The sequence below is a fragment of the Panthera pardus genome, unplaced genomic scaffold (genome assembly GCF_024362965.1).
Source record: "Panthera pardus isolate Hobbes unplaced genomic scaffold, ASM2436296v1 HiC_scaffold_13, whole genome shotgun sequence".
Lineage (NCBI taxonomy): Eukaryota > Metazoa > Chordata > Mammalia > Carnivora > Felidae > Panthera > Panthera pardus.
Window position 1 is genome coordinate 102,929,548 of NW_026526688.1, and position 144,179 is coordinate 103,073,726.

A 144,179-nucleotide genomic window follows, 5' to 3' on the forward strand; every position below is an offset into this window, starting at 1 on the left:
AAATTATTTGGTCGGCAAATAGCAAATTTTTCTTCCAGTTGATGTTAAGTGGCTTAGAGGCACGCTAGACGCAATGCAGTGCTTTATGACCAATAATGCCTTTATTTCATGGTGGTGTTCTATACAGTCCAGCTTCAGTTTTACAGTTCCAGTGGTGAGAGGTGGAGATAACAAGATCTGTCTTTGTGTTTTATGGACTCTCTCTTCTCCAGGATTTCATGAGATAAATGAAAATGGTGTCTTATTTCATTTTCCATTGACTAGCATCATCATCCCCACTGTGCATCCCATAATTTTCAATAGAATAACCTTCCTCCAAAACCTTCAGTAGGCTCTGAAACACACTTCTATGCTTTCTTCACACCCTTTAATTTATGTGGTTGTCAAATGAAAAGGTGCATGGTTTGAAACAAGATTGGACACGCTTTGAGAACCCTTTAGAGTTATAATAACAGAAATTACATTGTGCATTTATATAGAACTGTTATTTTAAAGAAAATTTCAGAAAAGGAAGATATTAATTAGATTCTAAAGATTCCAGTCTGTAAGAATGACCTAATCACCCTATTGCTGTTTGCTGATAAATGTCTCCTTGCTCTTTGGGTATCACACTAAAATGACATATTCTTGTGAAACATTAAGTAATTATTTTTTTTCACATGGAAAGAAACTGACAAGGTAAATGTCATTTTGTGTTATTTAATAATATTTTTTTAAAAAACAGGTTCGGGGCGCCTGGGTGGCGCAGTCGGTTAAGCGTCCGACTTCAGCCAGGTCACGATCTCACGGTCTGTGAGTTCGAGCCCCGCGTCGGGCTCTGGGCTGATGGCTCGGAGCCTGGAGCCTGTTTCCGATTCTGTGTCTCCCTTCTCTCTGTCCCTCCCCCGTTCATGCTCTGTCTCTCTCTGTCCCAAAAATAAAATAAACGTTGAAAAAAAAAAAAATTTAAAAAATAAAAAACAGGTTCAAAAGACTTTAGGAGACATTGCAACAATGGTATTTTTATACCAAATGTTTAATAACTCATATTAAGGACAGATTGTTTACTTCCTAGTTTTAAGTTCAAAAAAAATTTTTTTAGGTTGAGTGTACATGCAAGCTACCTTGCATTATGGACTATTTTTTCTTTTGAAAAATTTTTGAAAGTGCAGAAGGAACTAAAGAAAAATACAATGAACATTCATGACTTCACCACCCATTATTGATATTTATAACATTCTGTCGTAAAAAGTATAATGTTGAAGTTTCCTTTGTGATTCATTGATTTTGCAAAGTATTTTTGTAGAAGTGGAATTATAGAAGTGGGGTCCTCATTAACTTACATTGTCAAATCTGTTTTCCTGAGGTGCAGTGCCTTGTGATGAGACCTGGAGCCAGTCAAACAGACAAACTCTGATACACCCTGTCTGTTTACTTAACCTTACTGTGACTACCTGAAGAATGAATACTTCAACATAAACAAATGGTATAATAACCACTGGCGATTACTACTGGGGACCTCATCAGCAATGATTTCATTCCTGAACTGATAGAAATGTCTTTATTGTTTGGAGAGATTTGCCACTGCTGATAGTTATACAGGCTATTTTCTCATATGATGAGAAAAATATACACAATTCCTATTGTATTGTGCCAGTGAAGCCATATAGACTATATAGACTATAAATACAATTTCCCTTCTAAGTAGGAAAACATTCAGCAACTTTTTTTTTTAAAGGTAGTGGGCTTATTTCTAAATTACTTTGAAGGATGAGTATTTAAATGTTAACCTGGGTGCTAGCTCTCTGAGGGAAAGAAATAGGAAGATGAAACAGAGGAACATTCCTAGAAATGAGTGTGTGACCTATGTGGTCCTTACAGTAAATTATACTAATTCTACATTTATGTTTATGTGTTGTGATCCTATTAAGCTGATATAATTTTTCCATTAAGTGGGCAGGTTGATTTCCTGTAGTCCCCCCAGTTGCTTGAAGAGGTACATTGTTTTCTTGTGTTTCCATTACAACATAGAGACTAAGAGGGAATCCTCTGTGGTATTTTCACATAGGTTGTGAATCTTTTATCTGGTGGCTGTATTTGTATCTGAGAGGTGAATATTAATAGCCTCTTGGCAGCAGAGTGACTCTTAAAAAAGGGGTTTCCCTCTGTATGGGTGGATTAACCTTTCAAAATATATGTTTCTACTTAAACCACTTAGTTACTGTTTGATTCAAAGAGTCAGAAAGACAGCCTCTTCACGTCTCTGTTAGACCTTGTAGTACGTTTACCTAGGACTGAGCGGGACTTTCAGTATTGAACATGGTGAGTAACATAATGCTGTGTGCCTTTACTTTCATTTCGCTTGCTTATCAGAGTTTGCTGTAAGTTAATTTCTTTTTTAAATGCCTAAAGCTTTCATATTAAAATGCCTTGTGTGAGTGATTATAAGCTTGGTAATATTAGCAGTTAAGATATGGCTTCATGTATTCCAGGTGGGAAATGGAACTTATAAAATGTAGTAATGTGTGATGTTCTCCTTTAAAATTATGCAGCTCTTACCAGTTAGCCCCTTTGTCCACAACAGATAAACAAGCTTTGAAATGACACACTTAACTATATGGATGTCATCCGAGTTACTTTATTCTTTCTAACAATTTTGTAAGTAGCAACAAAATTTAAGTACTCATGTGAATAATTTTACTATGCTTTGCCCCTTTGGTGTATTATGGGTATTAATCCTGACTAAGCAATAATCAGTGCGAGGATTCCCACAGCGTGTACCACTGTAGCAGGTGTCTTTCATCCTGTTCTTCACGGTGTCACCTAATCATGTTGATGGGAAACATAAAAAAGATCTTAAAAAGTATATTTCTAAATATAAAGTCACTGGACTGCTTTATTCAAATAGTCAAATTTTTCAAAGGAAATTGAAGCATAAACTTCCTTGGGCATAATTTAAGTGCAAGCAAGCAAACTGACATCCAAGGAAAGTTCCTGTTAAACGCCAGAGGTGGACAAAGGGAGACTAAATGCCTGAGAGTCTAGGGACAATGTTTCATTAATCTAGCAACACTAGATTTCTGTCTTGGCCACAAAATTTCTTGCTGTGAAATGCAGAGGGACATCATTCTTAGGAATCTCTTCTTAGGTCATGCTCTGTTGTGAAAACTCCAAAAGCCTTCTTTTAAATGACAGCATCCACAAACCTGTCCCTGTTAGCATAAGGCTTACATAGGACCTTAACATTATGCGTGACAAACAAGTATTTGTAGAACAGGTCAGTGTTAGCTCACTATTTTCAGATATGCTCTCCTCAATTTTTTGAGGAAATTTCTTTAAAAATAGGAATTGTAATATATTTTTAAAGTCCAGAAAAGAAGAGGAAACGTATCTTCTCATTTTCTCCTTTCCTTTTCACTTCTGTCTCTGTCTCCCTCTCAGCTTGTTTCTATTGTCTCTCCACTAAGTCTACATTTCCATTACTATATTGTTGGCTTCCAGGACAACTTTTCCAGTGAAATTTGTGGCCCCTGGACCATTTCCCAATTTTAATGAGGTAAATGACACATGAAGGAGGAAGACATAATAAATACCATGGGAAATTGAATGTTAAATTCAATTCCTCCTGCCAAAAGAATCTGAAGCACATAGGTGCCAAAGGGACCTATGGAATAACATAGGACAGTCAGGCATTCTACATGCCTAGTCAGTTGAGGTCCCTGGCTCTTGACCGTGGGGACTCCTGGGTGGGGAGAGGTTAGGCCTCTTTATCCAGCCAGTGGGGGTCAGGGCGGGGAGGAGAGCCAAGATGCTTACTAAGTTCTTCGTCAGCTGAATACTTCCTGCTGAGGATAAAACTTCAATTTAAAAAGTGCTCTTCAATGCTTTATTTTTTTATCGCTTTAACTATCATTTTCTAAACTTTGCATCCTCATTAAGATTAGATAATGAGGATCCTTCAGAGGAAAACCCGTTAGTCACAGTTTTTCTCCCATCTGGTTGGAGTGGTGACAGTTTGAACCTTTCAAATATTGTTTTCATGAAGGATGAAGGACTTAGAATAAAAGAAACATAATTTACACACATATGTCCTCAAGTCTTTAAGAAAGAGGCAAAAATTAAAAATGTATTTCTACTTAAATTGCACAGAGCATGAGTAAAAAATTAATTTTATTTGAAAACACTGCCAAGATTAAATATCCCCACCGTTTTAAAATTAAAACCACATATGGGTGAAAATTATTCTAGCGGCCGCAAAGCAGTTTCAACAAATGGATCCTTTGATTGATCTAAGAACGTAAAAAACCTTGGATGGCAGAGAAATAGTCACAGTGGGGCAGTTAGTACACAGTTAATAGATTATTATGGTAAGTAATCAAAGTTAATTAGTCTATGCTTTTGTATAAATTCTGCAAGAGGAAATATATTAAGCAGCATAATTCATAAAATACATTTAAAGGTAAATTATCCCTTTAAAAGTCTTAAATTACAGCATACTTTACAAATATGGTGAAATGTTTCCTTTTGGTGTGAATAAATATTGATAGAGAATAAGTTATGTTCTGGTGACTCTGAAACAGATTGTACACTTACAAGTTACATCAGCATATTCTTTAATAGATGGCCATATTCACTTTTTCTCTTTCAACTTTAGAGAATACATTATCATTTTTCACAAACTCTTTACCAGGAGAAGGTGTTCAAAAGTCTTCTGGGAAGATAACTTACATTTTTTGAATTACAAAAGGAAAAACAGCCAAGGATACTAAATTAAGCAAAAAAAAAAAAAAAATTATCCAGCCTAACCCAAAGGAAAATGTGCTTTCCTTTTGAATTTTCCTTGAAGAGACGAACATAAAATGTTGGGATAGCATCAAAAGAATCAAGTTTGAGTTATAATTGAAAAAAAATGAGTAGAAAGATTTTCAACTTTAAAGTGTTAATGTAGACAGATTTTATCCTACTTAGATATGTGTCAAAAAATAAGATGATTTTCTAATTAGAGATTGTTCTGTTGCTTGTTTAAAAACAAGAAGAAAATATCAAAAAATATAACTGTAAACATTAACATTAAGACTAAGGTAATTCGTCTGAGAGGATCTTAAATGTCACATGTAAAAACCAAAGCTTGGATTCTGTAGCTAGAATCCAGGGTTCAGGAGTCAAGCCTCATCTCAACGTTTCATTACTAACAGAAAGCATTTATCATAATTCCAGGGCTGAGCTCAGTCATCATTAATTAATTTTTATTATAATTAAAGTCTTTCATTTATTTCTATTTTAGTCATACTGAGATAGCATAGTTCTTTACATAACATTTACTAAACTGGAGATAATCACCTGCTAAAATTCCAAGGTGATCTTTTATGTAGTCAGGGGTATTTAGAGTTATGGCAATTGCTTGATTTTTAAATATATTTTTGAATTTATTTTTATTGAAATCATATACATATATAGTTTATAACTCAAACAGGCCTCCAAAGCTTACCATTCAGTGTTTATTTATTCTTTTGAGAGAGAGAGGGGAGAAGGGGCAGAGAGAGAGGGAGAGAGGGAGAATCCCAAGCAGGCTCAGTGAGGTCAGTACATGGAGCCCGAGGAGGGGCTCAAACTCATGAAACCGTGAGATCGTGATCTGAGCCAAAATCAAGAGTTGAATGCTTAATAGACCAAGCCACCCAGGTGCCCCTATATTTTATTTTTTTAATTGAAGTATAATTAATGTCTTATACTAGATTCAACTATATAATATAATGATTCAACATTTCTATACATTGCTCCGTGATCTCCACTATCAGTGCACTCTTAATTCCCTTTATCTCACAATTGCTTGCTTTTAATAATAATAACAATAACAACAATAATAATAATATTTTGCAAGTATAGTCTCTGATATGGCTTATATTGCTAAAAATTTGGTGCAGGTCAGAACACATTCACCTGAAGCCAATTCCCATAAAACAAATAACACATCCGTAATCTCCCATTTTATGGTTATCAGCAAAAGCATCAATTTTCACAAACAATAACATATGTAATAACATTCATGTTCCATAAACATTACTTTCTCTATAGGCTTTCCAGTGAGTTGTAGATATTAAACAAGAATTAAATTCCACCATATTTATTTGGAACTTACTGAATAGTCACTCTGATAGTTACTCTAGTACTAAATAGGCACTCTAATAGTACTGAACAGGTGACTCAAGGCAGATGTCCTGGTAGTACAGGCGAATTGGAAAGGCTTTCAAATCCAATCACTTGTTTAATATTTATGTTCTTCCCTTTGAAGACAGGAAGTATTATCCTTCACAAATGAGGATATTAGGGCTCAGAGAGTTTAAATAATTTGCCGCAAGTCACAAGTCTTATTAACTGTAAGAGATAGATTGGAACACACATCTTTTGACTTTTAATCCGATCCTCTTTACAACACACGTGTTTAAAAAGGTGAATTTATCACTTAGGGGACCTCAGTGAAGTTCTTCAGTAGAAATCTACAGTCCAAGAATAGTTCCTAAAACTAAGCAGGAAAAAGACCCAGAGTAAGCATATACTTATCTTGCTGCAGAATGAGGAACTATTATATGGATAAAAAAATCCTCTCTATAGGGTAATAATTGGGTATTGGTTATATTTTGGTGAATCATTAAGACACGTGCTTCATGAGTGATATTGCAATGTATATAATCCTAGGATGACCAGTTCCAGAACACCTAAGTACTAGAAGGGCTCTTAGCCACTCTAGTCACAATCTCTTCTCATTTCAGAAATGGTGATAAACACCTTATCCAGGAACAAGCATGTTTAGTGACAACCCTGGTGATGGAATCTTGGTCTCCTGATTCTGGAACCAACTGGTTCAGGAACTTTTCCAGTTTCAGTGTCCAGATGTTAAGTTTTTCACATAGAAGTAGCGCAGGTGGCCTGATATGACTGAGCAATAGAGAATCTGTGATGGCAAAGAATTTTACTTTAATGCTATAAAACAAAAAAGACTTCTTAGAAGGAAATAGATGATAAAAGTCCCCTGATTTGACACCTTTCTCAGAAACATGAAATGGAAAAAAAAAAAAAAAAAAAAAACAGCAGTTCTTTTGGGTATTTCTTTCTTTTGGTTTAGCCAAACGATGTGTAGCCAAAAATCTTTCTTATTCTTAATTTCCCTTGAGCCATTACTGTAAATGAGAGTGGTGTGTAATTTTCCTCTCTTCCAATTTCTTCTACGCTGCAATCAGTCTTAAGTATCTGTGAGATATAGGAATCTTGCCTGTTAGAGGATATAAATGAAGGAAGATCTAGAACATATGCTTAAATTTTTATGACATTATCATATTCTTAAAAACCTTGAGCATTTGTCTAATTTGGGATAGAAATTTTCTGAAATATTTTAATAGAACATTAGGTTTGTGCTTATAAATTTAGGTTGGTTTTATAATCACCTGATATGTTTCATAGTTCCTGTTTCCCAGCTAAGTGGATTCCATTTTCTTTTTTTAATTTTTTAAAAATTTGGAGATACAATTACTTTGATAGGGAGCTGTGAGGCTAAAGCTTCTTGAACATAGAAACTGGTATAATGAGTAACTTAGACAAAGCTAAGGTATTATTAGGAAACCATATTCAAGATTCTGTATGAAAAATGTTAAACTTCCATGTACAACTAACTGCTGACATAATTAATATTCTTCAATTCATTCACTGAATGTTGGTGGAACATTTACCATATTACAGGCACTGGATTAGGTACTACAGATTCAGTTTTGAACAAGAAAGGTGTAAAATCACAAAATTTACAGTCTAGTGGAGAAGAATGGCCTTAAGCAAATAATTGCTCACACACCAAACTAGGGAAATTACAATTATGATAAATGCTGCGAAAGGAAGGTGCATAGAGCTGTAAGCGTATATGTTAAAGGAATTTGTATAATATGGGAAGTCAAGAAATATTTACTTTAAGGAGAAGAACAATCTAAGAAGGAACAGTTGCTTCAAAGATTATAGCAGATGGGAGCTTGGCACCTTCAAGAAACTGACAAAATTATCTTATGGGTGATAGAGAAGATGCTGGAAGGTGATGCTGGGGAGGAAGAGAATGGTTATCATAATGATTGGGGGGTCAGTGATGTTAAGCATTTTGCAAGACCAGAACTGTTCCCACACAACAAAGAACCATCACTTTCTATATCCAGTATGTAACCCATTTAAGACATGCAGAGCCCTTTAGCTATGACAAGGACTTTGGTCAGTGTAATGGAAAACCATGATGGTGTGTTTATTGTGGGGGTGGAGAAAGGAGAGATGATAAGGTCAGATGCATATGTTGAAAAACAAACAAAAGAAAAGAAAACAAAACAAAAAACTATGCCTACAATGTGGAGAGCAGAAAGAGGGGAGCTGAGGGAAGAGGCAGACCAGTTAAAATGATACTCTAGTGGTCCAGGTAAGAAGGAATGCTTTTACCAGTGGTTTGCAGCATTGGAAAAAAAACCTATAAAATTCTTGAAGTTATTTCTTATCAGCCAATATAATAAAACATTAAGCATAAGGAAAACTTCCTTTGGCCCTTTAGCTCCAAAATTTATTCTCGAGCTTTGTATAAGTCACTTAATTCTACTTTAAGGAGAGCCAAACACAGAGGCAATAGCACTCCTCCCTTTAGCATTAATCTAGTAGTGATCCTGGTCACCATCCCATGCTGACAGTAGATATTTGGCAGTGATAGTCACGGTCATAGAATTTTAGAATTCAGGGAATATTAGATCTAACCCAATCAGGCCTTGATTCTACAGAAGACAACTGAGACCTAGAGAAAATTATTATGCTTAAGATTTCACATCTAGGTAATTTAGGAATCGGGACGAGAAAAAAAAAAGTAAAAAAAAAAAATCTCATTTGGTGCTTCCCCCCGCCCCATATTTCTTTCTTACTAATAATAACAAGGAACTTGAAAGTGTTACACATTACTATCTGCATATTGGCATCCAATAAGCTCATACTTTAGAAGTTACAAAAAGTAATGAAAAAACACTCAATAATTGATGAAAGAAAATGGAACATTTTTAAAGAGAATTGTGTTTTGTTTATTTTACTTTTTCTTTAAAAAAATAAATTTTAAAAAATTTTAAAAAATTTAAAAAAATTTTAAAAGAATTTTAAATTTTAAAGGACATTCATTTACTTATTCTTCACAGGTCCTACCACCAAGTGTCACCAATTTATGTTAGCTTCCTGACTCTGCACGATTTTCCCACTCCTGACTAAAAGTATTGCTCTTTTTCTTACCTCCACTTAACCAGCTCAGCATGGCTTAACCACGCTGTCCATTCTCTGTGTAAAACCTACAGCCTGGAACTCAAGGCTGCTGAAAGCTATTCACTTATTTCTGCCTTGAAAGTTGAGTGGTACGTTATACCAAGAGCCAGCCTTCTTTGTTCCCCTAAGTATTTATGACAGTCTTACTTTCTTCCAACTACATACTATAAGTAAAATTAATATAAGCCAATGACACAAGAGTACAAAAAAAAGATACAATAAACGCTGTTCCTAAGCAAGCTAACTGAAACATCCAGTAAAGGTGAGTTGCCAAATTTAAATTGGATGTGGGTGAGAGAAACATAAAAGTTTAGACATATATCATAAAAATCTAAAAGCATTGTTTTCACATAGCTTTGTAAACGTCTTGAAAATCTAATTCCCTTGTAAAGAAACCAAAACTAGAATTCACAGATTTGTCGTGGGCCAGAAAGTCAATGTGGAATACTATCAGTAGACTCCTACCTGGAAATGAGAGGTTGGCAATTGAAGTGCACCTGGGTATTTTAAGTTACACTAAATTAATATGGTGTCAATACATTAATCTTCATGAGTCCCAGCTTTAACTAGTTTTTTGGTCAACTGACTACCTGTAGATCTCTTATGTGATTGATAAGAAAGCTTTTTTATGTATTAGACACCAAAATTTCATTTCTAAAAAAAATCAATATTATTTCTTTTATATGTAAGTATAAGTATGTATGGAAGTATATTTTCATATAAAATATTTATTATTTATCATATATGTAGGTATAAGAATAGTAATTTTCATGATGGTTTAGTACTTGCCTGGAGCACTTCATCCTAAACGTATTGACTCTGGTTAACACTTGATTTTGAATTTAGTATAGGTGGATACTGGAATGAAACAGAGTTTCTAGTTAAGAATCATGAGTTCTAAATTCTATACCCCAGAGGAAAGAGCACATTATATAGATAAAAATTCCTTGTCAGCTTAAATCTTTTTTCTGTCTTAAGTAAAGCTTTCATGCCTTTGATTACACATGTATTTTCATACATTCCAATGCTATAGCACAGGCTTGACCAGTACAAAAACTTCTACAATGGTAGAAGAATTCTTTGGCAATTTTTAAGGTGACATTTTCAAGGTCTGTGAAACCTATTTTTGCAGAGTTGACTATTACTGGTATTAGTCACATTCTAGTCCTTGAATTTGACTTTAGAAATCCAAGCGTATTAAAAGCTGTCACCACAAATGGCGAAAATCTCATAAAACTTGGTTTACTTCCAAAAGTAAGTTTATCCTCTAAAGTTGGGTTATTTTGGAACTGTGGATTGTGTAAACTTGTGCTTAAACAATCAAACAACTTATGATCTTCACTGATTTACTGAAATCCATCCAAAAATCCGGGACACCTTTTGGTTATGTTAAACAGAGAGCAACAGATGCTTTTTGAGCAGGTGAGAAAAAAAAAAACAACAACAAAAAAAAAAACTCCTTATAAAGAGGAGTAAGAGAGGGGGAAAGGAAGAGGCAGAGGAAAGTAAACAAATGAGGGAAACAAAGAAATGTATTTGCCGTTAGCTTAGAGGATGCTGTCAGTCAGTTATTTTCTATGGTCTTTAACTGCAAATCTTTTGGTTAAGATTTAAACCCTAAATCTTAAGGTTAAGAGGGTTGAGGTACCCTATCTTTCCTTTATCTTTCTACTGTTTGGTTTTCAGATACAATTTGGTGTGATGAAAGTCCACCATGTTCTATGTCTAACTTGGTTGTCCCATTTAGAATGTGTTTCAAATACTTAAAATGTTTAGCAAGTAGTAAAATAGTAAAAAATACATAAAAATAGGAAATATATGCATAAATAGTAAAAATATTTGAATTACACATTTTATTTATTTTTTTTAATTTGTAAAAATTCTTTTTAATGTTTATTTTTGAGAGAGAGAGAGTGTGAGTGAAGGAAGGACAGAGAAAGAGGGGGACAGAGGATCCAAAGCAGGCTTCATGCTGACAGCAGAGATCACGATGCAAGACTCTAACTCAGGAAATATGAGATCATGACGTGAGCCCAAGTCAGACGCTTAACCAGCTGAGCCACCCAGGTGCCCCTAAATTACACATTTTATAAGAAATCAATGAACAACAATCAAAGGTAACTGCAGTGTGCTGCCGGACTTGGCACTTATGACTGCCGTGTCTTCTGGTTTGTTGTATTGGCTTTGCTCTGGCCCCTTTCCATGTCTCCACACTGGCCAATAAAAATTCAGGAAATCCATTCCCTCCCTTTTAGATCAGTTCTGTGCTTCTGCTCAGTGAAAAACCATAGAAGAGAGAACTTCAGTAGAATTCCTTATCTTACAGTTTCATGTCACCTTGACTTGTAATTAGTGGAGATGAAGTTCAGAGGCACACAAATATTTGCTAAGTCTTATGAGACTTCAGAAATGGTTCATTTTCTCTATGATTAAAACAAATGAGGTGCTGGAGTTAAGAAAGGCACCATGTCCGTGGGGTTGGCTTGATTTTATTTGCTTCCACTTGAAAGAGAAGTCCTTTAATTGCTATCTTTTTCTGATTGTCTTCTCTGTCTGTTCCATTGGAAAAGTATCTCTGTCTGTGGAAACAGATCAACTATTGGAAGTTATAATATGGTTGGGCTATTAGCTTTTTTGATTATCACTACTTGATATTTTGACTTCCTAAACAGAATAATTACAAGTGTAAAATCTCAGCAGATGAAAAGTTTCTTTAGAAAGGAAATACAATGTTCGGTAAACTAATACCTTTGCGATAATACCAGTCTTGTGTGTTTGCACTGCCTCAGAGGTATTATCTGTGAATCTTAAACTAAAAAAAATCTAAATCTGGAAATTTACCCCTCCATATGCTGTTTTGGGGGTTGTTTACCACCAGAGTTAGTTCAGTTAATACAGTATCCTTGCCTGAGAAATATATTTTTATTGGGTTTCATTCATAATGTGAAATTTTTGTATGTTACTTTCAAAATATTTTAGTATTAAAATGAGATCTCTCTTTATTTCAAACTTGAAATTTAATCTGTATAATGTTCATTTATAACCACAGTAGAAAATCATAGACTGTGAGTTCAAACGGCTTGGCATCTAATCCTAGATTAGCCATTAATTAACCAAATCATTTGTCCTCTTCAGGTTTGTAAAGTGATGGCATCATAATTCTCAGAGTATTCTCTAAGGTCTCAAATTCTAGGACTCTCTGATACTCCAAGACTTCCTGTATCATTTCCAGTCTTCTGTGACATTAGTACTTTTTAAAAAGTAATTTTAAAAATAACGAAAGCATCGAAGACACTTTAAACAACTTTTTTTTGCAAATTTATTTTAATTAATTAATTTAATTTAAAAAAAAATTCCAGACATTACAGTACAGGCACTTTCTGCAAGTCACTCTTTGTCAAGTAGCACCTCCTCTGTCTGCCTGTTCGATGCATTTGCAGAATTGTGTAATATTTCCAGAGTGCCATATAAAACAACTGGGCACTCTTGCAATATTGCATAGTTAAGAGATAGCTGGACTAGTTGGTGGTCCAATTCCTACAACAGTCCTGAAAGGCATTTGCTTTCATCTAGTAACTGGCTACCATGGTGGTAACAGATGACTTTTAAACAGCTGTCACAAGCTGAAAACAAAACAAAATAAAAAAGCCACCCTCCCACACTATGAACAGACAGCTTGCCAATAGCTAAAACAAATCCTTCTAAGATCGTTTTAACAAACAAACTTTTTTTTTTTTTTTGGTTATTGTTATAATTAAATAGACACTCATAAAACTCAGACAAGCTGGCTTCGTGTTTCCCACAGACCTGAACCGCCTGAATTTTCTAATGGGATCACAGCAATTAGTGGTTTCCAGATGCATTTAAAATGTGTCAAGTGCCTACAGGGATTGGCTTTTAAAGCATACACAGTCTTCAAATGCTTCACTCTCAAGAATCTACTATAAGCCCCATGAGGTACTATGACGTCTATGTAATGTTAGACCGGAGTTTGGTGCTTAAGTTGCAATTAATAAGGAAAAAAAAGGGGAGGGGATTCTGTGTCTTACATACAGTTTTCTTTTTACCTCCTTCTTCTCTTTTAATGGCCACATTACCAGTTCCCTTGTTATCTGAAAATCAGAAATAACCATCAGCTCTCCTTGGAGAAAAAGCTGGAATGAATGGTGTTGGGAGAAGAAAGTTCTTGGTGTCCATGGGTCACGAGTCACTCCTGGAAAACTCATTCCTGGGCTGTGGCTAATTGAACTACAAACATGTCAGTCTAATAATGTTAACAGTTTATGGCACCTGTGTTGAAATGTCCAGCCTTCTTTTACCTGCTCCTGGACAATCTCTCCCTGTCACAAGACTCTTCTTTAACTGAAAGACTGAGTCTTTAATGTTTATACCCAGCGTTTTACCTTTGCTTGAAACTAGGCAGAAGGCAAGTTTGTGGTCTGTTTTCTCATAATTGGCAGTGCTGAAAACAAGACATGAGAATAAAAACATTTTTGATGAAAAATGCATTTAACGGGTGGTTTTTCTCCTCCAGTCACTGACATGGTTATCTTCCCTTGAGACACATCCAAGCCTCATGTCCTTCATATTTTTTTTTTCCTTTTAGATTCCGTGTGGACAACGCATAAACAAAAACGAGAAACACGAAGAGAGACTGGTAATGTTCACCAATCAGCAAGAGGATTCTGAAAGGTAACCATGACATTTTATTTAGAGGGTGTGTGCCTCTCCTAGTAATGTTCTACTGGACAGCACTTCTGCTGTCAGAGATGATGAGTCTATTATTAGTAGACGAGAACCTATCTGAATCAAACCATATAGAGTAGATAAGAAAAAGAGGATGGAGAACAGTGTGGACGTTTTGAACACATTTTCTTTCATTGCTATCTCATGGGCAAGAATTATGGTAGTTTATGGAGGTTTTGCTTCTTCTTCTTCTTCTTCTTCTTCTTCTTTTTTTTTTTTTTTTTTTAAGTATTTGGTAAATTTCCCTTGGCAAGTTTGGACCTTAAGATAATTTCTCTTGAATAGCAGAAATGTTCTCCTTGAAAACAACTCTATTTTATTCATAAGGTGAAGAGGTAGCTGTATCTTCACTCCTCAGTTATAAAATCCTTAGCTCATGGATAGGGTGAGAAATTTACTAAATCCTTTACCAAAAAAATCCCGTTGTCAGTCACTTTCCACATTCAATCAACCCCTTATGGCTTGTCTCAAGCCTCATCCTATTCGTTGACCTGTATAGTTATTTCTTCGACTTTTTATTTGGCACCTTTTGTGTGCAAGATATTTGCTAGCTACATGCAAAAGATGAATCAGGTACAGACTCTATCCTCTAGCTGTTTGCTGTTCGCAGGTAAAAAGCCAGGCGCATACCTCAGGATAATATATATTCGGTGTTTGCCTCATAAGTGAGGCACAGAAATGTTGCTCTAAACAATCAGAGGAAGGTGAGAATCCTCTTTGCAGACGTAAAGAGAAGCGTGAAGAAGGAGTTGTTTGGCCTAACTTCTGGCAAAAATAAGATGGGAGAAAAGATAAGAAAGAGAAAGAAATGGTGTTCCAGGTTGAAGGTGTAAATGTCCTCATAGGAAAGTTGAGGACTTTTGAAGGGACCAAGGGAGCAGTTAATTGCGGCTTCCACATCTGGCATGTAATACAAAACACATCCTGAGTGAGACACCAAATAGCCAAGAACTTATTCTGTAGGCTGAGGTCTCTCTGTCTAGAAAGACAAAACTTCTTTCAAGTAAAAGTCTATTTGAAGAAATAAGTCAGTGTTTCTCAAACTGGGGTTCTCATAAGCCCCTCGGTCTGAGGCATATGTCCAGGGTTCCGGATCTGTGAAAACCTATTCATGAAAAGGGGTTCATATGTACTTCCAATATGAGAATCATGACCACACATAAGGGCAGCCACTACAAATTTTGAACAGGGGACTGACAACAGGCGAATCTGGCTACAGTGTTTAAAACTGGCAAGGGGGAAGAGTAGGAGCTTGAACAAATATAGAAATGGTGATTTCTCTTATCCCTCTCAACCAGTATCTATAACAAGCATTTTATCCTATAATTGTATAAATTTAGCATTTTATTTTGTACTACTCTTTATTATTCTACAACGGTGCTGGGCGTGTAAGTCTCGTGTCCTTGTAACATTTTATCCACTTCAAGACAAAGAACGTGTCATACAACAACATAACCTGCTTTAACAGTAGGTCTACAGACAAGCATTGATCCATTTCATACAGTTTTACAACATGTAAATGTTGTATAAATTTATATTTATATCACAGGAGTACTCTGGGGATTTCCTGATTATATCGACAACCTCTAAGATACTACAGATATTATAGAAGCATAGAATACAATCTATGATGCTGAATGATTTCTAGGAAAGATGATACCCATTCTCCGTTGGTAGAAAGGCCCATATTTGCCAACTTTTACAGTTTAAGAGAACGAAGAAAAGCGCAGAAAGGACAGAAGGAAAGAGGGAAGGAGGAAGTAGAGGAAGGAAAGAAGACAGAAACATTGTTTCTGTGTTTTGAAGATATGTATATCTTTAGCTTTTTCTTCAATATATCCACTCTATAAAGAGGTAGGGACTAATCTTTTCTTCAGGCAGAGAATTGTATGAACTCAGTAGCCTCTTCAGTCTTATTCTGTTGCTTCCTCCTGCAGTGCACATTAATACTGAGATTCTATTTACCGATGATGACAATTACACAGAATTTAGAAGTTAACATATTTTTTTCTACGGTAAGAAAAAAAATTGTATTTCTGAGAGAAAGAGAGAGAGTAAGTAATTTTAAATGCTCAAGAGATAGTTTTCAAGTTAACCTTTTAAGGTGGCTATGACTCAGGGTCCAGAAGAAGGGTGACTGGATGAGGCGGACATTGTAGTCTGTTTTTGTCTCAGGCAAGTTGAAAAAGAAAGGTAAAAAAGGAGATGAGAGGCAACAGGGCAACAACAGAATAGTGAGTGCTGAGTCATCTTTTCTTCTTGCTTTTCTGCATGGACTCCTTTCTAATTGAACCATTATAAGTTCTGCAGGGATATAACTTTCCATCTTTTGAAGTACTACATATTCATATTATGGATGTCATACCAAGCTTCTTTTTCAAAGTGAAAGTAAAGAGTGGAGGAAACAACTCTGATCCCAGTGGGGGATTATCAAAGTAAATACAATGTTTTATAGTTTTTACATTACCCTTTAACAGGATCTCAAAGCCTATTGTTTTAAAAGCAATCCCACTCAACATATTATGATCCTGGATTGGTCTTTGTTTTAAAGTACTTTTATACTGCCAACTCCTCATCTTTATTGTTTTTAATTTTTTTAATGTTTTTATTTACTTTTGAGAGAGAGACAAAGACAGAGCACGAGTCGGGGAGGGACAGAGAGAGAGGGAGACACAGAATCCGAAGCAGGCTTCAGGCTCTGAGCTGTCAGCACAGAGCCTGCAGCAGGGCTTGAACTCACGAACTGGGAGATCATGACCTGAGCCGAAGTCGGACGCCCAGGCACCCCTTGCTAGCTCCTCATCTTAATTGTTCTTTCTTTTTTTAAAATTTTTTTAACTTTTATTTATTTTTGAGAGACAGAGAAAGACAGTCTGAGTGGAGGAGGGAAAGAAAGAGAGAAACACAGAACTCGAAGCAGGCTCCAGGCTCTGTGCTGTCACTCAGAGACTGACATGGGGCTTGAATCCACAAACCACAAAATCATGACCTGAGCTGAAGTTGGATGCTTAACCGACTGAGCTACCCAGGGGCCCTCATCTTAATTTTTCTAAGGTAGATGTTTCCTTGTCTTCACATTTTATTTTATGAATTATATTTTTAAATGAATTATGTGTTCAGAAAATTATAGCCTAGCAAGGAAAACTACTGTGATTCATTATAGCCTCAAATAGAGGTAATCTCAGAAAAGTAAAGTGAATGGTAAATTCTCATGAAGTGTCTTTTACCTGGCCTTAAACTTAATTCATGTTAGCACTCATTCAACCTATGTACTAAACACGATTGAATACAATCTCAGTTATTCGTTGCTTTCTGGGAACAATGTACTGGTTTCAGATGCACTTAAGGAGCTCCTGTGTCTTTCCACATATTCAAAGTGCTCAAATTTCTTTATTCAAAGCACTGGTGTACTTTAAGAAAATTAACCAATAGGGATGCCTGGCTGGCTCAGTTGGTTGAGCTCTGACTCTTGATTTCGGCTTAAGTCGTGATCTCACAGTCGTGAGCTTAAGCCCTGTGTCGGGCTCCCTTGCTGGGTGTGGAGCCTGCTTAGGATTCTCTCTCTCCCTCTCTCTCTGCCCTTTCCCCCATCCTTCTCAAAGGAAGGAAGGAAGGAAGGAAGGAAGGAAGGAAGGAAGGAAGGAAGGAAAGAAGGAAGGAAGGAAGGAAGGAAGGAAGGAAGGAAGGAAGGAAGGAAGGAAAGGGACAGAAAAAGAAGCGATAGTTGCTGGGATTTTTGTTTTTTGTTTTGTTTTGGTTTGGTTTTTTTCCATATGAATACTACACTCCCCTCCAGATGCAGTATTTGGCAGTCAAACAGCTGCTGGCTATTAAGTGTCACTTAAAGCTCCATTTTTTGCTCATAAAGGGAAGAGAAGTGTAGGGACTTTTATGGGGTGACAGGCAGATGTTTTTGTTGGAGCAAGACTATGTATGTGGTGAGCAAAAGCTAAAGTGATCTCTTTTATGATATCATCAGCATTTTTACAATTCCTTTGGCCTCTTTGTTTTTAACTGCCTTCTTACTTGACCTTAAATTAAAGTATTTTGGAAAGGTAGAATAAAGGGCCATTTATACAGTTGTTGTCCACATTACAGACAAGTCAATGGGACCATCTACTTTCTCAGACAAACAGAGATTATTCTCTGTCCATTCATATTGTTTCATGGGGTAGAAGAGAAATTGATCTTGAAGTGCTGAGTAAGTATTTTTAATGACTCACAGAACATCACACATCATCATTTTTTCTCATAAATTTTACTAATTCTTAGTCATGCTTTAAGCAGTTTCAGTATTAAAGTTCACAAAACAAATTTGTCAGTTTTTCATGAATTATAGATATTCAAACTAATAAAAACCAAAGTCATACTGAGTTTCTGGACAATAGTCTAAGTCTTTTCTCTTTCTGAGAAAAGAAAGTGCTATCTCAACTATGTGTTTATGTGTAACACATTAAGTAAAATTAATGTTTATTGGATGGATAAATTCACAGAGATTTGAGCAAGGGACTTTTGGAAAACTTGTGTTTTCAGCGAGACTCTATAAAGCACGTTTTGGAAGAGGCTCTTCATGTAAACAACACCCATGGGATAAACATAGACTTCATTTTCTGAGGCCTAGCTTATATAGAATGCCTAAGAAGATGTCTGTAGCATATCTTCTGTTCTGCCTGTTTTTAATACCTCATACCTCCATAAATTCTTTGTTTGATTCCATGCAACAATCATTTGTAAAATTCCTACTATGTGCTAGGACGTGCTGGGGAGATGTTGTTGGAAGGAATACCAAATTAGAATCCTCCAAAGAATCTACTTATCAGTTCTCTGGGAAGGACTAGTTCTGCCTCTCAGCATGAAATCTGTGTATCTGGAAACTGGATCTGCCAGCTTTTATCTTAATAGAAATGTCTTTGATATTAACTGTGGAGAGACAGAGCTTGCTTAGAGGTCTATACCAGATCCTGGGCAGGTCACAGACAACACACAGCCAGCTGAATGAGTTATGTATAAGTTTTTCCGTTTGGCAACTCTTTCTGTTTGGCAGCTCTCAGAGTTGCCGTTTTGTGCTGAAGGCTTCAGAATTTAAGCTAAAGGCATCTCCTCCAACGTGGTAATTAAATACACAGATCTTCTAAGCCAGTATAGTCAGTTTTCATGGCTCAAACTTGACACAGTTCAAAGCCAAATAACAGGATGGAAGGTACTGCATTAGCAAAATTCTGATTTTCAGCGCAGTTGGAAATAATAAATTCACAATTCCTTTCGTGCTGTTCAGACAGGAAGTTGTGTGAATACACTAAGTGATACAATAATGAAGAAAAAAAAATGAAGGGACTCGAGTTTAGAAAGTTCGGCTTGGTTTTGGCTTAGATCTTTCTCTTTTATTCCTTAATATAAATTGAAAATTTAAATTTAATATCCTCAGTAAACTGGGGTCTTTTCATCTCTGGTAGGCTTCTGCTTCGAAAACTAGCTACGTCTGTTCAAACATGGGTTTACTTTAGAGAGTAGATATGTTATGTTCAGAATTTGTTTGCTATAAATTTTTACTCCCCACTCTTAGACATTTATATCATTTGCTAATTTGTATTTTGATATAATACTCTACCTACCACTTTGTATTCTGAATATACTGCTCTGTTAGGATTGTAATTATTTACATCACACATCACCTCACTTTCCAAGGCAACTGGACTAGAGATTTATTTTTCCGTTTCATGTCTAGAAAATATTCTTAAGCCAGGGACATCTGCTTTCTGAGCACAACTGCTTTCATTGTTTTAACCATGTAAGACCCCTCATTCTCTTTATATTACCCGAGTGGTGTTTTCAATCATTGTGGAAGATACCAGCACATTAAAAAACAAAATAAAACTTTTTTTAAGATTGAAACCGTTTGGCTTACTTGCCTTTTAAAAATTGTTTTCATTTTGCTCTATACCTTACCACACTTTATTTTAGAACACAAGCAAGAAAAGAAATATAAATATTAGCAGCAAAACTTAAGTTTCACACCCTATGCTGTCATTATTAATACTTGAATGTGACATTGTTGGGGTGCTTTTATTCATAATTGTACTCACACTTGTTTACTATTGTACAAAGCTCAGAACATCTTTACACATTCATGTCTAAATTTAGAGTAGGTTACAATCTACACGGAAAAGTATATGATTCTTGTTTATTTCCAACTGCTTCCAAGTCTTATCTGCTGAATAGTTAGTTGCTTCTAATAGGAAAAGAGCTGATCACAGTGAGTGGCGTGCATGGTAAGTGCCCTGAAAATGTTTGTTGAGTAAGGGGACACCTGGAGATTAATTTAGCCTGTAAGGTGGCTCTATTTTTATGCCAAGGAGAACCATTTTCTGGTCATTACAAAATAACCTGCCACCATGCCATCTTCTTATCCTCCTTGTCTTTTTCTTTCTATTTGAAAGTAGTTTTTATTTTCTAATTATAATATTAAAACATGAGCTATAAGTCAGTTCTTTCCATGTGTGGTCACTCTAAGAGTTGCTTTATTTATGCAAAAGGCTTTACATGTTTAAAATACAGACAAAAAAGAAAGAAAAGAAAACTCAGGTTTAAACCTACTCTCCAAAATAACTACTGAATATTTCAGATCTCTCTCAACCTTTCCATTTTTTTTTTTCTTTAAAAATAGGTCCATTGTTGGGGAAACTGAGTGGCTCAGTCAGTTAAGCATTCGACTTTGGCTCAGGTCATGATCTCAGAGTTCTTGAGTTCCGGCCCGCGTCAGGCTCTGTGCTGACAGCTCAGGGCCTGGAGCCTGCTCTAGATTCTGTGTCTCCCTCTCTCTCTGCCCCACTCCCCCTCAAAAAAATAAATAAACATTAAAAACAATTTTTTTTTTAAATAAGACCATAGCAAAAGATTGTCTTTGAAACTTTTTTTTTTTAATATTTATTTATTATTGAGAGGCAGAGAAAGACAGAGCATTCGCATGGGAGGGGCAGAGAGAGGGGGAGACACAGAATCTGAAGCAGGCTCCAGGCTCTGAGCTGTCAGCAAAGAGCCCGATGTGGGGCTCGAACCCACAAACTGCGAGATCATGACCTGAGCCGCAGTTGGATGCTTAACCAACTGAGCCACCCAGGCGCCCCCCCTCCTTTATTTATTTATTTTTTTTAATGTTATATTATAAATATTTTCCCAGGTAAATATTTCTCAGTAGTATCCAGTTATATAACTATTTCAGCGTTTATTTAACTGGTTGCATGTTTGAGTTGAATTCAATCTTTGTCTATTACAAACGATGCTACAACGAGCCCACTTGTATTTAAACTTTTGTGCACATTCACTTTTGTTTTCTTTGGATAAATCCCTAAACGGGGAGTGTTGAATAAAAGTTTGGAAAACCTCAAGACTTTTTATATGTACTCACAATGCTCTCAAGCAGAATAATGCCAGTTTACCTTCCCTGCAGGGATACAGAGAGTAATTTTTCTGCATTATTAGTATTGCTCCACATATTATTTAGTGTTGAACCAAGTACTACTTCAGTCTGGTCAAAAGTTCTCTCCTAAGAATGTTCTCCCTCACTTGAGTTAAAAGTTGCTCTGCTGCTTTAGTTGGTTGACTTTTGAGAAGTCCTCCTCAGTAAATGAGACACCCTACCTCTGATATTTTCTCTACAGTCAATCCCTTCAGATGCTGTTTTTTCTAACACCCTCCCTTCTTGAACTCCTTGTTCAGCTCTCCAATCTGGACTGTTACTCTTTGGCCTATAGTGCACTTTTACTTCCTAGAATTTTCTGTACCACCTCAGAACTTCTGATCATTGGGTCTTTTCTGGCTGTTCAGTTTTTCTAGCGAGGACTTTTCCGAATGTGTAGTCTTGAGACATATGGCTGGTTATGGGTATTGTGAGCAAAAACGTGGGAAGAGATCTACTACAGTTTTCTATGTAGATTTTCATGCAACCCCTCACCCTCACCCCTCTCTGTCCTCCTCTGAGCCTCTGTCCCTGAGCCCAGAGGCTTTTGGTTTTATCTTCCCAAAAGAATCAGTCTCTGGCTACGCATATAGTGTTAAAGATGGTTGCCAGGCTGCACGGGTTCCTGTGGGAAGAGACCTGAGGGATTCAAGTGCTCCAAAATCAGACACTGAATCACTTCCCTCGTTTCCCATTTTTTCTTCAGCCCTTTCAAGTGCTTAGCCTCTCAGAAATTCTTTGGAGAAAATTGTCCTCACTTCTTGCTGGCATCTTTCTTTAAAGAGACTGGTTTTAACTTCCTGTGCCCCCATAATTCAATTGAAACTTCTTTTCTTCTTCTAGAAAGTGATTAAGAAAATCTCATCTACTGGTGTCTCCTTTTCCAGTTCTCTTTGTCCTTGTGGGCTAATGATAGTTTCAAGAATTCATTTCTTAGGATTCTAACAGGGTTTCAAGAAAAGAAGAGTTAAATTCATATGTGCTATATACCTTATTGATATAATGTTTATCTGCTCGTTACTGAAACAAAGTATGTCAAGATCAATTGTAAGAATTATTTCATAAGTGAGACTTGGTGTTTAATGTTATCTGACATTTTCAAATTAATGGCCAGAGATAGGTGAATTATCAAGTGTATTTACTTCCAATTAATTTCAGAGTGTTAACTTGTCTCATTTAATGCTTTGCCTCTGAATTTTACCTTACTGATCACAACCCCAACATTCTTGGTGCTTTCATTTGTCTGCTCAGCCTTAGCCCAGTCTTTACTTTTAGCCTCTCTGAATCCCTTGGTTTTGGAGTGTCTTTTCTTCAGCATAGATTTGTTTTGCTTTGTAAACCACATTGAAAATCCTGTAGCCGAGTTAATCCCATTTCCATTTGTTGATAAGACGAGTGTATCTGTTCTCGATTCTGTGTTACTATTTGATGTTAACATTAATATCAGATTTACTTTGTTTCTCTTAATCTGTCTTATTTGCTTAGATTTGGTACTTATTTTTGCACTTAGGAAAGCTTGTATTTTTGTTTTAGTAGTTGACTAACTCTGTGCTAATAACTCTTAAAATTCCCTTGATCTTTTTTTCCTTAATTAGTCTTCTACTATTTGTTAGATTTAAATGACATTTGTTGACTTCTATCTATAACTTATGCAGCAATCAATGAACTTATTCTAATATCTATTTTTTCCCTTCTCCAATTTTTTTTCTTTTTCTAAGTTACTTTCACTTTGTAAGAGCACATAAAATTTACGTAACACTTTTTCATATTCGTCCTCGCCTTTGTTTTAGTTCTGGATGTATTCTTAGGTCTACTATTTTAATACTCATCAACAGTCCTTTTGCCAAAATTTCCTTTAGTTGTGATACATATAAAACAGCTTCACTGGATGCAAAATTCTTTACTCATACTTTCCTAAGTTAAAAAAAAAAATCTGTGTCATTTTTGTCTTGTTTTTGTATGTTTCAGTCAAGAAACTTTGTAAGTTTCTTGGTATTTGTTTTTCCCAGATGAACATATTTTTTTCTGATTCTTTAAAAGTAAACAGTTTTGCTAGACTCTGACTTGTAATTTCCAAGGTATATGATGGGCACTTTCAACAACAACTTTAAGGTTTTACTTTTCCTTTGATTACAGTTTTAACAATAGTTCTACTCCATTATTTTATTTTTCTTAATTGAGGAAAATCCATTGTATATAGGATCTTTTTTGCTGTTCTATATTTAGTATTTTCTTTCTGAGCCTTTCATTTTATTTTTGTTTCCTCTACTCAAAACATCTTATTAGACTTGCCATCAGATCTATTCTCCCTTGGATACTTTGTAATTTGGGCTTCACCTATGAGATGATTTTCATCATTGTCTTCAATTTCTTTCCTGAATTTGGTCATATCTCATTTTAAATTAAAAAAAAATTTTTTTTGGGTCCACTTCTGTTCTGAGTTTTTTGAATTTATGATTTAAAGTCCTCTTTTATATCTAATAATACTTATTTAGAAATGTTGGAGGGGAGGTGTTTTATTGCACTTTTCCTCTGTTTTGTGTTTATTGTTTTATTTTTAATTAAAAAACACTTTGTAATGTTTACTTATTGTTGAGAAGGAGAGGGCAGAGCAGGGAAGGGGCAGAGAGAGGGAGAGAGACTCTGAAGCAGGCTCCACACTGTCAGCACAGAGCCCAACGTGGGGCTCCAACCCACAAATCATGGGATCATGGACCTGAGCCAAAATCAAAAGTCAATCACTTAACTGACTAAGCCGTCCAGGTGCCCTGTGTTTGTTGTTTTGGAGAATATTTTCATCAGCTAAAACCTTTTGATTGTCATTTTCTATTTTCTTCTTTCAGTTTTTAATGGATGTTGCCTGTCATTCTGTAATCATTTTTCTGGACTGGGTATAGCAGGTGTTTCTGTGTAGATATGGTGAGTGTGTCTTACTAGGTTTCTTAGTCTAAGAGAACCCTCTTCTGTTGATAAAGATAACTGCTTTTTCTTTGGTAGTTGATGTATTTGAGGTTGATGTATATTCTGATTTTTATTTCCCTAGGGTTCAGTTCCACCGCTTGTTTGCTTATATCCTTTCACCACCAAATTCCACAGGACACTTCTTTCTTCCAAATCTCATGCCCTCTGTTCAGTGGTGCCTTCCCAGGGCTGCCACTGTTAAGAGATCTTGGGCTTCCAGCTTCCAGAACTTTGAGAAATACATTTCTCTTGTTGAAGCAACCCAATCTGTAGTATTTTGTCATGGAAGTCTGAGCAGCCTAAGATACTTATTTATGCTGCAGTTTCCTGTTATTGATTTTATTTGCTCTCCTTGTTGATCTGTAAGGATTTGGGAAAATGTGTGGAGGAATTTGGATGAGGCAGCTGCTAATATCTAATAGGCATCTAGAAGCCCAGGCAATGTATTGGCAAGTATTCCTTAGAGAAGCACAAGTGCTGTTATTATCAACCTTAGTTCGATTGAAGACTATTGGAAATGCTCTAGAGTGTACAAGGAGTTACCTCATCTCTATACAGTGGGGATCTTTTTTAAAAAGTATTATATGGCATAATTTATTAGAGGATGGTGAAACCCTTTCTCATCAATGGCTCAGGGCAGCACACCTACCCTTCTGAGCAAAGCTGGTAGCAGAAGGTCTTATTTATTGACCTTAGAAAAGAGCATCTAATATTTCAATGACACCACTTAAAATCAGTATTGTGGTTAAGAGTGTGGTTTCTTGAGTCAGACTGCCTGAGTTCAAATCACACTTTTTATGTAAGTTACTTAATCTCTCTAAAATCTTCATTGTCTCATCGTCCCAACGGGGATAATCATAGTTGTGAGTATTAAATAAGATAATACGTTTAGAGCTTCTGACACATAGTAAGCATTCAATCAACATGCAGATCTATTTAAAACAACCAATTAGCAACCAAATTAGGTTATGGTATAGAAAACAGTTGCCTTAAAAGTATTTTCAACTTTCAGTAATTTTCGCTTAGAAGCAGTCATGTGAGATTAGGTGTAAATTATACGTAATACCCAAAAATGTGTCACGGATTTGTTTCTTACAATAACAAATATAAGGAACATCTAAGACAATTCTTGGCCTATAGTAAACTTTAATAAATATTTGTTGAGTGAGTAAATAAAAGGTCATATAACAAAATGATGTAACTGATATTTATCTCACCCCATTTGGGATCAAAGAATAGAGGATCTTGATTCTTCTACAGTTATTTTATGGAACTTCAGAAGTACAAATAAATATGTGTGAGATTTGCCATAATTTTACTGATCTGAATGTATAAGGCTAATACAGAGGCTTGTTATTTCCTCTGGGTTCACTATTCCTTCTATATATGATGATATTTGGGTTAATATAAACAGCACTTATACCCTTTGTGACATCTTTCTTTCTGACAGCAAATGAGTGATTTTTTGCACACCAAATTCTCCCAACACCAGCTGGGTGTTCAATTCAGTTCATTCAATTCAATTCTGACACTAACTCCCTGGAGTTAGCACAGGTGCCACAGTTTAAGGGTTGAGTCCTCTAAGACTGACCCCACTTTGAACTCCAGTCACAAACCCCAACAGCCACCTATACTTCTGACTGACCAACTATACATTTGAAGGTTCCACAGACCTCTCTTCAGGTTCAATAACTCATTAGAATGGCTCACGGAACACAAGAAAACATTTTTACATTTACTAGTTTGTTATAAAGCATACAGCTCAGGAAAGGCCAAAAGGAAGAGATGCATAAGTAAGGTATGGGGTGGGGGGAAGCCGGGACTGGGCTTCCTTGCCCTCTCAGTAAGCCAGCCCAAAGATCTCTAGGAGTCCCTCCTTGGGTCACCTCACTAGGATAAATGTAGGTGTGATCAAAAGGAGCCCTCTGTGAATAAGACACTCTTATCACTCAGGAAACTCCAAGGGTTTGAGGAGGTCTGCTAAGAACAAAGGCCTAAGACCAAGTATACTTTTATTATACCACACCCAGTTTTTGGCCTTCTTGTGTAAATTGTTCTGCTCCTCTGTCTGGTCAACTATGCCTCAAATCTGCATGTTTGTTATCCTTGTTTTCATTCACTAACATCTTAACTCAGTGCTGAAGCAGTTAAATAAAACACTTAAAAATCATTATGAAGTAATGTGGAGAGTAAGATCTAAAGAAACATAGCACCTACATAGAATGAGTCAATAACAGAGTAAGTCAATGACATTTAACTATTATAAATCATGTATTGGTCTGTCCTGGTTTCTACCAGGCTTGAATAGGCTTAACCTTAATTAAAATTTCTCTGATTTTTCTGAAACTTGTTAATTTTTCGCTGTGATTTAGAAGTTCCTTCTATAATTATCAGAATTTAATGTCTTCTTTATGTTTTAGGTTAAAATAGATCATTGACCATTGTTTTTTACTCATCCTGTGCTTGTTTTCATTGTACTTTTGAACAAATCTCTGAACATTCAGGGTCATCTTTTCAATTGCCAGTAGCTAATAATGCTAAAAAACAGGGAAAACAAACAAACACCAAAACAAAACACAAGAAACAAAAAACAAAAAACACAAACCCAGACCACATACACAAGATATTCTCACTAATGTGACCCTCCATGACTGTTCTTTTCCAATGAGAAGATTTTCCTTTACCTGACCACCTCATTTTGTTCTTAGCTCTTTGCCCTTTGGAGTTAATACTTAAGTTTATTCCTATTTTGAGTCAAAATGTCAAGAGGCAACCCCATAAATACAAAATTACATAGTTCTGTACCCTCAGGGGCTTAGTACAAGAAAAACCCAGAATAGATCCAAGTCTAACATTTCAACACCTTTAAATACATTTGTATTTAAAAAATCAAAACACTAAGTAATGTGTCTGTGATAAAATGCCTCTGACAATAACGAATAATTTGTAGATTATCTTTAAGGAAGAAGTTCATCATCATTATATTTAACTTAACTGCAAATCAGGAAATAACTGTGGCTTCTTTATTATTTTAAGGTGAGGATTAAATTTGATCAAGTCTTATATTCATATCATTTGAATATATGATACGTATCATATATCAACATAACTAAAAGTATGTCTTCATGGGGATTTCTTAAAGACATCCAAAATAAGAGGTTCAAAAAAAAAAAAACCTCTATTTCTCTAAGTATCTCAAATTTCCTCCTCCCTCATTCTTCTCTGTCTCAATAAAGGACAACTCCATTTTTTTTTTTTTCAGGTGCTTAGTCTAAAAGAACTTTAGAGGCATCCTTTAACTATCTAACTCTCTTCCCTCTCTCTCTCTCTCTTTCTACCTCCCTGTCTCTCTCTCTCTCTCTCTTTCTCTCTCTTTCTCTCTCTTTCTCTCCCCCACCTCCTTTCCTCCTCTTTCTGGTTAAATTACACCCAAAATCCAATCCTTTTCTATCCACATCCCCACTACCACTCTATCCATACCATTAGTATCCCTGCCTGGATTATTGCAATTATTTTCCAAATAGGCCTATACCTTTTTCCTTTACCTCCCTTTACACACAATCAGAGTGATCTTTCCAAAATATGTCACATCATACCACTTCTCTGCTCAAAACCCTCATCTCCTCAGAATAAAAGCCAAGATTTTTTTCTTTAATTAAAGTATAGTTGATACACAATGTTACATTCAGGTATACAACATAGTGATTCAACAACTCTATACATTATGTTATGCTCACCACACACACACACACACACACATACACACACACACCAAGATCTTTTTTAATACCCATAAGCCCTCCTTGGGTTGACTCCCTTTTACTTCTAGTATTATCAGCTACAGCCCCCCTTCTAGCTCTCTCTACTCTAGTCATACCTTCTTCCTTGCTGTTTGTTGGACATACCAAGCAAGCTCAAGCCTTAGAGTCTTGGCCCTGGCTACCTTGACCGGAAATACTGCTTCCCCAGTACACTACATGGGTCACTCCTATACTCACTGTAAGTCTTGCTCAAATGTCACCTTCTCAATGAGCCCTGCCTTTGATCACCTATATAAAATTACAACTCCTACCTCCCCGAACCAACACCCATGATCCCGATCCCATTTAACTTGCTTTTTATTTTTTCTATGACCCCTATACCTGTGAAAATGCTAGACAAAGAACTACTGCAGATGGGAAAGAAAAAGGAGCCCATAGGGAAGGTCAGTGAAGAACCAGGACTAGCAATTATAGAATAGAACAAGCAAATAAATAATAACCATATTGAAATATGATCAACATCATTGGTAATTAGGAAAACACGAATTAAAACAACAATGGAATACCCATTTTGGCAAAGATATTAATATATCTAGAGCTAACTCGTAGCAAAAAAAGTCCTACACATAAATGATAGAAAAGAAAATTGTTATAACCAATTTGGAAAGTAACCTGGAAGCATAATTAAAAGTTTGAACATTCAAACCCTTTAACCCAACAATCTGGCTTTGGTAAATCTATTCTATATAAATAAAGTATCATTGTGTAAGAATATATTTAGGTAAATATTTCTATTACATATTGATTGTAGTGAGATTAAAAAGGAAAAAATAATTAGAAACAGCTTGATATTCCATTATAGGGAAATGATTAGATGAGTTTGGTCCATTCATAATTTTCAAATAATATTTGGCCATTAAAAATAACTGGTTAGAGCTATATGTATGAACCTGAAAAAAATGTTCAGAGTAATACAGAATAACCAAATAATTAGCAGAGTAATGTATAATATGACTATATTTTTACTTATTTATTTTTATATAGTTTTATTTTAAAACAGAAAGAAAGGAAATATTGTATATATATATATATGTATATGTATGTATATATATATATACACATATATATATATATACATATATGTCTATATTTGTTATGAGCATAGGGAAAAATATGGAATACTTATGTTAATACTAATTATCACAGTAAGGTAGAACTCAAGGAAGAATACAAATATTACTGTTTTCTTTTTATCTTCTCTAATGCATACTTATTAAAATAGATGTACTTTTATAGTGTAAAAAATTTTTTTAAAGTTTATTAATTAAAAATACATAGCCTTGGGGTGCCTGGGTGGCTCAATTGGTTGAGCATCCGACTTCGGCTCAGGTCATGATCTCACAGTCCGTGAGTTCAAGCCCCACGTCAGGCTCTGTGCTGACAGCTTGGAGCCTGGAGCCTGCTTTGGATTCTGTGTCTCCCCCTCGCTCTGCCCCTCCCCTGCTCATGCTCTGTCTGTCTCTGTCTCAAAAATAAATAAAAACATTTAAAAAAATTTTAAAAATACATAGCCTAATACTTTGATAAATATGCAATGTTTATGTATCATACCAGAGGACCTAGTTTTTTTTAAGATTTTTAAAATTTATTTTGGAGAAAGAAAGCACAGCAGGGGAGGGGCAGAGAGAGAGGTGGGGACAGAGGATCTGAAGCAGGCTCCAGGCTCTGTGCTGACAGCAGTGAGCCTCATGTGGGGCTTGATCTCACAAACCATGAGATCGTGACCTGAGCTGAAGTTGGATGCTCAACAAACTGAGCCATCCAGGCATCCCCAGAGAACCTAGATTTTTATCTCCATTCTCAAAAAGAAAAAAGTGACATTTTTAAATCAATTATATGATTTCAATATTGGGTTGACCTAAGGTTGTTCCTTTAACTTACATATGAGGAAAATGAGAGCCACATGCATTTAGCAGTTTCTTGGTTTATGACCATTGACTGAATGAATAACTGCATTAATTTTTAGGCAAAAAATGAGCTAAGTACTTGCCCAAGTCACAGGTAGGTAGTGCTTCTGATGAGCCTGAATGAGTAGAGGGCAAGTAGAGGAAGTTTTGGGGTGTGAGGAAAGTCAAAGACACATCTAGAATCCAGATCTTCCAATTCCAGGTCCAGGGCTCTTTCCATGACCACATAGGCTTGGAAGACCAACAGGGAGAAAGTTGTTCGTGTTGCCTGAAACAGTGATAGGCTTATTTAGAAAACTTACAAGTATTCCAGCTCTAAATTTGTCTACAGCAAAAATCATAGTGAAGAACCATTAGTTACGTTTTCCTCTTAGAAGGCTTATTTTTTGTTTGTTTTGGGTTCTTTTGCTTTTGTGTTTTGTTTCTTGAAGCATGCAAAATAATGTTTAGAAATTAATTTTAAACATATGAGACACAATACCAATAGAATACCTAATAACCAGATGCTGTATTCTGGAGCCTGCTGCTCTGTCAGAAGCAGGCCAGTGACCACATGCCGTCTTGCATGGTTTCTATTGTGAGTCCTCCTGTGGTCCTTTCCAAGCACTAAATAAAGCATCAACATGGCTACCCAGTTGTTCCCTTTTGTGGAACATTTGATTAGCACCTTTTCTGGACTTTCCTCACACCCCAAAACTTCCTCTACTTGCCCTCTACTCATTCAGGCTCATCAGAAGCATCCACTGACGTAGCTTAGAGTCCATTCATAAATTAACTATAGTTACTGCAGCCACCAAATTTCCCCCTTGACCTTCAACTCCCACTCTCTTCCCCAACACACAGTTCCATTTTTACTAATATTCAGAGTCTCTTACCAAAAAGTGACCTTTACTTTCACTCTCACCTAGCAGATCCAAAGAACAGTTTCACTTTGTGATAATCTCCTCCAGGTTAATTCTACCTCAGATACATTATTTTCCAGTACAGTTCTGGTTTTTCTCTTAATAGAGTCTGAGCAGAGGACTTGGAATGGCCAACCAGGCTAGGCTGGAGTTCCAGAAATCTGATGGATGAAAAGAAACAAAAAGCTCTCTGACGGAATAAAAACAAACCAAACAAACACACCAAAAATCTGCTTAAGAAAGGATAGCCAGCGTGCCTGTTTGCCCGCAGTAATTCCCTGGTCAATAAATCAATCATGCAGTAAGTGTCAGCCAGAGTTCTTTTTGAATTAGATTGTTCTGTCATAGGAAAAGGATGTTTTCTGATCAGCAGTTCGTTGGTGGTTACCAAAAGCACTACAGGAACTGGAAGCCTGCTGGTCAGGGCTTGTGCGCTCAGGGATCTCTTTATGCATCCAGAGACTGCCAGTGGCCCTGCAGCTGCCAACGGCCAAAACTCTGTGTAAAGATGAAAAACGTTGCTTAGAAGCGTGGAAAATCCCCTCAGCCTGACAAGTTCTAACTAGGTACGGTTTTGAGAAATTGGGTCTAAATAAAGACTGCTGAGGGCCCTACTACATCGTTTTTGAGAAATCTTGGACTGTTAAGAGTCCTATTCTTAAAGAGTATGCAAAGGGAATCTGTCATTTTTGTAAAATGTCTTCTTTGTAAAAATTCTTCTGCAGGGGTCCTAGGAACTCGCTGCCATTGCTTAGTACTCTCAGGTGGGGATGGTGTCCCCTGTTTGGGTGAGAATCGGCCAGAGGAAGTTCCTTTAGCATGTCTGTATCCCTGTGGGGGCAGTAAAGGAACTGATTCAAAGTGGTCTCAGTGTCTCGACATACAAACAGAAGAGCTGCCAAATTTCCACCCCAGTGGTGCCAGGGAGGGGCTCTGCCTCTGACTGTAGTTTTTGAGAGGGGACACAGTTGCCAGGGCACCACTAGCCCATAGAGTGTGTCGTGTGATTGAGAAACAGGGGCCCCCTTCTTCTGGGTGTATGCAGACCTCCCCAGAGCTGTTGGCGTGGCAAGTGGGGAATGGTGACATTCCAGCCTCCCCTGCCTCCTGTGTCACACAGCACAGCAGCACCCAGAACAACTGCACCCTGTCAGTTCCCCTGACAAGTTATCTGCTCCAAAGTCACCCCAAAAAGATCAAGCCCCCTTAGCTTCCTTTCTTATTGAGAGTATTAAAGGGATGCTTCACATCTGAGCACTGTGAATTTGGGTTTACGTGCTCTGTTTTCTCTTCTCTAGAACATTCTTCTCTAGGCGTTGCAGCTTGGCACACACAATCAGTTCCAGCTGAGTGTGGGAGAATTGGGGAGATAATAATCAGTTCAGTTATAAGTTTAATCTCACACCTCGTAACTTGTCACGGGCTAAAATTTTTAATCAATGGTTGCTAGTTGCCACTTCCCTAATTCATTGACCCCTGACTCACGTCCAGGACATGTGGGGTCTGTGTTTCACCAGCCCATTTACCTCTGCCAGGCAGGGGCATCGCCAAACTACAAGAGGAGCAACGTTCTTTTCTTACAGGCTTCATGCCCGAATTCTTTTACTTTTAAATAAAAACTGCTGTCAGTAACTGTTACATTTTATTAAACTTCTCCTAGCTCTTGCCCTTGCTGGGTCCCTGCGATTACGACCCTCTCCATGCCCAGGCAGGGTTTTTTATTTTGTTTGAGTTTCACCAAATCACCCCCTAAGCTTTTTACAACTTTGTATTTCCAGCCATCATAGGATCTGTACCCTTTTCAAAAGAGCTCTTTAGAAGTTTTACATGTTAAAGATAGTATCTTTCTGAGGAACCTCCCTAATTCTTCCTTTTTATTTAAAAAGATTTAAATACTTCAGAGCTATGTGTTTTATGACACAAACTCTAGGGCCATAATGCAGATCATAGTCACTTTTGAAGAGACAGGTTGTTCTCAGAACGCATTCCGTGATTTTGTTAACATTCTCTTTGAAACTATTCATATTTTCCAAACAGATGTACTAAAATTTTAATTACTTTAAAGCAATTAATCTTCTTGATCAGTACTTGGCCCTCACTGGATCATCTTCTGAGTCATGTTTATTAATGAACCTGACAGCAAATTCACTAATAAGTGTGTTTGGAGGCCAGATAATTATTGTTGTTTTTAAGGATGTGATCTCCACAAGAGCAGGGATTTTCTTTTTCTTTTTTGTTCATTGATATAATGTGCCAGCCATCAAGAAGAACATCTGGCACGTAGTAGGTGTTCAATAATTATCTGCTGAATAGCTGAATGATAAAAATCCAGTCTTTTTTTTTTTTTTAATCTCTATAGAGCTGTGAGAATGATTTCATAAGTAAATAATATGTTTTGGGTTGTTTTTTTCTCTAAATGTAATTCCTTATAACGAAAGTCGTGTACTACTTCTCGGTCTATTTCCATAAGCTGTGTAACTTTCCTGTAGTTTATTGCTTTTGCTTTAGCATTTTGGTTTGAAAAGCCTTTAAAAATGTTATTGCCATTGTTTACTTTTCTTTCTTGTAATTTACATACAAAACAAAACAAAACAAAATCTTTCCTAACCCAGATTCCTGAGAGAAACCAAATATTTATACTGACCCAAAAATATATCTATTTTCTACACCCTTTAGTTCTTTTCTAGAATCTGTTGTTTTTAAACACGACAAAACATTTTTATTGCAACTCCATTTTTAACATTGCTTTTGCCTACCTACAATCTTAGTGAAGTTCTCACGTGGGTTTATTCAGTGAAGCAAGATTTGTCCTTACAGAAAGATTTCTTTCTATAGCTTAAATTACTTTCATATTAGATCTATATCATGAAATTACATTGCTGACAGGTAAAGTCTTTGCCTTTCTTATATGGTTCTTCGTATTAATTAAAATAATATTAGCAATCCTCATTTCTCTTTCCTGACGGCTACCATTTTTTGAGAAGGATTCCTAAATTTTCCCTCAAATTCCTTCAGAATCTTTGGGTGAATCCCAATTTTTTGTTTATGTGTAGCTTTATAGCTAGACTTAGAATAGATCCTACGTGTGCTTGAGCTTGGACTTAGGTGTTGAGGAACACACAAAATCTTTAACAGGAAAGTTGAAAATCAAGTTTCTTAACTCCGAACATCCATCTGCTTGTTTTCATTTTTTTTTTCATAAGTTTTTACTTTAATTCCAGTTAGTCCACATATAGTTAGTTTCTGGTGTACAATATAGTGATTCCAAAATTCCATAAATCAGCTTTTACATTGTACCGATAGTCACACTGCCTTCTGACTGGTTTTTGCCTGTCTTGGTGTACTTAAATACATCGTATTTTATTGATGTTTATTAAGCCTTTTACTTTGAGCCAAGATGGTTCATGTTTATTCTTGAATGCTTTGAATTGAATTCCTTTTCTACTCACAGATTTCTTTACTAAAGGAAAGGCCTTTAATACTCTGATGATATATTAATCAGAAAAAGTAAAATATAAAAATTTATATACCCTTAATCCCAATTTGCAAAAAAAATGCATATGGCTTTATAAATAAAATAGAGTAAGTCTACCATCATTTTATTCTAAATTTTCTACATTAAAGTTGTATTCTTATAACAGTTATTATGAAAATATTTATTACAAAGTATTAAAATACTTGTTTTTCCTATTTATTCAGCATTGTTGAGATTTGACTGTGCCAAATATTCATGCTTATATTTGGTATGAACGTGTATTTTTAAGCAATTAAATTTTTTTCATCTATAAAACTAAACTCTTTTCCCTGGACATTTATAATTTCATTTTTCTAAAAATAATCTGGCCAATTTCTTGGCTTTCCAAATCTCATTGGAATTCTGAATCTAATTGTGCTATGATCTCCATTATGTGGTCAACCACACACAATTATTTCCTGTACCAGTTCCTAATTTTTTTAGTTCTTCAGGACCAAATCTTACATTTGGCTCTTTCCTTTTTACTGTCTTTTTTTTTTTTCTTTTTTTAAATTTGTTGAAGGAAAACAAGCAAACAAACAAACACTGCTTTTAAAAAAGATCTGCCTCTACCAGTGTCACTATGATCTATTCTAAGGTTTTACCTTTGGCAGTCTACACATAATCCCTGACCAATGGAATGCATTGGTTAAGAGCTCAGCTTGGGCAAATTGTTTCATCCTCCGTGAACTTCAGTTTTTTCAACTGTAAAACAAGGGATTCAGTTCCAACCTCAGGAGAGACGTCTATGGATTGAATGAGATAAGGCATATACAATGTTCGGTGCGATGCTGGGCTCAATAAATGCTCAATAAATGCTGCCATCTCTATGACTAGCCTGGCCAGGATGACTTTATGTTTGTCATATTTCAACAAACATCCCTGAGTGAGGGTGAATGTCATGTCTCTAGCAGAATGCTACTGTTTGCTATCCATCCTGTTATTACTCATAAAAACTATCACCTCATCCACCTCTTGGTCCCTATTTTTATTACAGAATGCCACTTTGCCTTTGAAGATTTTCCTTTTTCCACTGGATCTCTGAAATACCAGTTATATGTGAGATTCACTCCCACTGCCATGTATTCTGACCTACCCAATTTCAGTAATTCCTTTTCTAGTCTTTGTATAGTTGCATTTATACAAATACTACAGGTTGCTTTAATATAAAGCCTGTAAAGATATATGAAAAACAAAAACAAATTTTATACCAAATAATAAAATTATTTTTCTTTGCTGGTTTCTTACATAATTCATGGCCCTTGATAATTCCCATCTGAATTCAATGGTTTGATATTTTGTAAAAACATAAAGAAGCCAGTGTTTCTTCCATTTCACCTACAAATAAATAACCCATTCTCTGTACTCAGAAATGAATAGACAAGGTCCATATAATTTTATTTTATAACTTTTGCAACTAAAAATAATACAGTGATAAACACTGATTTCAACCCCTGTGTGTCAAAGGTCATACCCTTGTGTGGGAAAAAAAAAAAAAAAAAAGATAACTAATGAAAGGAAAAAAAAAAATCCCCTTTTATGCACCTTTCTTTCTTTTCACAACTCATCCAAAAAGATGAGGACAGTCTTGGTTAATTTCTAAGGTTAAGAGGTCTCACACAAAGAGGTTTTAAAGAAATATTTATTGAATTAAAAGAAAAAAGTCTCTATGAGACTTTTGTTTTTCTAATGAGCATGGATTTTAACACTAACCCACATTTCCAAAAGTAGGCTTCTATAATATGAGAATTCAAAAGAGCTGACGTGTTTATTCTAAGTCCACAGGAAGGTGAAATGCCAGCCATTACAGAGCAAAGGTGAAGACATTCAAAATGTGGGGGTTTTGTTTTTTTATTTTGTGCTTTTTCCTACTTGGGCTTTAAATATTATGGTGAAAATAGCTCATTTGTTTTTCTGGAATGGCTAGAACAGATCATCAAAGTAATTTGATTCATACAAATGCTCTTCCTCCACATTCTTTCAGAAAAGTAAAACAAAACACTTAATCATCTTTGTTTTGGTCTGCATTAATCTCACAAATCTCAAAAAAGATTTATTGGCCTGTGTCTTAGCGTCTGTTACATAATGAAATGCTAATTTCATTTTCATAAAATGATTCCTACATTGAGCGTGAGATAAAGCATCAAACCAGATTTTATTTTGTAGGTTTAATATTTTAAGTGTTTTTTTAATTTTAAAATAATTTCAAAATTATCAAAAATTTCTAAATGTACAAAGATCTTTTTACTCCTGAGCCATTCTGAAATAAATTATCACTGGATGATTTAGTGTGCATTTCCTACCACCAGGGACAATTCTTCTGTGTAACCACAAGATAATCACCTATCTGGGAGGAGAAACTTTTCCTCTACCCTCTTGTAGGGTAGTTCAGTATCAGGGGCCTGCTAATTTAACTGACTAAGGCTGCTTAACAGGAGAAAAGTAATATACATTTATTAGTATTTTTATTTGTACAGGAGTTCACAGAAAAAGAAGTGAAGCTTAAAGAAGCAGATTCAGGAATGTATATATACTTCTTAACAAAGGAAAGAGTGTGTGAGCTTCAAAGGAAGATAAATCATAGGGAAGTGAGTAGGAAGTATATGGGGGAACCAGTGGATGATAAGGGCCATTTTAGTAAGGTTTATTTATGCAGATTCATTTCGGTGCTGGCTCTCCATCTCTGTGGATAAAAGTTTCTCTTTTTATCCTGGTACACAAGAGGAGTGAAATTTATGCCACCTTCACAAAGGGAAGTTTATGCTCTGCTTTTAGAGAGATCAGGGAAGGGCAGAGAATTCTTCCTGTATTTGTCTACTCTTAATTGTCTTCAGCTTAAAATAGTCCTATGTCAAAGTGATATAAATTCAGAAAATGAACATTGGTACAATACTACCCTCTAATCCTCAAACCCATTCAATTTTTTGCCAAATACTTTGTTCATACCCTTCATAGAAAAAAAAGGATGCAACTCACGATCATAGACTGCATTTATATTTTATGATTTTAGGTCTCTTTCAGTCTGAGATAGTTCCCCAATCTTTCCTTGACTTTCATGACCTGACACTTTAGATTACGGCCTGATATTCAGTGGAGCGTCTCTCAATTGGCTTTTGTCTAATGTTTCCTCATAATTAGATTCAGATTATGCATTTGGGGCAAAAATACCACAGATGTGAAGCTATTTTTTTCTTAATGCATCTTATCAGACGGTCAGAGTTTGGATTTTTTTCATTACAGGTGATTTTAACCTTGATCCTTTGACTAAGGTGGTGCTTGCCAAGACTCTCCAATGTAAAGTTATTCTTTAGTATTTCCTTCAGTATTCACTAAGTATTGACAGGAGGGAGATCCTATGAATTATGTAAAAATTCCATTCCTCATCAAAATTTTAGCCACTAGTTTTAGCATCCATTGATATTTCTTATTTGAATTATTACTGTGATGTCTGCCAAATATTGATTTTCTATTCCATAATTTCTTCTACCTTTATTAGTAGGCACTCCAGTGTAAAGAAAAGACTTCTGTTCCTATTTAGGTTTGCTTTAAAATCCTTATAAGTATAAATTAATTAATGAGTTCCTATTATAATTAATGAGTTATAATGTATTCTTCTTATTATTTATTTTGATGCTAAAATTGTCCCATTTTTTAACCAGCCTTCTGAATACTTCTTAATTTCTGGCACAAAAAGAAATTCTAGGTTCATCCATTTTAGATTCATATGAATGTTACAAAAAAAGGGAATATGGACTATTGAAATTTTTCATAAACCAGTTTACAACTATAGGAGGAAATCTATTTGGTACAAGTCTAGGGCATAAATGTTAAACAGTGACTGCAACTTAAAAAAAAATTCCTATAAAGAAATACAATTTTTCTAAGTTAAAAAAAAGAAAATAAACAGAAATGGGCATCAGTTATTACACATGTGTACACCACACATCTCTCTCTCTCTCTCTCTCTCTCTCTCTCTCTCTCCCTCCCTCAAAATTCAAAATGAAGATGTGAGCAACATCAGAAACTGGTTTTCACCTGAACTGAATGCAGAGTGCCCTCTAGAGGCTTCATTCAATCAATGCAGCATTTCCAACAGCGGATGAACCTACTTAAATTTCTATACGTTTCAGACACAGTTCTTATTACATGCATAGGATTACTCCACACACAATAAGTGACCATGAGTTGATTCAGCATAGGAGGGACTGCCTGTAACGAATGTAAGGGATCTGACGAAAAGTAGGCTTGTACCCAATCAACTACACAAAAGAATTGAAAACATGCCATCAGGAGATAGAAGACATTAAATTGTCAGTTTGTAACTTTGGTAAAGCTGTTATGAAATCTTCCGAAAATTTATCACAGAAGGAATATCTTTATAACTGATTCCACTATTTCCTCTATATCCATAGCCAAACTGGTGTAGATTCTGATGGGCAAGCTGCCTCACTCCCCAGTCTTCATTGGTTCACTATATGCCGCAGCAGACCCAGAGACTAGTCATAAATTAAAACCAAGAATGGCAACCAGGTCTTGAAATGAAACTTCAAAACAGATGTGAAAAATATCACATTTAAGCTGATATAGTTTAAATAAGTATTATTTAATGAATAATTAAGTAGAAAGGTAAACAATTTCTGCTATAAAATTTTTATACTGCTCTCAAGTATACAGTCTCTAGGGTGCCTGGGTGGCTCAGTCGGTTGAGCATCCGACTTCGGCTCAGGTCATGATCTAACGGTCTATGGGTTCGAGCCCCGCGTCGGGCTCTGTGCTGACAGCTCAGAGCCTGGAGCCTGCTTCCAATCCTGTGTCTGCCTCTCTCCCTCCCCCGCTCTCACTTTGTCTCACTCTGTCTCTCAAAAATAAATAAATGTAAAAAAAATTTGTTTTAAATAAAAGAAAAAAGTATATAGTCTCTAAATTACTTAATGTCTCAGATATAGTTATTAAAAGCATCTCTTTCTCCCCGCCTTTGCTATAATTTAGAGGAATTTGAATAAAATCCTTTTACCAGTAGCTGTTGTGTTAAAAAAAAAAAAAAAAGACCTTTCAAATATTTGTCCCAGTGAAATTCAACTTTAACAATACTGATTTAAGAGAAAAGTTTTAAAATGATATTGTTTTCCTGTTAATGGTAACTGTTACCTAAATACATGGTCAATGATCCAAGAGAAAATATAATTAGACATGATTCAAAATTTAATCTTCTAGTCTTCCTAGTCACACCTTGGTATTGTATAGAGACTTGGCAGATACATTTTATGAAATGAAAGGAAAACTATAGTCAACATAAGAATGTGGTTACATAGGCTCCTGGGTGGCTCAGTCCATTTAGTTTCCGACTCTTGATTTCAACTCAGGTCATGATGTTAGGATTTGTGAGATCAAGCCTCAAGTTGAGCTCTGCACTGACAGTGCAGATCCTGTTTGGGATTCTCTCTCTCTCTCTCTCTGCCCCTCCCTCGCTGTCTATCTTCCTTTCTCTCTCTCTCAAAAATAAAATAAATACTAAAAAAAAAAAAAAAAAAAGAATGTAGTTACATCAGATGACTATACCAGACCTAACTTACCTTCTTTGCTTTTTTGACATAGACTCAACTGTAAAATATATCATTTAATGTTTCTGTTGAAATTCTTATTTCTAAGAACATTGCAGGGGAGGAAAATTCTTTCCTCTGCCCATTTTAGGTCTTGGCTGGGCTTTGTAACAAAAGACAGCTTAAGAGAGAAAAACATACACATGTTCATGTGATATGGGAGCCCTTGTATGGAAATGAAGACCCAAAGAAATGACAAAACCTAAATGCTCTTCTACTAGGATGAACAAAGAGAAGCTTTTGTGGAAACAGAAAATATGTTAAAGTAAGGTTAAAGAAAGATAAGAATTATTTAACAAGGTCTGTTTATGCAGAATTCTTTCAGTCTTCCTGTCCTTGATAGTGAGAATGTTCCTTTCTTGCTGGTTCAGGGAGAACATCTTTCAAAGGGGGGGGGTGTCTTATCCTGTTTTCAGGAAGAAAAGGGGAGAGCAGAATGCTTTTCTTACATCCACTGTTTTTCAAGTGACTTTAACCTCAAAATAATCCTGATGCTGAAGTGGCATATTTTGAAGTGGATAGTCGACCACCCTTCAAAATTAATGATAAAATATATAACTTTTCTGTGCATGTATAGCTAGTTTAATTTTGTTCTCTTCCAGGTGTTCATCAATAAGCCAATACGAATATATTTACACTATAGATCAAAGGTTCAAAAGCATTGACTAGATGATGAAAATGTTAGAGTAAGTGTCAAGGTTTTCTTGACTTAAAAATGAAAGCTTAACTTGTTCATAACGCTGGTTAGGAACTGTGTTTTCTATTGCTTCAATCTTTAAAATTATTCGCTTTTTATAGTCTGCTTCTTCAAGAGAATGGAATTTTAAATAAATAAAAACCAACCTTGATGATAGTATCCTATATTAAAACAAAAATAACAAAAATACCAAAGAATCCACCCCCCTATTGATCCATAAAGCTATCAAGCTATGCTCTTCCTGTATCCCTGTCAGTGGGTGCATTTTGTGTTATTTTTAACTTTGTAATAAATGGTAAGCAGAGTAATGATGTTTGCATGACCTCTTCATGTTTCTCCTTTTCCTCTCCTACCATCCCTGCTTCCCAAAGTAGAGAAACTCACATCTTAACATTCTGTGCTCTTCCGGGCTCAGCCTGTTCATGAGATCTAGTATGGTGTCATTTTCCTCTTAATAAAATCTCAGAAGTACTGTTAGGTGAGAATCATGCTTAATATTTGCCTTTGGATAAGCTTTTACCCCTGTTTATATTTCTTCTCAAGTATTGATCTGTGAGTTTGATTCCAGGGAATTGGAAAGGATTTCCCAAATCAGAAATACCTCCTGAACCCTGCTTACTGATCCCCGAAACTATACTTTGTAGCAGAAAGATGTGTCCCTGTCACAATACTCATAGCCTTTAAGCCTTTGTTGGCTCTTTTGCTCAGAGGCAGATGTATTGAAATGAGGAGGGAAGAAATAATATAAATACCATGGAGAAAAATGCATCTAAAAAAGACAGAGGAAAAGCCTACACATGACTTTTTAATATAAGCTTCTCCTTCTTCAGTACTACCTTTTATCTTTATTGACTTCAGATCTAGTTGTTCTTGACTCTTTGTCCTGTTATCCAATATTTAATAATCCCAGCAAGGATCTGAACTGCAAGGATAAGCAAGCTAAACCTGTCCTGCTTCCAGAGGTGTATAATCTAATGGAGAATACATGCAAGTAAACACACAATTACAATAAAGTGTAATAAGCTTTGTAACGGGAGAAATAGAGGTTGCTATGGAAGTACATAGTCAGACTGTCTCATGCAATCTAGGATTCAGTTTCCCTCCCATATTTAAGGTGAAAATCGTAGGATGGCTAACATTAAGCCAGGCAAAAAGGCCAATGTATGCACTTATTAGAGTATCTTCTGACAAAACTGTGTTTATTCACGGAAACTATATGCTACTCTCAATCTGTCACTCTGCCCTTGTGAATGAGAGTGTTTCACCTGTGCGGAACAGTTCCAATGAAGAGGCCAACTCAGTAGGATAACTGTGGGAGGATGTGGTTTCTATGTAACTTTGCTCACTGGTGCCCTTTCATGGCCTGAGCAGCACCTGCAGTTCACTACATCTCTGCTCCAACCTGGCTTCTCTCCCCGCATGTTTGTCCTGGCTGCAGCCACAAGAGGTTTGACTTACTTGGGCACGTGGCACATCAGTTCAGCAACCTAGCACATTACAGAAGCTGAGAGGAAATGAATAAGGATACAGACAAGAATGCAAATTGAGTGCTACAACAGAGGCCATGTTTATAAGAAATACCCCTATCCTCTGGGCTTGAGTATTAGACATGCAAAGACCATTTTTAGACACTATTTAAATTATTAAAGCACATAGCTTAGGTAAAACTTTAGAAATATCCATTTTTGTCTGAGGCCAATGCAACTTCAAAATTTCTCCGAGGGGCGTCTGGGTGGCTCAGTCGGTTGAGCATCCGACTTCGGCTCAGGTCATGATCTCGCGGGTTGTGGGTTCGAGCCCTGTGTCGGGCTCTGTGCTGACTACTCAGTGCCTGGAGCCTGCTTCAGGTTCTGTGTCTCTCCATCTCTCGGCCCCTCCCTCTGCTCATGCTCTGTGTCTCTCTGTCTCTCAATAATAAATAAATGTTAAAAAAAATTTTTTTTTAATTCTCCAAGCAAACCTTTCTCTTCTACTACCTTCTTAAGCCACAAGTGTTAAAGTTCCTAATTACTAAAGTAATTAAGACATCATGACTTTATTCATCGAAAACACATATACACAAAGTAAGCTTTTTTTTTTTTTATGTTTATTCATTTTTTAAGAAAGAGAGAGAGACAGAGCATGAGCGGGGGAGGGGCAGAGAGAGGAGACAGAATCTGAAGCAGGTTCCAGGCTCTGAACTGTCAGCACAGAGCCGTACATGGGGCTTGAACTCATGAACCACAAGATCATGACCTGAGCCCAAGTCAGACACTTAACCGACTGAGCCACCCAGGCGCCCTCACAAAGTAATCTTTATTGAGTAATTTATTTCTCTCCAAATTGGTCAAGAATATGCTCAGAGTACTAATCATAATAACAAAAAGTAAAACCTAAAAATTACTCCTTCACTATAGTCTTTTAGACAACACTTCTCATTCAGAATCACCAAAGATTACAGTTCCTGGGCTTTGGACATCTGGAAGCATTTCCGTTATAGAGGAACCCACTATCGATTTTTTCCTTGTCTTATATTTGCAAATATGCTTTGTTCTCCGGAATCTTTCCTAAAAAGTCTTGGTTTACGGTATAAGATCAAAGCGTAAAATGTGACCTTGGCAGCAGGCCGGGAGGAAATGTGGACATAAGAGGTGGGCGAGTGTGTGGAGGAAGGAAGAACACTAGTGTCCTTCATTCTTGCCCTGGCTTTGCTGTCATTTGACTCCCCTGAGCTTCCTTTTTCTGTCTTAAATGCAGGACTTGAATTAAATGAATTTCAGGTTATTTCTTTTTTTTTTTTTAATTTTTTTTTAACGTTTTTATTTATTTTTGAGACAGAGAGAGAGCATGAACGGGGGAGGGTCAGAGAGAGAGGGAGACACAGAATCTGAAACAGGCTCCAGGCTCTGAGCTGTCAGCACAGAGCCCGACGCGGGGCTCGAACTCACAGACCGCGAGATCATGACCTGAGGTGAAGTCGGACACTTAACCGACTGAGCCACCCAGGCGCCCCAATTTCAGGTTATTTCTAAGATTGTAGTTATTTGTTTGTTCTTCAGGAATTTACACTACTTGCCAGTACCAATGATGCAACCATAGCATGTAACCATGAAAACCAAGTCTGGTGAATTTGGGTTGCATGCTCACCATGACTCAGTATCAGAAACTAGAAATTTGAGGTTTTAAAGTATAGATATCCAGTGATGTTAACATCAATGCCCAAAATGTTAAAAACGTGACCATGATACAGTATAAAATGAACCTGTTTGTGTTTTTTAATATTTTTAATGTTTATTTAGTTTTGAGAGACAGAGCATATGTGAGGAAGGGGCAGAGGGAGAGGGAGATACAGAATCCGAAGCAGGTTCCAGGCTCTAAGCTCTCAGCACAGAGCCTGACTCAGGCTCGAACCCAAAAACCCCGAGATCATGACCTGAGCCAAAGTTGGACACTTAACCGACTGAGCCACCCAGGCACCTCTGTTTGTGGTTTTAATTCAACTAATTAATTAATAATATCCAAAAAGATAAAAAGGCACATTCAAAGAGTATTCGAGGAGCTGGGTAGGTACAGGCAATTTAATAAAGGAATGTTAGAATAAGATGGTTAGATTAGATACAGTTAATGCCCTACAAGGCAGGAAACCATAACCTTTGATATTATCTTTTGTACCAGAAAGGATTCTACAAATGACAATGTCTAGGTTCTAATCAAATAGTAAAATTTAAATCATTAAATAATCCTTGGATAAGCCTATTAAACCATGGCATTCAAAGACATGCTATATCCTTTCCTTAACAATAATTTTTTGAAGGCTTCTGTACTGGAGACTCTTGAATATGTAATTGATGTCCAAAGGCTCCAAATACACCTGAAATCCATTCATCTCTTTCCCCATTTTCTCTGGTTGGGCCACTAGTGAATCATAATTTTCTGATGGTAGTCTAGGGGAAATCCGCTCACATAATTTACATAATTTAGATAATTTAGACATAATTTACACAATTTACATCATTTTAAAAAGCTTCTTTTTTTTTAAAGCTTCATTGTCATATTGGATTAACCTACTATCCTACTGGTAAAATCTAATTCATATTAATATCATTTCTAAAAAACATACCTTTTCTGTTTGCTTTCTATGTTGGTTTATTTTTGTAAGTGAAAGGTAAGAATGAGGGGTAATAATGCGGAAGGTTTATATTCACTTAATTCTAAATAAACAATGAATAAGCCAAGGTCTAACAGGGATTTACTAGACTTCATTGAATTCTGTCACACTCCCCTCAGAGAACTGTTGGTTTAACAATAGTCTATATAATTCTCTGTCCACTTGCAACTGAGTAGGGAGGCCACCTCAAATAAAGATTTTAGTAATAGTGTTTGAGTCAAAGAGTCATTTATGAATTTCTGTGGCTCCTTCATGGTAAATAAATAAATAAACAAATAAATGAAGTGTCCTCTTAGAGAAAGCCACAGTAAAATTTGATTTTAAAGTGGTCACTCAAGACAATAACTTGTTGGATCAGTGATTTTCAGCTTTTTAGGGGAAGTCAAGAACTTGATAAAAACTATAAGCCCTTCCTTCAGAAAGAGACAATGAGCATATAAGACATACATTATTTCATGTTTCATTTTATCTGGGATGATTCATCCCATTCATGCACCTTGGTCAAGAACTCACAGCTTACTTTCCTAAGCTGCATATATAAGCTGCATAATAAGGAGCTGCATAAAAGATATGTGGCAGGTGAGACACTGATCCTCATAGCTTGCCTCCCAAGCCTGTCCTAACATCTGACTTTATAAATCAGCTACATTTCAGTTGTAGACACTAGTAGGTTTTCTTTGAAGCTGAAGCAGACAACAGCCAACGAATGGAAAACCTAAACCCAATTATTTGGGGATAACATAGCCCTCTTACGGTCCTGCTGTATTGACAATTCCTAAAATCGTGAACAACCAAATTGTAGAGTGAAATGTCATGGGCCTCAGAGTGCACCCTTGTCCTGCCCTTTATAAGTGAAATGACTTTAAGAAAGACACTTCTTTTGGGCATATGGGTGGCTCAGTCAGTTAAGCATCCAACTCTTGATTTTGGGTCAGATAATGATCCCATGGTTCATGAGATCAAGCCCCATGTCGGGCTCTGTGCTGACAGCCTGGAGCCTGCTTGGGATTGTCTGTCTCCACCTCTTTTTCTGTCCCTCCTCCGCTCTCATGCTCATGCTCTCTCTCTCTCTCTCTCTCTTTCAAAAATAAATAAACCTAAAATGGAATGTACTCCTTTCTTAAGGCTCAAGTTACTCATCTGAATGATTAAGGAGCAGAATCCAGAGCACAACTCATGGGAACCATAACCCTTGTTTAATCTGCTGGGTAGAATCAGGAAACAGATCCAAAGTTGAGGATATACATACCCAGTAATGCAGGGTCATGTAGGATTTGTTCTATTTGTATGTAAAAGTTTGGTAGAATGTTTTTCTTTTTCTACTCTAAATCTTAAGTCAAAATGTTATATTAAGATTATAACTATGTTTCATGCATTTAGCGATCTAAAGGGAAAAGCAGAGTTTATCAGCTGTAATTCATTCTGCCTCTCACTTGTCAGAACGTTGAGCTTTATAAGCAAGAAATAAACCTTAGTAAATATGTTTTCTTTTGTAGAATAAATCTAAGGCCAATTGAAATTCATGAACTATATATAATACATTTCACTAGTTAAAAACAACAAAAAATATTTTTATCCAGCAAATTCTTATATTAAAAGAATACTGTAAAAAGATTTGCTATGAATGTCATAAAACCCAAATAGGGAATATGGTTACCTTTTTTTTATCCAAGGTGTGACTAAACTTTTTGATTATCTTTTGAACTAAATTGAAATTTTTCTGTGTTTTTTAAATTATTTTTCTCTTCAGCAATATACAAAATGTATGGTTCCTACTCTCCAAACTCATTTGTTAGAATGCTTGGTAACTGGGCCAGGCCCTCAGAATACTAACCATGCTCTCAGTTATTGAGCACCTACCACATGTCTGGCACTGTGCTAGCCCTTGCACATATGTTATGACTAAGCCTATTGATGGTCTCCCAATGTAACATTATTTCTCTTTTTATAAACCACACCAATAAGGTTCATAGATGTTAAGGGACTTACCCTAGGTCCCACCACTAGGTTCAACTCTAAAAGCTTATTTTCTACTTTCTACTACATCATAATGCTTCTTTCAGAGGCTTCGGATGTAAGTTCTGAGGCACACTCATTACAGCGACAGCAGTGGCTACAACCATGGCAATGAGAAATAAACTCAAATCCTAACTGAGGTACACTGTCTGGAGTCCCACCCGTCCTGTGTTCTTTCGGCTCCCAGCTGGATTCCTGAGTGCCCAAACCCTGTCCCTGCCACAGCAGTCAATACTGAGACCCACCATCTCCATAGATCTTACCAGAAGCTCCTCACCTCTGGTCACCAACACACGATTATCTTCCTCTTTGCTGTCACTTCTCCTCTTCCTGTAGTGGTCAAAGTTACCCACTGAGGCTCACACTGTACCAAGTCCAGGGCCCATCACCCCTATAAGACCATCCCTCTTTGGCCATTGTTCCGAGGAACATATGCTGAACCCCACCCTCAAAAGAGGGAACAGGGTCCTCTTTCGGAGCAAAACCTTTACTCACTTGTCCGAATGAAAAAGGAAAGGGTGGCTGTAAGCCTGTAAGCATGTTCCCTATTAAAATTATGACAATTGGAGAATCATCACCGCATATAATTATTTCTGCAAAACGTGAACCCTGCAATAGTGAACACTCAATGAATTATTGTTGAACATTGAAGAATTCACATAATTGAAGTATAAATGAACAAGGCAGCCATGAATACAGTAATAACTGACTTAGGGTGTGCATTCTAAAGCTGCTGTTAGTGTTTCCTTGCTGAATGATTTATGTCTCAACTTTATCCGTCTTATGAGTTTGAAGTTATTTGCATACATTTTAAATAAGCATTGAATCTAATGATTGGATTTGAGTTAATGACAGGTATTTTGAGTTAAATTTCATCGTAGAATCACACTGATTTAATAACAAGTACTTACTGAGTTTATACTATGCGCCAAGGAAACAGAGCAGTAAATAAAAATGAAGACCCTTCTTTTAGGGGACATGTATAGGGCCTAGATGGGTGTCAGAGAGAAGAACAGTAAACAGATAGGAAATGAAAATAATAGAAAATAGAAAATTCTAAGAAGAACATAAAACAGAATTAAGGGGGAGTAGTGATGGGTGTGAAAAACTATTTCAGATGCTTTAGTCAGCAGAGGCTTTCTTGATGAAGTGACACTTGAGACAGGACCTGAATGGGGGAGCAAGTCATGTGGAGGGAATAGCAAATATCAAGGTCCTAAAGTGGAAGTCTTGCATAGCATGTTCTGTACACTGTGATGGGGCAAGTGTTCCTGGAAGGAAAAAGCAGGAGGAAGAATAGAAGATGAGCTCAGAAACATAGCAAGGGAGCCAGAGCATCATGGGACTTGGGGGTAGGTCATAATGGTCATATAAAAGTGGTGATCCTGTCTGGGGTTTGAAATGGCTCATTAACAAGTTTGCCACAGAGGAATATAGTACCAGAAAGTATTGTGAGCTTATGGTGGGCAAGTCTGGTTTAGAATAGGTCTGAAAGTCACCTCACGAATTTATTCAGTCTAGTCCAATTCCAGTGCTATTTGGGAATGTAGATAATCTGCAGGATTTGAGGCAAAGGAATTTTGTGACACTTCTCAGAGGGTTGTGGGAAACTTTGAAGCCCCAATGCCATGAATATGCAATGATGTGGGCTGTGAAGGATTTTACTGTAGACCCAGTGACTTATAACATACAGTGACATCATATGTAGGGCTTGAGGTACAGACATTTCACAGCCTGAAAGAAAGAGTATAAATATGAAGGTCAAGGTATATTATTTAGGGATTTCACATCACAAATAACAGAAATCAAGCAAAACTAGATAGTTTTAAAAAATGGAGACAATTCATTATAAGGACATGGAGTGGTTCCCAGAATACAAGGGTGGGAAGGCAGTTATGCCTTAGAAAGGGCTTTTTCAGAACTAGAAAATTGTCAGGACTCTCTCCATCTCACAGCCCTGCATTTTCCTACTCGTATGCTTCATTCTTAGCTCCCTCCGCACACAGAAGAAAATCTCTTTGGCTGGGATCAGTTGTTTTCTTTTGGTCCAATCAATTATAACCAAAGACGTGAGGTCAAGAAGTGTCAACAAGCCTGGCAACAAGCTCCTGGGAGTTACTCTCAAAGAAAGTAGTGGGTTGGGCAGACAAATCAAGTAACTTCAGCCACATAGGTATACAATTAGGTCATCCACCTACACATTCATTTTATGTGCAGACAACTTTGAAAAGTCCTCCTAAAAGATCTCCTACCCCAATCCTAGGTGTTATTTTTAGGGGCTGAGAAATGATAAGGCAGGCAAAAAAAAATGTATGTGAAGAAAAATCACATAATGTATGCATTTTTCTTGTGAATTGTGGTTTTAGTGCAAAAATTTCTCCATCATGGCAAGATGGCATAATATGAAAGAAAATGGAAAATTTAAGTCAGAAAATCTGGTTTAAATCTTGGCACTATTAATTAATGGTCATGGGAATGTAAGCAATTCATTCTGGTTTTCAGATAAATGATACAATTGGACGAGATTCTCCTTAAGGCAAATATTCTTTGACTCTAATATAATATTTCCATTTGGTAGCAAATAATTGCTTATAAATTTGTTCTCAGATTAATTGCAAACATACAGCAAAATGGTTAAGATAGGGAATAGTTTACAATAACTAAGACAGGGAAACTACCTAACTGTCAGTAATGAATATATGAAGAAGTGTGTACACACACACACACACACACACACACACACACACACACTGGAGTATTTTCAGCCATACAAAGACAAGGAAATTCAACTACTTGTGGCAACGTGGATGGACCTTAAAAGCATTATGCTAAGTGAAATAAGTCAGACAGAGAAAGACAAATACTGTAGGTACTATATGATCTCACTTATATGTGGAATGTAACAACAAAGCAAAACAAAACGAAATGAGAAAACCCCCACAGAACTCTTAGAAAAGAGATCAGGTTTGTGGTTACCAGAGGGGGTGTGGGGGGAGCAAATTGGAGGAAGGAGATTAAAAGGTACAAACCTGCAGTTATGAGATAAATAAGTACTAAAGATGTGATGTACCATGTGATGACTAGAGCTAACACCACTGTAGAATATACGGGAAAGTTGTGAAGAGTGTAGATCCTAAGAGTTCTCATCACAAGGAGAAGTGTTTCTTTCTTTTCTTTTTATTGTATCTGTATGAGAAGATGGACATTAGCTGAACCTACTGTGGTAATCATTTCACAATGTATGTAAATCAAACCATCATGCTGTATGCCTTAAACTTATACAGTGATGTGTGTCATTTATTTCTCAATAAAACCGGAGGAAAAAAACTAAAACATATACACAGGCTATAGAATCCTATAGATTTGAGTTTGCTTTTGGCCCTGCCAGTGTTTGACTTTGCATAAATTAACAAATTAATTAATTTCCTAAAACCAAGTTTGCTTCTCTACAAAATGAAGGTATGGGTGACCTCAATGCATTGTTGTGCCACGGAATAAGAAAGTGTAGGTCACCGGGTTCACCGTGAGCACTCAATTCTGGTCATTGTTATCAGGCTGTGAAAATGCCTAAGCTTGTCTGCATCTTACTCTATCACTTTGTATAAATGTGCAAGTAAGTGAAAACTAAACTCCAATAATCCTTAAAGTGTTCCAATGGCATGGACTGATGAACAAAAATGAGATTAGAGACCTGAGATTCTAGAGAGGTACTGTAGACACATAAGACCTCCGTGCCATTGACAAACTCATCGTACCTCTGAATAATTTGTAGTTAACTTTGTAAAATGTGACTTTCCCATGTCCCCAAGCAGATGTGAAAGCATGGAGTTGGACAATAAAATCAGAGATCTGATCGAGAGGAATGATTCTCCTGATCTTAAAGGGGCCACCCCAGGAGCCACAAGAGGTCACAGAAATTCATGTTTTCTAAAGGTAAGAAACCACCTTTTTTCTACTTTTTCTCAAAACACCTTTCAACAGTGTGTTCACTCAGAAGAGTTTGGGACAGTCCCCAGATCATTTACAGTAATGTGCTTCCTTGATGACTGAGAGGTTATAAAGCCAACCCACTCTAAAACCCTCTTACACAGTCACTTCCTGTTACTAAGGAAACCCTTCAGCACAAACACTTTCCCATTTAAAGCTTGATACCAGGCAGGCAACTGTGACAACAGGGAAGCAGGAACAAACTTGTGCTATGAAAAATAATGTTTAATACAGCAACATCTCTTTTGGGGAGAGGAAGTAACCCAATTTGTGTAAACTCTCTAAACTTGGGTTACTAAAATCAGCATAATCCGTTGTCCATTTTTTAAAGAAAAAACAGGCTTTCTGGATAAAAGGAGTGGTCTGACTTTGAGTTTCCTCGTTTCAGGATATTTGTTTACAGTGCTTCATGGAAGCAAATAAAATTCCAGGGTAAGCTCAAGCTAGGAACTTTGTGGATAACTTCCTAGAAATGCATCATAAATGACAATATGAACCCATAGCCGTTCTGATTAGAAACCATCTCTAATGACCTTTTAAAAAAATCCAATAGAAATAAGTTTGAAAGCATGGCTGACAAAAAAAAGACAAAAAAAAAAAAAAACAAAAACAAAAAAAAAAAAAAAAAAAAAAAAACCAAGGGTGCCTGCGTGGCTCAGTCGGTTAAGCATCCGACTTTTGCTCAGGTCGTGATATCATGGTTCATGGGTGTGCGCCCGGCATCAGGCTCTGTGCTGACAGCTCAGAGCCTGGAGCCTGTTTCAGATCTGTGTATCCTTCTCTCTCTCTGCCCCTCCCCTGCTCACACTCTATCTCTCTCTCTCAAAAATGAATAAACATAAAATAAATAAATAAATAAATAAATATTTAAAAAATAAACAAAAACAACTTACATAACTTCTTTAGTCCTTATTTCTAAAGTAACTCATGTTCATTGTGAAAAAGTTATCCTAAGCATAGAGAGAGAAAACAATAAAAATCATGTGGAAACAGATTTCTGGTGGACCTAGTGAAGCTTGGATCCCCATAGCCAAATATTTACTTAGGCACTTAATTTACATTCATACATTTGTGTCTTTTTCTTTTAAAGGAGGCCCTATAATTGTATATAGTATAAACTTCTGGCCTCACTACACTTAATCTGTCTCTGAAATCCCCTTTTGGCCCACCACTCCCAGAGAGCATCTCTTAGCATTTGGGTTCTCTCTGCGTCTCTCTTTTTGGCACACACACACACAGACACACACACGCACACAGAGGCACACAGAGGTTTGTTGAACTTACCTTTTTTCACTTTAAAAATATGTTATGGTCACTCCCGTAACTCTTTTGCATGCATTTAATAAATGCAAATGTGTAAATATGCATTTATACATGTATTGTGTGTTTGTTCGGTATCTATGTACTCCTGTTTAGAAATCCACTTCTTCCTGAAAAGGTAGTATCTATTTTTTTTAAATTTTTCTTTTAATGTTTATTTATTTTTGACACAGAGAGAGAGAGAAAGAGCATGGGTGGGGAAGGGGCAGAGAGAGAGGGAGACACAGAATCCAAAGCAGGCTCCAGGCTCTGAGATGTCAGCACAGAGCCCGAAACAGGGCTTGAACTCACAGACCACGAGATTATGACCTGAGCTGAAGTTGGATGCTTAACTGAGCCACCCAGGCACCCCAGTAGTGTCTATTTTTAAAGTTAGAAATGAGTATCTGCTGATGGTTAGGAGCCAAGGAAGGCTTAGTTCTCCACTTCTTTCTTCTCATCTTACCCCATCCTCCCAACCCTCACACATACACATCTAACTCCCACTTAGGACTTTCTTTCTTCACAGAAATGTATGCTTTTCTCAAGTGGCCTTCTTGTCTACTCCTGAAAATAAGATTTTATGGTGAGACTTTGAATCCCCTCCAGTACCCTAATCCTCATATGCTCTGATTATCAGCCCCAAGATTTATTTGCTCATGACTGACTTCCCTCTCAACTCTGTTCATTTTGTCTTCTGGATTCCTCCTTATATGGTAAAGGCCTCTTCTACATCCTCATTGCCATCCTCTTGGTAATTAGTTTCCTCTATTTTGGAGAGTTAACTAAAACTTGTACCTCTCTTTAAGATACAGCTTCTCTCATCACTTCCCTGATGAAATGTGCTCGTTTTCCTACATACCACACATCCAGGCAAAGGATTGAAGATTTTTAGCTGATGTTTTTGTTTTTGTTTTTGTTTCCTTTTCCTTGTAAAGTGTGAGATAAAAACATTTAGAGAAAGTGAGAAAATGAGAGGTGAGATCCAGTGTATATGGAAATTGGGGATGGTAAGAAGTAGGCAGTGGGAGACAGAAAAGAGGCATAAAACTGCAATGAGTTGCTGAATAGCAGTGAGGATGGAGTTAAGCTTCACGGCCACCACTTTTTGATAAGTCCGGTCACTGCATGGTATTTGAGTTCCTATATCTTCCATATCTCCATCACCTCTCACCAGCTTAAAATATGTTCTTGCCTCTTCTACCTTCTCCACTTTTAAACATATGTGAGATCCCATATTATTTTATGGGGAATGTTCTATCTCATTCTTGGGCATTATAGCCAGGCTTATTGATCAGGGTGTCCAGGGATGTTCCACCCCTTGTCACACCACCAATAAGCTCTATCTTGATAAATCCAATGGTAATTTTGCATCTGATTTTTCACTTGTCTTCTCATATGCATTTGATGCTATTTACTAATTGAATCTTTTAAAAATGTCTTACTCCATCAACAACTATAAAATTAATCTCTCATCATCTCCCCTCCCTTATACACACACTTTTATTTCCTCCGATCTTTCCTTCTCATTCACCTCCACTTTTTCACTTTCATAACCTGCTTATGTTATATCAGTGTTACCCAGGGATCTGTATGTAGTCCTTGGGTCATTAAACTGCAAAATATGTGCTGATGACTCCACACACACATAACTTCCTAAACATGGAGTTCTTTTCTCCATGCACATCTATTTCATGCAGTATTTTCCAACGTGAATTCAATATCCTTTCTGCTAAAACTCCTTGTTCCTTCCCCTTACATTTCCTACATTAGTTAATGGATCATTATTCACCCAGTGATCCAAATTTGAGTATAATCCTGTATTCCTCCAGGGCTACCATGCTGCCCAACTCCAGGAGGCATTCCTAGAATAATGGCCAGCCTTCACCCTGGACCCTCAAGCTCTTGCCTCTTCTACCTTCATAAAATCTTTGGACTTTGTTTCTTTTCCTTCATTCTTACTACCATATCATGGTTCAGATATTCATTATTTCTTGCTAGACTATCCCCAGAAGATGCCTAACTGGTTGCCCTTCTTAAGCGTTGCTCCACACTAATTCATATTGACCAATATAGATGTTGCTACTGTTCAAGTGCTTAGAACTTAAAAACAGACTTCCTTACCTGCATCATAAAGTCCAAATGCCTTGACTTAATATATAAAATCCTCCAGGGTCTAGTCCTGGCCTACATTTAGAATAAAACAGTAGGAATAGAATCTAATATTTGTGAGTCAATGACCATAACAGATATGGAGGTGTTTTATATTATGTTTGATAACTATAACAACACTTAAATATGGCTATCTCTATCCTCATTTTCCAGATAAAAAAAAAAAAACTAAGGTTCATAGAAATTTTAAAATGTTACCTAAATTCATGAAGCTGCAAAGTTCTAGTCTCAAGATAGGAAGCCAAGCCTGTGCATATTTTTCTTACAGTGTCATGCTGTCTTCTACATATGCTGCCACTATCCAAAATGCAATTTATGCTCTAGCCACCCCATAATCCCTTAGGAGACTATGCAGCTTCATATACTATGCCTTTTCATGTGCTGTTTATTCTTTATGGAAACCCTTGCCTCCCCACCTATTTGATGAACTGTCTGTTATGCCAATTCAAACTTTTCATTGTACCGTTAACCTCTCTCTCTAGTCCCACAGAGTGGCTCGAGCCCCTCCTACTCTGTCCTGAACAATTTACCTTCCTAATAGGTCATTCATAGACTTTGTCATGTTGGGTGTTTAATCCTTTATGTATAGATATATCATCCCCACCAGTCAGACTTCTTGAGAATGAGGTATAAAATGTCACATGAAGTAGGTTTTTCTAGGAGGTATCAGTATGAAACAACACGTTTGATTTCATGAACCTTGATAAAGCTAGCTTTTCACTCAGCCTCTAGAGTCCATCCACAAGTAATTCTCAAAGTTTGTGGGGGAATCTCAAAGGTATACTCATAGATCCAGAGTCTTATCCTTTGTGTGGAAAGTACCATTTGTTCTTGCCCATTCTGGTCTCCTAAATTATTGTCAATGGTTGTCAGGTGCTTACCTATCACTGCTACTTCTAGATGTCAGCTGTACCACCCTTGAGACTGCTATGGCCCCACTCACTGTACTAAGTATGCCCAGCATGGGATATGGCCTCCAGGGTGCCAAATACAGCTAAACACTATTCCTGTCTCCACCTCAGTGGGAAGGCTTTTTCTTTCCCAATTTTAGCTACACAGGAGGCTCCCAATGCTCCCTTACAGATCCAGTGTTTCACAGAGATATGTGTATGGTTTTCTATTTTGGGTGTTTTAGCTACCACCTACTGAGTGATTACTTTGGGCCAGCACTTTGAAAAGCATTTATATACAATCCTTACCCATCTATAGATGGGAATAATGAGGCTAAATCATTTTCCTACGGTCTAATGGAAATTGGACTCTGGACCTAAACTCAATTCTGTATATCCTGAATTGAACTTCCTGCTCTTAATTCCCTCTCCCTCACATAAATCATTTGGCAACTGGGCCATACCTCAAGCTATTATCAGGAGTGATGTTGTTGTCAGAGCAACCTCTCCTCTCTGGACTTGAAGCATATCCTTGGATCAAGCCACTGTGATGAATGAACAAGGCTGGGGTTCCCTGCCTCTGCCCTGAGGGCTCAGGAAGGTCAGTTTTCCCTCCTGGAAAACCAAGATGTTGTCCAGACAAGAATCTCCCTTTGTCCTTGCCCCAGCATCCAGGTATTCAGAGACAGCTGCACTCGCCCTACCCCTGCAGCAGGGACCAGTGAGCAACACGGTTTCTTGGGAAAATTCCCTTTTTCTGGCTCCATAGTATGAGGTAGGAGCTTCAGAGCAGGTCCTGGGAGTGGAGAAACTCTTTGTAGCTTTTGACCTACTTTTATCTTATCAAACAGTGTTTCAAACCCAGAAGGGAACATAACCCTCCCATATCATGAAGGGGAAACTGAGGCACTGAGGAGCAGCCCTTTGGATATGGTTCTTACAGCTTCCATCTGAGGCTTCCATCAGGGTCCCAGTGCTTCTGGCACCTTCTTGTCATCCTCTGGCCTAAGACAGAGTCAGAATGTGTGACCCTCCCCTGATAAAATGTTCCACAAAGACAAAAGCAAGCAAACAAACAAACTTGTGCTTTTACTCTATGAGTAAAGTTTGCCAAAAACAACCCCTGGGAGTCCTTTTTCATCCCAATAGATTTCAGGCATATCTTTCTCAATTGTCGTCTGAAAGTATCTTCCAATATTTGACTCCTTGAGTAAACATAGTTTAATTTCCAGCTGGAATCTTGGCTGAGTTACTATTTACCCAAAAGCACTCTACAGGGGGACTTCTACATTCAAAACAAAATGAAAACTTTTACATTCTCACTGAGATATTGATAGAACTGGAAAAAGTATAAGAAAATTTCTTTTTGGTGTAAGACAAGAGTGAGCCAATGACAGAGTGACAGTTGGGGGTGTCTCTTGTTTTCCACTGGATGAAATAACAATAAGAACAATAGTACAGTATACTTCCTTTCCAGCAGCAGAAAATGAATTTCTTTATAAGTTTATGAGATGGGAAAAGTGTTGCTGAATGAAGGAGACATGTTTTAATGAAAGAACCTGAGACATATGTCAAGTTCCCTTTTTGCCCAACTACCTTTGCCAAGAATAAGAGGGAGGATTACTAGAAGATAAAATGAACAGACTGACTGTACTTTGAGGAAGGGGGACTGTACTTTGAGGAAACAGAGAAACATTGTTGATGACCATGAGAAACTCCATCAGTATGAGAGCATGCTGGGACAGTTGAAGTGGACGGTTGGCAAACAAAGGGCATCAAAAAGAAAAATAATTGCCTAAGTAAGAAAAATATTCAAATTACAAAATGCATGTTGAGTACGAGTTACACTAAGCCAAGACACGGTCCTAATGCTATGAGAAAATTAATATATGAATATTAATTTGGGACCCTATAATTGTAGGTCTTTAAATACAAAAGAAAATGAGAGAAGAATTAAAGTGTATTTTTTGGACAAATATATTTCCAGTAATTCTTTTTTTTTTTTAAGTTTATTTATTTTGAGAGAGTGAGAGAGAGGGAAGGGGCAGACAGAGAGGGAGAGACAGACCCCCAAGCAGGCTTTGCACTATCAGCATGGAGCCTGACACGGGGCTGTATCTCATGAAACGTGAGATCATGACTGAGCTATAATCAAGAGTCAGATGCTTAACTGATTGAACCACCCAGGCACCCTTATTTCCAGTAATTCTTAGAAACAAGGATGCAACTTGGGAGTGAGAAAGAAAACTGTCCAAATTTTAATAAGATTCACTAGAATTGAATTTGCTTAAGAACTTGTTTTGTCTCTGGATTCTATTTTGTTTTAACTGAGAGGCAGTACCCCAAATTGGCTTTTAGTAACTTTGCACAAGTTGAGGGAGGATTTCCCAGTAACTGAGGACAAATTCTAGATCCAGACATTCTTCCCAATGTAAAAAGCCCTGGGAAAATTCTTTTGATGATTCAGAGAGTAATATAAACTTATGACACTTGGAAAGACAATAAAGGAAAAACTTCCTGCAAAATACAGTAAGCTGACACACGTTTTCTGTAACCACATTGTTAAAAAAAAAAAAAAAGCTAATTTCCTCTTCCTTATTTCCCTTTTTTTGAAAGCTAAGCTAGTATTCTTTATCAAAATACAATTTGGATGATCTAAATCTCGTTTTCTCATTTGTAAATTGGATTCTGATAAGAATACAAAGTGAGTGAAAAAGTAAAAGCATTTCATAAGTATAAAGAGCTAAACTAAACAAGCATAGCATTATTGCCATCACCATCACCATTATTTTTATGGTAGTAGGGTGACCTTGAACCCCCTCTATTTATTTTCCATTTTTCTCATATAATGAGTAGCTTCTTTGAATCCCATTATCTAATTTCAGTAGTGATGGCTTTGGAATGTTTTAATCCTTTTTTTTCTTCCTAACAGAAAAATATGTTGTTACATGAGTATTTGTTAACTCTTCATTAGGAAATGCCTGCACAGTTGGCTAGCTAAGCTCTGCCTGCATGTTCCCAGGCCCCAAGAAGGCCTATCTTAGGTCAGCTGCCACACCTTGTGCTTGAAGCTCAATGTTGGCAACCTGGGTGAAGTCACTTACATGAGCCATGTATCTTTCTCCATTTGTAAGTGCAGCTATTAGTTTTGAGTCTTCTAATTCTCAAAGTATAATCAAACTTCAAAACTAAACAGGTTAGTGGGTAAAGAAGCCAAGTTGTGTCTCCCAAAAATATTTCGAGTTAAATTGATTCCATGGCTAGTCTAAGACTTATTCCTTCTTCCATTAATAACAAGGATTTTTAAAGCCTTCCACAATGTATGATTATCAGGTACATGTCCAGATACAGAGATCTTGTTGTGTATGCCCATCTTGAACTCTATTTTATAGTAAAGTATATCACCTGGCACAACAGAAAATAGAGACACGGGTCTGTAAGCTAAAACTGCACTCTAAGATGCAAGAATTAACTCTTACAAAAGAAGGAAGGCAAAAGCTCTCCCTAACATTTGAGAGGCATCCGTTTGGGGTAAGAGAAGTGAAGCAATAAACTGAAACGCTTTTGAGAAGGACACTTTTTTCCTTACTCAAATGTTGCTCATTCCATTGCTGGGAGGATTTGCCCCAAGTTCCACAAGAAAGGGAGTTACAGAAAACTGGAAGATGCAGGTTGTCCTTGGAAAGGTGGAAGCAATAGGTGGAAGAGTATTCTTTCTGCCTCAGTGAAAATAATAATTCTGGCAGCTCCAGTTTTGATCACTTGGGTCTGGAAGAACAGCATGACAACATGGGGTAAGAGTTGGGGTGGAGGCGGGGTGGCTGCTAGAGGAAGCCACCAAGACTTGGAGTGAAGAGTGACAACTGGGTGGAAATTATAATTGATTTTATAATTCCAACTGATTAAAAGAATATAAGGTATCCAGGAGTCTGCAAAGAGAAGAAAGAGAGTTCAGAATCTCAGGGTTTCTACTGAACAGGTCAAAGGTGTTATCCTTCCTTTTAGAATTATTACTCTGCCTTTGATTGTCTTCTCCCACACTTGTATGATTTCAACAAGCAAATGTGAAAAAAAAAATTTAGATATGTCTTCTTTATTATGCAAGAAGAATAACATAAGCCTCTGGGTTAAGAAATTTGAAAACTTGTGATAGTATTAAAGAAGTGAAATATTTGGCTTCGGAGGTATTGTGAGTCATATGTTCGTAAGAGTTGTTAAGCAAATGTGTTCTTTATGTTCGTGATCTGTTTAGTTTTGTGACAGTTTGTAGATCACTCATAAGGACTTCTAAACCCTGCCTGGCTGGATTTTGGGATCCAATGTCTCAAAAGCCTTGTTTCTCAAGCAAGACTTCCCACTTCTAGTTTGGTTGATAACAACTTCTTCTCACAAGTGTGGGAAAAGTACTAGCCAAGTGGGCACTGTCAGCTCTCACTGAAGAATGCTCATATCATTATAATGGCTACCTTCTAGATGAAATGTATTAAGACTTTTTTTACTTTATATTGTACTTGTGGGGAAAATAAGGCTCGACCCATAAAGTTTATAGATGTCTTTTCCTACAGTATTCTGGGGTAAGTAGCAAAAACTGAGATCAATTCTTTTTTTTTTTTTTTCCCTTTCAGTGAGGAAGCTTTACTTTTTAAAATACTTTTTTTTTTAATCACTAAAGAGCAATTAGAAAATATTTGCAATTTTTCAGACTAGCATATTTTCTTTTGAGTCAGGCTCATTTTCAGACAAAACCTTCCTGATACACACTCTTTGCATCACCTGTGTTTCCACTGAGTTATCACCACAGGCTCCTCCGATTCCAGCATCATCTTTATATACACATGCTTTTTCTTAATTATACTTAGTTATATTTTTATTTAAGAATTGTATGTAAATCTATGTATATGATGTTGGAATGTATTGTCTCAAGAAGAAAGTAGTCTCTTCTACGTAAAATGTCCAAGCTAATTACTTGGTAATTATGAAATGACACAGAAACAATGTCATCATCAATGCAGTGGTCCCTCTGATCTTCAGATTTATAGTCAAAAAACAGAAAATATGCGAAAGACATGTCTGTTTTGTGCATCTTTATATCTTAGGACTTAGCATAGTCCCAAATCCATAGTTCATAATCAATAAATATTTGTTATAAGAATATATACATGAATGAAACTGAGGTCAATGTATGAGCTAAGTAGGATAAAAATAAAGCAATCTGCATTCATATGGAGTGGTAAGGGAGAAGAGAAGAGAAAAGATTAAATTCAATTCAGTTAACATCTCTAAATTTCAACTTAATCTTTGTTACCATCAAAGATACCTTTCCTGACAAGCTTATAGGGCTGTTATGAAGTTCAAATTAAAGCAAATAAAATGTTCCAAACCACAGAGCTCATGTGTGTGAAATTTTATTTATATATATATATATATATATATATATATATTTTTTTTTTTTTTTTTTTTTTTTTTTTTTTTTTTTTTTTCCTAAACTGAATTTACCTTTGGTCTAGGACCCCCATCCTATCTCATAGAAGATAATTTAATCTGGTTGGCTACAGGAAATGTCAGTCATTTTATTGTTTTCTCAGGCAATTTTATATTGCAAAACTTCTCTCCTCTCCCTCCTTCTCCCCGTAATGGAACTTAGGGTCTGTGAAGCAGATTTTGTGACATAATCCAAGTGGAGTAGCATTGTCAGATGTAGAAATAAAAGTACAGGATACCCAGTTAACTTTGAATTTCATACAAACAACAAAATATTGGATGGGGCATAGTTACACATAAACAAAAACTATATCTGGAATCCAAATTTATCTGGAAGTCCCGTATTTTTTTGACAACTTTAGGGTGAAAACATTTAGGCTTCAATAACCCGCCATCTCACGATGCCATTGGGACTAATCTAAAGTACTCTTTATGGTCTTTTCATTGACCTATATCCTCACTGCAGTCACTCAAGCTTCCATACAATTCAATTCATCTCCTATCCTCAGGGCCATATGGTAAATATTCCATCTTCCTCAATTGACCACCTTTACATTCTTCTCAAGAAGGTAGCAAATTTCTGGTTCTGCTTCCACAGCACATTAGGGTTGACCTGTCTTAGGACCTCTCTACCTAGACATGCCACAAAATCTCAACAAGGTACCATGATGGGATGGAGAAATTCTCTTCAAGACTTGCCCTTTGCCCAGGCTTCACCCAAGGGTGAAGCTAAAGCTGTCTCTGCTCTTTGCTGTTCAATATGGGCAATTGGATACATGATGGATGAGTCCCTAGAAGTAGGGGAATGGGGCTCCATTTCTTCATGAGCCCTCAAAACCATCCAGATACTCTTTTACTCTGATCTTCCTCGTTTCCCTCAGGCCATGAAACCACTTGAAAGGATAGCCACTTGAAAGGATTTTATGACATACACCTATACGTCCACAACCTCAGTGTTGCCACCAATGTTTTTCTCTACTTGTTTACCACACATCTATCCACTTAGTCACCCCTCTTTCCATCAATCAATCCACATTTGATTTTGGATCAATCAAATAAAATCCACATTATTTTCTGAGGTATTTCAAAATAAACTGCACGAAAGGAATTAGTCTTTAAATTTTTTTAACATAATTTTCAGGAAAAAAATGCTAGCTTTTGCAATTCAAAGCTTTGGTTTTCAAAGTTGGTTTTGGTCTCCAGAGTTTGGAGAGTCTATTTTGAAAATGACAGGTTGAACAGGGCTGTTTCTCCCTTTGCATTTACAGCAAATTTAATCAGTGCTGGAGACAAAAGATACCATTAACCAAGTAAACAAAGGAGTGGTTACATGAAACAAAGAGCAGTGTTCATTTGGAGGGATCATCAGTTAATACTTCAAGATATTAACTTGTCTCCTAAAATGTAAAAAGCACTGTGCACATTTAGGAAATATTACTGAAGATCACATTTATGCCTTTTAAGAATTCCCGCATAGTAGGACACCTAGCTGGTTCAGTCACTTAGTATCTGACTCTTGATATTGGCTTAGGTTGTGATCTCATGGTAGTGAGATCAAGCCCCAGGTCTGGCTCCATGCTGAGCTTGGAGCCTGCTTGGGATTCTCTCTTCCCCTCTCTCTCTGCCCCTCCGCCACTTACACTCTTTCTCTCTCAAAATAAATAAATAAATAAACATTAAAAAAATAACAAAAGTTCCCCCATAGCTTGTACAATTATTTATATTGATTATTTATTAAATAGTAATCAAGAGTAAGAGAAAATTAAAGGGGGATTTTTATGGAGATAGATATAGATGATACAGATATAGATATAGATATAAATATAGATATAGATATAGATATAGATACATAGATATGGATAGGTAGAAAGATGTAGATAAATGATAGATAGATAGAGAGATAGATCATATAACCAAAATAGGAAAGGGTAAAATATTTATATATAAAGAGAATAAAGTGAATAAAAAGCGAATGAAATAGAACAGTTTAAAAAAATACATTGATATTCCTACTTGATCTTTTTTGATTTTGAGGCAAAGTGTATAACTTTGTATATCACTGTGGTCGTTATCCTCTGAACTGTATTACAAGAAGCAGAGGTGTGCTATGATTTCCTACTGAAAATTCATGCATAAACTGATTCATTCAATAAAAATGAACAGTATCACTACTCTGAACTCTGAAGGTACTATGTTAGTTCCCAATGTTCAAGTGATAAAAATTGAGTCTACTACCTTCAAGAAGCTTACAGTCTCACAGAAAAGAAAGGTACATAAAATTCATGACTGTTTTACTGTAAATACTGGAAGTGATACTTCACAGAGCACCCTGGGATCACAAAGGAGGAAGTAACTTAACACTACTTTGGCGAGCCAAGGGAGACTCCAGAGGGGGACTGATGGTCAAACTGGCTCAGATCCTTTAATACTTTGTGCAGTGCTGAGAAATCTTCAGACATGGAAGTTGCATAAAGTCTGCAATTTTGTAAAGACTACAGACTAGTTGGCAAAAGTCAATTTGCCCTAAGATGTATCTGAGATGCACTAAAAACTAAAAGTGTATAGTGGAAACAGACTTCAAGCAACACTTGTAAATTGCATGAAAAAATTGCTTCAGAGTTACAAGCTGGAGAGACATAAGCATTTAGCCCCCATGAAGTTATAGGATTTGGGACTCCTCTCTCACCCAACTCTCTTAGTCCAAGCCCAGGCTTGGGGTCTGAAAGAGAGGTGATTTACTAGTTTTGAGGCTAAGAAGCTGAAATTCTGATCTTTATATCTTTCATAGTCTCTTAAGAAGGTAGCTGATTCAGGAATATTCTTGATTTAGTTTTTGGGTAGGGAGGGGCCATGATGTGTGTCTGAACATTATGTGCATGTGAGTAGGTACTAAAATAATTGGCACTATTTCAGATTTGAGAAATATGGAATGAACACAAGAGACAAAAATTATTGCCAATGAAGTTTACATTCTAATGGTGGAGAGCAACAAAGAAGAAAAATATATAGTAGCTTATATATAGTACTATGGAAAAATACAGCAGGAAAGGTAGATAGAAAATGCTGGGTTGGAGAGCAATTTTATATTGGGAGGTCAGGTAAGAACTCAAGAAACAGGTGACATTTAAGCAATCACCTATTGAAGGTGAAGGGATGAGCCATGTGGATATTTAGGAAAAAGAAGTTCTAAGCAGAGAGAACAAGGAGTGTGCATAACAGGCTCATGGGGCAGCAGTGTGGACAGGACACAGAGCAGAGTGAGCAAAGGGAAGAACACTGAGAAAGAGGCCAGAGAAGCACAGGCTACAGTGTATTTGGTCTTGTGGGCCACTCTACAGAGTTCTGCTTTCATCTCTGAGTGCGATGAGAAGTCACTGAAAGGTTTTGTGCAGAGAAGTGACATGAAATGGCATGTTCTTAAAGACTCACAATAGCTACTATATTGATAATAGATGGAGGAAGGGAGCAAGAGTGGAAGCACAGAGGCTATTAGGTTATTGCAATAATCCATGTAAGGGATGCAGGTGGCTTGATCAGTCCAAAGATGCTAAGCGTCTTCCCAAGGTCACATAACTAGTAAACATAGAGGTAGGATGTGACACGAAGTCAGATTTCAGCCCCTATTGGATGCTCTCAAAATTTTCATGTGAATAAAATCAGGACACAAACGCTAAAGTTCTCATTTTGAAAAAGTTATTAAAAGGCATGTTTATTTCACCTTGCCACTCTCTCATTAAATTGGGTCTTGTGCCAATGTGTTGCTCTCCTTTCTGGTATACTTTTGAAGTGCCTGCAAAATGTTCAGATAAATTGGATGCAGGTTGTGTGAGAAAGAGGAATCAAATATATAAACTCCAAGATTTGTAATATAGAGCATGAAAGTCACCATTGACTGTAATGGGGAAGACAAGTTTTATGGGGAAGATCAGGAAATAGGTTTTACGCAAGCAGAGAAAGACGTAAATCCAGATAGACATGACAAGAAGACAATTAATATAGGAATCTTACTGATTCATTCTGAGTGCCCTAGATGAACTGATTGTTAAATATCTGGATTACCACACGCTGTTAAATATTTCAAATATTGTTTTTGATAATATCTACGAAGTGGTATTGCAGTTCTCAATCTCACTCATTTGTTACATAATGCATATATCGAGGTCTATTTTTATGAAAACGCTACTTAGATCATGTAAAATTCCTTTTCTCAGGGATCTTCAGTGGCTCCCCCTGGCCTATGCAATAATCTCAAAATTTCTTAATGTGAAATTTAAAGTCTTTCACAATTTGATCCTAATCAACTTTAGATGAGCTCTACTCTAGTTACAGTGGGCTCGTTACAGTTTGTCCACTTCCACTCCGTTTATGTTGTTCACATTATAGCAATATACCTCAGCTTTTACCATCTATCAAAATCCAATCCACCCTTCAAGGCCCAGCAGAAAGTACAGCTCCTTCCATAAGGATTAAGGCTGGGAGTGAGCTCTCTCTCTGAATTCTTGCAGGCAAGCGGATATATATTATGTGTATACATATTAATTTAATTGGAAGCAGGGACCTTTGCTTATTTTCCTTTGGCATCCATTCAGTGCCAAGTGAAACATAAATGATCGATGGTCCTTTCCTTTTTTCATATTATTTATTGCACAAATAATTTGATCAATGTCCCCCTATCTTTAAGATCATATTATTACCAGTAGTATCTAAGTTTTTATATGTGTTCTCACAAGTAGCAAGATGACACTATTAGGCCCCTAGGAGAAGGACACTATTACTATTCTCATTTTACAAATGTGGAAGTTGCAGCTTAGAGGCCTTAAGCATCATGCCCAATGTCACGGGTAGTGAATGGGAGAGCCAACATACGAATCTAGATGACCTGAGTCAAGAGTCAGACCTTTTTGTCACCAGCCAAGGCTCTCAGTCCTGCCTGGATAACACACTCACCTAAAAATTCATGCAAATAGATTCAGGAAGCAAAAGAGGTTTTCAACCTTCATTCTAAAAGGATAATAAAAAAGGGGGGGGGGGTATGTTTATTTTACCTGATAAAGAATGCCTCCTAGCATTTGTAGAACTGTGATGATCTGTCTGAGACTAGTTCTGAGAGAATTATCATCAACTCAGATGAGAGTTACAAACTAACTAGTGGCTGGTAGTTCCTTGGTCCTTTTTCTTCACCATATCTCTCTTTGTTAATTATTTTTCTCTGTGTAATATTTTAGTGACTTGAAAAATGAAGCCTCTTCAGAATCCCCTTGGAAACACATCTTTTTCTCTGAGAGTTATTGCAGCTAGTAAGACTTCTCACAAAACAAAGCTTGACTGAAAGCCAGACTCTTTTTTTTTTTAGAAAGAGAGAGCATGAATGGGGGAGTGGGAGAGAAAGAAAGAGAGAGCGAATCTCAAGCAGACCCTACACTCAGGGTGGAGCCCAACACAAGGCTTGATCCTCTGACCATGGGATCATGACCTGAGCCAAAATCAAGAGTTGGATGCTCAACCAACTGAGCCACCCAGATACCCCTAAGAATCATACTCTTAAGTACATAGTACATGTAAGCGGGCTGGAGGTGAGGTAAGAAGGGTATATGTAACAGAAAATGTCCAGTTTATTTCTAAGACTGGCCTAGTGCAAGCTCCTATTTTCTCAATCCAAACATGGGGCTCTCCAGAAGAGTTATTGTTAATTCATAAATTACCACATGTCTCTCTGAAGCTAATAGAAAATCTGTTTGCTGTTAAACTGCATAGCAGAAGACACAAAGGAATTGTAATGAAAAATGTAATGGTATAGGATTTCCATTCAATGGAAGCCATCACACCACGCTGTGCTGAAACAGTTGAGTATGCATCAGGATACTGTACAGAGGAGACCCAAAAGACACCAAGGCCAAGTACTGTACTTTCTGTCAAGAAATGATCTTTCCAACTACTTTTCTAGGTCAATGTTACCATATCCACTGGGTTATTACTACCAAATACACAGATAAGGCTGAAAGGAACCTTGAACTACATCTATATATCTCTATCTCTATCTATCTCTATCTCTATCTCTATCTCTATCTCTATCTCTGTAGCTCTGTCTCTGTCTCTGTCTCTATCTCTATCTCTATCTCTATCTCTATCTCTATCTATATATAACTATGTTGTGGGGGATAGCGTTTGGAAGAAAATATTTTATTTTTTTTAATATTTATTTATTTTTGAGGGAGAGAGAGAGACCGAGTGGGAGCAGGGAGGGGCAAAGAGAGAGAGGGAGACACAGAATCTGAAGCAGGCTCCAGGCTTCGAGCTGTCAGCACAGAGCCCAACGTGGGGCTCGAACCCACAGACTGAGAAATCATGCCTGACCCAAAGTCAGCCGCCTAACCAACTGAGCCACCCAGGCACCCCTGGAAGAAACTATTTTCATGTTAGAGTTTTCTTTTTCTTTTTGGATGAGCAGGTTTTAGTGTTAATGAAGTGTCAGTCTCCAGGAAATCTCTGCTTATGTCCCCTAAAATCAGATCAGATGTGAGTCATAACTCTTACTTTTAGAAATCAGAACAATTTGATTCCCACCTGCATTTTTGGATATTGCCTTAAGGAAATATCACTCCATTTCACAAGTGTACCCCCAAACCAGACCAAGAAACTAGCAAAAAACAAAACCATGTATACATACACACACATAGCAAAAAGTCTGTAAATGTGGCATGTAGATATTCATCAATTTATTCACTCAGCAGAATGTGTTGAATATGTGCTGTGTGTCACAGTACTGTAGATACGGAGGTGAACTTACAAACGTGTAAATACACTATGTAAATTCTAAGTAAAGGCTCTGTCTGGTTGGTAAAAGGAGATCAAATAAGGTTATGGGCTAAGAGAAGCATTAGGCAGGTCAATTAAGCATTTCCCAGGTCAACTGGTTGGAGGGGGCCCAGACAGGGGAATGTTCCAGCCAGAGAAAGCAGTAGGTGGTAGGTACATGGCTTGTTTCAGGAAATGAAGGGGGTTCAGGATGGCTGGATCACAGGCAGAGTTAAAAAGTGGTGCTAGATATGAAGTAGGAAAAAAAAAAAAAAAGACAACAGCCACATCTTAGATACTCATCATTCTCTTTTAAAGAATTTGAATTTCAGGAATTGTAGGATTTATCTTGCATACAAGTGGCTATCTCATAGGAAGGTGTAAACAAAAATGTAAATTAAGTAATTGACTGTAAATTCTTTGTTTTCTTCCTTCAGCAACACATTCTTTTCTTTCTGCATTCCTGGCTCTACTGTGGTCCCTCTCCTCCAAGTCTGGAATGAGGTCTTCTGTTCTACCATGACTCATTTGTGTAGCTCCAAGCATCATCTTTGCACGCTTTTATCTGCATTACCCAGTATTTCATTACCTCAATACCGTATGAGTCAACTCATGAACACTAAAATATTAGTGCCAAAAAAACAAAAGATTGAACCGCAAATGGATCATGGAGAAATCTGGACTTAACAAACTACCATCAAGACAGTCTTAAACTTGAGAACCAAGTTTAAACTTTCTGCCAATATAAAACATTAGCTTTCCAAACAATGCCCATTTTTGCTGTAATGAATTTTCTCTTTTAGTTCCATAGGAATTAGTAGCACGTACAGAATTACATATGACTCATTAAGTTCCACACAGCTAAGCTCACAGTTAGAAGGCATTGCCAGAAAATCTTGCCTTCAGGGAAGCAAGTAACCGAGTTGTCAAAAAGTCAATAGTTACCTAACTCTCTGGGAAATACAGTGAAGTTATGGCAGTCTGGCTACTGAGGAAAGACTTGGTTTGCCCAGGCTTTCTGTGGTAACTTCCTCCTCCAGTGGGAGAAACTGCCAGTAAAGGAAGAATGACAATTTACATACCATAGTGAGGCTAATCGGCCTCTCCCTTAGTCACAGCCTGCCTACTTGAGACATCCTGGGAAATCCCTATTTGGAAGAGAAGAAAAGTTAAAATCACAGATGCTGTGCTTATAACCTTATTCTGTGTAATTCATATACAGAGTCACTTCTGTTCATTTGTAATGAAAAACAATTGCTGTTATTTTCCACCATGAGTTAACAGTGCGGTCTTTTAAAAATTTTGTATATTTGGTTTCACTTTAAAAGATACCACAAGAGACATTTTCTTTCTCTTTTTCTTTCTGTCTTCCAAGACTCCAGGAAAAACAGCTTCCATGGCATGTTGCGTACAGGGCACAACTAGAATGAGTGCAGCAGAAAGTTCTTCGGAGCATGGAGAGGTAAGAATACATCTTTAGGGGATGAATTGACCATATATAGCATCAATTGCATTTTTAATGGTTAATTATGCAATGATGGATAAGAGTAGAAATGGCTACTTTGCTTTCTTTAGATAATAGCTGCTCTGTATTTTTTAAAACTTTTTTAAATGTTTATTTATCTATTTTTGAGAGAGAGAGAGAACACAAGCCTGGGAGGGGTAGAGAGAGAGACAGAGAGAGAGAGAACGAGAGAAATAAAATCTGAAGCAGGCTCCAGGCTCAGAGGTGTCGGCACAGAGCCCGACCTGGGGCTCAAGCTCACTAACAGGGGGATCATGACCTAAGCTGAAATCGGATGCTCAACGGACTGAGCCATCCAGGCACCCCTTTGCTTTGTATTTAATCAATGTTATTTAAGGAGGAAAAAGTATCTGGGTGACTGTTGCATTTTCTTTGATCCCTCTGAGCTCCCCAGTTCTGTGGGCTCCATATTTTGCTCTTGATTTAAAGAAATTTGGTTCAATATAAATTTCAAAAAGAATATTTGTACAGTTGGAAATAGAATACAATATAGCAATAAAGTATCCCTAGTAAAATATTTATGGATGTACAATGAATACCATAGTTTTTGTTTGGTTACTGGTTACTGCAACACTTACCCAACTGAATGAATGAATGAATGAATGTTCTTTCTTAAAGTTCTATTTAGAGATAAGCCAAGATATAATAGCAAATTAAGGGAACTCTTTTGTTCTTTAGATACTTAATTTAGCGTGTCAGGATTTGAATATCTTAGAAGTTGGTCCAGGTGTTATGGTAAATGAGAAAGAAATGCCCAGACACTTTAAACACACATTGCACCATATAAGGAATAATTGTTCTGTAAGTGGGACCCTTAGTATAACTAATGACTAAAAATCTTTGTGTTTATTGAAACATCAGACACCTTCATTAGCAACTGGAAAGCAAAGCAAATACAAATGAAAAATTTCCCCAAATTTTGTGTTTGATTGACTTTGTTCCATTTTAATACATACCTGAGACACATGAACCATAGTAAAATAAATGTTGATTAATCTCCAGAGAAACTCCTGGTGATACATTTATGGCTTTTAAACAATTCTTATTACTGTGCTTTCTCTCTCTCACTTGCAGGTTTAGTATCTAGCTTTTCAGTAACTTTTATTTATAAATAAAAAATCAAAGTCCAAAAGTTTTAGTATTTCTTTCCAGAGAAAGTTATATATGGCAAAAAACAAAACAAAACAAAACAAAACAAAACATGCACAGTATATAATTAATCTTAATGTGGATTCCCCGAAGGTTAAATCATACAAATGTTTGCTAGACACAGATTTTTTTGTCTCTATCACAAATAGCAAGGGAACTTTTTAAGGACCCCAAATCTGTGTTCCCAAGAAAGGTCTGAAATAGGAGAACCTTGAACTTTAGTGTGAATCACTATAACCTCTGAAATTTATTTAAAGTAGAGAAGGGATAAATACGCTGAGCACAGAGGATTTTTAGGGCAGTGAAACTATCCTATATGATACTATAATGTCATTAAACATTTGTTCAAACTCATAGAATGTACAACACTAAGAATGAACCCTAAAGTAAACTATGGATTTGTGTGATGTGTCAGTAACTATTCATCAATTGTAACAAATGTAACACTCTGGTGGGAGATGTTGATAAAGGTGTAGGTGCGGGGGTAGAAGGCATATGGGAAAACTCTGTCACCTTCCGCTAGATTTTCTTGTGAACCTAAAACTGCTCTAAAAAAATAAAGTCTATTAAAAAAAAATGGAGGCGCTACAATTCCCTTTTCAGAAATTCTTTTTCAGTGTTCGTGGTGCCCTACATTTAGCATGCTTCCATAGTGACTTCTATGTGTTCTTATAGTAAGAACCACTGATCTGGAATCTGGTCTCACTGTATCTCTGCTTTGCTGAGCTCAGGTTACACAACATACAGTTGGCTCACAGCATTTTCCAGATCAAAGGTACCTAATAGTCAATCTGTTCTAATCCAGAATGAGTCTAGACTTCCTAAAAAAGGGAAAGCCCAATTTTAAGACCCAACATATTTGTCACCTGGATTTTGATGTTACTTCTGGAACTCAGCCAAACCAGCTTCTTGAGGCCAGAAGCAAATAGAATAATTCTGAATTTATAGACACATGGAAGAATATCTTTTAAAATGAGGTCTTAGGGGCACCTGGGTGGCTCAATCAGTTGAGTGTCCGACTTCAGCTCAGGTCATGATCTCACAGCTCCTGAGTTCAAATCCCACATCAGGCTCTGTGCCAACAGCTCAGAGCTTGGAGCCCGCTTCAGATTCTGTCTCCCTATCTTTCTGCCCCTCCCCTGCTCACGCTCTGTCTCTCTGTCTCAAAAATAAGTAAACATTAAAAAAAATTAAAAATAAAATAAGGTCTTAACTGTACATGGGTCTAGGAAGAAGCTAAGAAAACTAAGGGCAGCTTCTATAAAGATGTAACATACGATCCAGCCCTAAAATATTGAGTGAGACATAGGTAAGTGAGAAAAGATAGAAAAATAGTTTTATAAATCATTTCTAATGAAAAAAGTCCTTGAAACCCCATGATGATTGTAAAAGAACACTCCCTGTAAGTCTTTGGCAAAAGCCAACATGTTTTGAAAATATTTAATTGTTCATGGATATCTTTAATTAATTTCCATAACTATTGAGCTTGAAACTAAGTAGCAGATTTAGGACTACCCTCATCACCAGATTTGTTGTACTGTTTATATGACTCAGAGACGAGATGGTAACAAGACTATTGAGTTACTATAGAGAAAACAGCACTTAAGTGAGCTTTGTTGGTGGTCCATTTAGACAGATGGCCCACAGTTTCCAGAGCATTTGTGCTTTCTTTAAATAAATACCCCCAACACTGAGAGGGAAAAAAAAAAAAAAAACTGAAAAGAAAGGTGGTTAACTTTTTCGTTGTGCCAGTGATTTATTATTTAAACTTATAACCTACTGGCTTTATTCAAAGGTCTGGTTAAAATTGCACAATACCAGATAATCTATGTCAACCTCTCTATAACATAATTGTATGAAGGACACTGAGGTAGCTAGTTCATTACAGTCTTAGAATGGATTTGCTGCCTTTTAGTTTTATGTCTTTGTTTTTCATGATGATTCTGTCATTCCTCTGATTTTTGTCAGGGCCACTCTTCAGATATGGACATGTCTACAGAAATGACATTTTAGAAATGTTTATTACTATGTAAATACCCAAAATGTATCCATGAAACTTACCTGATTTCCATAAGCATTATACTCTGAATTTCCATTTTTTGGGAAAAGGATTGAAATCCAAACTCATAAAATCCTAATTTCTTGTTTGACTAATGTATACATTTATAATTTATTAGAGAATTATTTTGTTAATTCATATAAAGGAATTTGAAATATAATATAATGCTTCTTCATCAACAGGTCTCTATGAAGGAATAATGGTGTAAGGATTGTTACCCCTAGAATAAGATATTTTTATAAATCACAATAGGAGAGTTAGCCAAATGCATAGAGTTTGTGAAGGACAACATTTCTCCTGCTTATTTTATAGAAGATTTTGTTTCACAATTTCTCTTTCTTTTTTTTTTTGTTTTTGTTTTTGTTTGTTTAAGCATGATCAATCATCAAGCAGAAAGAACTTGACAAGTTCTCTTGAACAAAAGATAAGGTGCTTGGAAAAACAGAGAAAAGAGGTAATTTACAAATATTAGCTGAAGCAACATGTATCATGAGTTAATGCTGAGAATAAAATAGAGTCTAGAGTCTTTTATTTTTGTTATTGGGTCACAGTATTTATCTCTAGGATTTTGGACTGCATTATTTTGAGAGGAAGTACTTTTTTCTTATTCACCTACATTTCTCTTACCCAGTCTTTCAGTGTTTGTGTAAATGAGTGAAAAATGACAAAGTCATAAATCTAATAATTATCTTAATTTTTCTCAAAACTTAGATGTTTCCTCCACATGGACTATGTGAGTTTATCACCTGTGCCTTATGCCTTGCAACTTGACATACCTTGAAACTCAAACTGTCAAAGGCTTTAGGTGTAATTGACTTAGGCACTATGATTTCATGAGCTGGGTATCCAGCCACATAGGGATTAAGGAGCATTATTGAAAAAAAATTTTTTTGTTGTTTATAAAATGCCATTAGGAATGTGATGGATATTATTATGAGTTCTGTTTTTCTGAGTTTAATGAATGTTAGAACCTCTTTATTCTTCTTGAAGATGAAGAAGTGAAAAGTGTAACAATTTTAACACTGTGTATGTTGTCAAATTTTAAATTAGTTTCCTAAACCATTGTATATGTTTTATCCTTCATGTTCTTCTGTATGGTGCCTTCTACTCCTCTTTGATATTACATAAAATATTGTATCCTTCTGGAAAATTATTGAACTATAGCAGGGTAATGTTACCATGGCATAGAAATGTTAATCCTTAAAATGCCAACAGATAAGATATCTTTATATAATAATATAATATAGTCTATACTAAATACCCATAGCTATTTCCAGCGTAAGATTTACCTAGGGACTGGGTGTCTGGATTAGATATTTTGTTTTATAATTAGGAGACTATGTTGCTTCCTTTTAGTCCTTGTAACTATCTTCTCAATCTCTGTCCCATATTGAAAGTGTTGGAATTTCTCTTGATGTAGGAAGTTACAGGCTTCCCTTACAAGAAAACTAAAACACAGGACATAGTTTTTTTTCTTCCTTTAGCACGTGATTTTAAAGCTTCTAAATTGCAGCCTAAATTATTTCTAAATATTCTTATGACAAAACTATTATTCCTTGAAAATCTATAATTTCAAAACGGTGATATTATCCATTCATTACATATACATTACAAGTCATGTGTTGATTTTAAAAAGCACAATATTGCAAGCACGTGATGGTAAGTTATCAGGATTTGGAATTCATTAATATAAATTCTGCTTTAGAAAAGCTAGAAGAAATATTTAATTATAATAATCAGTGTAAGCACACAGAAAAATATGGAAAGGTTTGAAAAAAGACCCTCATATATTAATAAATCTTACAGAAAACCATCAATACTCCCAAAGTTTTACTGTATTTTGATTGTATTAAACAAAGATGAAAATTTCAAATAACAAGCAAAGTTGAAAGTTCTAATAACAGTTCAGCTGACTAGTCAAGATATACGTAAGGCTAAATGGTTTTTCATATGTTAGCCAGTTATGCAAAGAGGGAGTGTGCTCAATTCAATCGTCCCAGCCCTACAAGAACTTGGTGGAAGGAATACTGTGTTCAACCGTGGCTTGCAAGTCTTACTAGCCCCCCAAAAGTGATTTCATTTTGGCCAAATTTCCAAATGGGCAGAAATCCATATTGATTCACCAAATTTTAATAATTTCAGCTCCTGGAAGTTAACCAGCAATGGGATCAGCAATTTAGAAGTATGAAAGAGTTATATGAACGAAAGGTAAACACCTCTCTGTTTAGTATTTGCTTTAGATCAGTAAGCTGGGGGACCAAGTCTGTGAAGATTCTCACTGGTTGCAGCTGAAGGAGACATGTGGCTAGCCAACTGTTGAAAAAATGATGGGTGGGGGGGTAGGGAGAAGGTGCTGAGTGCATTATTGGTCTCTTGGTACTGAAGATTAGTGAAGGATATCAGTGAATTATCTTGAGCATGGCCAAAAAAAAAAAAAAAAGGTACTAAAAATAGCCTTTAGCCTCTGGCGATGTCTCTAGAGTTCTTATGCACATTCATCATAGCTCATGGAATAACCTGTTTTGGATTTGTTACTAGCAGCCATAAATACACAAAGTTATATGTGAGGTAGGATATGGCTTAAAGTTAATACTGTTTTATACGAGGCCATTTCTCTAATTCTTTAATTAGTTGGCATAAGCTATTTACAGAGATAAAGAAATGAACAATGGTAGCAGTGACAGTGTGAGGGGAAGTGGGGGCATTCCCTCTTCCCCCTACAGCATATTGTCTGTCAAGAATCTTTTGCTTTGATGAGAAAGAACTTTTTGGAGAGAATATCTTTTAATAGGTCAAAGTCAATTTGTAATTTAAATTATTCCACGTTCAAAAATAGAGAAAAGGAGAAAGTAAATTCCCCTAAATAATTCAGAATTAAGAAACCTGACCACAAGTGAGTAACAGAGCAGTATTGCTCTCTTCTTCCCCATTTTGATACACTGAAGCATTAAATTTAGTAAGTGCAGGATAATGCTCCCACTACAGCAGGCCTGTTATATTCAGTCTGGGGCAGCTTTGGGGTCTCCAAATTTTAAAGAACATGGTCCCAGAGAAAATGTGTAAGCTGCTCAGGAAGAATGGCCTGCAGGTGTGTGAAGACCCTTGGTTAACAGTGGGCATAATTCCCATCTTTGATAAAACACCCTTTTCTAAGGCCTCTCTTACTGGACCATCATCGCTCTGAGAACTAGCTTGGCATTTCGTAGGGCGTCAAGCATTGCAGATTACTGAGGAGTTAAAAGCCATGTCTGTTTTTCTCTGGCCCAGGCAAATTCACTCACCCCCTAACCCCATGCTGCCCTTTTCAGGTCAGGCAAGGCACATTTTGAGAGTTAGGAATAGAATGACAGGCTCAGAAGCGTCCCCGTCTAAGATCTAAATCTTTATTCTCTCGGAAGTGGTGTGGTTTGGAGAAAGGAGGGAAGGGGCTTAAGGCTGTTTCGGTGTTTACCTTTTCCGGTAGGGGAAGCTCTTTCTTAAGTGCACAGGTCCTGACTTTTGCTAAGGCTGGTGGGAAATAGAACCTCTCTTAGGGGCCGCCCAGGAGTGGGGGCGTGTCCGTCCCTGCGTGCACGGGGTGGGGGAATAAATCCCGGGGTGGGAGGGGGTGTGAATTTCAGAAGTGGTGTCTGCCACACTGTGTATACGACTTCCTCAGGTCGCAGAGCTGAAAATGAAACTGGACGCCGCAGAAAGATTCCTCAGCTCGCAAGAGAAGGAGCGGCTTCAAAGTCAGAGAGAGAGCGACCGGCTGCACGACCAGACCCGCCAGAGGCTGCAGCTCGAGGAGGTGGGCGGGGCTCAGGGAGAAGACCTTCCTGGCCCCGGGGCCTGAGCACGCTCGGCGGAGAGTGGTGGGCGGAGAGTGGTGGGCGGAGACTGGTGTGCGTAGGAGCGGATGTGTTACGCAAGTCCCCGGTTCTCTGCAAACTGGAGGAAGGAGATGCCCAGGTTGCGTCCTCCTTTGTTGTCCAAATGAGCAGGCCTTTGCGTGCCAGGCTCTACCCGCAGAGAGTGCTGATCCATAGATTTGGTGCCATCTTTCTAGAGCATTTCAGCCTAGGAGATTAAATTTACCCTTTTGCTTTTACTCAGATACAGTTTTTATTTCGAGTGTTAATGGGACACTGCCTTGTGTTTGTACAGCTGCTTTTGAGCTTACATAGTTTTACAAATAGGTATTGCGTTTGTAATCATAAAAAATAAAACATTTAAAAAACTGCCTCACCTTCACCATCTCATTTAACATTCTCAGCCCATCTGTGAAGGAAGTGGTATTTCTGCAATGTTTTTTTTTTTTTTAGCTTATTTATTTTGAGAGAGACAGAGACAGTGTGAGTGGGGGCAGAGTGGAGTTGGGGGGGGGGGGCAGGGAGAGAGAGAGAGAGGGAGAGAGAAAGAGAATCCCAAGCAGGCTCCGCACTGTCAATGCAAAACCTGATGTGGGGCTCAATCCCAGCAATCAGGAGCTCATGACCCGAGCTGAGATCAGGAGCCCCACCCTAAACCTTCTGAGCCACCCAGGTGCCCCCTATTTTTGCCATTTTAAAGCTGAGATGTGAAGAGGTTACAGGACTTGCCAAGCTTGCCAACCTAGTACCTGGGAAAATGGGATTTGAACCCAGCCTCCAAATTTGAAATCTCCATTAATCCCCACTGAGAGCAAGATGGTGGCCATTAAGGTGACAGTCTTCTTCTAAAATACTCTCAGTTTTACTCTTAGTTGTGGGGCTTAATGGATATTATAGAGAATGGGAGGAAAATCTTAAGCTCTAATGGATGCACTTTTTTTTATGTATGTTAAGAAAAAATAAGTGTAAATAGTCTCAGGTGTATCCTTGTGACAGATATCATGAAGCATTGGCTGTATATTAACACGTGCACCAATCTTAAGGCAATAGCTGAAATCAATGCAGACAGCCGTTGGTGTAGATTTTCTTACCTCGGTAAGGTTCTCCCTGTCCCAGTGAGTCAGAGGAAAACAAACAAGGTTTAGCAACTCCCTTCTGACCCTGTTGCAGTCCCTTCCTTTTCCTGACCAGGAATCATGACGATTGTTCCCTCATGAAGTTGGAACCATTTACAATTTGAAGTCACTTTTAGATTATGTCAAATTAGAAAATGATTGGCTCATTTTCTAAGTGTATATAAGCCCACTCTATTTAAGTGAAAGCAAATAGGAATGTTTTCACTTAAAAAAAAAAAAATCACCTCACGTAGATATCTTTTTTTAAAAAACTTTTTAACATTTATTTATTTTTTAGAGAGAGAGATTGAGATGGTGAACGTGGGGAAGGGCAGAGAGAGAAGGAGACAGAATCTGAAGCAGGCTCCAGGCTCTGAACTGTCAACACAGAACCCGACAGGGGGCTTGAACTCAGAAATGATGAGATCGTGACCTGAGCTGAAGTTGGATGCTTAACAGACTAAACCACTCAGGCACCCCACATAGATATCTTAGATCTAATTATTGTTTTGGGAAATATTAATTACTAAAACAACATATTCTAACGTGTGTTAGCTATTTTCTCATCTTGATTTACTTAAATTCCGGGATGTTTGTTTTATTAGGTTAAAGTTTCAGTGCCATTAAGAATTCAGTTCATTCCAGGAGTGCCTGGGTGGTTCAGTCATTAAGTGTCTGACTCTTGATTTCAGCTCAGGTGATGATCTCAAGTTTGGTGGGATTGACCCCACATTGGGCTCTGCGTTGACAGCGTGGTTTCTGCTCGGGATTCTCTCTCTCTCTCTCTCTCTCTCTCTCTCTCTCTCTCTCTCTCTCCTCTCTCCCTCTCTCTGCCCCTCCCCACCACGCTCACGTGAGCTTGCTCTCCTTTTTTTTTTTTTTTTTAATTTTTTTTTAACGTTTATTTATTTTTGAGACAGAGAGAGACAGAGCATGAACAGGGGAGGAGCAGAGAGAGAGGGAGACACAGAATCTGAAGCAGGCTCCAGGCTCTGAGCTGTCAGCACAGAGCCCGACGCGGGGCTCGAACTCACGGACTGTGAGATCATGACCTGAGCTGAAGTCGGACGCTTAACTGACTGAGCCACCCAGGCGCCCCTCCTTCTTTAAAAATAAATAAAACTTAAAAAAAAATGCAATTCACTCCACAAAAAATTTACTATCTAAAATATAAAATTAAGAATTAGAAGATAGATATTGTCAACTAACCTTGCTTCAGTTATGTAAAACAGAGGACTTTTTGAAGGTAATTGGAAACATGGAGGAGTGATGGCACTTGGACTTGTTGATCTCTCCCTTTTCAAAGCAATGACACAACAATACAGTGCTCTGAGTAATTATCTGTAGTGAAGGGTCTTATTTGCCTGAAGTTTTATCCTCTTCTCCCTCTCTTCAGTTCAGAATGATGCAGGCAGGATTGGTCTTTGAGATATTTCATATTTTTTATTGCAATCGTACTTTTTTTTTTCTTTGTAGAACTTTACTTACTTTTACTAAATCGCTTACCCATCACTCTGTAACAGTACATGGGAACTTGCTTATTCTCTGAACCCATTTGACCCTTGAAAGTGAGGACTGAGGATTTTGAGCTTTTTCTGGGGTCATGAAACTTACTTAGTAGCACTAAGGAGGAAAGAAAGATTTTTTTTCTATCTGAACCCTGTCCTCCAACCAAAGAATATTGCTTAAATGGAATGTCAAGGGGCGCCTGGGTGGCTCAATTGGTTAAACATCCAACTTCTGCTCAGGTTATGATCTCACAGTTCGGTTCATGAGTTCGAGCCCCTCCTTGAGCTCTGTGCTGACAGCTCAGAGCCTGGAGCCTGCTTCAGATTCTGTGTCTCCCTCTCTCTCTGTCCGTCCCCTTCTTATGCTCTGTCTCTCTCTCTCTCTCTCTCTCTCTCTCTCTCTCGCTCAAAAGTAAATAAATATAAAAAAAAAAAATTTAAAGGAACGTTAAGTGAAAATCTAGCAGGTTCTGTTTTTATTGTATTTCAGAAGTATTCCTACAACATTATCTCATCTGAATTTTATTGATTTCAGTTTTGTTTTCTTGCTGTTTATTTCAGAAGGAAAAGGAGAGCCTAAGTGAAGAATTACATGAATTGAAGAAAGAAAATAAGCTTTTGAAGGAAAAAAACACTCTTGCGAGCAAGAAGAAGGAACAGTATGAATGTGAAATAAAGCGCCTCAATAAGGTACCAGTCCAGGTCAATCTGGGGAGCTGGAAGGAAAGGTCCCTGTAGAAAGAGCACATTCCTAACTGAGAGTCACAACACAATCTGTGCAGCAGTACAGCTCCTGGTCTTGGGAGCCTGCACAGGAGCTTCTCTGTAATTTTATAAGTCACTCGTAGCTGCATCTTTCAGCCAAGGCTTTAAGGAATACATGTCCCTGCAAAAAATCATCATGAAAAAGAGAAATGAGGAGTAACTTCAGAAGATAGTAAGAACTTTTTTTTTTTTAGTTCAAAGAACCACGTAAAGCAAGTGGGTGTTTGGGAACAATAGCATATCTCTTGGTCAACCACAAAAGTTTCCTGAGGAAACAGTCTGCTCTTTAAAATCATCACTATGGAGCTGAGTATGATGCAGACTGTATGGAATCATGCTAAAGACCAGCCCCAAGGCTGATATGGTGGCCTTCCAGAGAAGAAGGCTAAAACTCATTTTTAATTAGGGTGTGGGGTCTGGGGGATGGGGGGAGGAATGGAGGTAGGTGTGTTAGAAAAACACAAGTGGTTAAGTGCCTTGGCTTCAACTTAACTATTCGAAGGGGCTACTTGTGGAGTGCTGCCAAAGGATGACTCTAGAGAATTTGTGCATTTGTGTGTGTGTGTGTGTGTGTGTGTGTGTGTGTGTGTGTGTGTGTGTGTGTGAGGGAGAGAGAGAGAGAGAGAGAGAGAGAGAGAGAGTTTTATGGACGGATAGCTTAATTTCCCTGGGGAAGGGATTGCTCACTTATTCAAGTTAGTAATTAAATCCTTTGCTGTTGATTTTTCAAAGGGCCACATCAGATGTGGACCATAGGAGCACTTGTAGTACATGTTTGAGTCAAGATATTCATCTCTCAAGTTAGGTATCTCTTGACCTAAGTAATAGAAATTGCCTTCCAAAACAAGAGTGGGTGATTGGCCTTGAAAAAGTGGTCAGTGCCTGTGCTTTTCGGACTGTGTATATTTTAGTCTGGACTGTGTATCTTTTTAGTGTTCAGAGGATCATTTAAAGATCCCCAAAGGGTTGAGTATGTGCCTGTATGGTTGACAGAATGCTTTACAAATGTGATGCTGCATTTGATCTGTTTGTGGGGCAAGTTACTGGTCAGGAGAAAATGGGAAAGTAGAGACTAACATCATAAACAATGCACTTCTCTATCCTCTATGAGAGGAAACAGTGTTCAGAGATACAAATTTAGAGCAAATAAATTTTCCCTTTTATCCTCTGTCGGAAATCCTCCACAGATGAATTAGAGGAACTAATGTTGGGATTATGCTTGAAATCTTTCCCATCTGTGATTTGTTATTTGATAAGTTTTCTTCTGCTCTCTAATTCATTTCTGTAAATGTTGACACAAGAATATACACCCTATAGTAATTAGAACAGCCATGAACTGTTTTTTGCTCCTATGTGTACCCTTAATTTTTGTGTCTCTGTATTTATAGTCTAATATTTTCAAAGTTAGTAAAAAATTTTTAACTCTTGTGATTATAATAAAATTGAGAAAATGAGAGAAATTAATTTGAGTAAAATTCAGGCCTTTATGCAAATGTCACCTTCTCAGAGGATTTTTCTGGCTACCCTAATTAAAATTACATATTCTGTCTCTGATATTCCTATTTTAATGTTTCATTGGAATTTATTGCTATCTAATATATATTTAATGTCTTATATTAATTACCCTATTTGTTTCCTGTCTCCCAATCTTGAATGTAAGCTCCATGAGGGTAGGACTGTGCAATCGACTTCTCTATTTGGCATAGTAGGCACAGTATTGAGGGCTCATGATACTTTTAGTGGCCTATTAATATGTTTAATTTCTCTCAAAATCTGAAAAAAAATGGACCTTTAAGTCAAAAAAACATTTTCATATTAATATGAAATATATTCATCTTTGTAAGAATGCAGGTAGGAAACATAATTTTAATATGCATTTATTTGGAGGAATGGACTCACAAATACAACATAATGTAGCCTAAGTTTTTCTAATTTTTTCATCCTGTGTTCTGGATGCCAACAATAGGGCATTGCTCACAGTATGTTCTTAAATATTTATTGAATGGATAAATTAATTAAATAATTTAGCTGGTACATAATATGTTCAGTAGCCAATTCTGGCCCCAAGATTCATGCTTTTTTTTTTTTTTAATTTTTTTTTTTTTAACGTTTATTTATTTTTGAGACAGAGAGAGACAGAGCATGAACTGGGGAGGGTCAGAGAGAGAGAGGGAGACACAGAATCTGAAACAGGCTCCAGGCTCTGAGCTGTCAGCACAGAGCCCGACACGGGGCTCGAACTCACGAGCCGAGCTGTGAGATCATGACCTCAGCTGAAGTCAGATGCTTAACCGACTGAGCCACCCAGGCACCCCCCAAGATTCATGCTTTAGCAGGTATAACACACTACTTATGAGTAGTGAAAAAAAAGTAATAAAAGGATACTTTAAGCCAGATGTACTTCCACTATGTCTATACCTTAAAATATCATTTAAAAAGCATAGATAGAAAGTGATGAGCTATGAAAGGTTTTTTTCTCATTTAGTGAATGTATTATTATCTAAGGAAACGTAAGCAATTACTATTCATACATACACTGTGGATTGTTTCTTCTCTTAGCACAGGAATAAATAAAAGTTACTTAAAACGTTCATTTGGGTAGTTGATTTTGCACACCCTCCATCACAGCTGGAATTCAGGGCCCACCCTGCTTGCACTAGCAGACCCCCTGCTGACCCATTCACCACAGCAGAAATTTGTAGCATATCAGCTTAGTAATTAACATATGGTTTTCAGAAGTTCACACAACTCTGTGTACTCAATTCGGCTTATTTGCTTTGAAGGAAATACCCAAGGGCATTGTTTTCATTGAGTTCTTAAAGAGAAGCCAGATGTTTAACCAAAGTGAGAGAAATTACCTGAGGCTCCTCAGCCAATGCCACCCATGGGCAAAATTGATTTGTCCAACATCTCACCATTGTGAGATGGGTAGATCTGTTTAGTATGCCTGTGCTGATAGTAAATTACTATTCTGGAATAGGTTATAGGTATTTGTTCAAGGAAGTTAAAAAACCCCAAGATGGAATAAATGTCTATTCAACTCACCTTTCAGTTATGACTCATTTGAAAATTTTCTAGAAGCCTGAATAGCATGAAAGGTAGACCAGGAAATTCAAATATAACAACACCCACAAAAATAGTCTGTTCCTAGGTGTAGAATATGAAATCGGCATAGTTGATTGTCTTTAACTCATTTGGCTCACCCCATCCTAGATTTTCTCCACTTTTAAAAATCGTAACTAATATACTACTTCTTAAAACCATGTAGCTTAACAACAAGTTCTAACAAAACATAAATTATGAAACAACTTTTATTGTTTCTTTAAATTCTTCTTGGAGGAAGAAAAAAGTTCTTGTTTCTCTTGCAACTTCATGAAAAATGATATTTACATTAGGCTAGACAGTATCCATAGACTATAAACACATTCTATTAGGAAATTCCTAGCCTGCCTACAATATTTAAGACCATAACTTTGTTTTGTTTTTCCTACTTTTATGATCATATTGTACAGTAATGCAGGAAAGTAAGTTACAAATAGTACCACCGAACGAACATCATTGAAGCTACTAAAGAAATTCAGAGGAAGTGAAGTCTTGGAGTTCTGAAAGCGAAACGTTTCTGTTTGTATAAAGGGATCATTTGATAATGAGCAAGTAGTCATATCGTATGTGGGCTCTGAGACCACACCAGGATGAGGTGTGTTGTGTCTTAATTTTGGCGGCCGTTTTATTGAACTCGATCATGAACCAAGGTCTTCAGGATAGAGAGAATGTATTCTATATGATCTGACAAAGTATAGGATATGTAAGGTATTATGGTCTAGTGAATAATGATGGTTGTCTAAGAGACTCTTGTTTCCTTCATCTCCTCACCCCACAGTAAAGCCAATAAGTTGTACTGAATGTCAAGAAAGCAGAGCTTCTCTGCACCCTGTAGTGAGTTCATGCATGTTTTATTGGAGAATAAATATGACTGTGGCTAAGCCAGGGCATGGTATACTGAGGAGGACAGTACAACAGATATAAGGAATAGTGATCTGCACAGGTTCACATTTCTGTGGGTTTTCTTCTCTCCTATTGGGAACAGGGCTGTAGAACACAGTATCACTCAAAATGTCATCTGGAACCAGCAGCGTCAGCTTTTGAGGATTGCAGATTCTTAGACCATCTCCTTAGATCAACTGTTTCAGGATCTCTGGGGAAGGTGCCCAAGGATTTGCTACCTCTCCAGCTGATTCTGATACTCTAATGTTTGAACATTATTGATAGAGTCTGCTTTTGATTGAAGCAGGAAATCTGAAAAAGAGCTATTGATATGTTTTCTTTTCATGGTTGGCTTGGTGGAGCAGGACATCCCTGACATCAGTATCGGAAGCCCTCCTTAATAACAATGACAGTTGAATAACATAAGCATCATCATGGAGAAAAGACAGATTCTGAAAAAAAAAAATCATATGCTAGAAAATGAGAAGGAAGACAAGTAATTCAGTCATAAAAGGGGCATCAAAATGGAGTTCTTTCTTGTGGGGGGGCATTTGAGATAATTCTAATAATCATAGAAGAATTCATAAGATGTGGTAACTCTCAGTTCAACGGTGTGCTTATCTTATAACCTAGGCTCTTCAAGATGCCTTGAAAATCGAGTGTTCTTCATTTCCAGAGGATTGTTTGGGAAAATCTGAACTGGAGTGCAGACATAAGGAGATGAGAACAGAAATGGAAGTTCTCAAACAGCAGGTGAGAAGTGGAAAGTGACATGATCATGTGGAGAACACAGGGCCCATTGTTCATGCTCCTTTGGATGGTTTTGGAAGTCTTCCTATTCAAAATGTGTCCAAAATTATTGCATTTATTTTCATTAGAATTATGTAATTTTAAGGCTTGATAAGAGAATATACATCGGCTAGCCCAACTTCCACTTTATGAAAGAGGGAATTAAATTTCAAATGGGTTGAATGGCTTGTCCAAGATCATACAGTTAAAAGAAGGACTTACTAATTAACCTTTTTGGTGAGATTTAATTAGCACTGGTCCAGAGAACTTCATGTAGACATGATTTATTTTGAAAACACTATTAACCCAAACCCTGGACCTTTTCAGCAAATGGTAGCAGCCACGCTGTTACTCCATAGCCGCTGGTTTCCAGGCCTTTGAACAATGAGGGCAGTTTTAAAGGGAAGTACTGTGCAGTGATCATAATCTCTGAAGAGCCAGATCTGCTCATCTACCGCCACATATGGATGGCACCACCTAGCAATTTATTGATGCACTTCTCCTTCCTCTTCCCCTCTCACCCAACCTCATTCCATGTCACCAAGTGGACAGAAGAGTAAAGGAGGCTTTCTCTAAGCTTCTATATGTATCAGCAACATAGGGCTGTGGGCACTGCCTAACCTATCTGGGTCTAAATTTAGTTCAGCCAGCTGGAGCTAGCTTAGCCGAGGGGGCCACCCATGCATAACACATCTCTTTTCCTGTAGAAGGTTAAATAAACTAATGAAGGTAAAGAGCTGGGACAGTTCATGGCGATGTCAATAAATATAGGATACATGCAGGAATTTTAATCTCTGAAGCACGCATTGTCAGTAATATATTAGCAATGGGGGAGAGGATGTTATGGAACAAAGGGCTGGGAAGTATGTCCCTGGAACTGATTTGTTGACTGTTTTGCTCTGAGCAAGGCCATTTACAAGGACTTTTGATGCAATACACCAAAGAATTAAGCAATTGTATTATTGTTGTTGCTGTGTATTGTTATTACTTCATAGGAAGTAACCTATCTGTAAATGTAAAAAATTCAGAGAAGCTGATGTTAAAGTTGAATTTTTTCTTCTGTCAACCCCATTTGAATAATCTGCCTCATTACATTTAGCTTCAAATACATAGTTTAAAATAAGCCTATGAAGAGAGTAAGAGTATTAAAACTCTGCCAAATCCTCAACTCCTAAAGTACCATTGGCACTAGCCAGGATTCCTCTGAAAAAAAAAAAACTACTTCTTATGTTCGGACAGTTGAATCATCTTGGATGCTCTCATATAATGTATCCCACATGGAAGTGAGTCACTCTTACACATGCATGGAGTTTACAGCAAGGGTTTAGCTCATGTTGGATGCAGACAGTGGCAGGTATCCTTTTTTTCACTATCCTCAAGAGGTCCAGAATCCATCTTCTTAGTTTTTCTGTGGCTCTTTTGTTAACTTTATGCATACACATTTTAACTGTGCATATTTCTAAATGCTCAGCCACAATCACTGTTTCACTGAATGTCACATGATACACTAAAGGAGTTAAATTCACAAAGAAACTGAGTTGGAATCTTGGCCACCTGACTGACATGATGACAACGCTATCATATTGTATTTGATAAAGAGTGTTCAGTTTTGATCAGATGAGCTTCTCCCATTTCAAATGCCTCTGGTAATTGTTTACAGAGCATTGGTTTGACTCTGTCTGGAATTGAGCCTCAGCCCTTAACTAAAACCAAAACCACAACCAAATGTCAGCTTAGCTGGGTGTAGTTCCCTTGCAATGCTTCTGGTGAATAAAACCTTCAAAATTAAATGTGCATATCTTCATCTAGATATATATACAATGTTTGATTTCATCCTCTCTTGCCTATTATATTCTGTCCTATTATTATTGACTTTAATCAGCCTCTAGTTAAAATGTGCTGCATTATTGGGGGTGAAGGTGCAGTGTGCATTAATACTAATAGACAGAAATCTAGCTACTAAGTTCCCATGTAAGTTGTACTTTAAATCCTTGTCTTAAAGGAACTTATTCCCTAAGCTTCATTTATTTTCATAGTTCCATATACTAGCCTCCAAGCCATCAGTCGACACTATGCCAATTAAAAACAATAATGATTAAATCTGTTTTTCTTTTGGTTTGATTGCTTTTCTGGAATATTTGGAGTATTTCATGAGAGGCACTCCACTAAAATATTACTATGTTTGTTTGTTTTTAATGATATACCCCCAAAATTACTGGGGCAAATTGTGAATACCTTTTAACAATCATTTTGTTTTTCCACATCCATGAGCCTTTCATTTCTATCTTGTGTTCAACTTATTGTTATATTTGGAACCTAGCATGCCAATATTTACTGGCTTCACTTAACAGCTATTGTCAGTAAACTGTCTTTTAGAACTTCAAGCACCCTTGGTACATCAAAGCCTTGTGTTAGGGATGGGTGACTTGCTCCAGGATAGTGACACTTAACCCTGGGGGGCGGGGCTCATCACAATAAGGAAATGTGCAGCAGAATAATGGGTGAGGACAATGGGTGAGGATAATGGGTGAGGGGAATTGTTTTTCCAAAATATCCGTGCTGTTACCTTAGTTCTGAATTCCTGACACATACTCAAGGAGGAAAAAGTTGAGAACTACCATTCTAAACAAAGCAAGAGATGAAATTTTGTCCATATCCATTAGAATAGAGTCTTACCATGAAAAAATATTCATGAAGAGGATAGGGATTATTCAGATTGGACAAACCCAGATAGTACCTCTTCTGAAATCCATTTACAATGACTTAGGAGAAAAGGATGCTCACGGTAACAGTAAATCAATATTTCCTAGGTGCAAATATATGAAGAAGACTTCAAAAAGGAACGATCAGACCGAGAAAGACTTAATCAAGAGAAAGAGACTCTACAGCAAATTATTCAAACTTCTCAATCCGAGTTGAATAGGCTGAATTCTCAGGTATCAGTCAAAACAAAAATAATCTTTACCAGCTCATGCATATTGTTTTTAATTTTTTCATTAAAAATTTTCAAGACTTTGGGCTTCTGTTAATTGACATTGATTTTCTCTGAGAGGTAAGCACCTGGGATGAAATCATTCTTAAACAATCTCATAAAGAGATGAAAATGACTGGAGATTTCTTTTAACTTAAGTATATTAAGGAGTAACCTAAGAATTTGGATTCCAAAGTCGTGTATAAAATCCAGTTCTTCTGATCTTTTTCTCATAATATTTATCTTGGTGGAATGGGAGTTGAACTACCTAGTACTCAAAATTCAAATCCACAATGCGCCAGCACATTGAAGTTGTTTCTAAACTCTTGTCATTTTCTTTGAAGGTCTATGGTGGAATGTTCCTGTCTTCCAAAAACATACATATCTCTGAATGTCATTTATATATATAAAATACTGAGAATTTTGTTCGCTGGGTTCCCCAGCTAAATGTGACTGGCACACTCTCAAGGAAGCCACATAGCATTTGCCAGTTTATTGAAATAAAATATATTAAATATAAGCACATTGCAATTAAATGGAATAGGATATATTAAGAGTAGACTCAGCAAGTTGCCACAATGGGTAAATATTGATGTTAATGAGGAAGATGTAGCTAACACAATTTTGGCTTAAGAAAAGAAAATGAACCACAGAATTTTTGATTTGCAAAATCATCCAATACTTCTAAGTAAATAGGAAATTGTTGCGGGACATGGTGTGACAGCTCCGGAGCTGCAAGATTCTTAGTCTCCAAAGAAATTTTTAACTATTTGTCATCCCCTTCTTCCTGACAGAAAGTATACTGTGAATTAAATTTAATTTCTTTTCTGATGTTTTTCAAGGATTCACTTGAAATTCCTAATTTTACATGCAAAAATCATTTGGCAGAACTATTTTCCAAGAAATGGAAAGGAATAAAATCGTGGTAAAAATATAATAAAATGAAAATAGTGAAAATAGTTCAGTTCTGATTACTCTCGGTGAGGAAATCACTCTGAATTTGTATCCCTTATATGCAGAGCTCCCTTAATTTGTTCTAAGTTGTCACTGCACAAGTTATCTTACCTCCAGCCATATTTTAACTTGATTCATTCTACTGTATTAAGTTCAGACTGATGATAAATTTATGTCTGAAATTGGCAATGTCCTTGTCATTGTAGAAGGTCTAGTGCATCCAGGAACACATAACCATCTAATTATACTATAGACTATAATCCACAAGTAATTTTCATTTCTGTATCATCTGCAAACTAACTTTCTGTTGATATTAACAAAATAATGCATTGTCTACATACAGTATGGGATAACTGTGTTAATGAACTAAGGGATAATCTTAATGATATCTTAAAACTACCAACATTTTTCTTTAAATAATGATAGTCCAAACATTTATTTTTCAAAAGTCTCACTCACTCTGGTAAAAGGATGGTAGAGTTCACAAAGGGAACTGGTAGATGGCTTAACAATCTATGTTAAATGTATTAACAGCAGATTAAATGCCATGATATAATAGAACTGGCATGATGTTATTTGAATAGCATATTATCGGTGGTCCAAATGGGCCATTTGACCAAAAAGGAATTTTTAGGTCAAATCATTCTGGCACTAGTTGCTTACATACCAGAGGTTATTCATTCTATCACTAAGGATATTTTAAGTCAATGACTGATAAAATAAAAGTGTGGTGAAGGGCAAGATACTTAGAGATACTTAGGAGTAGGAGAAATTTAGGGGTAAAAGCTTTGTGTTTGTGCCCGCTTTGACAATCAGGAATGACATTGAGCAACTTCTCCAACTTTTCTGTGCTTCCTTTTTCTTCCTTCATCTGTAAAATGACAAAGTTGAACCAGATGATCTCTAAAATATTTCTTATAATTCTAAAAGCTCTGTCTCTAAAGGTGAGTTACTAATTCTCATTATACTCACCTGTAAAATATGGATGATGGTTCCTACCTCATAGACATCACAACGTTGTTTTCAGGGCTAAATGAAAACAATCTATACAAAAACATCTAGCTTCGGTCATGGATCACAGGTATTTCACAAATGATTTTTGTCTATTGGAAGGGGAAGTTTTTAAATAGAGTTTAGTTGTACAATTAACATGCCACCTTTAGTTCCTTGTAATTTAATTTTGATGCTCACTTTCTTTCTGCAAGGCGCTTTGTTATATACTATGAGGAAATAAAAAAATGATCCTTGCTACTATTAAAGACTCACAGTACAATGAGGGGGACATATATAGTCTATATTTATCATTTGTGGACTCCATGTTTGTGAATTTGCCTACTCATGAAGGTGTATTTGTCACACCAAAATCAATACTAGTGCCACCTAAAGTCATTTGTGAACATGCAGTGAAAAACTTGAGTCACCTTATATGCTTGTTCCCAGTTGAGGTCCAATAAGTCCTTGCCTCCTCGATTTGGCTCTCAGACTATAAAAAATGTCCTTTTTATGGTTTATTTTGTGTCACATTTTCTCATTCTTGTTCTTTTTGTTGGTTCTTTCATTGCTTAACATGGCCCTCGAACGTAGTGCTGAAGTACTACCTAGTGTTCCTTGGCACAGGAAGGCTGCGCTGTGCCTTACAGAGAAAAGAGACATGCTAGATAAGCTTTGGTTAGGGATTAACATAGTGCTGTAGGCCAAGAGTTCAATGTTAATGCATCAACGGTGTATGTGAGATGTCTTTAACAGAATCATGCATAAAACAAAATTATATATTGATCGGTTAACAAAAATGGTATGATCAGAGGCTCATAGGAACCTAACCCTGCATTTCTCTAGGAACACTGGTTCAGTTAGCCACTTTAGTGTTCATGGTGACTTTATTAGAACATAACTACCGCAGATAATGAAAGTTGACTGTGCACAATACACATCGGACTATAAAAAGTCACACAGAAAATGTATAATGTTAAATGGGAGGACGAAGGAAGTAGAGAATAATCCTGATAGGTGAGACTTGGAATGGTATCATTCAGTGGGGATATATGCCTCACAGGGTTGTGGACCATGCTGTGGAGGGATGATGATAGCATGACTAATGAGTCCAAGAAAAAACAGCTTTCTCTCATTGTGTCAGAGGTTGAAGGAATCCAGAGTGGGTGACTCTGACTGAAGAGGTTGGGTCTTAAACAGTGAGAAGCCAGAAAGTACAGTAGTGTGACTCTGAACAAGTTACTCAACATCTCATGTCTCAGCGTCCTCATCTGCAAAGTAGTGATAATAATATTTAAGTATCACACAGAGGCACTGGGAAGATATGGTGAGTTACTATATGGAAAGCACTTAGATCAGTGCCTGGCATGGATTAAGTACGTGTACAACTTCTAACATTTATGATGGAAGCTTTTGAGTGTACAGCTGACCAGTTCCAGTACATTCAATTGGCAGTGGAAGCTGTTTCTGTATCTATATCTATTCCTATGTCTCTAGATATTTATATCTCAGTATATCAACCTAAAACTTAGACTTACAATACTTTCAACAAATAGGGAGAAGAGTTTAAAACTGTATTCAACTTTCCGAAACTTCATTTGGGAATTTCAAGATAGAACCAGTACACTTCTAGAAAATCCAAAACTTGACTGTTTTCACCGTTGGCATTGCTGCTATCAGTGCTTCACCCCTTGACATCTGAGCAGGTCATTGACGGCTGGGTCAGGCAAGAGTAACTTTAGGGGGCACCTTGGTGGCTCAGTCTGTTAAGTGTCTGACTCTTGATTTCATCTCAGGTCATGATCTCACGGTGCATGGGATCAAGCCCCGCATCGGGTTTCATGCTGAGTGTGGAGTATGCTTGGAATTTTCTCTACCTGCCCCCCCGCCCCCCCCCCCCCCGCCTCTCTCTCTCTCTCACTGCCTCTCTCTTGCATGCGCTTTCTCTCTCTCTTTCAAAATAAATAAGTAAACATTAAAAAAGATGGTAAAGAGTAACTTTAGAACAAACCATGTGAACTCTTTCACAAACAGATGTCTTTGTTTTGTCCATAGATAAAAGCTTGTCAGATGGAGAAAGAAAAACTCGAAAAGCAGTTAAAACAGGTATGTTGCTCCTGACCTGAATTCAACAATCTTCTTGTCATAGTTGAAATGGCAACCTTATGTTCCACCCCCACATGTATTTCCAAGCACAGCAGTTCTTTGTGGTTCCAATTAAAGACATATTCAAGCTCTGCTAAAGATGGCCCAGAACACCCATGCTTTTCCTTATCAACTAAAATGTCAGTGGACACATAATGCTTAGGCACATCCAAAGTTTCTCAACCCTAATGTGCATGAAAAACACATGCCTTTTGGAACATGTTAGGAGTAGCACAAGCCTTAGTGTGTGTTCATACAAATGGAGATCTCTTCACAGACCCACAAACACCTGGGAAATATATTTCCTTGGTATTTTTTGCAATTGCTTACACAATTTACATTTCAAAAATTAAATCAATTATTTGTGCCTTTTTTTTGAGAAAATACAGTATCTTCTTGGGCACTGAAGAATTCTGTCCCATTGGTTCTCTAGTAGCCTTCAGGAATGAATATTTCTTCTCTTAATTCTTGATTTCCTCTCTGGACTTTAGTTATGCTGTAGGAATCTCTGGCTACAATTTAAGAACACTTGTTTTATGGCTTCCTCGCTGATTCTTCTTAAGCAAGGATCCTCTCTGAAGATAACTCAAAAACATCATGTTAACTCTATTCTTTTCAAGTGTTTCCAACTTCTTCAAAATGAAAAGCTAATTAGAGTTTCACCCTAAGTGAAATTTGACCCACGAGCCTTATCTATATCAGTCCAGAGTCTACATTGATACATCTACTATGTCAAGTTAGGATTATGCAAGAGTTAGACTAAACCTTAAGATTTAAGCCAAACCTGTGGTTGTACGAAGCAAGTATCAGTGAAGTGTCAATGTGGCTCCCCAGTTCTACCCACTTCCAGTGAACGGACAATATTATCCTCCTCAGATGTATTTCCCAATCTGTAACTGTGGCTTGAATTTCCATCTGCGGGATCCATGCACACTGGCAGACCCTGGGACTGCACAAGATCTACATAAGCACCCAGTAAGTAACAGCTTGCATTTCAACATACAAGTGCTTATATTATCTAATAAGTGCTGGTATTTTTTTTTTTTTTTTTTTTTTTTTTGGTAAAAATTATGTCTGTTTCAGGGGCACCTGGGTGGCTCAGTCGGCTGAGCGTCCGACTTCAGCTCAGGTCATGATCTCACGGTTTGTGAGTTTGAGCCCCACGTCAGGCTCTGTGCTGACAGCTCAGAGCCTGGAGCCTGTTATGGATTCTGTGTCTCCCTCTCTCTCTCTCTGCCCTCCCCCGCTCATGCCCTGTCTCTCTCAAAAATAAATAAACATTAAAAAAAAAAAGAAATCATGTCTGTCTCTGTAATCTGAGCATGTAATATTCTCCACAGAAAGAGCCTCTTTTAATCCCAGCCTCTATGTTACAGTTACAGTGGTCAATTACACTATAATCATCTTTTGGGGACACTGGACCCACAGACCACACATAGATATGAATGAATTAACTGAAATGTATCAAGTTAAGCTGTAATTCTTTGAAGGAACATATAACATTTTATACGGGTCCTTTTAAATGAAATGCCTGACTCTTCCAAGAGGATATTTTTGTCTATAAAGAAAAGCAAAGTGAATATAGCAAGTCTGAGAGATGCCTTTTTCAGTTATAAACTTATGTTGAACTACTGTGGACATTGCTACATTTGTGCCACAGAGGTTTGACATTTTCCAATTAAAAGGATATTCCTAAAGCATCCAAGAAAAAGTGACCCACTTAAGTTGCTCTCTGTGACTGTGTCTACCCAGGCAAAATGAAACGAATAGTGGAGCAATTATTTGTGAGTGGAATTGATTTGGACAGTCAACCTGAATAAGTCAGAACCAAAGCACCCTTCTTTCCTTTCTCCATAGCGGTATTCCACCCACCCTCCCCCATGGTCTGGATGCGTCTCTAATTTGTGTTTTGGCTACATAGACAGAATCTTTATACCGGAAAAAACATTATACATTTTTTTGCATTTTGGAAATGTTCAGACAGCTCCCTTCCTCCTTAGTTTTTATTAGCTGTGTTTTTAATTATGCAAAGAATCTTGAGAATCCCTTTACCTGGGATTTTCCTGGCAGAACATGTATGGAGAGCATGATTCTTTTGATTGCCATAGTTTTGTATTTGAGTGTAACTCAAAGCCCTTTTCCCAAGGGAGGAGGTAATGACTCTTCGGGTGGCAGAAGGATGTCAGAATTTAATGAGCATCCTTTAGTTGACCCCGGTGTGACACAGCACACTGCTGAGAATTTGCTTCATTTTGTGTTGTTGCCCCATGTCACTTCTGTGACCCACCCCCATTTCCTTTTTTCTTTACCTGCTTGCTTACTTTTCAATCTTCACCAGAAACATTCCTTGGAATTCCCAAACATAGGTATAATTCCCTAAATTTGCTTTCAGAATGTAGAAGTAAATTAATATTGGGGGAAACAGAAAGAGACAGAAATGTACTTTGGAGTTATCTCCTACAGGTTGGGAAATTGTAGAATTATTCTTGTGAAAGGTTAACTTATAAAGCCAATGAGTCAGGCAAGCTCATCTAGAAGTAAAAATGACTATTGTCTTCAAATATTCATTTATGGAAAGAAGGCAGAAATTCACCTAGTCTAAAAGCTCATCAAACTTTCCTGATCAGTTATAAGAGGAGTGGTCCAGACCTTGTAAAATTATCACCAAATAAAGGTCTGTATTTGAAAAAAAGATTCTGAGTCATGTATGTAATGGCTTGTATTCAGTTAAACAGTATTCAGTTAAACACGATCTTGCTATAACAATAGAATTTAACTCCCAGGGTTCATTTAAAAAGAATATTTAGTGTTCTATGCTTATTTCTAAGCCTGAATTAAAACACAAGCGATAGTGTTTGTAAAATTACAGTATATTTGCCTTCTTTTGGCAACTCTCCTGGAATATAAAACTGAGGCTCACGTCACTTATCCTACGTGTTATTTGAGACATCTAAAAATAAACGAGGAGATAAAAAACAGAGGTGATCTCATTTCCTCTTTTAGCTTTTTCGTGGACCAAAAGGAGCCAAGAGTCTAGGTGTCTGAGTGGGGGTAAAGTGGGGTCAGACTGTACTAAATGCAGCATTTCTTAGTGTCTTGTCAGATAATTGAACTTTAAGGCTACTTTCAGTGGTCTGGCAGCCCTGTAAATGCTCCCTGTTGGCTCATTGTTAGAGAAAATTTCCCGGAGTTATTTTCTGGAGGTAATTGAATAATAGAACAAAAGGTCTGTATTCTCCGTGTCTTGGGGGAGGAGGGGGGCAGGGGTGAGCATTGGCAGCAGGAAGACAGACCATCCTCAGGGGCAGGTGAACCTCAGATTGCTGTGTTCCAAGTGGTTCAATACAGAGACTCTCATCTTAGAATGGAATCTTGAAATTCAGGTCTATAGCTCATGATTTATTCAATGCAGTTTGTTTGACATGTTCCTTGATATTCAATATCTAGATGTTCTTAACTGGTGAAACCTAGAAGAAAATCCCACAGGGCAAATCCAAGTCTGCCCTTTTCTCTCACTGCCTCTCTAGTCTAAACCACCTGAGTGATTTAGAGAAGAGTTTCCGCGGAGGAACACTACAAAGAGAAAGATCTGCCCTGCTTCACCATCCTGAGCCTCTACAAGCCATGTCCGCAGTTAACGGCTTAGATTTCTTCCTTGTACCAGAAAACGTTGAGCTTGTGATTGTTTTCTCGGTCTTTCTTTTGCCTCCTGTGTGAGGGATTTAAACATAGTATTTATTGATGGTAAACTGCTTTGTTTTGTTTATGGGCTGTAGTAAGTTTTACAGAAGTGTTTATACTTCTGCAGATATCCAAAACACATCTGCTTCAAAAAAAAAAACCAAAAAACAAAAAAACAAAAAAAAAAAAAAACAAAAGACACCATGACACAACCCCAAAGTACGAGAAATTCTGGCCAGCACAGTGCACAGTGTGGATTTAGAGGGGGGTTGGGAGATGGTAATAGTGATGACGGAGGTAAGAGAGATGAGCGTGATTGGCAACAGGTTTGGACAAAAATTACTTTTGTGTTGCCTGCATAATAAAAGCCACATAGTATAATTATATTTTTAATGCGCCTCTATGTTTTGTTTGAAGTCCATATTGCTATAATAATGTTGTATTGTTCCACACAGCCAGACTATCAGTGGTATGCTCCTGACCAGTTTCCGCCAGATGTGCAGCACAAGGCAAATGGTAAGACCACAGCTGTATTGAGCATTCTTTCATGTTTACATTTTAATGGGGTCTTTTCGGGATGTTTACTCAACATACATTCATTCGTACTCAGGGAGGGCCTTCTCTAAAGTTGTGTTGCATACACAACTCTAATTTGATGCACCTGGGGTTAAATTGAACTCCTTCAGAAAAAGAAAATGTTCAAATGCAGAAATGCATGAATCTCAGTCCTGGCTTCTGTTCCCATTCCAGTCTCAGAGTCAGTATCCCATCTGGGGTTAGAAATGAAAACTTCAAGTAGAGCTATACTGTAACAACAACAACAAAGCTCTGTGATTCCACTACAAAGGGCAGATGCACATCCACTCTTCCAGGTTGAGTTTGCTAGACAGATGTTTTAAATGTCACTGGCAGACAGACAGAGGAAACAAAGACTCAGAACTGTGTTCCCTAGTGACTAAATGTCAGACTTCAAGTTTAGGCCAAGGTAGCCCACAACACCCACCTCTAAGTACACTGGAAAAAACCTAAAAAGGCACCTAGAAAGTACTCACAACTAACTACTCTTTTATCTTACTTTTCTTTGGTTTACCATTCTCCTCTTCTTTCCAGAATCTGCCATACTTTCTACTACTTATGTCTATGGTCTCAGGAGGCCATCTAGGAATGGGCTGTATAAACTGTGCTATAACCATAATCTTACCTCTATTTTCATCACATATCATCAAAAGTCAGCCATGCCTGCTACATGCTTAAAAATCTCCTGTGACACACACTTGTGACTCTATGTTGTTAATTTCCAGAGATTTTAATCTATCCACAAAAGCTGAAGACGAGCCATATTCCAATTTCAGGTCATACTTGAAACTTGATCTCATTTAGTTCAGATCTGAGATCATAGAACTCTGGTTTTTAGTATAAGGAGCCCATTATGGAGTGGAAATAGAAAGCTAGGGATAACATGCAGTCTTCCAGGTTGTATACTTCACAGTCCAAAGACTTCTTCATGGCAGTCTTTGCAAATGTAGCCCCCTACAACAAAGAGTTGTGCTTTATACAACCTGGACATCTGTACCCAGCAGCACTAGGAATGGCAAATGCCATAGCTTACAGAAGGCTTATAGAAAAAAAGAAGGTAAAAAGTGAGAGCTGTATAATAAAATGTCTAGTTATTTATCAGAAAACTGTGGGTCTTTGTTTTTCTTTTCTTTTTACTATGAATATAGCCCTTGGCTTTAATGAAGTCCTTGGGTTCCAGCCATAACAGAGAGCTTTTATTAGAATGGCATACTATTAACCATAATGATTGTTGTATAATGTCTGTGTTTTGGAAACCCATTGTTGTATAATAGCTGAACTGCCACCCAATTACAATTTTCCACTTCATATTATATTGGTCCAGAGTGAATATTAAAGATATCTTCTCTCTGAGGTGGAGTTTAATCACTAGAAAATACAATTATGCATAGAGAATTCAGTAACATCATAAAGCCATTCATATATCACTACTAGATTCTTCTTGGACTAATATAATAGAACTTAATAATTATGTAAAATAGAAATGAATTGTCATGACCTTCAGAAACTAAATAAAATTATGCAAAAATAGAATATTATAGTCAGTGTGCAAGACCCACAGATTTTTGTCTACTTGGGAAGAAACATAATGAAATTTGTGGTGTATAATATGTTGTGTGACAGTCTATAGATTTAAAACTATAATAAGAGGGGCGCCTGGGTGGCTCAGTCGGTTAAGCCGCTGACTTTGGCTCAGGTCATGATCTCGCGGTCCGTGAGTTCAAGCCCCGCGTCGGGCTCTGTGCTGACAGCTCAGAGCCTGGAGCCTGTTTCAGATTCTGTGTCTCCCTCTCTCTGACCCTCCCCCATTCATGCTCTGTCTCTCTCTGTCTCAAAAATAAATAAACGTTAAAAAAAATTAAAAATAAAAATTAAAAATAAAACTATAATAAGAAAAAAAAAACCTCTGTTATGTTGCAACCTGAGTATTTTTAAAACATTGTTTAAATCTTCACAATATGCCATAAAATAGGTTTTGTTATTATGCCATTTTACAGATTAGGAAACTGAGGCTTAGAGAATTTAAGTAGCATGCCTAAATCACGCAGTTGGTAAAAATCAGCCCTGAGATGAGATTCCAAATGTACAGAACTTTAAAACCTATCTTTGAATCACATCCTATCGTTCTCTTGAAAACCCCCCTCTCACTATATTAAATTTTCTAAAATGATTGATATAAAGTGAGAATGGGGGCTTTAACTTGGATAATTATATGACTAGAATCTAACCATGAATAGTCTTTTCTTCCTATGCACTTGTAACATATGTTATTTGTGCTACTCATTTGGTATTTTGCATATCATAGATAAAAGACACAGTACAATGCAAGGTGAAATACATAATAAATGCTATCAACGAGTTAATGCTTGGGCAGCCCTGATAGAAACTGATGGGATGTGTTGCCATTTGAAACCTTTCTTTCTCCATACCAACACAGCTCTGCAGCTAACTGTGGCTTCTCTGTAGCAGAGAAGAGGGCTGATCACGGGCCGGGCCATAGAAAGAAATTCCCTACTCAGAAATCTACCTGTTTTTGATTTCTGTTGCTCCTCTTCTAGCTTCCAAAGCTGATGCTATTTTAAAGTTCAAGCCAGGTCATAAAAATTGGCAAAAGCTCTGGAATCACTCTTGTCAAAAAACAAAAACAAGAACAAAAACATCTCGTGTGCCATTATTTAATTTCAGTGGTGATTCTTCTTATTTTTTATTTCATTTAATTGGAAAGCTCCTTTTGATTTGTAAGTCCAACCCAATTTCTCAGAATTCCTTTTTTTTTTTAAATATTATTTATTTATTTTGAGAGAGAGAGAGAGCACAAGGAGGGGAGGGACAGAGAGAGAGAGAGAGAGGGGGAGAGAGAAAATCCCAAGCAGGATCTGCACTGTCATTGCAGAGCCTGATGCAAGGACTCAGACTCACAAACCATGAGAGCATGACCTGAGCCAAAACCAAGAGTTGTATGCTTAACCAATTAAGACACCAGGGTGCCCCTAGGATTCCTTTTTTCAAATGTTTGTGTATTTATTTTGAGAGAGAGAGAGAGAAAGAGAGAGCATGTGCACACAAGTTGGGGAGGGGCAGCAGAAAGAGAGGGAGAGAGAGAATCCCAAGTTTTCGGCGCAGAGCCCAATCAGGGGCTTGATCCCACGAACCATGAGATTGTGGCCTGAGCCGAAATCAAAAGTCAGACACTCAACCAGCTGAGCCACCCAGGTGCTCCCAGTTGCTCAAAATTCTTAAAAGTAGCTTTGTGGTATTATTAAATATGAGTTTAGAAATCTTTTTATTATACAGATTTTTAAAATAATAGTACTCATTGTCTTACTATATGGCTAATATGTTTATCTTTCACTATTCAGGAATATACTGCTAGCCAATATACCCTATTCTTTGGGCTATAAATACCAACAATCAAACAATGGAAGGAGAAATGAGTGGAAAATCAGGTTCTGTTCCTGATAAATTATAAACAGAAAGTATTTTTTTAATGTTTATTTATTTTTGAGAGACAGACAGACAGACAAAGCATGAGTGGGAGAGGGGCAGAGAGAGAGGGAGACACAGAATCAGAAACAGGCTGCAGGCTCCAGGCTCCAAGCTGTCAGCACAGAGCCTGATGCGGGGCTCAAACTCACAAACTGTGAGATCATGACCTGAGCCGAAGTCGGACACTCAACCCGACTGAGCCACCCAGGCACCCCAGAAAGTATTTTTAAAACTCATATAAATTCTATTCATATAATAACTATGTAAGTAATTTACTTGTATTTAAATGAAAATGATCCTTTCAGAAATATGGTATTTAAATTAATACTAATTTGTATGTGTGCTTTGTACATTGCCCTAGTTCTCAGTTTTTTATTAATTTCCTGTGACTCCTGACAAATTTACTTTTTTACCACAATATATATAGCACATTATATTTTGCTCCTTATAATTATTCCTCTTAAGATCATCTAACCTGAAATAGCGGCTCTGATGTCTATGCATGAAGTGTTTGTAGAGCAGTAGCCTTGTGATTTTTCAAAGGTACAGTGGGTAATGAGTGATTAAATTGCTCTGACACCACTAGATCCTCCTTTAACATTCCCAGGGCCTGAGGCAAGAATACATGGAGAGCTGCATACTTCATGTTAAATATTTAAGTGTCATGAATCAAGCATAGAAGCTATTATAGTCTATCCTCCTACTGATAAATATACCTGGAATGGCAGAGTGAAATTTAAAATGCTCATATTCCAACCAGTTCTGTTCCAGGAAACAGTGGCACAGGAACACCTGAGCCATGGCCCATCCCCTTCTCTTCCCACCTTTCCAGTGGGAGGGGTCTTGAGTGTGAATTTGAGTACAGCCCGTTTGCACATCCCAGCTTCATCCATATACCCCTCATTATGCTACAACAGCACCCCTTGACTTCAGGCTTGGGAAAGAGGACCACATGAGGCCTAGAAGCAGAAATAGGGTCGGTTGGGCAGGAAATTTGGGGATCTGCATGTGGGTACCAACAGCTTGTTCTAGAAGAAAGCAGACTCAGGCCGGGGAGAGAGATGGCTAGAGGAGGACCACAGCAGGTCCCTCTATAAGTGTAGACCTAATGAAGGACTTCCTGGCCAAGGATTAGTCTATTGAACAGTCTTTGAGTAAACTAATTTCCATCGTTGCTCTCAGTTACTGTCTCTGGTTATTTCAGAATGCTTTGGGGACGCATTGAAAATTAAGTCTTCTGGGGTGCCTGGGTGGCTCAGTCAGTTGAACACCCGACTCTTGATTTTGGGTCACGATTCCAGGGTCATAGGATTGAGCCCTGCATCAGGCTCTGTGCTGAGTGTGGAGCCTGCTTAAGATTCTCTCTCCCTCCTTCTGCCCCTCTCTCCAACTTGCACATGCACATTCTCTCTCTCTAAAAAAAAAAAAAAAAAAAAAAAAGAATGCACACACAGAAAAAGAAAATTCTTTTTTCAAAAACTAAAGATTTAAATAAAGGTTTTCAAGACATTTAAGACTTGCTTGGCTTTCTCTCTTCATAGCACTAGATTTTAATATATTGAAGTACACAGATGTTAAGGGGCTACAGTTTCTGTTTAGAAACACGATTTTACAGGGGTGCCTGGGTGGCTCAGCCGGTTAAGCGTCCGACTTTGGCTCAGGTCATGATCTCGCAGTTTGTGAGTTCAAGCCCCTCATCAGGCTCTGTGCCAACAGCTTGGAGCCTGGAGCCTGCTTCATATTCTGTGTCTCCTTCTCTCTCTGCCCCTCCCCTGCTTATGCTCTATCTCTCTCTGTCTCTCAAAAATAAATAAATGTTAAAAAAAAATTTAAAAAAAAAAGAAATGTGATTTTACAGAGAACATTTTAATTTCATTTCGTCTGTTATCAGAATGGGATGCAAAATGACTTCCATGTTTCTAGAACAATTATGACATAGTTGAGTTAGTATAACTTTGAAAACATGTTTTGTTTCTTCCTTGTGAAATGTCAAAAAGGCTATGTTTTCTAACTATTTTGCCTGCCAGTCACTTCTGTACCTTCCAAATTTTTCATATGGTGCAGAGTTGAACTTTGTCTAATGAGCTAGAGCTCAATTCTTACATATTTGGAAAGACATGAAATGTAGGCATGTGAGATTGTGTTGTGAGAAAACATAATTATTTCTTTACAATACAGAAGATCAAAGTCCAACTATTATAATTGGCCTTTACTAACGTCTAATAATAACTCGTTAACTGAACACTTACTGAATTCGTTTCCTAGGGCTACCATAACCAAGGAGCAAAAACTAGGTGGCTTAAAAATGGCAGAAATTTATACTCTCACACTCTGGAGGCTAGAAGTCTGAAATCCCGGTGTTGGGGTCATGCCCCCTCCAGATCCTCTAGGGCAGGCTCTTTTCTTGCCTTTTCCTGCTTCTAGTAGCCCCAGAATGTACTTGGCTTGTGGTAGCAGAACACCAATCTCTGCCTTGCTCTTCACATGGCTGTCTTCCCTCTTATCTGTGTCTGTGTCCAAATTTTCATCTTCTTGTAAGGACTCCAGTCATGTTGGATTAGGCTAATCCAGTATAATCTCATATTAACCTGATTCTGTATGAAAAATCCTGTTTCCAAAAAAGGTCACATTCACAGGTACCAGGGGTTAAGACTTACACATATCTCTTGGGGGGACACAATTCAACCTATATCACTAATCCTGTGTCTGGCACAGGATTGCTCAAAACCTTGTAGCGACCCTATGAAATGAGTACCACTGTTGCTCCTGTTTTATAATTGTGGAAACTGAGGACCAGAGACGTAATGTCACTTGTCCAAATCCACATAGCTGGTTATTGCCTACAACATAGACAAGCCCGAGCAGTCTAGCTCCCAAGCCCACATTGTAACCACTGAGCAATATGGACAACCCCTGGCTATACATTAAAATATAGTAGTGTTGTCGTTTTCATATATTTTATTTAAATAAATTCATTTTTTAAATATTTATTTATTTATTGAGAAATAGAGCAGACACGCATGCACAGGCAAGCAGAGTAGAGTCAGAGAAAGAGGGAGAGAGAGAGAATCCCAAGCAGGCTTCGTGCTATCATCAGGGAGCCCAGCACAGCACAGCACTTGAACTCATGAACCTGAGATCAAGACCTAAGCTTAACTGACTGAGCTACCCAGGCACCCCTATTTAAATAAATTCTAAGGCCCTGTCCTGAAAGCCAGAATCTTTCTCATTTTGTGTCTTTTTATAACTGTCTTTGTATCTAACCATTACTGGTAATTTTACATTGGTAAGACGGCTGGATTAGTTGGATTTTTTTTTAGTACCTGGTGATATGAGGAGATACAGGAACCAGTGTAAACAGTAAAAGCTACTTAAGAGATGTAAGAAACAGAAGAAACTTAGAGACTACATTGGGTGGTTTTCACTACAGATGGGTAAAATAATATTTTTCTTTTATAAAATACATTACTTACTTGGGGCACCTGGGTGGCTCAGTCAGTTAAGTGTCTGACTTCAGCTCAGGTTGTGATCTCATGGCTGGTGAGTTCGAGCCCCACGTCGGGCTCTGTGCTGACAGCTCAGAGCCTGGAGCCTGCTTCAGATTCTGTGTCTCCCTCTCTCTCTGCCCCTCCCCCACCCATGCTCTCTCTCTCTCTCTCTCTCTCTCTCTCTCTCTCTCTCAAAAATGAATAAATGTGAAAAAAAATTTAAATATATTACTTTCATAATTATCTTACCAGGAGTTAATAAAGAGTATTAATCAATTAGAGACAGATAGTTTTATGCCTATTTCATTTCTGGAGTTTCAGAGAAGAATTGCAGAAGAAATTATAAGGTGTCCTCACTTTATAATGCTATAAAGTTCAGCTTATTGGTAAACTAAGTGATTTTGCTAAGGGAATATTAAATAAAGTGTAAATGTATATTTATATGTACAGGAACATATGAAAATGCAGGTGGTAAATATATTCCTATGCAGACACTGATTTATAAGCAAAGACTAAACATTCTAGTTAACATTATATATAGATATAGGTAGGTAGATAGAACCTAGATGAGAAAAATGCATACAATAAGGCTAGACTAGTCACAATTCCACTAGGTATTGCAATATACCTCTTAAATGGAAGATAAAATTCTGTAGGGAAGCGAGGTTTATATCCCATATTGCATTCCATTCTTCCTAGGGAAGAATGTTTACTTCCCTAGGTTTCCTTACTGTTGATGCATAAGCACCCACATTCTAAGAGGTGAGTGGGCATGATCCTCCTCTTTCTTGATTGATATCTTTGCCTTCTCTGTCCCCTTCTCTCCCCAGATTCCTTAGTTCCCCTCCAACCTGAAGGGACAGGAGTGTGGGGGAGAGGTCCCAGGCCCAAGATTCCATCTGCTCTCCTTCCTGGATCCCAGAGGGGGACAGGGGAAGAGGGTGGCATCCCTAACCCTCAGCAGTGAGGAAGAACAGGGCTCCTAGGGCCTGAGCTCTGACCACTACCCACCATCTCCCTTCCTCCCTGCTCCCAAGACTGGCCCACTTCTGCATGGGGCAGTGGGTTACAGCTCAGTTCGCACTGAGAATGTAAGAGTTACAAAATTTCTATGAAATTAAGTTTTGTGTCTTCAAAAGAGAGAGAAAGAGAGAAAGAGAAAGCAAAGTCCCCTCAATCCTTTTAACCTTTCTGCTGCACTCCCCTCTCCTCTCAGGGGACTTCAGATTCAGCTAATCCTTGATGTAGAGTCAGACATGGCCTCTGCCACCAAGATCTCTGGGTTCTATTCAGATCACTTCAGCATCATGTTATTTAACATGCACTCTTGTGAACATAAAAGCATGGAGTGTAACACATACCATTAATAGATAATAAGCCACACATTAGTGAGTAGAATTCTTTACCAACCAATAAGGCAAAGCAGACTGTCTAGCACTGTGAGAACCCATGATTCCCTTGTGCCATTTCTCTTGCCCTGCCATCAGAACTGTGGAGCCAAGTCTGATGACAGAAGTCTCTTCCACATTCACTATATGACACTCTGCCTTCTCTTCAAGGAACTGAAGACCTGTTTTTGCTTTTGTTCAGATTTCCATTCTGCCATGGATTATCTCGTGGGTCACAACCTGTCTCCATCTAAAACATGGAGATAATGACCCTTGCCTCTGTACCTATTTCACAAGAGTGCTGTAAAAACTACAGAAGAATTAATTTTTCTTAATGTTTTAAGATATCATTAATGTATTAAATCTAAACTTTAGATTGTTTTAGATCTGTGAACTATGCTTCTGGGTCCAAATTTATGTTCTTAACATATTGGATACCTTTTTAATGTAATGGCCGCCATGCTTAGAAGAATATTTTTTAAACCTGGAAAGGAAACTGTTAGTGAGTCCATTTAAACGTTTGTTTATTTGAAATACCAAATGCAGGCCAGCAAAAATAAAACATTCAATATATTCAAAATTGTTATCATGAATAGGAAAACACTTTATTTCTTGAAATTTATATAATTGTATATACTTTATTTTTTTATATTTTAAAAGTTACATATATTTTTTCTGTTGCCATGAGGAGATCTTTGATTTTGTCTTCCCTATAGTGCTTTCCTGTAGTCCTACTAAAATATACTGTGTTTTTCATATTGGTCTTCATGGGCCATTAACATATCTTAAGAACTGTGATCTTTTCTATTGCTTTGACAATAACATACCCTTTACCACACTTAAAGTAGTTTAGGTGACAGCTGTCATTCTGTGGGCTACGTACTGAACCCCATAGTATCATATATGACTTACTTTCACAAGCAAATGCCTGAGCCACCAAAATGCCAGCAAGGATACGAAGTAGTACGGACTATTCCTCTTCAGGCGTGAGTAGAACTAGGCCACAGCTGATTTCACAAAGTGGTAAGCATATGTCAGTGCTTAAAATAATAGCCCTCCATTTCCCGCCCCTTGATTTCTCCGTGTAAACTGATGGGAACTCATGAATAAAATCTCTTTTTTTTTTTTTTTTCCTGCCAGCCTCAATGTTTATGTTAGCCTTAAGCCAGAAGAAAAGAAATGAATTTTCAGTTTTTAATCTGAAACATTTTCCTGCTGTCTTTCATAGGCTTCTCCTCAGAAAAGAAAGTCAATCAGTAGAAGCACACACACGTGCAGAGCGTACGGGCAAAGGGAGAGCTTGGTGGAGGGCCCTCATTTCTCTTTTTCCCGTGGCTTGCGTCTGCACAACTGCGTACCATCTACTCCATTATTTGTGTCCGGCAGTGTCTCCCTGTGGCATGGATAGAGGAAAAGACTTGTGACAGCTAAGATCCTGACCAAGTCTGAGAAGCCAGTGTGACACAACCAAACACAACTTCCAGTTTCCTCGGCATGAGATTGAGCAGACAGATTATGCGCCCTTCTTTGAAACTCTCTTCAGCATATCGCTGTCAGATTTTGCAGAGGTGATTTCCCAATTTCAGCGACTCCACTTTTGGTGCAGTGGTGTTATATATTGATTGAAATATGTATTCTCTGGGGGAAAAGCATCTGCAGGGGTAAGTTTGTAACATTGCTCCCGTTAGTTGTATAGGGGCTTGGTTCTTTAGCCTGTTTGATTAGATACTGTGTTCATCCTTGTTGGCCTCAGTGAACTTGTCAATAGGACTGAAGAGGTGTATATACTTCCTGAAACTCAGTGAATGGTTCAATCTGAATAACATATAAACTTGAAACTGTTCTTTAAACAGATCGTTCCTTTAAGATGATGGGAAATTGTGAGCCTACTTCATTTCTAGGTGGACTAGATTATGAAAGAAAACCCTACTGTGATGATGATGGTATTGGCTGTGTTCATATGCACGTCCAGTAGTAGTTCGGAGATACGTGGATTTGTAGTTAAATCTGTTTTTAGTTCCTGTGGATTTGAGTAATTATTGATGAAAAACATGTCTGACTTCTCAAACTTATTAAAATGGAAAATGAATGTATCCGAATTGTGTGGCAATTAAATTGTACAGTGGCATGACAGATGTCTAAAGACTAAGCAGATTTAAAAGTATTCCGTTCATCCATTTAATAAGGGTTTTGCTACGACCAACCAGAGATCCTCTTTGTGAGATGTATAACAGGAGCGTGAGATCCACAGATATCTGTGATCCTAGACGTACCTAAAGAAAACCGGGAGCATCTGCTGAACCTGAAGTCACATAAAACAATCCAAGATACTGCCGAAACTATCTAGCTCCGACTTCCCGAAGTTATACTACTTAATTCCAGCTCAGATGCTTTTCTTTTTCAGTTTCTGAATATACTTGAAACTTCGTGTAATGGAGAAGTGAAAGAGCTTTAGAAAGTTAACTACTTTCAGCCTGAGTCCAGCTACTCAAACCACAATTCCTGAGAAAGAACTATCCTTCTCTTACGTTAATTCTCTGAAGCTTTGTTTTTGTTTTCGCTGCTCCTTATTAAAGAGACAAACCATTCTTGAGCAATACTTCAGCATAAGTGAATCAGGAAAACAATGGAGTTTACAAGTCAGTTTCATGGAAACACATTTTTTTTTTTTTAATTTCTGTTTCCTCGGATTAGTGGAAAAGTCATTGCAGTAACAACTTTTAGTGGTGGATTAAGTTTACCAACTGAGATATGCCTGTCAGAATAAGAATGGAACACACATACAAGAAGTACCCTTTGATGGACTCATTCTAGGTCAATCCAACAGCAATAAAACAAGACTTAACCATCCCATTACTATTACTGAAGTCTTCCTATTATTAATTAGCAAATTGGCAAACATTGGCAAGATGGCACCAATGCTAATGTAATGGGAAACACTCCAATTTAAGTGAGACCTAATTTAATTTGAATTCCCAGTGGGTGACTGCAAATGTGAGAAGGGGACCCCTTGCTCTGAATACACCTGCGCTTCCAAGAAGACAGATGTCTACAGCCTTGGCCGTGGCCCGAGAGCCAGCCAGTCCCTCCTGGGTCCTTCTCCCCAAACCGTTTGTTTGGGGACTTCTGTCTCAGCCCATAATAAAGGTCATCCTCAGCTGTGGCACTTGCTTCATTATCACAACACAATTTGTGGAAATTGGGTGAGGAATAGCTGAGGGGAAGAAGTCCTACCACACAGTCTCTTTTATCTAGGAAATGTACAACTAGGGCACATTTTAAGTTTTTGATGATCGTGGAGAATTTGATCTTGAAGGTATCACCTTCACTTTGTCCTGATTGTGATGTGAAGTCAAAAGAAAACCTTTCTTGGGGTCTGGTTAGGTCTGGGAGTTAGGCCAGCCTCTGTTGCTACTAGCATAGAGTTTTACCTCGTTTTCTTTTCAACGAAAAGGACATTTCAGACTAACTTGCTAATATTATTAATTATGGACAGAGTTCCACATGATTTTCTTTAGTTTATTTACTGAGCTCCATCACCCAGCAAGAGAGGTATAATTACTGCCTTGTTACAGATAATTAATCTAGGGCACAGAGAGATTCAGTCATTTCTGCAAAGTCTCAAGGCAAGGAAATGGCAGAGCCAGGATTCAAAATTGTGGGCCAGGGCCACCCAGTTCTGTGCATGCTGTAATTCTGTTTTCTAGGTTACCCCAGCAAGTTCTCCTTGTTTTTACAGTTCTTTCGGGTTTTCACAAAATTGCACTACAAGAACATACTTGTTAGGAGAAAGTATTTTAATAAGGAAAATACTGTATATCGTATAGAATTTAGTAAGTTACCCCTGGAGTTAAGAGAAATATCTCATTTTGTGGTGCCTGGGTGGCTCAGTTGGTTGAGCATCCAACTCTTGGTTTTGGCTCAGGTCATGATCTCACGGTTCGTGGGTTCAAGCCCCTTTCGGGCTATGGTGCTGACAGTGTGGAGCCTGCTTGGGATTCTGTCTCCCTCTGTCTCTGCCCCTCTCCTGCTTGCTCTCTCTCTCTCAAAAATAAATAAATAAATAAATAAATAAATAAATAAATAAATAAATAAATAAGAGAAGTATCTCGTTTAGGCAACTACATGGGAAAAGAAAAATATACACTTAATGTTAAAGTGACATGAGGGGCACCTGGGTGGCTCAATAAGGTAAGTATCTGGCTTCGGCTCAGGTCACGATCTCACAGTTCATGGGTTTGAGCCCCATGCTGGACTCTGTGCTGACAGCTCAGAGTCTGGAACCTGCTTCAGATTCTGTGTCTCCCTCTTTCTCTGTGTACCCCTCCTCTGATCACACTCTGTCTCTGTCAAAATATATATAAACTGTCAAAATATATAAACATTAAAATAAAATAAAGTGCATTACGTGGTACAAGTATGGGCCTGAATGGTTGCTTTCATGTATCAATACATTTTTTAATGTTTGTTTATTTTGAGAGCAGGGAAGGGCAGCAAAAGAGGGAGAAAGAGAATCCCAGGCAGGTTCCACATTGTCAGTGCAGAGCCCAACCCAGGGCTCAATCTCACAAACTGTGAGATTATGACCTGAGCTGAAATCAAAAGTCAGATGCTTAACCAACTGAGTTATCCATGTGCCCCATAACATAGCTCAGTCACTAGTGAAATCAAATCTAAAAGACCTATGACCTCCCAACTCAATAATTCAATTTAACAGTATTTTTAATTAATTTTTTCAATGTTTATTCCTTTTTTTGAGAGACAGAAAGAGACAGCAAGTGGGGAAGGGGAGGGAGAGGGAGACACAGAATCTGAAGCAGGCTGCAGGCTCTGAGCTGTTAGCACAGAGCCCTATGTAGGGCTGGAACCCAGGAACTGCAAAATCATGACCTGATCTGAAATCAGATGCTCAGTTGACTGAGCCACCCAGGCTGTCCTTCTCTGTATCATTCTAATCCTAGTATATATACTGCCTAAGTGAGCACAACAATTATTATATGAATACAGGCTTATTTTCAAAAATGTCTAGGCAGCACAAAACATCTCACACTGCTTTTGCCTCTGTGCACTATTTTTGGTTGAATACATATTTGGGGGTGGGGAGAGGCAGAGTCATTTAGCAGCTTTTATTCTCCTCAATTTGAGAGCCCCTTTGCCCCCTTTTCCTTTTTGCCATTTTTCTACCCATCTTCCCAGGGACCCCAATAATATTAGATCCGAAGGTGATACAGAATCATTTGCGTTGCTGTTGCAGCTACACTATGATCTTCCTTCCCTGCCTCAAAATTGCTTAATCTCCAATTACACAGCTTGAAAGAAAGGAAAATATTTTCTATAATCCCTACTTTTAATAATTTTAGAAATATTTTTTCTTGCTTCATCACCATTTTACCTATCTACCTCTTCGTGCTCATCAGTCTTTGGTCCAAGGAAGAAAGGTGTTCTGGGGGACTCCAAGCATTTGTGATTCTATAGAAAAGGAAACTTCTACCAGCACGCACTATGCACACACCCACATATAACACACACACACACACACACACACACACACACACACAAACCACACACACACCCTGCCTCTACCTCTCTACCTTACAGGCAACAGTTTAGGCCTCTAGTTTCTCCATTTATGTCTGAGTAGATTTATTCAATGGGAAATTTTGCATAATAAAGCTAATTTTTTTTCCATTTTGCCTCAAATCCCTGTGTGCATAATATATTGCCAAGAATACTGACAAACTCTATCCTAAACTCCTGCAGGAAGTGATAATGTTGAAATCTAGAACCAAATAATTTGCCAGTAACTGCTGAGTAATACGATGGGACTTTTAATGTTCATGGGAGCATGTGAGTCTCACTAATTTGTGTACTGCACGGAAAGTTAAAATAATTTCTCTCTACTCTCCTTTGACTTTATTCCATTCCAACGTCAGAAGGAAGAGCGCAATTTATGAGACTCAGGAAATACTGTTTGGTAAACTAAACCCAACCCTTAGGGCTTCCTCATGTGCTTATTACTGAGCATTAATTTGCTGGGAGAATCCATCTTATTAACTGATTTTCCTGAGTCTGCTCTTGACTGGCAGGGGTGTGCTTAGATGGACTGGTGATTTCATTTGCACATCCATGGGGGAACCTCACGGCTTCCCTCTCTCATATCTACAGCCAAAGGATGATGACCCACATTAGTCAACCACAGACACACACACAGAGGGCAAGAATAAGAATGAGACCCCCTCTATTCAGAGACTACTTTGCAGGCAGATCTCGCAATGCTGAAGTAAAAGAAAAATGAACTTGGGAGACTTGTTTGTTTCTTGGTTTCCAAATGCCCACTCCATCTTTGTTTGTTTGTTTGTTTGTTGGAATAGCACCTCAGTATCCTTTAGGAGAGTTATCTTTCCCCCACCGGAACCGGTTTGACATAAAGTGCCCTGCCCTCTCCTAGGTAAGAGGCAACCATGTGATCCAAACCAGGCTATGTGGACACTCCATTGCTGGAATTTGAACTTTAAGCCAGCGTAGTCCTGGGGAGGCTGTGGTCATTACCTGGCACCTTAGAATTGGTCATGTTTTACAACACATTGTAGATCATGTTCTACTCACTTTGATGTGAGTAACCCAGTGTCTCTCCAATCAATTTGTTAAGTCAGAGTTTCTTGAGTTTGAAAGAAAAGAATCTTAATTAATTGCAAGTGTGAGAGTTGAAGGTCAGAAAGTAACCGTCAAGTATATTGTGAGAAATAAATATACGTTATGCACACACATTTTTTATATCTTTAAAAATGGAAAGTCAACCTTTTATAATAATATAATCAGATGGGTTAATTTAAATGTCATGCTTGCCAGTCTTACAAAATATTATCTTGGATCATGGTGCAATACATTTTAATATCTTTTAAAGTGGAAATACCACAATGAAAAATAAAACATACTTCTTCATTTGAATTTTCTCCTAAATCCGAAAAGCCCTTCAAGAAGATATTTTAATGAGGCAAACTTGGGAGAAGTTCCAATGAAGTAAAACCACCAAAGCCCATGTCTAACTTTCCTATTTCTTTTTTTGAAGTGCTAACTTGCATATAACTGTTAATTTACATTTTCATAGGTATTAATAAATAAATGATAGGAAATAGAATTCCTTTGTGTAGGAACTATATCAAATGAATTCTGCTTTAACATCTCAGTGGGATGATGTTTTGTTTTGTTTTCCCCCAGCAAAGTTAAACTCTAACATTATAAACTTCAGATTGTTCTGTAAGAGAATGTTAATTGAGATACAGGGTAGCTCCTCAATGAGAAGTTAAGGTAAAATTGCTGATGGCTTCAAAATCATCTGAGTTAGTACATTCAATTCTACACATATCCTAAGTCTCATCTTGATCAAATATCTATTTTGAATGTTATTATTTGTCAATGTCACTCACTAGAAACATGTTTTGTTTGCATAAAAATGTGTGTGCAGTGATGGGTGATGTAAAAGAAATAGAGGCACTTTCTATTCTTTCTATTGTCTAAGGAAAATTATTCTAGCAGTTGTAAGGAGGATGGACTGAAGCCAGGGAGAGTGAAGCTCCTTTTAATTTTCAACATATATTTCAGCCTTTCAACATCTTTGGAAGTATCATCCTTTTATAGAAAGCATAGAAGAAAGATAGTCAGAATTTAGCAATTTATATTAAGCAAAATATTATAATATTCAAGTGCTCTAGCAAATTTTTAAAATTTTCTTACAAAAATGTATTATTTTAATAATTGGCAAAATCTAGAATAATTTTCTCCAAAAGGACAACTAGCCTTTGATTTATTTTTATAGTATTATTAGTTCGATATGGCTCTAGCGGTATGACAGAAATCCACCTTTCTCATAAGACATTAAAAGTTAATCCCAGAATGTAGATTAATTATTAAGAAAATTTATAAGTTAAAATGGATTTTTTTTTTTAGATTCAATGAAGTGGAGAGCCAATGTTCTGGCATAAATTAATTTAATTTTTTTTCCAGTTTTATCATGTTTCCCTAAAGAAAATTATTACTAATACTATTTGGCAAACTTTTAATTTTCCTTTGGACATTCTTTCTTGCTTCATCACCAAATAATTTAGGATCTATCTCCTTCACTCCTCTACCAACTGGGGAGACAGCGTGTGTTAAGTTGATTTCCAGTAAGATGAAAAAATAATCAGGTAAAAATAAGTTTTTGTGATTTGTTTTTCATTTGTTTTTTTGTTTTTTGCCGATAGAAGTAGCCAAGGTAGTTTAAGAGATTTTATTCTAAATCCTTCAGGAGATCCACTTTTAGCAAAAAGAGTATAATGAATGGGTATAGCAAAATTTTGTAGAAAGAGCATGGATTTGGAGTCAGGTACAGATTCTGCTCCTGGTTGCACCAGGTGTGAACACGAACAAGTGTGTGTAAGTCAGTGAACCTCAGTTTCTGTAACTGAAAAAGGACAGTAAGAAAACAATCTCAGAAGATTTTTATAAAAATTAATTCATATCAAATATATAATGTTTGGCCCTGGGTGGTATTCAGTATACATTAACTTCCTTCTGCTTATTGTGATGGTTAAAGAGATCTCTCTCGAATAACATTCCTAAAATGTGCTTGTTGGAAGGGAAATAGGAGCTGTACAGGAAAGGATTCCATCCCCGTGAGTGTAAGATGTGTTTCATCCAACTCAGCCTTTACTGTAGGACACCTCTCATATCTCTTCATGTGAAATTGCAAATTGCAAAACTTACACTGTGAATTTCTCCCAACATGTAAAGATTTTAAGTTGTGTTGGTAAGGAGAACATACATAGAATTCACACAAAAATCAGATGCCAGTCAAGATTGATCTCTGCAAGAAAGAGGCATAAAATTCTAAATTCTTTACTAAATTTAGATATTTTATGTTTATTAAAAGATAAGACCACACACAGGAAGGGTTGTGATATTATATATGGGTGAATGGGTGTCATATGCCAAATAGAAGGAGACAGAGACAAGGGAATATGTATTCCAACAAGGAGTAACAATTTTGAATTTTGTTCAAGCTGAATGTGACTGAAAATAGATCAAAGCATGCAAATCAAAAGGGCTCATCCTGATCCAGAAAGAATGAAGCAGAATATCTGGACACATTCTGAAAAAAAAAAAAAAAAACTGGATTACAAAGATAATATAATAATCATGAATTTAAAAATAATTCTGATACAAGTTTTCAAGCTAAAAAATCAATTGGTTTACAAAGGAACAATGGAGGGATACCAACCAATCCTGGACAACACGACATACAGGAAAACATTAATGGAGTAGCACTTGCCATTTTTTCTTTACATTATACTTTTATTTTTCATTTACTTTTTCACTCACCTTTCAGGTATCAATGTAAATAACATACTGAATGTATATAAATAATACATTTAAATTATATTAAATTTTATATAAATTACTCTGTAATTCCTAATAACATTATAAGGCAATTATAAATACCTTATTTCTTAGTAATATATATTTGTACTTTTAAAAATACATGTAAGTTTTATCATATCTAGGGTTAGAGTGTAACAATGATACAATGCAAGGAGCCTGCCTCCCTGAGAGTTTATGTTCCAGTTTTGAAAATCTGAAGGTTTTATTACTGTTATAATATATAGGTCAAAGTTCAAGCCAAAGATTACTTGATTAAGAAATGTTTTATTTTTGAAACCTAACAGCATTTTACATTTTGGCCATTGCACAAAATCCTTTTTATAATTTTTTATTCTATCTTGCAGTTCAGAAGAAATTCAAGTAAAACTCAGATTTTAGGTTTTCGTGTTTATATCCCTTAGAAAAACAAATCATCTCATGGAAGGAGAAACTAAATCACAGATGTGGATATAGAGTTACCAATCTAGCAGAACTACAGCTTTTTATGTAATTTTCTAGTTGGTAGGCACCCTCAATGAAGCCAAACTTACATATGCCACCTTACATAGAGGAATTTTGGAGATCTGACAATATTCCAGAGTAAAGCAGCTTCGGGCACATTCGTGATAGTAATGTCTGCAAGACACCTCCAATTCCAAAAGACAATTAGATCGTTGATTAGTTTCAACACAATATGTATCCAAGTTCTTAATGAGGTTATTTCAAAAATTAGAAGCATAAGTACTCCAAAGATACACCTGAAGCTATTTGTTTAAGTAAGAGGAAATCAGTGGTAAAAAGCATAACATCCAAATATCTTTCCTTTATAATTAATCTGTCAAAACAACTTATATACAATTTATAGATATTAAATAATGCATATATTTCTTAAGTGTAACACAAAATAGACAATTAAAATATTCTAACAGAAATGTAATAATGAAAGAAGAACTAAGCTTCTGATAAAAATATTTTTCTTTCTTTTGATAGCTTTCCAAAAGTTCTTTTGTACCAGTAAACATGCCACCTGGTGCATTTCATTTCAGATTTTTGAAAAAAAGTTTATTTATTTTCAGAGAAAGACAAAGAGCTTCTGATAAAAATATTTTTTTTCTTCTGATAACTTTTCTGAAAGTTCTTTTGTACCAATAAACATGCTACCTGGTGCATTTCATTTCAGATTTTTGAAAAAAGTTTATTTATTTATTTTGAGAGAAGGAACTTATTTTGAAAAAGTTTATTTATTTTGTGAGGGGGATGAACAGAGAGAGGGAGAGAAAGAATCCCAAGCAGACTTTATGCTGTCAGCACAGAGCCCCCACGCAGGGCTCAATCTCATGAACCATGAGATCATGACCTGAGCCAAGAGTCAGATGCTCAGCCGACTGAGCCACCCAAGCGCCCCTTTAAGAATCTTTTTAAGAGATATCCAAACTGATTCCTAAGGATGTTGTATGCAGCTTGTAAAAGTTAGAAACAGTCACGCTGGTGGGGCATTTGCATGTTCGTGGACAGAAGATTGCTAGAATCAGAAGCAGAACTCAGAGTGCAGTAAGCTTAAAGGAAATTCTTCTCCCATTTTCATCTAATCTGCCCCCTTTACAACCTTCTGATTTTACTAGGCTTGTAAAGTAAGGGGTAAGGAGTTGGCAGACAAAGAGATGAAGGGTTGATTGATGAGGTGGAGGAAAGGTAACATCAAAGAACACCCATCATCTGATGCATCTATGAGCAAAACAAAACAGCTTCACTTAATTGCAAACCCTGGGAACATTACAGCCTGAAGTCAACTTAAGTGCCAATGTCTTTGAAGCACTGAGGTCCTCTGGTAAATTAGCATCCACTACAAGCTACATTGTGACCATCAACAGGGCCAGCCACCAGGAAACTTTTCTGTGAAATGCCATCTGTATGGCTCTTTATGAAACAAAAGTCATCATGTTCTTTTCTGGAGTTTTTGAACCTGAACACACAGTTCACAGCCTAAGAAGTTTCTCTGTTCTTTGCTAACATCAGGTCAGCTCTGAGAGCCCACAACAGAAAGTGGCTGTCTTTGCTCTGCTATACTGGCATTTACCAAAATCACTGGATTTTCTTCTTTTATTCTCCACAAACTTTCTTAAGAAAAAAGCTGCTTTTTCCCCCCTTCACTTTTTCATCTACTCACAATTACTGTCTTTGGTTTTTTGAAGATGGTACTTGATTGAGGACCTCCTCATATTGACCCAATGCCAGCAATGCTAAACCATGTGGTCCTTCCCTTAGAGGGTCAGGACTATATTCCCTCACCTTCTACATGGCTGACACCAGCCCTCAAAAGTGAGAGATGATCCTCATAAAATAGCAAAAAGAAAATATTGTGACCCGATGTACTTGACAAAATCTTGTACCACGAGCTCCCATATACAGGAGCTCAGAAAACACATCACCCATGTGAATGTCTAAATAAAAATATTTTAAACATACATTGTAGCTAAAGAACACATTCTAGAAGGATTAAACGGTAAAAAAAGTATATATATATATATATATATATATATATATATGTATATGTGTGTATATATATATATATATACACACATATACATATATATATATATATATATATATATATATATATATATATATAAAACCCTATAAGCAATATTTAGCATAATGGAAGAAACAACTGAAACCAATATATTTGATTTATAAAAGCTAGCATAAATATGTAACTATAAACTAGGAAAACGTGTAGGCAAACACCATAAATACCATATGTGGTATTTACATGTAACATATAGGTGAATATCATATAAACAACATAAATATGTAAACATAAACCAGAAATATATATGTACATCTCATATGATGGACAGTTGGCTAACATCGTAATGTATAAATAGTTTTAATAAATTTTTAGGGGCGCCTGGGTGGCTCAGTCGGTTGGGCGTCCGACGTCGGCTCAGTGAGGTCGTGATCTCACGGCTGGTGAGTTTGAGCCCCGCGTCGGGCTCTGTGCTGACACCTCAGAGCCTGGAGCCTGCTTCAGATTCTGTGTCTCCTTCTCTCTGTGCCCCTCCGCTGTTCATGCTCTGTCTCTCTCTGTCTCAAAAATAAATAAAAACATAAAAAAAATTTTTTTAATAAATAAAAAATAAATAAATTTTTAAAAGCACATTTATTTAACAAATATTGATTAAGCACTTATATTCTATTCCATCTAAAATAAGCCTGGAACCTTCATATAGTACTAGTATACTACTAGTGAGAATGTAAATTAGTTTACCTTTTCTGGAAAGCAGTTGATGCCATGTACCATGTGTTTTAATAATGCTCTTACTCTTTGATCCAGTCAAGTCCTCTTCTAAGAATCTAAAGAGTTAGTGATATGATCAAAGACCTGTATGAGAATTGTTAAATAAGTTAAGAAACACATCACGAGCCATTTTGTCATTATTAAAATCATCTACAAAAATTTAACATAGTAGAATGTTAATTTAACTTAACTATGTAAGTAAAGAAAAATCACCACTTAAAAAAACCTACTTAGGTTCACAATTCATCTTCAATTCTGAAATCTAAGAATTTCCAAATAACAAAAACTATTTTGTAAGGCATTTAATAGCAAAATATGACCTGAATTTATATGAGGCTATTTATAGCCTTTATTCATCTTATTTATTGTAAAAATAAAAATTTCAGTATTAACGTATTTGATTGCAGGGTCCTTCCCCAGACCACACTAGGGCTATTATGTAATACACAGTTTATACCTCATTATCTTTTTATAGCCAATCAATTCTCAATTCCTAAGCATACTTTGGCTCCAAAAATTCAGGTAAGGGATAGAAGACCTATGCTACAGCCTTAATATATATATATATATATATATATATATATATATATATATATATATATATAATATGTGTGTATATATTATATGTGTATATATATATATATATATATATATATATATATATATACACATACACACACATATATCTGGGGTGCCTGGGTGACTCAGTTGGTTGGGCGTCCGACTTTGGCCCAGGTCATGATATCACGGTTTGTGGGTTCGAGCCCCGCGTCAGGCTCTGTGCTGACAGCTCAGAGCCTGGAGCCTGCTTTGAGCTTTGTGTCTCCCTCTCTCTCTGCCCCTTCCCTACTCACACTCTGTCTCTCAAAAATAAATAAACATTGAAAAAAACTTATTCATCTGTATATTTATTTTTAATTCTATCTAGATGGAGAGATGGAAGGAAAGAAGGGAGGGAGGAAGGGAAAAGGGAAGAGTACAGGCATAGGAAAGCAAGGAATTTTTCTAAAATATTAGTAGTTTTCTATAAGCAGTAGGATTATGGATGGTTTTATTTTCTTTCTCTTTAATGTTTTGAATGTTCTGAAATAAGCAAGATATTAGAACCAAGAAAAAGCAAAAACATTACAAAAATATTATTTTGCAGTTATTTTACATTAGAAGCTCTTCATGGAAAACACAGAGATAAAATATTTAACCAATTTAGTGTATGAGTTATCACAAATTTACATTTTCTCTCACGTCTTTTCTCTCCCCCATTGCACTTGCCACCTTCTATCATAGTACATTTATTAATTTATTATGTTTATCATCCCTGCTAGAATGTTAACTCGTCGGGGTTTGGATCTTTTGTTGATTTTGTTCACAAACGTATCTCAAGTACTCAGAACAGTGCCTGGAACATATTAGGCACTCAGTGCATATTTGCTGAATTAACAAATATATATAATTCTGATATACTCAATAACAAAGAGAACAACACACATTCAGTAATTCATAGAATTGCATAATTATCAGAATCATATTATCTGAAGGAAGCCTGAGCTCTCTTTAGTATAAATATGGCTTAGCTGAACATGGTTTTAGGACATTACTCACTATTAGATAGGCTATCCAAGTACATTATTTATTTTATGCTAAGAAATGTTTATAACCAGTTTCTAGTAGAAAATTTTCTTGAAGTTTCCTTTTCTTTAATGTTTTTCAAGTTTCCAAAGAGAAGATTAAGAACTCTTCTAGTGATACTATCATGTGATTCTGGCTTGGTGATTTATTAAAATAATATCCCTTTGACCCTTTTAATCTTGTCTGAGAAAAAAAAAATCCTATCATCTAGTTTTCAAGGGCAATGTAGAGCATAATAAGAATATGCAATATGAGCAAAATTATCTACATTAGTTTCCACTGTGTTACCTTCATAATCTACTTCATTTGACAGTACTTTTAAATTGAATTCATAGAACCTAAAGAGCTCATGATTCTTCCTGAGAACAAATGGCTTCCTTCTCATCTACCTGTGCCTTTTCTCCCACAGGGTACCTCAATCCTAGGATCAGGCACACAGTAACGCTAAATGTAGCCTTCATGAATTTGTGTATGTGTAAACCCAAATAACACATGGAGTTGTGCAGGGGAAAGAGGCAGCTAAGCCAAACACAATTGCTCTCCCAGCATTCTTCAGGGCAAGTCATAATCCTTCTGATACTTTTGTATGCACTAGCTGTGAAAGTGGACATAAGATCTTAGGCTGCTTTTGCTTTTGACAACCTGAAGTCAGAGATTAAGGGGCACCTGGGTGGCTCAGTCGATTAAGCATCCGACTCTTGACTTTGGCTCAGGTCGTGATCTCAGGATCTTTGAACTTTGGCTCAGGTCGTAGCTTGTGGGTTTTGAGCCCCACATCAGGCTCTGCTTGGGATTCTCTGTCTCCTCTCTCTCTGCCCCTCACCCGCTTGTTCCCTTTCTCTCTCTCTCCCTCTCTCTTTCTCAAAAATAAATACATTAAAAAAAAATAAAGTCAGAGATTAAATTCCCAAATAGCAGAAGAGATAGAGGAAAACATTGATTTTTTTTCCTTTTCTTTTGTTCCTCTAAGTGTATCTTTCACTTATACATTCTATTTTAGCATGGTACCTGCCATACTAAAAGTTTCTCCCCATTGGGGGAGACTGACTTCTGTTGCTCTATGCTGTGCTGTGTAGCAGACACTTGCTTTTTTTACTGAGCCCTTTTACTTATTGTAAAACCCATATTTGGCACCGGTATTCAGTCTCAGGGAAGATTAGTCCTGTCCAGTCTCAGCCCCAGAGGGCAAATCTTGATTACCTTCAACCAACCATAATACAGTAGTTCTATTTCCCTTGCCGTTTTGAAATTGAGTCAGAAGGAGGTACCTGACCCAATTCTAAGTAATAAGACAAGAATGGAAATCTGCTGGAGTACCTTGTAGGGAAAGATTCTATGCTCTTAAAAAGGGACCTGAGAGAGAGAGAGCTCTTGTGCTTGTTTTGCCCCTGGACATTGATCTGTGAGGATGTATGGTTTGCAGATAGAATCATTTTGCAAACATTAGAGGCCTACCAGAGATACCAAGGTTGGTAGAACAAAAGGAAAGACTCTGAGTATTTATTTAATGGCATTCTTAAATTGCTGAATTAACAAACCCTGGAGTCTCTCTACATCTGAAACAGTAAAGTGCAACAATGAAGTTTCCATGTTAACCTAGCCACTTTGAGTAAAAGCTAAAGGCATGCCTCTTCAGCAATATGGTAGCAAGCTAATTTGCAATTTTTTTGAGACACGTTGGCTATTTGCAATAATAATGCATCCTTGTAAGTTTTCAGTTCTTATCTTTGCCAACCTCAGTCTGATTTCATTTTGAGCAATCACTTGGAATTTTTGAAGTGGTCTATTACCTAAGTCCCTTTGCTTTTTGAAAAAAAAAAAAAAGTAGAATACAAAAGGCATATATGAGAAAAAAAAAAAACCCTGGAGATCTAACTAGCTACAAATCAAATAATAGACTCACCCACAGTCTTATTTCAAAGCTATTCTTTGAACTTAAAATTTGGCCTAAATTTGAGTATTCTCTTTTTTAACTTTTTAATGTTTATTTTTTGAGAGAGACAGAGAGAGCGTGAATGAGGGAGGGGCAGAGAGAGAAGGAAACACAGAATCTGATTCAGGCTCCAGGCGCTGAGCTGTCAGCACAGAGCTGGACCCGGGGCTCAAACTCATGAACCGCAAGATCATGACCTGAGCCAAAGTCAGGCGCTTAACCGACTGGGCCACCCAGGTGCCCCAGAATATTCTTCATCATATGGAATAGATGTGTTTCAGAATGATGACTGTGTTATGAAACTAATGCTGGTGATTTATTTGTTGTTTGGCATGATAAAATTAAAGGCATATTCCCAACGAAAAACTCCTCCAAGGAGAACTGAATTTTAAAATTTCCAGCAAAAAGAAACTGTCAGGTTCAAAAACGTGCTTGTTAATATCCTTCACAGTCATTTGAGAACTTGTAAAGATTTCTCAGATGGGATATTTTATTCTAGCATTGCTACCAATTTTCAGTAACTCTGAAGTTATGGAACTTCTCACATTTTCCCAAAATTTTTTGACCACACGTTTGTGATTTTCTAAATTTAACACTTCTTCTACTTTTAATTGGGTTTATACTATATAAATGAGGATCCGGTGGTAAATTCAATAGGAAAGAATGTTGAATAAGATTTTGGAACTCTGTCTTCCTCGCACTTGTGTCTGAGCCTACACCCAGCACTGAACATCATTTTCTCACCTTTCACACAAGTAAAATGAACTGGACCCAATGTTTCTAAAAGTTTCCCACTGAAGAACCTCAAATGGCAAAGCAACAATGAATACCTTTGCAATATAGACACTTTGTGAAAGGTTTCCATCATAGATAGAACATTCAGGCCAATGTTGCCATCTAAGTCATGATATAATTTGTTTTCATATATAAATATTGAATAAAATTGAGATGTCAGAAAGATGTGCCATACATATTCTGTGACCACACTCTACTTCTACTCCAGATATACCATATTTCTCAAGAAATATACATTCTGTAGTTTTAAAACTTGACAAAATAGTTTCTTTCTCTTCTAAAATCTTAAGAATTTGTGTCTAATGATGTCAGACTGCAATATCATAGATCGTCAATAGGTGCCACCACTTAATAGAATTTACTAGAATGTGACAATTCTTTAGTTCAATGTCCATAAGTTAATTAGTACATTTTTAAAAAAGCATCATAAATGTGAAGATGCATAAAGTAGCTTTATTTAAAATAAGGGCATTTTCCATAAGGAATCTAGAAGTTAAGTTGTCTGGATAAATGCTGTAAAAAAGGCTTTGTGAAATTTAATGAAATCAATGAAGGATAATGAATGCATTTTTGGAAAGCATCCATTATTTGCCTGGAGTTTGGGATACCAAACTTTCTATTATGATAGATTATACCATATTCAACCTTGAACTTTTTTTTTAATGAAAAGATCTGATTGTTTCCAAATATATGAAAATCATTCTCTCTTCATAAAGAAGTACAGAAATAATAACAGCAAAGTGTCGTGGTGGAAAACACATGGGATTTGGAGTCAGACAGACTTACATTTGATCCCAGCTCTTCCACTTACGACTTCAACAATCTTAAACAATTTACTTGACTTTTTTTTAAAACCATAGAATTTGTATATCTTAATTGCAAGGCTTCCACCTCTGACAGAGTTTTTGGAAGATTAATAATGCATATAAATCACCTGACACATAGTAGTCATTCAAAAGGCAGTAGTTATTAGCAGTAGTCATGTTTCAGCAAAGCCTCAGAAACTACATTATCACCACGGCATAAATATGGTGGGGTTGAACAGTATTATTAACACCTGTAATATTAATTTTAATATGTTCTAGTGCACTATGTATCTAACATTTAAGTGGTAAATATATTTCCATATCAAATCAAATTCCATTTAACTGTTCTTTCATTGGAAACTGAAAATGTACTTAGATTAACTAATCTGGTGACAAAACTTGAGGTAAGAAAATAGACTAATTCCGAATGTCTGAAGCAAAACTATTTAAAGCAATGGGTTCCCACAGCCCTCTGCGTGTACTTCTGCTGCTGCTTCCAGGATCCTCCAAGATAGGCCTTTTGGCATCACTGGGGGTCAGAGCTCAGAGGAACAAAAAGAATATCCCCTTCTCTACCCCCACCCCCCGACTTGGTAAACAACTTCAGCCTAGAGTTCCTCACAGAATTTTGTTCAGGCGTAGAGAAACCAGAAAGCAAAAAGGCCTTCAGAGGTGACATGTGAGGTGAGTTCTGAGGTAAAACTTTCTCAGAAACTCTTAGCAGGCTTAGACCTGAGCAAGACGAATAGGAAGAACTCAGCCCACTGCTACGAAGGATCTTTCCCAATATGCTATATGGCACCACTACCATCTGCAGAGAAATCCTGACAAGTGGCTGATCATCCGAAGTGCATAGCATCAGCAGGAATGAAGACAATGGCATCTGTGTTACGTTGCCAGGGGTGCCATAAGAAAGTACCACAGAATGGGTGGCTTTAACAACATAAATGTATTGTCTCACAGTTCTGAAGGCCAGGAATCTGAAATCAAGGTGCCAGCAGGGTTGTTAGTTCTGAGAGATATGAGCAAGGATCTGTTCTGTGCCTCTTCCCTAGTTTATGGTGGTTAATTGGCCATTTTCTTGGTATTCTTTGGCTTTTAGAAACATCACTCCATCTCTATCTTCATCAGCACATGGTGCTGCCTGTGCTCAAATTTCTATTTTTTGTTTTTTAAGTTTATTTATTTTGAGAGAGAGAGAGAGAGGAAATCCCAAGCAGGCTCCACACTGTCAGCACACGAATTGTGAGATCATGACCTGAGCCCAAATCAAGACTTGGACACTTAACCCACTGAGCCACCCAGGTGCCCCACAAATTCCTCTTTTTTTAAGGACATTAGTCACATTAGATCAGTGGCTCATCCAACTCCAGTATGTGTTCATTCCAACTTTAACTAAGCATATCTGTAATGACCCTATTTTTGAATAAAATTATATTGTGAGGTGCTAGGGTTAGGATTTTTATATACAAAATTTGAAGAGATACAATTCAACCCATAACAGTGTCCCTTTCCATCTTAAAGATACCCTGGTGCTATGGTCTGAATGTTTGTGTCCCTTGCCCACCACCAAATTCCTATGTTGAAAACCTAATACCCAAGGTGATGGTATCAGGGCCTTTGGGAGGTAATTAGGTGATGAGAGAAGAGTCCTCATAAATGGGATTAGTGCCCTCACAACAGAGGCTCTGGAGAGCTAGCTCGCCCTTCCACCATTTGAGGACACAGAGAGAAGCAGGCAGAAGTTCCATAATCCAGAATAAGGGTCTTGCCAGAATACAACCATGCTGGCACCCTGATCTTGGATTTCAGTCTCCAAACTGTGAAAAATAAATTTCTCTTGTTTATGAGGCACCCAATCTATGGAATGTTACTGAGACACCTAGTGAACTCCACAGAAAACAGAGTTTTGAAGCAGGCCTCCACCTGGGATTGACTTTCCCTCAGCAAAAGTCCTGCCAGTGGAAAAGGTCAATCAGATAGTGATGAACAAAGGTTGGGGGCAGAGTGTACTCTTAGGGTGATAGCTCAGGCACTGGCTAGTCCAACCCTTATTGGACAGTTGACCAAAACCATGTTGAAAAAAATATTTTGAGGACTAGCTGGCAAGACAATGCAATCCTGACATATTGAATTTTGTGAGCTCCATTTCTAAAGCTCATTCCAAAAGTCTTTTCAGATGTCCTTAGAAATGCTTTAACAAATAGTTAAGATCTCCACGCTTAAAGTGAGATTTTCAAGTATGAAAACAAAGTCATATACATGCCTGTGCAGGGCTTTTGGTCACAGAAGTTCTCGTAGAACAAGTTTGCCTCCCCCCCGCCCCCCAATATTTTGTTTTCAGTCATTCCAGAATCTTCTTATTGGAATACTTTGTTTATTTTTAGCTTATTATGTGGTAACCTCCCCATCCCCTAGCTAGTATTTTGCTGTTGGTAGTGGTAATAATGGTGGTTTTCCTTTGTGGATGCTCACGTTAGGTTTGTCATGAACAAAATTAATGATGCCTAAGTCTTGAGAAGCAGTCTACCTGGCAATAAACAATGTCATAACTACCATGATTACATGTGATTCTTCACAAAATGGAATCATACATAAAATTTCTGACTGACCCCCAAAAGTTAAGGATTTTTTTAACAATTTAAAAAAGCAACATCAACAAGTTTTTTTTTTTTTTTTTAATTGAAATATAGTTGAAGTGAAAGCAGAGGGGAAACATGTTGAATGGCCCGACACAATACTATCCAGCAAGATCAAGACCACCACAGCTAGAGCCTTGTAGCAAATTGTATCAGATCCCTTAACTTCTGGCACTGATTGAAGATAAGGAGAAAAGCTACTTTAAAGATGCCAAACATATGGCAAGAATTCTTATTTGGCAAATTGGAGAGCTAGTGTTAGTGTCGGCAATAGATACTCTGAAACAAAGTCAGCTGTCTTGCTTTGATAAAATAAGCAAACTTCTTTAGGGAATCCCTTCGAAGCAACAAAAATGAAGCCATAAAAATGACAATCACCATCATCGTGTTATTTCCAGCCTCCAGGACCCTCATCTGGCCGCTTTTTCTTCAGGTTATACCCATTGATTTCACACACCTTCCAAAACATTATTCGGTCTAAAAGAGACAAACAAATTTATGCATGACATCTTCAGACTTTCCTGATGAAAATAATACTGCAATAATGACTATCCAGTTTTGAATCTGTTCTTTTCCTTGGACTCACTTAGGATGAGCACATCTTCTGAAAGCAAAGCAGAAGGGACTAAACTGTAAGGACCAGATCATCCTCCATGGTGGAGAAGCCCAAATACGCACACGAGCTGACAACATACGGGTGCTGAGCACACCGTAAGCTTAACAGAACACAAGCTGCTTGACTGAAGCGGGCTCGGAGTGAGTCTTTCCTGATCAGTCCATCTGAGATTTGTGGCTACCTGGCTCTAGCCCATATGCAGAGTGAGGAATGGCAACCTTGAAAATACGTCATGGGAAGAGGGCTAATCGAGGTGCCTTTGTGTGTACGGTTAAATAGCGCTCTACATTGGTCTTAGCATTTTGCATTTATATGGGCACATTCAAGACACTCACACCACACACGCAGAGTATGTGGCTCGAAGGGGAACAAACACGTTTTTTTCCAGAACGAAAGAGCCACAACTAAAGGGTGCTGGGGAAGCTGTGTCACATTGATCTCGGCTAGGCTTTATTTTACCATCTGGCTCCTTTTCTAGGGCTCCTCAAAAGGGATATCCCTAACTAACCCATCAGGGCCTTCTCTCCCATACATCAGTCCATGTAGAAACAACAAAGGAAGTCAATTGTGTGGTTTTTCTGTGTAAGGCCCCATACCAGGCTTGTTAGCAGAAGCCTCCTCCTTCACCCAGCCTGGCTGTCCTCCCCTTCGCAGTCAGGAGTCCTCACTTAAGTCCCTTTTAATGAGAGGAGCCGCTGGAACTCAATAGTCCCAACCTTCCTCTTAAAGGGACTGAGCCCCACCCTCCACCACAGCTACTTCCAACGGCATTCCTAATAAGACTGTGTCATGTTTCCTATGATACTTATTCAGTGCCTACACATTTTCTTTTTCAGAACCAACAGTGCTATTTTTCAGAGTAAGTGTTATGTTACGCTTCTCCCATTTGAATGAGGCCTCCATTACCTACTGCTTTCCCAAATGAGCTTGTAGATTGAAAGTGACCTATTAATAGACCAGTTTATCTAACTGATATGTACTAAGGAAAGGTTGGTCACTCACTCACAGATGAATATTAGAAACCCCTTCACCAGTTTGAGCTTATTCCATAGTAGTTCTGATCTACTTACCATTTCATCGGGTTAAACCTGATACCGAGGAGATGCGTTCAGCAGTCAGAGACAGAAGGACAGTGTGTAACAGCTATTTCAGTTTCCAATTATTTCAGTGATTTCTTTGGGGCCAAATAAGCCACTTAATCTAGGAATGCTTAAGTAATGCACGGGTGAGGCCTAGCTTGCTGAATCTCAGTGGTGGCTCTTTTGATTTAAGATCTGTATGGGTTCCCAGACCTGCTTGTGGACATCACCAGGAAGTCTATTCTGTGCTAGTCTCTTTGTGCTTGTTTCCAACTGACAGCGTTCTTCAAAGAGTTGCATGTTCAAAGATATATGTAGTACAAAGTTTGCTCTGATTGGTGATTGGAGCAAATATATGCTCTCAAATTTACCTGTAAGGAATCTTTTTTACCATTTAATAGAAAATTCACAACAAATGCTTATATTTTTCACGTCTTCCATTTACTTGGCATGACCCAATCAGCCTTGCCTAAGATTGTAATCAACTCTCTTCCACTGAGGTACAATTTATGAAACGCTTCCATATTGCACCTGTCGTCTTGTGCATGAAATCTTTGGTAAGCAGGCTGGGCAAAATTGGCAAGATCTCTTCCCTGCAGGGTGAGAGGTGCTCACATTTGCTCAAACATTGTCTGAACTCAGTGGCTTTACCTCAATGCTTCACAAACTGTCCACAAGCTGTGACTTTTGCCATTTAAACACTGATTTTCTCATTGTAAGAAATGACATTATTAATGTTTACAAACAATGGTTCTCAAAGTGTCGTCCCCAGGCCAGCTGCATCAGCATCTGCTGGGAGCTTGTTTGTTAGAAACACAAATTCTCAGGTCACACCCCAGAAGTTGAATCAGAAATTCCAGGAGTGGGAGTCTACTGATCTGTTTGAACAATCCCCCAGGGAGCTGATGCAGGCTGAGCTCTCACGTGTGATATACTTAGCAGACAGCAGATTTTACCTGCACATTAACACAAACAGTCTTGTGTTGCTGGAAGTCTTAATAAAGACTTAAATGAGAAGACGTTAAATGATCTTTTTTAAGCCTTTTGCCTTCACTACAGAAATGTTGAAATTTCAATATTTTCTTGTTTTCACCCAAATCCATTTTAACAATCATATTCTTTGACATTGCAAGTCCTGTTGAAAATATGGGGGTGAACAATTGTAGGCAGTGGAAACACCAGAGAGATGAACAGCAAGTATGGTTCCCACAAAATGACCCGCAGGCTGTGTGCCTCTTTTAAATATTTTGAACCTACAAATCTCCATGTGCAGGATTTTTTCTCTCTTCGTTACTGAAGCTAAATCTCTTATTCAGAATGGTTTTTGCCCAAGGACTCCAGTCTTCTCCTAATAGGCTTTCTTCTCAAGCAAAGTTTCTTTAATCCTCTCAGGTCAACTCTAAATACAGCCACTCTAATCACCTGTTCTGTTGTTGTTTATTGATTTGACGTGCCAGTCATTCCCCTTAATCTTTTCACACAAATTCCCAAGTTCAGACCTTGAGCCCACATGTCCTTGCGGTCCTCTTCAGGCATTTTGGTCCTGTGTGGTCTTCGTTGTTTATTGACTATCTTCCACCTAAGCCATTATTTTATTAGTGTCCTTCAATTGGTCCTTTGGGTCCCATACCTTTGCCTTTTTCTAACATCTATTTAATATCTAGCAGCATCACATGGCCTGTAAATAGGTAAGCTGAAGAACTGTCCACAGTGACAGTATGGATCCAAGCAGGATGAGATGAGGCAGTTCCCGTGTGTGTGTGAAACATTTTAACACAACATCTGTGTGTGGAAGGGGATCCAGGTTGCTAAGTGTAATAGACAACAGATGGAAGTCAGATTGGCCAGTGTGGAGCCCTAGCTTCACCATTGTTTATGTGCTCTGAACATTCTGAAGGATCTCGGATCTCTAATTCCATCGCCCGTGCCCTGCTTTGCACATCGTTTCCAGCCTTGGCATACCCCAAGCCTTTGTGCCAGTTACAAAAGAAGTGGTCCCTTTAGCAGACCAACGATTAAAACTCACATACAGGATAGATATTTTGCAAAGGGCCCCTGCTGAATGGACTAAATGAACAAGTGTTTCTTCCCTCAGGTTGAGGTAGCTTTTAGGACTTAACAAGTGCATTAGGGGCTTTCAAGGCTCATTGCCACCAAAGCCCATCCTGAAGCTTTGTTTCTTGCTTGAAACTTCACAACCCTACCCATGGTGCTGCTTTTCTTTTCCCCCATTACTTACTGCTCTGTCTAAAGCAGTGGTTCCCAAAGTCTAATATTTGTACCAGTGGCACTATCACCTAGAAATGGGTTAGGAATGCAAATTATCAAACCTGGCTGCAGATCTTCTGCCTCAGCAAGCAGCAATCTGTGTTGCTTCCTTCCCAAGCAACCCTTCCAGATGATTCTGATGCTCTCCCAAGTTCGGAAACACTAGAAGATGCCTGGTATATGATAGGTATTTGGTAAATGTTTGTGGGTTGGATGACTAAATGAATTTCTCCATGAAAATTAAGCTCAAGCATCCCCCCTCCCTGCCTTAAGAATAGCCTCCCCCAGTGTCCATCTTATCTGGCTGTGCCCCCTCTGTGTTCTCACAAGACTGTATCACTGTGTGATGGGATGCAATGCCCTGCAAGAAATCACTGGCTTACTTGGCTCTTCCCATGACTTCAACTGGCACTCCTTGAGGATAGGAACTGTGCTTCTAGACTTCATTTCTGTACTCCTCAGCACAGTGTTTAGTCCACAATAGGAACTCAGTTCTCATGGAAGGAAGCAAAGGAAGACGCAAGCAAGTAACCAGGCAAAGAATAAGGTAGTCACCAGGCAGGAATTGGTCCTTCCCCAAAGGGTCCTGGGCTAGCAGTTTTCTTTGTATAAAATTCTAATCAGTTCAAAAGCTCATGTTCAAAAACATATTTTCTTATTGTGCTTGAAGTAATGTGCCATTTTCTCTCATTCAACTGTTTTGCTTATTCCTACTTAAATAATAACTATTTGTTTATTAAACAAATTTGTTTAAATATTTGTTGATTAAAATATTCAAGCCACTTGTGATTTGTCAAGGGTGGCATTTGCTTCCACTTCTAGGTCTACATAGGAACGGGGTAAGGGAATGAACATGCCTGGATCCTTGAGATGCTGATCCAGTCAGCCGCAAGAGTCTAAGGATGCCGGGAAGTTCACCTTATATGGGTCAAACTCCAGGGGAGAGAATGTGTGTCAACTGTAGAAAATGGTCCCAGCACCTTCCTGTCTAGACAACTGCTTTTTAAGTTACCCAAAGGCCATTTTTATTAGAGTTATACCTTTCCTTTCCTTTCTGATGTCTCTCTTCAGCATAGCATTATGAAGGATTAGCTCCTACATCAATGAAACTACTCTACCATAGACCAAGAATACCTCAAGAAACAGGTTTTATACTTGCTTTAGTGTTTTAATATGCTGGGCTATCACAGCAAAACACCACAGACTGGTTGACTTAAACATTAGAAATTCTATTTTCTCATAGTTCTGGAGGCTGGAAGTCCAAGATCAATGTGTCAGTAGGTTTGGTTTCTTCTTGACTTGCAGAAATCCACCTTCTCCCTGTGGCCTCACATGGTCTTTCCTGTGGCATGTGAGCATCCCTGGTGTCTCTTTTGTTCCAAATTTTCTCTTCTTATAATGATACCAGATTGGATTAGGGCCCATTACAAGGGCCTCATTTTAAATTAACCACGTCTTTAAAGATCTTATCTTCAGGGTGCCTGGATGGTTTAGTTAGTAAAGCATCTGACTCTTGATTTCGGCTCAGGTCATGATCTCACAGATTGAGTTTGACCCCTGTGTCAAGCTCTGTGCTGAAAGTGCAGAGCCTGCTTGGGATTCTATCTCTTTCTCTCTTTCCCTCCCTCTCTCTCCTCCTCACCGCTCATGCACTCCCTCTCTCTCTCTCTCTCAAAACAAATAAGTAAACATTCTTTTTAAATTTTAAAAAAGGATCTCCAAATACAGTCATATTCTGAGGTACTGGAGGTCAGGGCCCCCCATGTGAATGGGAGGGGAGACATAACTGAGGCCATAACGTATGCAAAACAAAGTAACGTGTCTCCTCTTCCTGGACTGAGTTGGGAGCAGGTTCAGCTATTAATTTGCATCTTAATAGGCCAGTCAATGCACTTTCTTAGGTAGGTTGATGCCTGTTTGTCTATCCTTTTCCCTTTGATTATCTGTACTCAGACTTGGCTGAATTTGTGGATCCCAACTCCGTACCAGAAACTTCCAAGTTCTATCCTCTGACTTTTCTGGATGTACAAGTGCAGTTTACTCCCCTCCACTGCTCCTGATTTTATCTTTCAACATTCCTCAAATCTCTTTCATCCTCAACAAAGCGTTCTTTTTTCTTTTTGTTTTTAATTGTGGTAAAATACATACAACATAAAACGTACCATTTTAACCATTTTTAAGTGTTCAGTATCATTAAGTACATTCACAATGTTACATAATCATCATCACTATCCATTTCCAGAATTTTTTTTATCATCCCATGCTGTACTCATTAAACAATAGCTTCCTATCTCTCCCCATCTCCCAGCCTCTGCTGACCTCTATTCTATATTCAGTATTTGTCAACTTGCCTATTCTCATGTAAGTAGAATCACAAAGTATTTATCCTATTGTGTCTGGCTTATTTCACATCATGTTTTCAAGGTTCATCCCTGTTGTAGCATGTGCCAGAACTTCACACCTTAACAACAACAACAACAAAAGCCTCATTCCTTTTAAAGGCTGAACCAGATTCCATTGTATGTATGTACCACATTTGTGTATCCATTCACCTATTGATGGACACTTGGATTGTTTCCATCTTTTGGCTGTTGTGAATAATGCTGTTGTGAGTAGTAAAGCTTTTTCTGCATAGAATACTGCAATGGTTTCAACTACTTTCCATAAAGTTCCATTATATATATATATATTAATTTGAGGTTGAAAATAATAGTTTCACTGGTAGAGCAGAACAAACTAAGGATTTGGAGTCAGACAGCAAATGTCATTTTTGCCTCCTATTTTCTGTGTGAACTTGTGCAAGTAATTTAATTTCTATAGCCCTCAAGTTTTTTATCTGTTAAATGGATCAATGTAATAATATCTGTTGCACAAAATTTTGTGAGAACGAGTAAGACAACATCCGAAAGCACCTAGTCAAATCTTTGGTGCCAAGTAAGATGCTAGTGACTGACAGCCATTAGTATTATCTTCAAATGGCCACATACTCCAGCCCCTACACTTTTAATTCAACCACGCTGCCTCCTTCACCCCCATTGTCACAGGTCTGGGCTTTGTTCTCACTGTTTCCTCTTGTGGCTCATAAGAGTTTGATTTTAATCGCTTGCATAGATCACAATAACACTGCTTAAGTTTCTAACCTGTTTGACACTTTATTAAAAGCTCTATTCAGCAAGTTTACCTTCAGGTCTAGGCTATAACTTCTACTACAGAGAAAGATCACTAGAGAAGACATTTTTAGAGATTCAAGACTATCCTATCCACATCTGTCTGAATTACTTTGACATCGTAATGTACTTTCCAGTACTTAAATGGCATCAAAGACAGTTGGTAAGACTCCTCCTGTCCTGGTGAAAGGGTGAGGATAGTTAACTTTTGGCACCTAGATAGAAGACTTCTAAGGCCCGTTATCACTGAGCCACTGTCTTGCAATTGCAAAGTGGCATTTTTGTCACCATACAAATATATGAGAATCCCAGGAGGGATATCGGATATATCTAAATGGAAGATCAGCATGGGGAGGCTCTAGAATTGGTCCCAATGTATGCAAAAGAGGTACAGAAATGCTACTTAACCTAAGACTACCCCTGGTAGTCAGTTTGTCTGCTCTGGGTTGAGCCAGTCATAGTCAAGTTATAAAAGGGATAAAAGAAAGCCAGAAATGCCCTGCCTTAAGATCCAAACACCCTTGCACCCAAAACACTATCTGTGTATTTTGAAAGATTTATTCAAACTTTAATCATTTTAATTTTAAACCAAATTAAAAGTAAATAAAGATTCAATCAACCATTTGGGTCTTTTGAAATGAAACTAGTGATAGATCTGCTTAACAGAGAGCCATTCATAGAAAGAATCATCTAAGTTCATGATGATAACCATAACAAGAGCTATGACTTCAGGCTTACTTTTTATTCCGAATGTTCAGACATTTACTTTGTAGGCCTTCAATCTGCTTTTAAAGATAATGTAATTAGAAGCAACACTTTGCCAAATCAATTTTAAAAATCCAACCATGGTAATATTTTAGAATATGTCCAGATGATTAATATTTGAATGAACCATCTAAATAGGTTGGCTATTTTGCTATTGTGTTGCAAATTAAGCCATTAATGAGAAGTCAAGTTTTGAAATGCCCAGTGGTTCACTTTGGACTGCCAGGGATATTAGTAGGTGGCCCCTCCCCTGCCATATGACTAAAGCAACTGTCTGTCAGTATCCCACTTGCTAGAAAGTGACGAGCATGTAGTTGAAGTGGGCATCCAATAAAATGCTATTGCTGAATGAATAAATAAATAAAAGATCTCTATTGCTTTGTATTTTTGTTAACACTTGTACCAGACTTTTTTTTTTTTTTTTTAATCAAGTTGTAATTATTTCTCACCTCAGTCACCCCAGCACTATCTAGATTGGGTCTCTACATTGATTAAATTAGCCAATTTTTTTAGGAAAGGGTTTTATGTAAAAGTAGGTATTTTTGTTTGTTTACCAACTTAATCATTTAGTTTCTTGTTCAACAAATTATCTCTGCTATTATTCCAGTTAGTTTCTTCTAATGTTGACTTAGTTAAAAGAAAAAGAAAAATTTGAAATCAAAGGTTTGTTTCTAAGTAAAATGTCCACTAGATGGAACTATTGTCTCAAAAGAATGAGAGTGATGCCTTGGAAAGAGCTCATTTCTAAAACTTTCCCACTGGAAGTTACACCATAAAAACTGATAGATAATACCTTTTCTTTTCTTTTTTTAACTAACTTTTTTATAAAAATGACATTAACACTTAAAAACGAATGCCATTTGACAGCTTACCTTCTGAAAACTTTTGCCATCTCTGACTTTTTTAGCTAAGATGCCTCCATGCTGAGTTCTATTTTAATTTTTTTTTCCTGTATACTTCACAGGCTTAATGAAAACAAAGGAAAATATCTTACCTATAAAATCTGCTTTAAAATAAGAATCCTAGGAACTTGTTTAATGAGTCAAAAATAATTCATAGAGCTTAAACAAAAATCTTAAAGCTGAAAGGCTTAGCAAAAACAAAAACAAAAACAAAATAAAAAATAAAAACTCTCAAGTGTGGAAACACACACATAGAGACTAAATATGAGTGTCTATTAGGTATATCTGTTAAATCCTCAAAAACACAGTATTGTTGTCCACTCACATATTCTTATTCAGTGAACTCAACTGTATTTATTTATTTTTGTGTTTTTATTTAAAAAATGTTTTTAATGTTTATTTTCTTTTGAGAGAGAGAGACAGAATGTGAGCTGGGGTGGAGGTGGGGGGTAAAGAGAGAGGGAGACACAGAATCTGAAGCAGGCTCCAGGCTGTCAGCACAGAGCCCAATGTGGGGCTCAAACCCACAAACCATGAGATCCTGACCTAAGCCGAAATCAGACCCTTAACCCACTGAGCCACCCAGGTGCCCCAGCACAACTGTATTTAAAGGGCCTATTTGACTACTGGCTAATGCAAATGGCACAGTGGAGTTGCAAATCACATTCTGCTCCTGTTTGCAGTGGCTGACATGAATATAAAAATTCTCTTTATTAACTGAAATTTGTCATGGTTTGCCCTTAGTTTAGTAAACTTAAGGCAGCTTCTAAAGCATTTTTTTTTGTTTTCATACTATAATACTTATGACTAATATTTTTCAAGCATATACTTAATATCTTATGTTTTATAATTAAACATAGCTTTAGAATTAATTACTAACTTATCTTTAAGAAGTACAATTCTGAGGAAACCAAGTTATGATGCAGTATAAAAGCATTTTACTTGGAGGCTTCAAAACTCCAACTTTTTTTTTTTAAGTTTATTTTATACACAGAAAGCGTAAATAGGGGAGGGGCAGAGAGAGGGAAAGAGAGAGAATACCATGCAGGTTCCACACTGTCAATGCAGAGTCTGATGCAGGGCTGGAACTCACAAAACCGCAAGATCATGACCTGAGCCGAAACCAAGAGTCGGACACTTAACCGACTGAGCTACCCAGGTGCCCTCAAACCTCCAACTTAATGACAAGCTTCCTCTACATGTCATCCCACAAGTGTAATAGTTTTGATCATTGATAAAGAGAAATCAATCAGCCCCTTGGCAAACTCTTTATAATAGGAAATATCAAAGAGTAGGTATTTCATAAAGCAATCTGAGTCACCATGATGTCATTAAAAATACTGTGGGTTTTTTTTTTCTTTATAGAAGCTGAGCGAAATTTTTTTTAATTAAGTTGAAATAGTTATAATGCTTTCTTAAAGTGTTTTTCAAAACCTTCACCACTGAAAAATATTTAAAAAATTTTAAGAGTAAATATTCTTCCTTGCATAATTTACCTAACAGTAAAATTTAGCAAATATATTAAGGTCTTCAAAAACTAACATAGTATTTTTATACTCTTCATTTAAATCATTTGTCAAAATGAAGTTTGAAATATTAGTTTTTGACTTACTATATTATATGTACAAATACAAAAGCAGTTCATACTTTGTAAATTTTACTTTGAAACATCTAGAAGCTTATTTTCCTAAGGGTAGACAACTAAATTAGCCTACGAGGGGATTGTGGGCCAGTTGTTACAGTTGGCTACAGAAATGACTGCACACTGTTGGTGTTTGGTGTATATGGTAGATGTAGAACAGAAGTCAGCCCCCTCACATGATTCTAGTAGTAAATGCAAAACAGCACAAGCCCTTCATTCCAGTGTTAAAATAATTGTGTTTATTTTTTATCCATCCAATTACCCCTTCACTCATCAATCAATATTTATCAAATTCCTAACATACCTATTTTTGTATTCCATGTTTTCCATGTCTTTGTTTTTAATATGCTGTCATACCTTTCTAATATGATTCCCAAATATTTAACTTTCTAAACATTAAAAAAATTCTTCTACAGCTTCCCACCTGTCACTGAAAACAAGTCCAACTCCAAACTCTTTGGTCTGACGTGAGGGGGTTTCTTCAACATAACTCCCATTTACATTTTGAGACTTATCACCTATTCCGTGTATCTTATATTTCACTCAAATATTATATACTCACTGTTCTCTAAACACCACCTTCATTTTATTGATATTTTCCCTTTGCTTAAACTGTCCTCTTGCTATATAATTGTCTACACCTCTGAGTTTCTTGCATACTTCAAGACGTCTTAGATTTTACCTCCTCTATGAGATTCCACTCCATCCCAATTCAGAAACAACCTTTTCATTCTCTAGGCTGACATGCATTGCCTTTCATTTCTAAGTCATTTGTGTCATGTCTCACTTTCCACTTAATAACAGATTTATATGCATATATTCTATCTCCCTCCTCCAAACCAAGAGAGGACTAGAATCCTGGCATATTCATATTTGTGTGTTGAAAGCTCTTATCACACTAACTCCTGTTACCCAACCATCTGAACCTTCATCACTCCTTCCTCCTGTTACTTGGAGGGATTGTTGCTTCCTGGTAAAGGCTAATGCTTTTACCAATATCTCATACCCTCGATCCTCTTAGGGATCCCCTGCCACTGGCTGTTTTCTTCTCCTTCCTTATTGGCTTCTTCAAATGGGCATATAATGATGCTTAAGTCTCTCCTAAGGCCTTCTTTTCAATCTGATACACACTTTAGCACTCTATCTCTTTTCTTTCTTTAGCAATTGAACTTCTCGAGAGGGTTTTTTACACATGTTGTCACTATGTCTACGGCCTTCACATAGTTCTGAAGCCTATGTGATCTGGCTTCTATCCTCATCACTCAAGTGAAACTGTTCCCACAGAAGACACCAATGACTTTCTGGTTGCTGAATCCAGTGGTTACTTCTTAAACCTTTCCTTATTTGGCCTCTCTATACCAACTGACACTTGGCCATTTTTTCCTCTTTCAAGTGCCCTCTTACCTTGAAATTCTGTGACATTTTTATGTTTCTGGATTTCCTCTTGTGTCTTAACCTGTCTGTTAAAATGTGGACTTCAATCAGTGTTCTGGTATTGGCCTTCTGTTCTAAGCCTACACACTTTCCCTGAATGGTCATCTTATCTACAACTGCAGATGTTACTAGATTGGGGACTTGTATATCTTTGTCTGATCTCCATCCTAGACTTTTCTTCTGTGCTTTATACCCACATAAAGCTTACTAGACTTTTCTGCTTGAATGGCCCACCAGAACCCAAAGTGCAACATGTTCCAAGACAAACTCATTTTCACCCTCCTGTTGCTTATTTTTCAGTTCCTCATCACACTGAAAGGCAGTAGCAGTCATCAAGCTTCCCAGGCCAGAAACCAGAGTATTTTCCCTGGATTGTTCTTCTCTTTAATTCCAAAATTCAATTCTACCAACTACAAAGCTTTTGAATATGCCCCCTTTTTTCTAATCTCTTTCCCATTGTCTTGGGTATGCCCACCATAATTTCTCACCTATATTTCTGCCATGTCTGCTAACTCCACTTCTAGATACTCCACCTCTAGTCTTGGTTTCTGGCAATGCATTTTCCACACTGAAGGTTGAGTAAACTTGACAAATACAGATCCGATTATCCCCCCACGTATCTCCAATGGCATCTTACACTTTATAGATCATACTGAATTGTTCTTGCCTATTTACAAACACCAGTAGGCCCAGGAATTGGTATACAGGGACTGTGTCTGTTTTTTGCACAGCCATAACCACAGTACCAAATTCAGTGCCTGGCACATAGCAGTGAACAATATGTATTGCAGAGATTATATACATATGTGTGTGTGTGTGTGTGTGTGTGTGTGTGTATACATATATATATACATGTAATATATGGTGAATTTTGAAAAGTAATAAAACCTACCACACTGGAGAAAAAGGCCATCTGTGTTTGGTTCATGGTTTTTTGTTTTGTTTTGTTTTGTTTTGCAATGTGACTAGAAGACAATAGAAGTGATTTCATCTAAGAAGTCAATTACATGGTCATACACATAAGCCATATCATGGAATAGTAGGGCAATTCTATCAAACTGTATTTTCACGAATACACAGATAGGCAAGTCTGCACAGGTTGCCACATCATAACATTTGGGTCAGCCTACGGTAGTCAACACACCTTTAAGAGGATCAGAATAAATGAACTGGCTGGGGGACAGTCTGTATATGCAATAGATTTAAACCCAGACTGTGTATGTGTTTACACATTGTAACATTTATATTGAAGAAGCAATTTATCATAAGTTATACTGAATTACTAGAGAAATCACTTTACTTTGTTGTGTACAATTCTAGTCATTCACAAATTAAAGTGAGTTCTTCAACTCAGTTTATAGCTTCACATCAAATGTAACATTTTTAAGTGCCTAAAATAGCTAACTGCATAAAAGAAATAAATTAGTAGCAGTATGCTTTAATCCTAGAAAGTGTTCAGTACCTAATTGCCAATAGCTGGACAAAAGAGGGTCAACTTTCTCAAGTTTTCGTTGTACAGATGAGGAAAAAGGAGTCCCAAGAGGTCAGATTTCATTGTTCAGGTCACCCTACCACATAGAAGCAAATCTCCCATCTCATTAGTGGGATCATAGTGGAAACCACTGCCATACCTTCCTACCCAGGACGCTTTTCATTACATTGTGTTGTAGTTTACCACCTTCATTTCCCATCATTTGCACCTTGTGTGAATGCCCTCCACCTGGCTCAGAATTTCTATGTCTTGCAACATTGAGAATATATTTCAATGACAGACATATTTTGTCTAGCTAGGTTTGTAAAGAAATACCACTACTACTAAGAATAAGACCTTGGGGTTCCTGGGTGGCTCAGTCAATTGAGCATCTGACTTCAGCTCATGTCATGATCTCACGGTTTGTGAGTTCAAGCCCCGCAAAGGGCTCTGTGCTGACAGCTCAGAACCTGGAGCCTGCTTCTGATTCTTTGTCTGCCTCTCTCTCTGCCCCTCCCCCCCTCATTCTGTCTGTCTGTCTCTCTGTCTCAAATAAAAAAAGAAGAATAAAATCTTATCGGGAACCACGGTAAGCAAAACAAAACAAAACAAACATGCAAACAAAAAACAGATACAATCAATGGATGAGTTTTCCAGGCAATTTAACTCTTCATTGTGGAATCCCCAAAGTCTTTTCAAAGGTCCCATATATCTAGAGAGCAGAGCTGGAATACTACTCTAGCCTGAGGGAAGTGGAACTTTGGCAACAGGAGTTCTGGATTCTGCCATTCTCTTTGAGCTTGAAGAGAGCTGGCCAACACAACAAAGCATGACTTTGGCACGCTCATGTGCCTTCATCGTGTTAAGGTTTGTTTTGTTTTGTTTTTATCATAATCAAGCACTAAATAATTACCACAATAAGATACTAATGTAACTCAGAGTTCATCCAAGACAAAATGATAAAATATTGGGGGAGAAGGGCTTTCATGCTTTCTTCCTTCTTTGTCACCTTACATGCGTTCATTCAACATCTTTTTTATTATTTATTGATTGATTTTTGTACTATTTGGGTCTTTGTTCACCAGCATCTCAGCTCTTACTCCCACAGCTTAGAGGCCTGACCGTGGGGGCCAACAGACAAAATTTTATTTTTATTAGCATAGTTTATGTTTCAGGCACTGGCCAGCCATAAAAGCATCCACACATTTCATCTGCAATGTGTCACTTTCCTCTTATTCATGACTCCAGGTCTACTCCATATTTCAATTTCTCAGTAGTTCTTCAATGTTTATTTCACATCCTAGCTCTTTCTTTTAATTTTTTTAAAATTTTTTATTATTGAGAGAGAGAGAGAGTGAGCAGGGGAGGGGCAGAGAGAGAGGGAGACACAGAATGTGAAGCAGGCTCCAGGCTATGAGCTGTCAGCACAGAGCCCGATGCAGGGCTCAAACTCATGAACCATGAGATCATAACCTGAGCAGAAGTCAGAAGCTTAACCGACTCAGCCACCCAGGTGCCCCTCCTAGCTCTCTCTTGAAGCCAGGTCCAGCTCATCTAAAGGAGGCTGAGATTGTTTCTTCCCTTAAACCCTTATGGCATTTGCTCAGACTCCTTTTATTATATTCGGGTTCATCATACAGTTTTCGCAGTACTTGTCTTCTCTCTGCTCTGTCATCCACTCCTCTCTATAGTGTACACTTCTATCTTTAAGGCAGTTGTTCTGTTACTTACCTGTGAATCCACCAGAGCAACCAGCCCAGCACTTTGAAAAATAAGAATGGGCTTTGGGAAAGACAAACTGAAGACAAATCCTAGCCTTACAATTTTTCTTTACCTTAATGTGTTGGTGATGTAACTTCTCTGTATCTCAATTTCCCCAACTGCAAAATGGGGAGAAGAGCTATTTGTAATACATTGGTTAAGACTGCAAATAATGTATATAAGGTCCTCAGCCTTGGACCAGTAAAGGACGGATATGATTACTTAATACATTATTAGTTTAATTCACATAGCATGGTTTTCTGATCTGAAGGTCACTCTGGCTTCAGTAACTGTGTTTCCACCAGGCATCCAGGGATACATGGCCCAGACACTGGCCTGTAAACTCTGTTTTGTAAAGACAGAATTTTTTTTTTCTACCCAATCTGTTTTATAATCCTCAGCACACCTAAGGGAGCGCAAGATAATGGAAAGAACAATTTGGAGCAAGAAAACCTTTTTTTAGCCTACACTTTAACTGACTGCATGATACTGAAAGAAGTCAGACATTTGCACTGTCAGTTATTACATGCTGAAAATGAGAAATCCTGTGATGTTTTCCTCACAGACTTTTTAAAAGGAGCAGAGAGAATTATGTAAGTTGGAGCCATTTGGAAACTGAAGAGAGCAATACAAGTATGAATTAAACATTTGGTGGTGGTTTTTTCATATTGACTAGGCAATATATAAACTTTGCATACGGGCATCTGGGTGGCTCAGTCAGTTAAGCATCTGACTTTGGCTCAGGTCATGCATGATCTCGCAGTTCATGAGTTCGAGCCCTGCGTCCGGCTCTGTGCTGATAGCTCAGAGCCTGGAGCCTGCCTCAGATTCTGTGTCTTCCTCTCTCTCTCTGCCCCTCCCCCACTTGCACTCTGTCTCTCTCTCTCAAAAATAAATAAACATTAAAAAAAATAAAATTAATTAATAAATAAACTATGCATAAAATTCAAAAACTACAAATGCACAGTAAAAGGTAAGTCCTCTCCCAGTCTTGTTTGCAGCCACTCAGATCTCTCATTTAGGACAACAGATGTCATCGTGTTTTAAATTCATACTTCCATAGATATTATATTTATATGAAATTTATTATGTACCTATTAATAAACTCTTCAACTTCCCCCCACACCTTCCTCCAGCCCAAGGTTCACTTAACACCGCTGACACCAGCAACACCCAGGGCTGACACCCACAGTTGGCCTACTCACACTGTTAACTGTATTTACTACTAAGAGTCTCTTAGTCACTGAGAACAATTCTGTCACAAGTCTGAAAAGGCCCTCATTCCCGGCACACAATCCCCACAGGGAGCACAGGGCCCAGCGAAGCCCGAAGTTGCTACATCTTCTGCTCAGAACCATAACAACTAAATGGTCTCTATCCTCACACATTCTAACTGCAGCTGCAATCCATTGGAAATCAATTGTTTTATTTTTTTTTCTTCTGCATGCCCTTGCTTAACTTGGATGTATACAAAATGATATATCTGAATTTTCCCTTACATTTGCTTGAAACAAGTATACCTGGAACAATCTTAATCTTCTTTTTCCTGTTTTTTTTTTTTTAATTTTTAATGTTTATTTATTTTTGAGAGAGAGAGACAGAGCATGAGTAGGGGAGAAGCAGAAGGAAAGGGAGACACAGAATCTGAAACAGGCTCCAGGCTCTGAGGTGTCAGCATAGAGCCCGATGTGGGGCTGGAATTCGCGGGGCTCCAATTCCTGAACCTCAAGATCATGACCTGAGTGATCAGCCTCTTAACAGACTGAGCCACCCAGGAGTCCCTGAAACAATCTTCATCTTTGGCTGACACATATGTGATATTTACATCCTGCCATATGCACGAGATTATTGTGCAGATTAATTTAAGTATCCACATTACAAAGCTCTTCCAAATCTTTAGGCGAGAGGTCTGCATTATGTCAAGTATGTAGTTTTCGTATCAGGGAGTCTCCCTAATCTTACACTCCAAGTGAATGTGGTAAACCTTGAAACTTCTTGAAGACTGTGTTCTTTCTTTAAAGCCTTCTAGGAGGGACATCCTGAATTTCAGAAATCATGCCTGAAATGATCAAGATTCACGTTATGTCGTTATTTTATTTATGCTTCCCTTCAGTCACTGTACTAACAAAGTTTCTTCAATAAGAATGGAGCCGATGAGAGCGCCTGGGTGGCTCAGGTCATGATGTCCCAGTTCATGAGTTTGAGCCCTGCATTAGGCTCTGTACTGACAGCTCAGAGCCTGGAGCCTGGTTCGGATTCTGTGTCTCCCTCTCTCTCTGCCCCTCCTCAGCTCACACTCTCTCACTCTCTCTCTCTCTCAAAAATAAATAAACTTTAAAAAGAATGGAACCAATGTAAAAATTCAAATTTCTTTCCATCCAAGAAATAATGTGTACCAGTCAGGGTCCATCAGAAAACACAAATCAGATATGTTTTTAAAAGACAGAATTTAATATAAACAGGTATTAAAGAACCAGAAAAGGCACACTGGGCAAAAGGATGTAAAAGGGACACTGAGGTCTCACAGAGGTAGCAAGTGAGAAATCAGTAGGTTCCCTTGGGCACAAAGAGAAGAGGGGGAATTGAAGCCAAGAACCTGGAGTAGAAGAAGCATGGAGGGGTTTGATGCAGCTGAGATGCCCGCTCCGAGGGGCAGTTACAGTCAGGCTCAGACCACTGTCTCTGAGATGTGGGAGAGAGCCCCCCTCGCCCATGACCCAAACCACTTGAAGACTGGTGGCCTGGTGTCCCTGAGGGAGTGTACCAGACTGCTCTACAGGCCAGGAACACTGTGAACTGGGACCAACTGTTGCTACTGCAAAATACCTCCACTGCCAAGGCTAGAAGTGGCGCTGGGTGAGGCAGGGAGGCACAGGAAGGAAAATAGCTGAGACAGGAAGCACAGAAGGAATGTGCTCCGCCCCCCCTTCACTTCAGCCTTGCACTCTCCTCCCTTTCTCCCCCCAGCCCCCCAACAGCAGAACCTGACCAGGAGCAGCTGGGGAATCAGAAGTAGGTTATTCAGGGTCCCAGCCTCAACACCACAAAGCAGGGGAGGGAGAGGAAGGTGGGTACAAAATGGAGTGAAAAGAACTAAACACCAGGCACAAAATTATATAGATAGATGATTTAGATGATATATAGATATAGATATAGATATAGATATATAGATATATAAATATGTAACATGCACATTTTTGTATTCAAAAGGGAGCCTCATATATGTTTAGACTTTAGGAAAAGCATCATTTCCAAGCCCTAGCAATGAGGTAATAAATGAAACTTCTTTCATTGTTTTAGGAAGACTTGTGAACTTTCCACTGCCTCTTAAACATTGGTCAATAGAGTGTATAAATGAATCTCTTCTATACTTTTGAGGTAATAATAATATTCTGGAAGTGTTCAATAAAACACTACGGTATTACCCTTAGTTAAGAATTAGTGGAATATAAATCCTTTCTCCATCTCCACTCTAAAGTAGAACTACTTTTCCTTCTTAAATGAATATTTGTTTCTTTAGATGCTTGAATTAGGTGTTTCACCCACAGAAAGATGTCATGTAGAAAGAAGATATTTTGCGTTTAGGTTAACATAAATGAAGTTGGCCTTTAATTTGGTTCTTCCCTCTCATATAATAAAAAAAGATTTTCTGGTTCACTGGAACAAAGATAGTTCAAGAAACCTACAATAGACTAGAGGCGTGTGTGTGTCCGTAAAATGTGTGTACTTATGTCAAATAGGATCTACGAGAATTGGCATCCCAAAATAAGAGTTAGAATAAAACGGTCGATATAGTCCTCTTCTACCTGACCTAGTTCTGTAAAAGTCAGCCCCAAACATATTATATTGTCAAAAGAACATGAAAATGACTTTCCAAACTAATATCACCTCTTTTGAATTATTGATGACTCTGTTGAGTTTTTGAACTTGTGAGTATATGAGTTGAGGTGCCACAAATTCTTTACAGTTCATCCCATCAAAGAGTGGAGTCTACTTCCTCACCTCTTGAATCTGAATTGCTTTGATCAGTAGAATGAGACAGAAATGACCTCAATACCAGATGTCAAGGGGTCATTTCCTCATCTTTGCACTCTTTCTTCCAAGCATTAGTGTGAACTACCCATTGCTCTCTCATATTTCCTGTCTTCTTAGATCTTTCAGGAGCTTCCCAATACTGTGGATTAGAGGAGATCCCTTCTGGCTTCTTCTCAACATCGGGCTATCTCACTTCCCTTGCATGCAAAGCAGCAATGGCATGAGATATCACTTTAGATTGGTTCCATAGCAAATATTTTATTTATTTAATGTGTATGAGAAAAGAAGAACATAACCAGTATATGAAACAGATATTACTTGTTAGGTTGTTAATTTCCCTTTTAAATAAGCTATTTAGTAAAACAGAAGGTCTACAGTTTAAACAAATCAAGTAAGGGGTGCCTGGGTGGCTCAGTCAGTTAAGCATCCGACTT

General features: G+C 37.5%; 1 protein-coding gene across 3 annotated transcripts; it reads left to right on the forward strand.

The window, feature by feature from the left end:
- Positions 1 to 13,904: 13,904 nt before the first annotated feature.
- Positions 13,905 to 106,202, forward strand: TNIP3 (TNFAIP3 interacting protein 3). 3 transcript variants are annotated; one of them, XM_019418783.2, is made up of 13 exons: positions 13,907 to 13,986; positions 50,874 to 50,994; positions 69,061 to 69,147; positions 72,792 to 72,872; positions 74,561 to 74,626; positions 76,077 to 76,208; positions 79,454 to 79,582; positions 84,275 to 84,394; positions 87,241 to 87,366; positions 91,401 to 91,451; positions 92,367 to 92,465; positions 95,627 to 95,687; positions 105,338 to 106,202. In XM_019418783.2, exons 1-13 carry the CDS (start codon positions 13,955 to 13,957, stop codon positions 105,367 to 105,369), a joined length of 1,137 nt encoding a protein of 378 aa, XP_019274328.2. In that variant the 5' UTR covers positions 13,907 to 13,954; the 3' UTR covers positions 105,370 to 106,202. The 3 variants fall into 3 exon arrangements, with proteins under 3 accessions (XP_053757258.1, XP_019274328.2, XP_019274349.2); XM_053901283.1 differs by lacking the exons at positions 95,627 to 95,687; positions 105,338 to 106,202 and adding an exon at positions 92,574 to 92,758 and having other exon boundaries at positions 13,905 to 13,986; XM_019418804.2 differs by lacking the exons at positions 13,907 to 13,986; positions 50,874 to 50,994 and adding an exon at positions 59,044 to 59,203.
- Positions 106,203 to 144,179: the final 37,977 nt, after the last annotated feature.

What these genes read in the sequence shown, in the direction of transcription:
- TNIP3 (XM_019418783.2), top strand. Translation starts at nt 13,955, where the DNA reads ATGTTCACCAATCAGCAAGAGGATTCTGAAAG. An exon ending in GAAATTCATGTTTTCTAAAG is followed by an intron (nt 50,995 to 69,060) that starts GTAAGAAACCAC and finishes CTGTCTTCCAAG; the next exon opens with ACTCCAGGAAAAACAGCTTC. An exon ending in TGGAAGTTCTCAAACAGCAG is followed by an intron (nt 84,395 to 87,240) that starts GTGAGAAGTGGA and finishes AATATTTCCTAG; the next exon opens with GTGCAAATATATGAAGAAGA.